This window comes from Schistocerca gregaria, chromosome 2 (assembly GCF_023897955.1).
Source record: "Schistocerca gregaria isolate iqSchGreg1 chromosome 2, iqSchGreg1.2, whole genome shotgun sequence".
Lineage (NCBI taxonomy): Eukaryota > Metazoa > Arthropoda > Insecta > Orthoptera > Acrididae > Schistocerca > Schistocerca gregaria.
In genome coordinates, this window is record NC_064921.1 from 590,144,416 (window position 1) to 590,288,594 (window position 144,179).

Below are 144,179 nucleotides of genomic sequence, written 5' to 3' on the forward strand. Positions count from 1 at the left end.
AAACCTCATTAAATCCTCACTGACTATTGTTTCATTCAAGTGTCCTAAAATACACTCCACTCCCCACTTCTCTCAGAGTCCGCCCCCGGTAGCTGAGTGGTCAGCGCGAAACAATGTCAATCCTAAGGGCCCGGGTTCGATTCCCGGCTGGGTCGGAGATTTTCTCCGCTCAGGGACTGGGTGTTGTGTAGTTCTAATCATCATCATGTCATCCCCATCGACGCGCAAGACGCCGAAGTGGCGTCAAATCGAAAGACTTTCACCCGGCAAACGGTCTCCCCTACGGGATGCCCTAGTCACACGATATTTACATTTACTTCTCTCAGAAATCCACCTCCCAGACGACCCCAACCAACATCCCGCTCTGCCATGAAAGCGGCTGATCATGAACGAAAATATACATCGTGAAATCAAAAGAGAGGCTTCGTTGAAGACGTGTGTGCGGTACAAACTGCTAAGTGGAATCCCACACGTAGTAATAAAAGCCATCAGGAAATGAAGAAATCAGTATTATAATGCTCTAGAAAAGCAGTTTGGAAATGCTATCTGATTCCTGAAGTTCAGTAGAAGTAGTCACACACACCTTCCTAAATTCAGTGCAACGTGAATAAATAGCGCCTGCGTCTCTAGTAATTGTTTACTCAACAGTATGTACTGATTCGGAAAGCCGATGAACAAAATTTGAAAAAGGATCAGCTTTCTACTTGCATCATCCATCTCTGCGGTAAGGATGTCACCTAAATTTTGTAATCATCGACTTGAAATGTAAAAATAATTGAATCCACTATCTGAACATCTATACTGCCGAGTCACATTAATGTTATCACCCGTGAAAAGCCTTTTGTAACACGGACCGCTGCCAGATGTGCAGGAAGAGAGTCAATAAGTTTCAGTAAGGTACAAACAGGGATGTGGAACCTTGCTGAGTCCATTGCCGTGGCCTGCTGCCCTATGTTTCTCGGTTGAGGATACACGACGCGAACAGCCCGTTCGATGTCGTGCCATAAATTCTCGACTGGGTGTAAACTCGGTTACTTTGGTGGCCAGAGGAGAGCAGAAAATTCATACTGGTCTACTTCGAATCAAGCAAATACAGTATACTGCGAGGTTTGTGACACTTTGCATTGTTATGCTGGTACGCGCCATCGTGCCGGGGTGGAACCAGCTGCAAGTAGGGGTGGATATGGTCCTCAAGGATAGATGCATACTTGCGATGATTCATTGTGCCTTCCATAACGACGAGATCATCTAGCGAGTGCTCCGAAAACATTCCCCAGACGATATAGCTTCCCCCTCCGACCTGGCCGCTTCCGACAATTTTTGCAGGGTGTTTAGTTTCAAATATTTCATGCAGGCATTTGATCGTACTTTCAAGAACAGCCTCCGCAATGTATCATAAGGCGTGACATATGGTCATGAGACAGAAAAGGGCAAAAATCACACCCACCTGTACTCTCCGCAAAAATATTCGTTTGTATAAGTACTGTCTAACGTCCAAAAGCCACTCGCTATCCAACCTACAATACATGAAACTGAAAATTAAACACTGACCGCTCAAAAGCACAACCCTCGTTACCCAACAGACCAGTCCATAGTCGCCTGGGCCCTTACATTTTACCATTTTACGCCATTCTCCCCGTAGGGGAGCAATTACAACCCAGATGATACGAATCTTTGATCGTCTACGCGTCTAGCCCAAATAATCCTTGTTGCTAGCTCTGTCTTCCGTCTCAATGTGAAAACAACCTATGTCCAAAAATTTTGGTTTCAGCCGACGTGAAACTTTTATTTAACGAGCACTCTAGTACACCAACTCTCATAGTCAGCCTTAGTGGTCCCACATCCTACAGCACAGAGCCCTCTCTTGTCATATTTCTCTATTAATGTCGCCTTCTGCCTCAAAATCCTCCATACCCACCCAGAAATACAGCCTTGTCCCAGACAATACTTTATCTGGTCTTACACCATTTGAAAATCCTCTGTCAGCCAGTTGCTTCATTTCTACATTTCTGACCATAACGCACTTCATCTACACTACTCAGTCGTACACTCGCTCTGTTGAGACCATCGGTCGCGTGCTAAGGGCCAAAAGGCTTCAGCCATTTCAGTAACTGTAAACCGTATTTGGCTTCTCTGTAGAATGACTGCCTCTAAATGGTGCAAAAGTGTGATAGCAAATACAAATTGGACCTTATGGAGCATCCGTTAAGAGCGAGCGCTCTCACGAATTCAAGGAATAAAAGAATAGCTCACCCTTGTGGGAGAAGGTCCGTTGACGGCAGTGGAGTGCTGAAAGTAGATGATGGCAGCTGCAAACAGTGAGTGTTTTGGCCGCTCGTAGAAAGTTAGTAGTCGGATGATTAGGAACGTAAATTGTTGGATTCGTAGTAGGAAAAAAAAAGAAAAGAAAATTGCCTCTTTCAGCGAAGAACGTGAAAAGTGAAGCATAGTTCCTGCAACTGACGTGTTCTCAGTTACATGACACTTAGTTAATAATGTGCTGTGGCTTCCACATCTCCCTACTGTAGTTTCTTTGCTGGCCCCACATAAAACATCATATTATGAAGTGTACAGAAGGCCAGCCAGTCTGAGGTTATTTTTGCAAAATATTATTCAAAACTTAATTTCGATTGCGTCTTTCACAAATTCTAAAAAATGGTTCAAATGGCTCTGAGCACTATGGGACTTAACTGCTGAGGTCACCAGTACCCTAGAATTTAGAACTAATTAAACCTAACTAACCTAAGGACATCACACACATCCATGCCCGAGGCAGGATTCGAACCTGCGACCGTAGCGGTCACGCGGTTCCAGACTGATGCGCCTAGAACCGCACGGTCACACCGGCCGGCTTTCAGAAATTCTCTCAGTATAACTCCGTCAGTGCTTACGTGGTGATCTTCTCTGCCTTTCACGACAGATACAGTTTAGTTCAGTATGAATGCCTGAATTCGACAATCACTCCACGTTTTCGGCGTCTCTGCTGAATAATCTGGCTTACCCAAGCTACCGAGAGAGCCAAAGGGAAGCGTAGGAGGTTCCTCCACCTGTGCGACTGCTGGAGGTCCTGGAAGGCTGAGTGCAGTGGTGTCTCTTTCTTGTGTTGGAACATTTGCCCAGAGCGATGGGCTTCTGCCGTCTGCCTCTGGCCCTGTTCTCTAGCACCTGTCACACAAAATTGAGCTGCCACCTCTGCCATTTCCTATTCATATTTTTTTTCGAACTCCTGGATTGATAGTCACTACTTACCTCCGCTCATTGACTAGCCTTTCTATATTCTGCCATTGAGGATATTTCCCTAGGTTTCTTCAGTTAACTCTTTTGTTCCGCCACCTTTCTTCCGACATTCACCCATCCCGGCCTCGGCATCTGGTATAAGATTGGCTTCAGAATCTGGATCCAATCCGCCATTCCATCTGAACGCGACCGCCAAATTTGGTTCATGTTCGAGACTGGATGGCTGGTCAGAAACGTCACGCTGTTCCTTCATGATGGCTAGTAGTTGCACCAATATCTTGCTGGGTGGCCAGGGACGCATCAGGTCCGCACATTCCACCACGCCTAGGAGCAGATTGCAGCCACGCTGCCCAGGCACCTGCTAGCCAGCGCAACCACAAATTGTGGAGCCAAGCTGTGTACCTGCACATAATGCAACTGCGTGTTGCATTCGAGGCTGCCTCATAAGACTGATGCGGCCGCCAGCTGGCGCCGCCTTTGACCTTCCTGTTACTGCACATCATTACTGAAGTCTGAGAGCATGTCAATCACATGCGCCACCTGTTAGCTGCGCCAGTCCGTCAGGTGCCGCACGGTTGGCTGCACTGTCTTGTCGCCACGCTGCTTACCTACAGTGGCTGAAAGCATCACCACAGTCACCCAGCGCTACTGCCTGGTCTGCTTGCCGAGCTGTTGATGCCATGAACCACACTGTTTGCTCCCGCATAACTGCGAGGCCCACAGCGTCCTGGGTCATGCCGTCATAAACTGGGCAGAACCGCCTCGCCACTACTTACAGCCGTGCAGTCGATCTGCCAGCTGTTCATCGGTGCAGCTCACCTGCAGTGGTCCAGGCCAAGGATCAGTGTTGATCGCCGTGGGGCCACACCCGTTCCTAACCACAGTTGCAACCAGCAGCTGTCGCCAGGTACATATCGCTCCATGAAGGAGTCACGTGCCAGCAGTCTACACTGCCCGTGCACATCATTGCTGCAATAGCGTCACACTGTGTAATGTTGCACTAAAACACGATAACTAACGTTAAACCATTTTCTGATGAGAGCAATAAGCTATTACAAAACACGGCATCGTATTCTGTCCTAAGTGTAAAAGTTTTGAACTGAGAAGCAATCGCCGGCCGCGGTGGTCTCGCGATTCTAGGCGCGCAGTCCGGAACCGTGCGACTGCTACGGTCGCAGGTTCGAATCCTGCCTCGGGCATGGATGTGTGTGATGTCCTTAGGTTAGTTAGGTTTAAGTAGTTCTAAGTTCTAGGGGACTAATGACCACAGCATTTGAGTCACATAGTGCTCAGAGCCATTTGAACCATTTTTTTGAGAAACAATCATTTAGAATTGTTCTACAAATCATATAGTGTACTCTTCTTTTTTGTTGTATTGCTATTTAGTGTCTTTATTTGAGACATATTTTGTGTTAATACCGTTATTTTGATGGGACAGCAAGAGAATGGTGATTTCTCTGTAGTGAGAACCGTTAAGTTGCTCTTCCCATATTTTGAGTAAACTTACTTGAGTTCGCCAGAATGGCTACCATACTAACAAAGAGTGGGGGCGAAGGTACTAGTGAAGATTCTTGTACAGTTTTCCACGAGCAAGCCCATAAACTTACCCTTCAAATTATGAACTTAGAGGAGAAGTTAGAACAGACACTGCGACAATTATCTGTACCAATGAAAGTTTTGGTAACCCTTAAGAGGCCTAGAGAAGCTGAGGTCACAACTATCACCTCACAGCCTAGCATACTGAGCAGTTTATCTGCAGTTACTGTTAGACTTGTTTTTCCAAGGAAACCCCCCAAAAACATTGACTCCTTTTTACAACATGTCGAATATGTTCATACTCAGATGACTTTCAGTTAAATGTGGCACGATTATAGTTATCAGGTGTTGTGTGTACCTACACAGAACACATTTGATGTGTTGGTCACGGGGATTAACAGAGGGCATTCAGACTACAGAGACTTAAGTTACTACAGCGATAAATTGTCTACCCTGAGGATGAAACAAGGGGAAGGCCCTTAATTCCCACATTTCTTGCGACACATATGTCCTTTGGTGAAGCCCAGCGAGAAACGATTCGTTATGAGAGGAAGCGGAGACAAGAGCGCTACGCGTGTTTACCAGAGGCATGAATCTGGAAATCGGAGCAGAACTCGAAGTGGCGCCGCTTGCGGCTTTATATGAGGCAGTTTGGCTTGCGCTGCTGTGCGAGGAGGCTGGGCGATTTGTTGTGACGGAATTACGCTGTAATAATCTGCTTTGCATGCTCACGGACGAGTTAAACTGCGGGAGGGGCAAGCAGCGGGGCAATCGGCCGACGTCTACTGTGCCGCCTTTTGCAGTCATTGTAAGGACGTCAGTCACCGAAGACGGTCACTGGTTGCAGGATCCGGGGAAGATTTAAAATTGGTGGTCTTCCATGTGATCTCCACAGATTTGCAGCTACCAACATGTGTTTGGTTGCCGCAGAGCATCCCACGTGATGTCATTCCTTCAGTTCCATTTTCGTGTCACTACCCACACTACCTCTTCCATATTTCCTATCAACGCCACGCCCCCGACGGAACTAGGTTTCTGCCACAAAGGACGCGAATGTCGGAAGGGTAGCGCCTTCTTCTGTTCCACAACACTGCGTGTAGCAGAGAACCGAAACACATCGGTGCACCAGGCAATGAGACAAATGAGGAGCTCTGACGGCAGTGAGTTTTTGTTGCAAGACCAGATACAGACACAAAAAACGTGTCTGGGCTTCACAAGAAAAGCTGCAAATCATTAGAGTCTGAGAATCTTTGTAGTGCCTATCATAGTACAAGTGGAATAGACATGCCAGATTACGGAATGAAAGGATTCACTTGTTGCCCACTCTATTTTTCTTTGCCTTCTTTGTGCCTTCATTCTCGTCTACGGAGAGTATTGTGGCTGTAATTTAACTCGCATGGGTAAATATATTTGCACTGCAGACTATGGAAGTAAGTGAGAGTAACAGGATGATATACGTGAGGAATGTATTCGGTTGTCATCTCATGTAGAGCAGTGATGTAAGTGTAAGTGATAGGGTGATGTTAATATGACGATACCTATGAAGTAGACATATTAATAAGGTAAGGCTTATTAAAGATTAATGCTATTATCAAGTGCACTTATACTGACGTTATTGTAGGTGAACGGACCCTTTTTCATTTACTATAATATGGAAGCTTCCTGCTTCTAATTTTGTATTTAGTAAGTAAAGTGTTAATTAAGTGTCTCAGCTGATGGTACAACACGGAAAGCGGCATCCTAGAAATCTTCACCGCATGTGTTCAGAATAGACCATTATGCGTCACCATAGAATTTGGGAGGATAATATTTAGTTTATGTTTTGTGAGTGACGTATGCTATTTAGCTGCTGCTGCTTCATCTACACCTTTATTTGAAGGCAATTAAAGATAGCACATTTGTTGGTATGGACTAATCTAAACGGAAACTTGTACGTGTATTTTCTTAGGACAGTGATTATTGTATTTACTTTCATGGTTTTCCATTCTTTATTTGTTGTATAAATTTTGTGGTTCTAATGAATACTAAACTGCCGGTTGTCGTATGCGGATATTGTCTCCCCTGTGAATGTACACAAGTTCAGCTGGTGACATTTATAAGACGATCTGTTTAGTTAATATTGCAACGCTGCCACTTGAGAATTGAGGGTTAGTTAACTTTTACCTAGATGTAGAATTTAACTGCGGTTTTGCTCCAAGATTCATTCAAACTCATGTTTGGTGTTATTTCCTTACTGATAAATCATTGTGAGGGACTGACTTGCACCCACGACTGATATGAACTACCTGCATATTTTTCGCACAACACAGTTTGTTCACACAGCTGAGAGGGCTAGACACGATTGTCTGATCTGCGTTGTGAAATTGTATCAGTGTGCAACCACCATTTTGCGGCTATCCATATTGTATTTTTTAAATTCCCCTGTATGTTTCATACCCTCCCATCTTTTGTTTCTCCTTCTGTCAAAAGAGGCCAGTCACGCTAAATCCTTCTGGCAATACCAATTCACTGTCCTATCTTTCCAGACATGACAATTGAGGCATTGTACTTCCCTACTTACTGCGTTCGACTATTCCCTTCCATAAAGTACTACCGTAGGGATGAACATTTTCTGTTCTGCAGAACCAATAAGCACATACTCTTGTCATTTCGTATCGTCTATGCCTCGTGCTCTGGCCCTCCTTACATTGAATATCCAGTGAACAACGTAGCTAGTTTACGTTTATTGATTCTTGTGTCCTTTTCAATTATCTGCGTGCTGCAAACTGTCAAATAAAACAATACCTACGTGTTTTATTTGTAAGACTTCATTTTATTTATGCTGTATGTGGACATTAAAATATGCAAATCCCTTAACATTATGATACAGAAACTGTCTCATTATCAGTTAACTTCATGCATCCCGTGAGATAATTACTCAAGATTTCGTAATAATAGAAGGTTGTGATTGTTAGTTCTGTCTCTTACATGGATTTTATGGTCTATGCGTTTGGGGTGTCTTAGTCTCTGTAGTAACATGATTCTCCATAAGCAGCTAGACAGCTATATGTGTTTGAAAACAGGTTTTATGTTTACGAATGAAGTGCGTTATTTCAATTAATATGAATGTACCAATGTTTTAGTACTGTGGAAAGACTATGACAAAATTTCTAATTACCAATGCAAACTTTTGCCTTTCTTATACTTGCCTATATATAATGACGATGTTTCGTGTAGTGCATGCAAAGCATGTATATTTTCCTATGTTTCGAAGTAAACTAAAACTATGATGCAACGGCGTTCCAATGGATGAGGTTCCCTAGGACTGGCCACCAATCACACAAAAGTTAACCGCCATCTCTGCCGTGTCCAATCATTTATTTCGTTCAAACTCCAAAACTGGCGCACTCTTAACTTCCACCTCCAGAACAAGCCTTCATTAAGAATAAATAACTAGTTTTCTTTGACTGACTCTTTTATTTCGCCACCTTCCTTCCGACGTTGACCCATACCGTTCTCAGCATCTTTATAATAGCGTATTGGTAATGGTTACCTTAAGGGGATGCCACTAACATTGAGATTGCCCTTCCTTACCATGACCACTGCGTTGTGTGTAATCATCTCGTGCCATGGGCACTGGACCATACATCAACAATCAACAAATTAGTAGAGGTTTTTAAGTAGTTATGCACAAAATTCTCTCTGAGACCCAACTTGTATTTTGCCTGACTACAATTCACTTTTTATTTTATTAATTGTGTATTTAACCTGATCTGCTTAGGGCTATCAGGCCCACTCTTACATCGGACCAGGGTTTCACAAATACAGTTCCATTTTTACACCATATTTACCTAAGAAATAACAATTTTGATACAACAAATAGAATTAGAATGATCTGAGTGCCTGTAGTGACAATGTGAATAAATAATACTGGCTATGAGATAATATAGCTAATACTGCAAGAACTTGTACAACTGCTGTTGCTGCCACTAATCGTGATAAGAGTAAATATAATGATAATAATAACGACAGTAACAGCAATAATTATAGCAGCATATACTAAAATAATTCATAGGTGTACAGAACTGATGTTTTATGATACAATGATTCCTAGGGAAAGTAAATTTTACGTGACTGCACCAACTAAGAGTACTGGGAAATGAAGAGGATTTGGTTATAAAGAAGTATGTACAAAGGTAACGATTGCGTACAGGGACAATGGTAATCCTCTTTGTTGCTTTAGTTGGTATGTCGTTAACTGTCTTCTGAAGCTGGCGATGTTGTTCAGTTCTTTAATATAATGCAGGAGATTGTTTCAGAGTCGCATTTCTGCTATTGACAGCACTTAGAAAAATTGGCTGAACGCTGTAGTAGGATAGAAAAGATTTTCCACTAATTTGGAGGAGTGTTCCTGTCATGTTGTTCTGACAAGTGTGTTAAGAATAGACCAAAGATGTGAACGACAATGTATGTTGATAAGGCAGTACAGAAGACAGGCTATATGGAAACCTGTATACTTGTTTACAGGCGCAGAACACAGGCATTCATAACCAGTTCAGGAATCATAAGCTTACCTGAGAAAGTATTTGCAGGATAAAATCGCTGCAATAAATAATTGGAAGTATAAGTATTTGTATAATTTTCTTTTTTTAAGTCAAGAGGCAAGAGCGTTTTTATATTTTTGTAGGGCGTCGATAGTTTCTGATACCTCCTTTCACATTGCAGTTAAGTGCTCGGTCCAATTTAGATATTCATCTGTTATTACGTCTAGACTGTTTGCTGAAGGAGAGAAATTGGTGTCTGTTCCATTTAGCGTTAAAGATGGTAGGGATTCCCGAAATGTCAGCCTACTGAACTCAGAATGATCAACCAGTGCTGCTTGGAATTCGGATGGATTGAACTTTAAGCCTATATCCTGCACCGGTTTTGACAGTGCACGGAGATTGGTACTGAGATTCTCGATAGCTCTCTTCAGGTTTATTCGTTTTGCACTTAGATGCAACTGGAGGTGATAAGGGCATATGTGATATTTGCAGTAGGACAAAATGGATGACTTGTCATTGACGTACAGTAAAAAGAATGTAGGACCTAATATCGAACACTGTGGGTCGCCTGATGCTGCATGCCTTCATTGTGACTTTATTGTTGTCCAGATTTCAGGTATGAGTAAAACCATTGCGCTGCATTTGCGAAAAATTTAGGCTGCTAAGTTTGGCAAGTAAAATGTTGAGGTCGACAGTGTGACAGCGTTTAATGAAGTTTAAGAAGCACATGATAGTCACCTATTGTGTATCCATGAAAAGCTTCAGGTCCTCTGTTACCTTCATTGAGACGGATGTGCTGCTATGTTTACGGAAACCTGACTGGTATTCGTCTAGTAAGTCGTTTGTGGTTAGGTAGCTTTTTAGCTGACCATTGACTATATATTCAAAGGCACTGGACAGTGCAGGAAGAATTCAAATAGGTCGCTAACAAGAGGGCACTGTGGGAACCTCATTGTTTGGTAGTGGTTTACTAGTCCCTATTTCCAGGCCTTTGGTAGATCATGTGTCGTTAAGGACTGGTTGAAGGTATCTGTTACAGTGGGCAGTAGTGGGTCAGTAATAAGCTTCATCATTAGGACTGTAATGCCATAGTGTCCAGTAAAAACAGATCTGATACGCATGATGGCAAGTAACATGCTTTAGATAGAATTTTTAGTGGCCACAGTAGCTTACTCCCATGAGGTAATCAATGAGTCTATGTTTCGTATGTGGTTGTAGATAACGTGAATTACTTGTTCACTTCTTCGGATGGGATAGTCATCAGCTGCAGGTTTTGCTTAGTCCATACCAAGACCACGTAGGATTTGTCATAGGACAGCTGGTCATTTTCCTTATTGGTTAATGTATGGGCGCGCTCAAGTTTTGCATTTCTCACAGCTTGATTGACTCTGTTCCGCTCCTGCTTGTAACATGATTTTCAGGCTTCAGGAGCAATTTTTATGCCCGATACGCAGTGCCTCTGAGATTTATGAGCTGTTTTAGTCCTACAGGTAGCCAAGGTGCTGGTTTCCTCCATAATTTCCGGTGAGCAAACAATACACCTGCAGTCTTCTATGCTGTATCGCTCGCCTCTGGCGCGTGGGCGTTATGTTCTGCAGGAAGCTGACACCTGTTTCCCGCAGCTCGGATCCGATGCGTCTAACTCAGCGTCAAATAATAGAAATAATAATTCTATGTGGCTCTAGGACCAAACACGAGTCTTTCCATTTAAGCTTATCGTTTACTTTAGTGTCATTTGGTACCGTTTCCCTGTACTATAAAACGCTTTCTGCCACTTTGTTCTTCTTACATCAAGTCAATTGCACTTTATGAAAACTCACAGCCAGTAGATAAATGTGGGAATTGTTTATGAAATGAATCAAATTTAGACCAATGTTACTGGATATGCTACGACTCCTATTCCATACACAGTTCTACTGCACGCTATTCTAAATTATTTAAGTTAAGAACACATTCATTGGTTCTCTTAGGTAACTCCTAAAATTTTTCATCAGCCATGAGTCTGGAAAGCCAATATTTAATGTTTGCTTAAAAATTTAACTCTTTGTTTTATGTGTTTTGAGTCGTCTTATGACTGACTTGATGCCACCAGCCACGAATTACTCCCACTGGCCAGCTTTTCATCTCAGAGCTCAGAGCTCTTCACTTCAGTTGTTTGTTGCATATGTTCCAGTTTCTATCCTCACTGCAGTTTTTACCCTCTGAAGCTTCTTCAAGCATCATGGAAGTTATTCTTTGATGTCTTAGCATACGTCCGACCATCCAGTTCCTTATTCTTCTCCCTGTTTTCCATACGTTCCTCCCCTCGCTGATTCTGTGGACGATCTCCTCGTCTATTATCTTATCAATCCATCAAACATTCATCATTATAATAAGACATCACATCTTAAACATTTCGATTTTGTTCCTTCTCACAGCCCATTACTCATTTCCATACAATTATGTGCTCCAAACGTACATTTTCATAAAATTTTTGCTCAAACTGTGGTCGATTTTCGATATTAGCAGGCTTCTCTCGGCAAGGCATGTCCTCTTTTCCTGTTCTAGTCTGATACTATTCATTATTTTCGTCTTTCTTTGGTTTATTCTAAATGTATAGTGCGTGCTCATTAGATTTCCATTCCATTCAACAAGTGATGCAATTCCATTTCTGTAGATGAAAGTAACCTCCCGTTCGTATGAATTTATTGATTTTTCACTATACTTCTGTTGATCGACAAGTCTGTACCAGTCACCGCCAGGTCTGTGGAGCTGCTCTGAATCCCCTCGGCAGGGAAAAATTCAGATCAGTATCTGTAAGTGATGCTAGGAGCACTGATGGCTTGTGTGTGCATGAAGTAACTCCGACTGCTACTAATATTTAACATAATAATAATTTCAAACACAAAGTCTCTTGTCATCAGAATCCTGAAATGCTATAACAAAATCACATGCGAAACTTTTCAGAATTGATTAGCAAGTGGCAGAGGTGCAGCTAGGTTGTGAAAGCCGGAACGAGTGCCCTGCACGGCGATTCCATGGGCGAAAAGTTTGTGACGAGTGAAAACAATGACGAACAGCAGATAAAAGGAGAAGGGGGAGGACGATGAACGAAGAGAGGAAACGCTTAGAAGTGAATGAAACATACGAAAAATTTCGGTTTCTTTTCGACAGAAGATGACTATGCTCCGATGGTGGCATGGAGGACCTGAAGATCAAATACAAAAATTTTGGGAAAAATTTGCAGCCGTGATGTGAATGGTGAACGACTTGATGTAGGTTGTGATAGCCGGAACGAGTACCCTGCACGGCGATTCCATGGGCGACAAGTTTGTGGCGAGTGAAAACAATGACGAACAGCAGATAAAAGGAGAAGGGGGAGGACGATGAACGAGGAGAGGAAACGCTTAGAAGTGAATGAAACATACGAAAAGTTTGGGTTTCTTTTCGACAGAAGATGACTATGCTCCGATGGTGGCATGGAGGACCTGAAGATCAAATACAAAAATTTTGGGAAAAATTTGCAGCCGTGATGTGAATGGTGAATGACTGGATGTAAAAATTATGGAGTGCACGATGCTGTTATCTGTCCACGGCTGCGTCAAAACCTCAACATCAGAAGAAATCTTACCGTTCATCTTTAAATAGGGTCACGAACTGGTTTTCTAGAATTTAGGAGTGGCCGTTTAAATCATGCTGACAGTCGATTCTCCACTGCTTCTTGTGCCTCCGTGCATCTAATAGACAGTGTTGACACAGTGGAGTTGCTTTGCGTATTGAAACGGAGGACACAGTAAAATGTAATCACAGGAAATATTTGGTTAAGTTAATCATATGTGACTACAAAATGGTTAAACGTTTAATGATTTTTACTTTCTTCTTGCTATAACAAATATAATGTAGGCACCCACTGCACCAAAAGCGCTGTCAACATTTTTACGCTGGTTTTAATGTTTCAGTATTGCTAAGATAAAGAGAGGTTTCAAAAGTGTTTATTAAAGAAAATAGTTAATAAATAACGACAGAAACTATTCTTGTGAAAAATTTTGAGCTTTGTGTGTGTTATACGTTATGTTCATTATATATTTAGTGTAAGGTACACATCATTAATTTTTATTCCCTTAGTTTACAGATACAACTTTTGTATCGTGTTTGCATGTATCACTAACATCAATAAGCTGAGGCAGCAGTACAGAAGGCATAGCGTGGAGTAAGATTACGGTCCCATGCTGGCTGAAGTAACCCCTGGAACATCTGGCATTGCTCGTAGATGTGAGGTGATGTGCTGTGGCTACCTGTGAGAAAGACAGTTATGCCAGAGCGCGATACTCAGGGAAACCGCAGCCATTCTGAAGAGGAGCAAGTAATTCTGTTTAATAAATATTTAATAAGAAAAGCCATTTTTTCTACTAAAGATATTAGGAAAAGCCTATTGGTTCTCAACACTTTCTTGTAACAATATTAAGACGCCAGAAAGCCGTCATTTGAATAAACAAGTGAATAATGTTTAAGACGACGAAACTGTACGTACAGTTACGATGTTTTACGATTACAAGTACAAGATCTAGACGGGCGTCATAATCGCCAATAGGATGGCTTTCGAGCTGCTTGTGCCGTAAGACCATGTTCTCAGGAAATAGCTAGTCTGAATTTAAAAAAAAGTGATGGATTGCTTCATTATTGTCAAATAACGATGTCTCTCGTAAATAAAGACATCTTAAGATCATTCATGGATATTATTTGAAGTTCTATAGCTTCCCACTTCATCACTTAGAAATTACGAGATACAGAATCGCACTTTTCAGAGAATCTGAAGACACTGACTGGTACTGATTCTGAGAAGGACATCAGGTACCAGTGCTTTGCGGCAAAACATATTGCAGGAATTCCTACGAGACGACTCATTAATACAATCCAAGGATGGGTTGTCTTAATCTTTGTAAGTCTCGGATCGAAAAGCACGGCCACTCATACTGTACGCCTGTTATGCCGTGTTCTACCCGCTCCCTAACTAAATTGAGACACTTCTGAAGGTTCAGTAAAAAAGGGGCGATGATTCTTAAAATTAGAAAAGAAATTATCTTTAGTTTGTAACTGAATTTACATTATTGTTTTTAACCAAACAGGTTCAGCTATTCACGTTAGGCACTATGAGTCCTTCGAAAATACTAAGAGAGAATTGTTTAATTACCCTTATTTTGTTATGAATTATGTGGCGTTTCCTGGCGGCATATTTAGATTATCTTTATTCAGTTTACACTACTACCACTGGACCTATAGGATTGTGATGTAACACGTAATTATTTTATCTCTGATTCTTTTCATGTGCTCGGTGACTCCTGTGTAACCATTAGATGAGTACAATACAAGTTTTCAGTTAACTACACGAGAATGAAAACAGCAGATACTAATTATACAGGGTGATTCAAAAATGCATGTAAATATTTTAAGGGTGTATTTGTGAGGTAAATATAAGACAAAAATGTTCTATACAATTTTTGCTATACTTGGCTTATTACAGAGTTATGAACAAAACATGATAATACATTCAATACAACGTAAAGTATTTACTTCCCAGAGTTCACAGTTTAATTACAGTGTATTTGGACTAAAAACGCAAACTGGTAAATAAATGTGACGTAACAAACTGAAACAATTCCTCGCGAATACTGTATTACTTTAGTTCCTGTTGATTGAACTAAATCAATGCAAAATAACTAAGGAAAATACGTGAAGAATTTACAGACTGTACTGTACTGTATTTGCACAAATCTTAATGCAATGCATGTTCAAAATGCTGTCCCTGAACTTGCAGACAGACCCGTGCTCGTCGCCGCAATGATCTCTGCACATTACACAGTCCGTTCATCTCTCCACGAATAATTTCACAACCACCTTCAAGTCTTTGTTGTAGCACTTCTCTGTTCGGTAATGCAGAAGAATACACCAATGTCTTTAGTCGGCCCCATAAATAAAAGTCTAAAGGGTTCAGGTCAGGTGATCTGGCTGGCCAAGCAATTGGTCCTCCGCGACCTATCCATCGATGTGGATACGCATCATTGAGGTACGCCCTTACGTTGCGGCTGTAATGGGCAGGAGCACCATCGTGCATAAACCACAAGGTGGCTCGTGTTGCAAGAGGGACATCCTGTAACAATCCAGGCAATTCCCCCTCCAAAAATTCGCGGTAAGCGTGCCCAGTCAGCCTTGGAGGTAGAACATGAGGTCCGAGTAAGTCATTCCCCACAATACCACACCAAATGTTTATGGAGAATTGATGTTGATATCCACGCACAATTCTCGCGCCAGGATTCTCGACAGCCCACTGGTGCATATTATGCGAATTGATTACACCCGCACGAGTAAACATGGCCTCATCTGTGAATAATATCCGCCGAATGAACATTGGATCATTCAAATGACGCTCTTGTAACCACTGGCAGAATTGCTGACGGCGAGGATAGTCTGCAGGTTTCAATTCGTGCACTTTGTGCAGGTGAAATGGATGCAACTGTTGTCTCCGAAGCAGCCGCCATACAGTAGATTGTGGAAGTCGTACAGCTGCACTAATTTGTCTCGTACTGATGGCTGGATCTTGGTCTACCAGGTCCAAAACATGTTCCTCGACGTTCACTGCATGCTCACGTGGTCGACCTGAATGTGGCCCAGGACGAATGCCATACTCCCGCATACGTCTGTCCACAGATACAAACGTCTGATGACTTGGTAACTGTCGTCTTGGAAACAGCTCACTGTACCTTCGTCTTGCTGCAAGTGCGTTTCCATCTGCTGCACCATACACAAGGTGCATATCAGCATACTCACTGTTTGAGTACATCATGTGCACGAAACCTGTAGCCTTCCGACGATGAATGAACGACAAGAAGTACGTTTCCGTTACCAACAACATCAGCGCCATCTTCTGTACAGTAGGAGTAAACAGCAATTGCAAACACAAACAAACACTATTCATGCAGTTTCGAATCAACTGTTGGGAGATGCGTATGTACATTACCTACCAGAATATGGCATCCTGCTGCTTGCACTGACGTCGTTTTGATACGGACATGACTATCGTATTTTAACGATAACTCTGGAATTAAACGTTTATGGAAAAACATTTATAGAACATTTTTGTCTTATATTTACCTCACAAATACACCCTTAAAATATTTACATGCATTTCTGAATCACCCTGTATATTAAGTGGATTAAGCACCTATACAAATTAATTAAAAAAAACTTAATTTTACGGAGTTTTCGCTTTGCAGGAACCTCTCATTATTTAAGCTCTTTGCAATTCCAGAACCATAGATAACGTTTGACTAGTTGATTTGGAGATTGGGATTCCAAGTTTGATGACTTCTCGTCGAAACAGGTAAGCAAAGTGTTCCTATGTGCTCAGTATCCTGATGTATACTTATCGACATTTTCAAAAAAATTTGGTTTTTGAAATAGGTGTACCGTTCTGGGCATTCGAGAAGGTATAGAATAGAGGAGGACAGCAACAGATTTCCGTTGTGTAGGAAATTGTTCTTGAGAAAAGGCAGGAATGTGCTAAACTCGAAGGAAACACCTGCTGACACATTGCAGTTACCTTGATTTGCCGCATATGGAAAGGGTAACTGAACGGAATGTGCCCCGCTCCTCCCTCAATGCGATTTGTAGGTCCCTGGGGGGTCGCGGGTATCGGCATTCCCGGCGCAACGCGTCTTCCATAAGCGTCACTGCCACGTCCTATGAGACACAGGCTCAGCAAATACTCACTACTAGCAAGCTTCTGAGAAAAGTGGTTGATACGGTAGGAACACGTGTGGCTGTCTGTGAAAATAGCAGCTATTTCTATATCCAGCACGAACCGAGGCCTACGAGAAAGACAGTCCGCAGCACCTAAGTCACCAAAAGTAGGCCAAAGTCGCTCAACTCAGCAGACAAACTGCGTTTCTACACCTGTTTTCTCGTAACTAGTGTCTATCTACAATCGAGAATTACATCTTCTACTGGAAGCCACTATTATGGTATCTTACTGTTATTAATCCTACAATGATAGGAAGTCCATAGGCCTACTAATAATTTGTTGCGGCTGTACTGGGGTACAATACAATTAAAACCTCACCAAAATGATTAGCAGTTGCATAAGACACCACATCATCTATGAAACGAGGACTGTTACTCAGAAGAGACTAAATTCTATAAACAAGCCGTTTACCATTTACGTCGAGAATTGATTTTAAATCTTGTTGTACGACTAGTAATCAGTAAGACTTCATAATAGCAGATTCCAGTAGAAGAAGCAGTTCTTGTTAGTACTTACACACCCAGCTGCGAGATAACAGGTTTAGAAACGCGTTTTGCCCGTTGAGTTAAAGCGAGCGAGCGACCTCAGACCTACTTTGGTGACGTACGCGCCGCGGCCTGTCTTACTCGTGGGTCTCTGCACGAATATATTTTGAGACTTCCGTTGCACAACGTTATAGCTGACTCTTTTAAATGGCTCTGAGCACTATGCGACTTAACTTCTGAGGTCATCAGTCGCCTAGAACTTAGAACTAATTAAACCTAACTAACCTAAGGACATCACACACATCCATGTCCGAGGCAAGATTCGAACCTGCGACCGTAGCGGTCGCTCGGATCCAGACTGTAGCGCCTAAACCGCACGGCCACTCCGGCCGGTCCTGACTCTTTAGTAACACACGAGGTGTATACGGGGGAGGTCATACTGGACTGAACGCTGTCAACGCACAACCATCCTTTCACTCGTAATGTTCAACATGACTCACTCACTTGCGTGCTTGTTTGGCATTTGTCTCTTTATAGACAATAGTGCCCGCTAGATCTGACATCGACGTAGTGCAGAATTCACAGGATGAAAAGTTTGTATGAAATCTAAATGGAATACTTAACGTAATAATTTTCTGTGTGTCTGAACACGCTAGACATAAACATGGCCGGCCGCGGTGGTCTCGCGGTTCTAGGCGCGCAGTCCGGAACCGTGGGATTGCTACGGTCGCAGGTTCGAATCCTGCCTCGGGCATGGATGTGTGTGATGTCCTTAGGTTAGTTAGGTTTAAGTAGTTCTAAGTTCTAGGGGACTAATAACCACAGCAGTTGAGTCCCATAGTGCTCAGAGCCAACATAAACATGCTACGTTTACCCAGTCGGAGATTCACAAAATCAGCTGTAGTGTATGTCACAGTTTCAGCACTGGACAGATGGATAGATCATTTAAAATGAGATTCAGGGAACACCTTCTTCCCGGTGAGAGCAATGCTTCGTCTTACCTACTTAGTGAGAACTAAGTCGCTCAGTAGCGACTGTTGTATAAGAGCACAGGAGTACGTGAACGCCCTGACTTTTCACACCTTGCGGATTTGTTGATTCTTTTTCTTTTAAAACTGTTAAACGTAATGTAGATGCGGTAATATGAAATACACGGCACTAAATCTACCACGCTGTGCTCCATTGCTTCTCTAGACTGAGTGAAACTTGACATCAGCCTCGTGAGCACACCTTCAGTTGCACACGTTTTAAGGAGGTTTTGCGCATGCACAAATAGCGTGACGTAAGTAGTTACAGGTCAAATACACGCTGATTTCATAAACAATGTGCATGGTTAACGGTGTGCACAGCAATCCCTTACCACTTAAGTACAAATTTACATCAGTGCCACAGAGTGGCAGCACACTGCAGCAGACTTTTATCCCCATCCGCTTGACATAAAATCCGCTAGACGATAGCACACTCCTCAGATATGCCAATTAATTCACTATATAGTAAAATGAGAACGGGTATTAATATACGTTTTTGTTATACTGATAGAAAAACTTATTTTGTGGGATTAAAATCCTACGTTGCGGAATTGTGAATGAGATAAAGAATATTAAGTTTTGGATTCTATCATACAGTAATCCATTTGAGGTGATAACAACCATAAACCACACCATCGTCAATTGTGACACTGTAATATTTATTGATGCTTCTGACATCTGTTGATCTTACGGTGGGTCAGGTTTATGTGTACTGTAGCCCATTTTGTATTTATATATCCACATTCACGAAAAGCAGTCTCACTGGTTTTTCTGATATTAACTTAAATGTATGGTCGAATACGGAATGCTTGACCTTGTCTGTTGACTAACAGAGACCGCCGACAACTGAAGAAGGTCGTAATGTGTAGTAGGCAGACATCTATTGAGACCGTCACACAGGAATTCCAAACTGCATCAGGATCCACTACAAGTACTATGACAGTTAGGCAGGACGTGAGAAAACTTAGATTTCATGGTCGAGCGGCTGCTCATAAGCCACACATCACGCCGGTAAATGCCAAACGACCCCTCGCTTGGTGAACGAAGAGTAAACATTGGACGACTGAACAGTGGAAAAACATTGTGTGAAGTGACGAATCATGTTACACCATATGGCGATCCGATAGCGGAGTGTGGGTATGGCGAATGCCTGATGAACATCATCTGCCAGCGTGTAAGGTGCCAACAGTAAAATTCGGAGGCGGTGGTGGTATGGTGTGGTCGTGTTTATCATGGAGGGGGCTTGCACCCGTTGTTGTTTTGCGTGGCACTATCACAGCACAGAACTAATATTATGTTTTAAGCACCTTTTTCCTTCCCACTTTTGAAGAGCAATTCTGGAATGGCGATTGCATCTTTCGACACGATCGTGCACTTGTTGATAATGAACTGTCTCCGACGGAGTGGTTACACGAGAATAACATCCCTGTAATGAACTTGCCTGCACATAGTCCTGATATGAATCCTGTAGAACACCTTTTGGATGTTCTGGATCGCCGACTTCGTGCCAGTCCTCACCGACCGACATCGATACCTCTCCTCAGTGCAGTACTCTGTGAAGAATGGGCTGGTTGAACGTATGCTGGCGAGGGTGGAAGTTGTCATCAAGGCTAAGGGTCGGCCAACGCCATTTTGAATTCCAGCATTACCGATGGAGGTTGCCACAAACTTGTAAGTCACCATCAGCCAGGATACTCTTCATCACATAGTCTAGTTTGCATACAAGCGATGGGACACGTAATCTCCGAGGTAGAGCTGAAGTGAGGACTTTCTCGTACGACCATTTCACGAGTGTGCCTTTAATATCAGGAATCCGGTAAAACATCAAGTATCCGACATCGCTGCGGCCGGAAAAAGATCCTGCGAGAACGGACCAACGATTACTGAAGAGAACCATTCAAAGAGACAGAAGTGAAACCCTTCCCCAAATTACTGAAGAGTTCAATGCTGGGCAGGCAACGGCTTTGCCGCAGTGGATACACCGGTTCCCGTGAGGTCACCGAAGTTAAGCGCTGTCGGGCGTGGCCAGCAATTGGATGGGTGACCATGCAGCCGCTATGCGCTGTTGCCATTTTTCGGGGTGCACTCAGCCTCGTGATGCCAATTGAGGAGCTACTCGACCTTATAGTAGCGGCTCCGGTCAAAGAAAACCATCATAACGACCGGGAGAGCGGTGTGCTGACCACACGCCCCTCCTATCCGCATCCTCAACTGAGGATGACACGGCGGCCGGATTGTCCCGATGTGCCACTTGTGGCCTGAAGACGGAGTGCTTTTTTTCTTTTCAATGCTGGGCGTGTCAACGTCAGAAGCATTCAACGAAATATCATCGATATGCGCTTTCGTAGCCGAAGGTCCACTCGCGTACCCTTGATGACTGCTTGACACAAAGCTTTACGCCTAGCTTGGGCCCGTCTCAATACCGAGATTGCACTGTTGATAACTGCAAACATTTTGTCTGGTCGACGAGTCTCGTTTCAAATTGTATCGAGCGGACGGACGTGTACGGATATGGAGACAACACCATGAATCCGTGGACCCTACGTGTCAGCAGGGGACTGTTCAAGCTGCTGGAGAGTCTATAATGGGTTGGGGCGTGTGCAGTTGGAGTGATATGGGACCCCGGTACGCCTAAACGCGACTCTGACAGATGACACGTACGTAAGCATCCTTTCTCATAACATGTATCTATTCAAATCCATCGTACATTCAGAGGGACTTCGACAATTCCAGTAGGACAATGTGACAGCCCACACGCCCAGAATTGCTACAGAGTGGCTCCAGGAACACTCTTCAGAGTTCAAAACTTCCGCTGGCCACCAGACTCCTCACACTTTAACATCATTGAGCATATCTGGGATGCCTTGCAACGTGCTATTCTGAAGAGCGCTCCACCCCGTCGTACTCTCATGGATTTTTGGACAGTCCTGCAGTATTCATGGTGTGAATTCCCTCCAGCACTACTTCAGACATTAGTCGAGTCCATAGCGCGTCGTGTTGCGGCACTTCTGCGTGCTCGCGGGGCCCTACACGATATTAGGCAGGTGTACCAGTTTCTTTGGCTCTTCAGTGTACGATACAAACAGTAACAATACACTTACCCTTTCCTGTCACAGATCAGGTGTTAATTTTGTGTCAGCGAACGACTGTCCATCAAGGAAGACTTGCTGCAACATACCACACAATAAATTCTGCACTCGAAATTTCCGAGCTGAAAGGCTGTGGTCAATATATAACACTTTCTTCTAACGTTTTATCTTCGATTCCCGGTGCTATCTTCAGAGATAAAGTGGCGAACTGCAACCTGAACGCGAGGGGGCGCCGAATATATAGGTGGCGTAGAGGGAACCACAGTCTATCACACGACATCGGCTGCGAGATCATCTCTGGTAATGCCAACATTCTCTAGTGGGAGTAATCGATCGTCATTCTTACAGTGCAACGTTGACGTCCAAAATTTATCTAATTTGACATTTTCCTCTTCTGTATAAATATTATTATGGTGTTAATAAATTTCGATAGGTGCTCTATACATGCGTGTATGATTATGCGATGTTCTCGATATGGCGCTCGCCTCTCTGAATTTTATTCCACGATCACCCTCTTGGTAACCTTGTTCCGCTAATATCTGTGTGTGCGTATGTCGCAGGTGGCAATTCTTGTTGTGTCCAATCACACAAGTGTTAACACTATTTTTGAGTGGTATCAATATAAGCAGTGCACAACTACAAGGAATTTTATATACATTCGATGTAGCCAAGAATGTAGTCTATCTTTTCCTGATCTTCAGCATTCTTCTATCTTCTTGATGGGTCTGAAGATTGTTTACAGTCCACACTTGCTCAACACTGTCTCAATGCGAAATGTGGTTTCTTACTAATCAACCGAAGGAAAACGTTCCCCTTGAGCGCTTGGGCGGACGTAGTTCCTCATTGATCCTGATTATCTCTGTAGGGCGAAGTGCTCTAGACACTGCCTCGCCACAACCTATTTTCAATGCAATAATGGTTTCTATGAAGAGATGGACTGGGTGGCTGTGGGCATTCCTCTTAGTCTGGCGGTGCCAATTTCTTTATGGAGACATTTGAACGACGAGAGTTGCAGACTGCTAGTAAAACATCAGTCATGTGGTACGGCTGTGTCAATGATAATTTCGTAATATGGACACACGGTGCAGAGGAGTCGGATGCCTTCTTGATATACATCAACAGTATCAATGAGAGAATCCAGTTTACTGTGGAGAGGAAGAATAATGACCACTGAATTTTTTTGATGTGTCTGTTATCAAGCGGGAGGGCGGGACGTTGGACCATACATAGAATATGTAGAAACACCACACATACTGACAGATGCCTTCGTAAAGATTCTAGCCACCACCCATACGAAGAAAGATGTGATTAAAACCTTTGTAGATAGGATGCACAAAATTTGTTAACCGACTTATTTAAAAGATGAGGTTGAACACCCACTGTCGACAAGAGGAATGATTATTCTGCATAGGGAGAGAATCAGGATCAACGAAGAACTACCGCTGCCCAAGGGGAAAGTTTTTCTTTCGTTTAGTAGCAAGAAATTAGAGATCACATTGAGGAAGTGTTGATCAAGTATGGTGTAGAAACTATATTCAGACCCACTAAGAGGATAAAAGAATGTTTAACATCGGCAAAAGATAAGACATCTTATGGTTACATGGGCTATATATTAAATTCCTTGTAGTTACGGATTCCTTTATATTGATACCACGAAAAGAAGTGTTATCACCCGTGTGATTGAACACAATGAGAATTGCTGCATACGGGTAAAAATGTTCAAATCTTAGTGAAATCGTATGGGAGTTAACTGATAAGGTCATCAGTCCCTAAGCTTCCTGGGCCGGCCGGAGTGGCCGAGTGGCTCTAGGCGCTACAGTCTGAAACCGCGCGACCGCTACGGTCGCAGGTTCGAATCCTGCCTCGGGCATGTGTGTGATGTCCTTAGGTTAGTTAGGTTTAAGTAGTTCTAAGTTCTAGGGGACTGATGACCTCAGCAGTTAAGTCCCATAGTGCTCAGAGCCATTAGAACCATTTGAACCGTAAGTCTACACACTAAATAACCTAAATTATCCTAAGGGCCCTCCCCCCCATGAACCATGGACCTTGCCGTTGGTGGGGAGGCTTGCGTGCCTCAGCGATACAGATGGCCGTACCGTAGGTGCAACCACAACGGAGGGGTATCTGTTGAGAGGCCAGACAAACGTGTGGTTCCTGAAGAGGGGCAGCAGCCTTTTCAGTAGTTGCAGGGGCAACGGTCTGGATGATTGACTGATCTGGCCTTGCAACATTAACCAAAACGGCCTTGCTGTGCTGGTACTGCGAACGGCTGAAAGCAAGGGGAAACTACAGCCGTAATTTTTCCCGAGGACATGCAGCTTTACTGTATGATTAAATGATGATGGCATCCTCTTGGGGAAAATATTCCGGAGGTAAAATAGTCCCCCATTCGGATCTCCGGGCGGGGACTACTCAGGAGCATGTCGTTATCAGGAGAAAGAAAACTGGCGTTCTACGGATCGGAGCGTGGAATGTCAGATCCCTTAATTGGGCAGGTAGGTTAGAAAATTTAAAAAGGGAAATGGATAGGTTAAAGTTAGATATAGTGGGAATTAGTGAAGTTCGGTGGCAGGAGGAACAAGACTTCTGGTCAGGTGACTACAGGGTTATAAACACAAAATCAAATAGGGGTAATGCAGGAGTAGGTTTAATAATGAATAGGAAAATAGGAATGCGGGTAAGCTACTACAAACAGCATAGTGAACGCATTATTGTGGCCAAGATAGATACGAAGCCCACACCTACTACAGTAGTACAAGTTTATATGCCAACTAGCTCTGCAGATGATGAAGAAATTGAAGAAATGTACGATGAAATAAAAGAAATTGTTCAGATAGTGAAGGGAGACGAAAATTTAATAGTAATGGGTGACTGGAATTCGGCAGTAGGAAAAGGGAGAGAAGGAAACATAGTAGGTGAATATGGATTGGGGCTAAGAAATGAAAGAGGAAGCCGCCTAGTAGAATTTTGCACAGAGCACAACTTAATCATAGCTAACACTTGGTTTAAGAATCATGAAAGAAGGTTGTATACGTGGAAGAACCCTGGAGATACTAAAAGGTATGGAATAGATTATATAATGGTAAGACAGAGATTTAGGAACCAGGTTTTAAGTTGTAAGACATTTCCAGGGGCAGATGTGGACTCGGACCACAATCTATTGGTTATGACCTGTAGATTAAAACTGAAGAAACTGCAAAAATGTGGGAAATTAAGGAGATGGGACCTGGATAAACTGAAAGAACCAGAAGTTGTACAGAGTTTCAGGGAGAGCATAAGGGGACAATTGACAGGAATAGGGGAAAGAAATACCGTAGAAGAAGAATGGGTAGCTCTGAGGGATGAAGTAGTGAAGGCAGCAGAGGATAAAGTAGGTAAAAAGACGAGGGCTGCTAGAAATCCTTGGGTAACAGACGAAATATTGAATTTAATTGATGAAAGGAGATAATATAAAAATGCAGTAAATGAAGCAGGCAAAAAGGAATACAGACGTCTCAAAAATGAGATCGACAGGAAGTGCAAAATGGCTAAGCAGGGATGGCTAGAGGACAAATGTAAGGATGTAGAAGCTTATCTCACTAGGGGTAAGATAGATACTGCCTACAGAAAAATTAAAGAGACCTTTGGAGAGAAGAGAACCACGTGTATGAATATCAAGAGCTCAGATGGCAACCCAGTTCTAAGCAAAGAAGGAAAGGCAGAAAGGTGGAAGGAGTATATAGAAGGTTTATACAAGGGTGATGTACTTGAGGACAATATTATGGAAATAGAAGAGGATGTAGATGAAGACAAAATGGGAGATACGATACTGCGTGAAGAGTTTGACAGAGCACTGGAAGACCTGAGTCGAAACAAGGCCCCCGGAGTAGACAACATTCCATTAGAACTACTGACGGCTTTGGGAGAGCCAGTCATGACAAAACTCTACCAGCTGGTGAGCAAGATGTATGAGACAGGCGAAATACCCTCAGACTTCAAGAAGAATATAATAATTCCAATCCCAAAGAAAGCAGGTGCTGACAGATGTGAAAATTACCGAACTATCAGTTTAATAAGTCACAGCTGCAAAATACTAACGCGAATTCTTTACAGACGAATGGAAAAACTGGTAGATGCGGACCTCGGGGAGGATCAGTTTGGATTCCGTCGAAATGTTGGAACACGTGAGGCAATACTGACCTTACGACTTATCTTGGAAGAAAGATTAAGAAAAGGCAAACCTACGTTTCTAGCATTTGTAGACTTAGAGAAAGCTTTTGACAATGTTGACTGGAATAGTCTCTTTCAAATTCTAAAGGTGGCAGGGGTAAAATACAGGGAGCGAAAGGCTATTTACAATTTGTACAGAAACCAGATGGCAGTCATAAAAGTCGAGGGGCATGAAAGGGAAGCAGTGGTTGGGAAAGGACTGAGACAGGGTTGTAGCCTCTCCCCGATGTTATTCAATCTGTATATTGAGCAAGCAGTAGAGGAAACACAAGAAAAATTTGGAGTAGGTATTAAAATTCATGGAGACGAAGTAAAAACTTTGAGGTTCGCCGATGACATTGTAATTCTGTCAGAGACGGCAAAGGACTTGGAAGAGCAGTTGAACGGAATGGACAGTGTCTTGAAAGGAGGATATAAGATGAACATCAACAAAAGCAAAACGAGGATAATGGAATGTAGTCAAATTAAATCGGGTGATGCTGAGGGAATTAGATTAGGAAATGAGACACTTAAAGTAGTAAAGGAGTTTTGCTATTTAGGAAGTAAAATAACTGATGATGGTCGAAGTAGAGAGGATATAAAATGTAGACTGGCAATGGCAAGGAAAGCGTTTCTGAAGAAGAGAAATTTGTTAACATCGAATATAGATTTAAATGTCAGGAAGTCGTTTCTGAAAGTATTTGTTTGGAGTGTAGCCATGTATGGAAGTGAAACATGGACGATAACTAGTTTGGACAAGAAGAGAATAGAAGCTTTCGAAATGTGGTGCTACAGAAGAATACTGAAGATAAGGTGGATAGATCACGTAACTAATGAGGAGGTATTGAATAGGATTGGGGAGAAGAGAAGTTTGTGGCACAACTTGACTAGAAGAAGGGATCGGTTGGTAGGACATGTTTTGAGGCATCAAGGGATCACAAATTTAGCGTTGGAAGGCAGCGTGGAGGGTAAAAATCGTAGAGGGAGACCGAGAGATGAGTACACTAAGCAGATTCAGAAGGATGTAGGTTGCAGTAGGTACTGGGAGATGAAGCAGCTTGCACAGGATAGAGTAGCATGGAGAGCTGCATCAAACCAGTCTTAGGACTGAAGACAACAACAACAACAACATCCTAAGGGCAAACTCACACACCCATGCCCGAGAGAGTACTCGAACCTCCGCCGGGACCAGCCGCACAGTCCATGACTGCAGCGCCTTAGACAGCTTTTTTTTCATTTTCGTTCGTTGTATCTGCTCGGGGTGGATGTTGCAGGACACCAGTTTCAGCTCGTCGTTGATCGATTAACTCAGTTTTTTTTATTATTAAAGAGGGCAGCGTTTTTTTTTTTTTTTTTTTTTTTTTTTTTTTTTTTTTTTTTTTTTTTTTAGATGCTTGCTAACCCTCTGACCGAACACGCTGAGTTACCGAAACCATCTAGGCTAATCCCACGCGGCATACACATAAACCAGCCGCAATGGAACGTGTTTGACAAGGGGGTGATCGTGAAATAAAATTTTGTAAGGCGAGCGTCATATCGAAAATATCTCTTTACCATGCGCTCATTTATAGAGAGATATGTATATTGAGGTAAACACCGCAATAATTTTAACAGAAAAGAGGAAGGAATTAAATTAGATGGAAATTGGATGTCAGTGTTGCACCGTAAGACTTACAACCGAATACTTTCAATCGACAATATTAGTAATACCAAAGGTAACCTCGCAGCCGACGTGATGTGATGGACTCTGCTGCTCTCTACACCGCTTACATATTCGGCAGTCCCTCGAGTTGTGGTTGCAGTTCGCAGCTTTACCTCTGTAGATGTCTCCCGTAGTCGGAGATGAAACTTTGAGAGGAAGTTTTATACATCGACCACGGTCTATGTGCCCGAAAGTTTCAGGTGGTGTGAATATTGGCCATGAAAGCATACGCTGTAAGATCAGTCAATAAACTGTTAATCGAGTGGCAGCCAGTTCGTGCAGATGTGTACAGGCATGTGCAGCCGACAAATGTGATCGTTGCCTGGTAACCGTCGAGCAGTCCAGTAGACAGTGCAGCTAGCAGACGGTCGGCGAGACGACGGCGCCGCCACGCGACAGACGCCTGGTGCTGGGAGAGCGCTGACTGCCCGCGCGTCGCGTTCGGCAGGTGGCGGCAGCGCAACGCGGCCCGGCCCCCTGCCCGCTGGCGGCCATTTCCTGTGGCCTGCGGGCCGCGTGCCGTAATTTCCCGCCGATAACAGCCGCCCCACACCATCAGCATAGCGAGCGGGCCAGACATCCCCGTCACCGCGTTCCCCGAGCACGCTCGCCGACCCGCTGCTGTGCTGCCTTCGCCGATAATACCGTCGGGCTTCATATCTGATATTCAAAATTTAGTTGGGAAAACAGAAAAAAGACACAGACAGTAAGTAGCAACTATAAATTACCATGAAGTAGTTCCGATTTTCTAAACTATTTATCGTCCACGTTTCACTTCCATACATGGCTACACTCCATACAAATACTTTCAGAAACGACTTCCTGACACTCAAATCTATACTCGATGTTAACAAATTTTTCTTCTTCAGAAACGCTTTCCTTGCCGTTGCCAGTCTACATTTTATATCCTCTCTACTTTGAGCATCATCAGTTATTTTGCTCCACAAACAGCAAAGCTCCTTTACTGCTTTAACTGTCTACTGTCCTAATCTAATTCCCTCAGCATCACCGACCATTATCCTCGTTTTGCTTTTGTTGATATTCATCTTATAGCCTCCTTTCAGGACACTGTCCATTCCGTTGAACTGCTCTTCCAATTCCTTTGCTTTCGAAATGTGGTGCTACAGAAGAATGCTGAAGATTAGATGGGTAGATCACATAACTAATTAGGAGGTATTGAACAGAATTGTGGAGAAGAGGAGCTTGTAGCTTAACTTGACTATAAGAAGGTATCGGTTGGTAGGACATGTTCTGAGACATCGAGGGGGGTCACCAATTTAGTATTGGAGGGCAGCGTGGAGGGTAGACGTCGAAGAGGAAGACCAAGAGATGAATACACTAAGCAGACTCAGAAGGATGTAGGCTGCACTAGGTACTGGGAGATGAAGAAGCTTGCACAGGATAGAGTAGCATGGAGAGCTGCATCACACCAGTCTCAGGGCTGAAGACAACAACAACAGTCCCCATTTATCTAGCTTTACAGGAAAATATCACTCACTACTTTTGGTACAGACTGGAAGTAGTGGCTTTGGTTGTATGGGATAACCCAAATATCCTTTAACATTGGAAAATGGACTAATTCAGGGAATAGCGTAAGGATAGAGATATAACTTGACATACACTAAGGTGACCAAAATCATGGGATACCTCTTAATAGCGTGTCGTGTCTCCTTTCCCACGGTGTTGAGCAGCAACTCGACGTGGTGTGAACTCAACAAGTGGTTGGAAGTTCCCTCAAGAAATACCCATGCTATAACAGCCTACAGCTGCGCAAGTGTTGCAGCGTAGGATTTTGTGCACGAACTGATTTCTCGGTTATGTCCCATAAATCTTCGTTGGGATTCATGTCGGGCGATCTGGGGTGCCAAATCATTGACTCGAATTGTCCAGAAACTTCTTCAAACTAGTAGTGAAAAATTTGGCCCCAGTCACCAGTTTGGGAGCATGAAGTTCATGAATTGCTGCCGATGATCTCCAAGTGGCCGAACATAACTACTTCCAGTCAATAATCGGTTCAGTTGGACAAGACGACCTAATCCATTCCGAGCCGGACGAAGTGGCCGAGTGGTTCTAGGCGCTACAGTCTGGAACCGCGCTACCGCTACGGTCGCAGGTTCGCATCCCGCCACGGCCACGGGTGTGTGTGATGTCCTAAGCTTCGTCAGGTTTAAGTAGTTCTAAGTTCAATGGGACTGATGACGTCAGAAGGTAAGTCCCATGGTGCGCAGAGCCATTTTTTTTAAGTCCATTCCATGTAAACACAGCCCACACGACTATGGAGACACCACCAACTTGCACAGTCCCTTGTTGACAAATTAGGTCCATGGCTTCGTGGGGTCTGCACCATGCTCGAATTCTACAATCGTTCTTAACAACTGAAATCGGGACTCATGTGGCCAGGCCACGGTTTTCCGGTCGGCTGGTGTCCAATCGATACGGTAATGAGCCCAGGAGAGGTGCTGTAGGCGATGTGCTGTTAGCGTACTATTTGGGGCGGTCGTCTGCTGACGTAGCCCATTAACATCGCATTTCCCCTCATGGTCCTACAGGATACGTGCGTCGTACGTCCCACATTGGTTTCTGCGGTTATTTCACGCAGTGTTGCTTGTCTGTTAGCACTGAAAACTCTACGCAAACACCGCTGCACTCACTCGAGTGAAGACCGTCGGCCACTGTGTTGTCTGTGTAGAGAAGTAATGCCTGAAATTTGGTATTCTCGGTACTCTCTTGACACTGTGGATCTTGGAATACTGAACTCCGTTACGATTTCCAAAATGAAATGTCCCTTGCTTCTATCTCGAACTACCAGCCCGCGTTCAAAGTCTGCTAATGCCCGTCTTGCGGCATAATCACGTCGGAAACCTTTTCACATGAATCACTTCTGTACAAATGACAGCTCCGTCGACGCACTGCTCTTTTATACCTTGCGTACGCGATGTTACCGCCATCTGTATAGACCCATATCGTTGTCCAATGACTTCTGTCACCTTAGTGTACGTGTCTGAAACGACATGGGGCTTTACTGAGTCAAAAAAGTAGTACAAAAACTGGCCAACAGATGGCGCTGGACAAAAATGTCAGTGTTTTCGCCTGAGAACGCCCAGAACTGCAGAATTTCGACTGTCGAAAATCCTAGAACTGTCCTGAAAACCCAGTTGTATGAGAAAGTCATGGTGTGATGCTGATTTACCACAAAAATCGTGATCGGACCCGTTTTCTTCGAGGAAATTCGGGGTTCAAGCTCTCAGTGTGATGGGTGCTAGGGACTCGATATGTTGCTAAATCGCATCTTCCCTAGCCTGACTGATAAACACTTTACGGTCGCAGGTTTGAATCCTGCCTCGGGCATGGATGTGTGTGATGTCCTTAGGTTAGTTAGGTTTAAGTAGTTCTAAGTTCTAGGGGACTGATGACCTCAGATGTGAAGAACCATAGTTCTCAGAGCCATTTGAACCATTTTTTTGAGAATCGCGTGCTGAGTCGCCACTTCCGTCATACTTAGTATCCCATTTCCCTGGACCTCAGTCCGCGTGATTTTTGGTTGTGGGATTACCTGACGTCACAGGTCTACCGTAATAGATCAACCTCCTTAGGGATGCCAAAAGACTACATCCGACGACATTTTCTCAGCACTCCTACTGATACGCGTACACTGTACAGTGCCGTCCACAATATTGTCCATCGACTATAGTATTGTTGATGAATGACGGCCTACATGCTGAGCTTCTGTTATATCATCCGAAATTGTGCTAAACGCATTCTCAGAAAATTATTTCGAGCAGTTAGTTCATGAGCCCACGCGAATAGTAAACGCTTGTGGAAACACACTTGACCTCTTAGCAACAAATAATTCTGAGTTAACAACGAGTATCAAAACCGATTCAGGGCTCAATGAACACAGGGTTGTCGTAGCGAGATTGAATATTGTAATCACCAAATCCAAAAAAATAAGCGATCAGTGCCTTCTCTGCGCGATATCAACGGAGATATTGTCGAATATAGTGCTGCCAAAGCAAAGTTACTAAACACAGCCTTCCGAAATACCTTCACAAAAGAAGACGAAGTAAATATTCCAGAATTCGAATCGAGAACAGCTGCCAACATGAGTAACGTAGAAGTAAATATCCTCGAAGTACTGAAGCAACTTAAATCACTTAATAGAAGCAAGTCTTCTGGTCCAGACTGTAGACCAATTAGGTTCCTTTCGGAGTATGCTGAAACATTAGCTCCATACTTAACAATCATATACAACCGTTCGCTCGACGAAAGATTCGTACACAAAGATTGGAAAATTGCACAGGTCACACCAATATTCAAGAAAGGTAGTAGGAGTAATCCAATAAATTACAGGCCCATTTCGTTAACGTCGATATGCGGCAGGATTTTGGAACATATATTGTGTTCTAACATTATGAAGTACCTCGAAGAAAACGGCCTATTGGCACACTGTCAACATGTGTTTAGAAAACATCGTTCCTGTGAAACACAAATACTTCTTTATTCACATAAAGTGTTGAGTGCTATTGACGAGGGATTTCAGATCGATTCCGTATTTCTGGATTTCCGGAGGGCTCGTAGTGAAATTGCGTGCTTATACAATATCGTCTCAGTTATGTGACTGGATTTGCGATGTCCTGTCAGAGAGGTCATAGTTCGTAGTAACTGACGAAAAGTCATCGAGTAAAATAGAAGTGTTTTTAGGCGTTCCCCAAGGTAGTGTTATAGGCCCTTTGCTGTTCCTTGACTATGTAAAGTATTTGGGAGGCAATCTGAGCAGCCATCTTCGGTTTTGTGCAGATGACGGTGTAGTTTATCGACTAATGAAGTCATCAGAACATCAAAACAAACGGGAAAACGATTTAGAAAAGATTTCTGAATGGTGCGAAAAGTGGCAGTTGACCCTAAATAACGAAAAGTGTGAGGTCATCTACATGAGTGCTAAAAGCAACTAGTTAAACTGCGGTTACGTGATAAATCAGTCTGATCTAACAGCCGTGAATTCAACTAAATATCTAAGTATTACAATTACGGACAACTTAAATGGGAAGGAACGCATAGAAAATGTTGTGGGGAAGTCTAACCAAAGACCGAGTTTTATTGACAGGCCACTTAGGGAATGTATAGACCTACTAAGGAGACTGCCTACACTACGCTTGTCCGTCCTCATTTAGAATACTGCTGCGCGGTGTGGGATCCTTACCAGATAGGACTGACGTTCAGAAAGTCAAAGAAAGGCAGCACGTTTTGTATTATCGCGAAATACGGAAGAGAGTGTCACAGAAATGATACAGTATTTGGGCTGGACATAATTAAAAGAAAGGCGTTTTTCGTTGCGACGGAATCTGCTCACGAAATTCCAGTCACCAACTTTCTCCTCTGAATGCGAAAATATTTTGTTAACACTGACTTCCATTGGGAGGAACGATCACCACGTTAAAATAAGGGAAATCAGAACTCGCACGGAAAGATATAGGTGTTCATTCTATCCGCGCTCTATACGAGATTGGAATAGTAGAGGATTTGAAGTTTGTTCGGTGACCCCTCTGCCAGGCACTTAAATGTGATTTGCAGAGTATCAATGTAGATGAAGAACATCGTCTTTGCTAAAAAACAGTTCTTGAGCTAATTGTTGCTTTTGTGTCGTATGAAGCTCGGTCTGTTCTTCATTTTGTGTACTTTCTTGGATTCAGTAAGATCACATATCATTTCAAACATGTCTGTCAATTTTTATCTCTCTAGCTGAATTATTCCGTGATGTATTGAATTTTCATATGTTAACGAACTTTTGGGTCATCCTGTAATACGTCTCCTAGTGTGTATTGTCAGCTTATCACACCTTACTAAATTAAAACTGTTTCCTTATGTGTAATCATTTACTCCTATGTTTTCGGGTTTCTTTAAACTCTTCCTTTTGAAAAACATAATTTATTTCTTTATTATTTACTTACGAGTGTTTCGACACCAACGCCATGTCTGGAGAGTAAATGAATGGAGGAAGTTGTTCTTTACTCATGGAGATTACTGTAGTATTCGGAATTAATTCCGACACACATTCGACGGGGTGGGGGTGGGGGGGGGCAGTTAGCACAACAATAACGTGAAACGAGGCCACTTGTGTGGCGGGTTACTCCTGGTGTGGGAAGGCACAATATCTGTGATAATATATTCGTTGTTGATTAGCGGAATACTATTAACTCGCAGAGTATGAAGTAAACCAAGGAGTAGTCACAGTAGACTCGTGTGTTACAGACTGAAACGTGTTGACTAACAATAGAAATAATTTCTGCGGGAGTCTTGTTTTGTTTTGGATTAAAAAGACACCGCTTATACTTTATGCTATGTGGTTAGCAGTAGTATGCTGTAATGTTTGTACTGGCTGTGTGTCGGTCTACTGTCTTGATCTAGAGCGTAGCATCGCAGATTCCGAAGCTCAGGCTCTACACTTCAGCACATCCACTCTTAAAGTTAGAAGATAAGCTCTCCAGCCTGAAGTCCTTTTTGATATGGACTCCCACTCATTCTCGAAAAAGTCTCCTAATTGGAAAGCTGGAGACCTGTCAGTGGCTGCGAAAAACGCCCTTCTGTCGTGGAGGCAGAATGAATGCCTCTAAATGAGGAAAAATCAGAAATGATTAACCGCGTGGAGAACAAACGAGGACGAGAACTGGTGTTGAAAATACACAAAGAGGAATCATTGTAAACGCGAAATTACCAATCTCGAAATTCTCATGTTATTTTCAGCTGAAGCACTAGGCACAACAGCAAAAGAGCATCATAGATAGAGGTGACCAACACGTTTGTTAAGCATATGAAGTCAGTTAGTTCTTCGAGAGGTTGAATACGGAGTGTAACGTGCATAAGTGCAAATATTTCTATTGGTGACTGACGATGGTGTACTGAACAACATTACATCATATTTACGTCATTTGGAGACTAATAATCATAGCTGTTATTTATGTTTTCAGGTTGGTTAGTACCTCCACACGCGTGGCACAAGTAAGTCATTAATGCTTATTTTCCCCTGCGCAGCCGGTCAGGTTGATATGTGGACACGTGGACGCAAAACCAATAGTCTGTATTGACAGGATTATTCCACTTAACAGCCGAAGTTACGACTGTGCAGAAAACAGCACGTCGTAAAGTTTATCCATGTTTGAGGAAAGGCTGTTCGACACTGAGAAAAAACAATAAACAAACTGATGTGTGTATATGTTGACGTATCACATATAAAAATATCTGCACTTATATCCGTTGTACCCAGTATAACTGTGTTGCTGGAAATCACGCTGATATTATTACTATTTGTTGATGATGTTGTACAGAAACAGACTGAAATCAGTGTACGACCCTTTTGTATTTGTGATATGATTGTTTTGAACAGTTCTGTTTGTGTCATCACACTTAAATTATCTCATATCTGCGGTCAAATATGTCACAGATGTAGCTACATTTCATACTATTATGTTAGTCTATGTGCAAAATATATATTTTTCTTAATTCTGGTATATTCTTTACCCACGTGACAACAATTCCGTATACACGATAGAAAATTTGTTGTTGGCTTGCACTGTGTATCATGCTGGCTTGTTTATCGTATGTGCTATCGTAATTTTGACTGATGTTGATACAAAGAGTTTTACTATAAGATCTTATAAAATCTCCGATATTTTCAGTTTACTTCGCGATTGCCTTAATATCAATGACTGTCCTTAACGGAGATATGAGATACATTTAAGTGTGATGACACAAGGAGAACTGTTCACATCAACTTATCATAAATACAAAAACGTTCTAAGTAGTTGCCACACGTGCCATTTTATTATCGACACCTGTATTATCCACATTCTGCACCTCCATGCATAACAAATTTTGGTCTCAGTAATAGGTAGATTGTGAAAATGAGTAAGGCCCGTAACTGTTCAGCAAACAAATAAACAGCATCTCTGGATACAATTTTCCTTTCTTCAATATTTGAGAGCTTCAAGACACCACGTGCTGCAAACGTTTATAAATCCTCAAGGTCGGCTGCGACTTTCAATCCCACTTCTCGATTCAGGCCTGGTATTTTGACTACTGAATCATCTAACTTGGCGAGGAACTGCAAGCCACAGCGTAGCGCAATACACAGTTTTAATTACTGGAGAGGGTACCACAAGAGATCCATTACATTCTCCACATCATATTAGCACAGCTTTAAGAGGGAAGAAAAATGACCACTCTCAAGATCAAGAGGAAAAGGGGCTGTTCATCTCCCATATGTCAGCAATATTTTGTAGAAACCAGGCAGCATCATGAGGAAAAATTATGTTAAAACAATCTTCCGGCCATCTATACAGACCTGTGCTCGTCTCAGTTCGGTAGAGCATAGTCTGGGTTTGCGGAATGAACAGAACACCACGCCAGTGCGCAAAGCCTACAGTGGTCAGATCACAAGCACAATCCGTGTATAGCGCTTGGAACTTCATCGGTACACTCGTCATTCGCAACCCAGAAAGTCAGACATAGCTGAAAATTGTCTACAGGAAGATCTATGGACGATTCTGCCACGGGAATCTTGGCCACAACGAGATCCTTCTGGCACTAAATTATTAAGAAATCTGTGGAAATACGTTGGGCAGAAAATATAATTAATAGTTAGAGTTTCTTTGAACTGGATAAGGTGCGGGGACCATCAATTTCTTTAATATCTTTAAAAATAAAACGTTTTACTGATAATGACACGTCAAGCTACACTTAATTTTATTTGTTGTTACGTGAATTTTAACTCTGGCGGTCCGCAGTTCGCCAGAGGGCGCGCATGAAATAGCAAAATTGCGTGAGCCTTTGCGCCACAGGTGGAGCAGTATTCGTAGAGGACACTGAACTGGGTAGACCGCACGTTTACCTACGCCTACATGCTTCTGTGCCTATTTTTGGCAGCGACGTGTACCGGAAAATCTCCCGTGTAAAGCACTTACTTGATATAGGCTGAATGGGTGCCTCTCGAAATATCGTAGCTAGCTGCTGACGTCATCTGGCTGCAGTCCTGAAATCTCATTGTGATTGCGTCAGATAAAATACAAGGGTCACATTGCATCCACCATGTTTTACTTGAGCCGCAATACTAATTACACAGATCAAAAAAGTTTTTCATCACCTCGGTTCCGAGAGTTCCGGAACCGGTACCGAAAACTGAAATAGACGCCAACATACACATCATTTCCGCCATTTTTATTGCTCATCAAAACCACATATTGCATGTTGTACCACTATACAGCGAGACCTTCAGAGATGGTGTCCAGATTCCTGTACACACCGGTACCTCTAATACGCAGTAGCACGTCCTCTTGAATAGATGCATCGCTGCATTCGTCGTGACAACTATCCACGAGTTCATCATGGCACTGTTGGTCCGGATTGCCCTACACCCAACGGCGATTCGGCGTAGATCCCTCAGTGTAGTTGGTGGGTCACGTCCTCCATAAACAGCCCACTTCAATCCATCCCAGGAATTGTTCGATAGGGTTCATGCCTGGAGAAAATGTTTGCCACTCTAGTCGAGCGATGTCGTTATCCTGAAGGAAGTCCTTCACAAGATGTGCATGATGGGGGCGCGAGTTGTCGTCCATGAAGACGAATGCCTCGCCAATATGCTGTCGATATGGTTGCAGTATCGGTCGGAGGATGGCATTCACGTATCGTATAGCCCCTATGGCACCTTTCATGACCGTACGTCAGCCCCCCCATCATACCACCCAAAAACAGCAGGGAACCTCCACCTTGCTGCACTCGCTGGATAGTGCGTCTAAGGCGTTCAGCCTGACCGTGTTGCCTCCACACACATCTCCAACGATTGTCTGGTTGAAAATATATGCAACTCTAACCGGCGAAGAGAACATGATTCAAGTCCTGAGCGGTCCATGCAGCATGTTGTTGAGACAATCTGTACCGCGCTGCCAGGTGTCGTGGTTGCAAAGATGGACTCGCCATGGATGTCGGGAATGAAGTTGCGCATCATGCAGCCTATTACGCACAGTTTCAGTCGTAACACGACGTTTTGCGGCTGCACGAAAAGCATTATTCAGCATTGTGACGTTGCTGTCAAGGTTCCTCCGAGCCATAATCCATAGGTAGCGGTCATCCACTACAATAGTAGCCCTTGGGCCGCCTGAGTGAGGCATGTGATCTGCGGTTGCTGTCTCTCTGTATCCCCTCCATGTCCAAACAAGATCGCTTTGATTCACTCTGAGACGCTTGGACACTTCCCTTGTTGATAGCCCTTTCTGGCAAAAAGTCACTACTGGCCATTAAAATTGCTACACCACGAAGATGACGTGCTACAGACGCGAAATATAACCAACAGGAAGAAGGTGCTGTGATGTGCAAATGATTAGCTTTTCAGACCATTCACACAAGATTGGCGCCGTTGGCGACACCTGCAACGTACTGACATGAGGAAAGCTTCCAAACGATTTCTCATACACAAACAGCAGTTGACCGACGTTGCCTGGTGAAACGGTGTTGTGATGCCTCGTGTAAGGAGGAGAAATGCGTACCATCACGTTTCCGACTTTGGTAAAGGTCGGATTGTAGCCTATCGCGATTGCCGTTTATCGTATCGCAACATTGCTGCTCGCGTTGATCGAGATCCAATGACTGTTAGCAGAATATGGAATCGGTGGGTTCAGGGGGATAATACGGAACGCCGTGCTGGATCCCAACGGCCTCGTATCACTAGCAGTCGAGATGACAGGCATCTTATCGGCACGGCTGTAACGGATAGTGCAGCCACGTCTCGATCCCTGAGTCAACCATCTGCACGAACATTTCGACGACGTTTGCAGCAGTATGGACTATCAGCTCGGAGACCATGGCTGCGGTTACCCTTCACGCTGCATCACAGACAGGACAGCTTGCGATGGTGTACTCAGCGACGAACCTGGGTGCACGAATGGCAGAACGTCATTTTTTCAGATGAATCCAGGTTCTGTTTACAGCATGATGATGGTCGCATGCGTGTTTGGTGACATCGCGTTGAACGCACATTGGAAGTGTGTGTTCGTCATCGTCATACTGGCGTATCACCCGGCGTGATGGTATTGGGTGTCATTGGTTACACGTCTCGGTCACCTCTTGTTCGCATCGACGACACTTTTAACAGTGGACGTTGCATTTCAGATGTGTAACGACCCGTCGCTCTACCCTTCATTTGCGAAACCCTACATTTCAGCAAGATAATGCACGACCGAATATTGCAGGTCCTGTACGTGCCTTTCTGGATACAGAAAATGTTAGACTGCTGCCCTGGCCAGCACATTCTCCAGATCTCTCACCAATTGAAAACGTCAGGTCAACGGTGGCCGACCAACTGGCTCGTCACAATACGCCAGTCACTACTCTTAATGAACTGTGGTATCGTCTTGAAGCTGCATAGGCAGCTGTACCTGTACATGCTATCAAAGTTCTGTTTGACTCAATACCCAGGCGTATCCAGGCCGCTACTACGGCCAGAGTTGGTTGTTCTGGGCACTGATTTCTCAGGATCTATGCACCCAAATTGGGTGAAAATGTAATCACATGTCAGTTCTAGTATAAAATATTTGTCCAATCAGTACCCGTTTATCATCTTCATTTCTTCTTGGTATAACAATTTTAATTGCCAGTAGGGTAACAATGCGGACGAGTTCGGAACGCGGTATTGACTGTCTAGGCATGGTTGACAATGAGCCGTGTACCTCCTTCCTGTTGGAATGACTGGAACTGATCGGCTGTCGGACCCCTCCATCTAATAGACGCTGCTCATGCATGGTTGTTTACATCTTTGGACGGGTTTAGTGATTTTTCTGAGCAGGCAAAGGTACTGCGTCTGTGATACAATATCCACAGTCAACGTTTATATTCAGGATTTATGGGAACTAGGGTGATGGAAAACTTTTTTATGTGTGTATTATAGGAGTGACATCATTTTTTTTCTTTAATTTCATTACGAATGAACATGATATGTAGAGATATGAAGTAACAAGCTAGGCTTCCCCGGTTACTTATTTTCTCTGCAAGATTTCAACAGTCGGGTCTTACATGTTGCTTCTCGCTATCTCTAGGCCTAGTCCTAGCGATTCAACAGCATCACTTTAGCTACCTCTTATACCATAAACTCCTATATACGTACTGCTGTGGCTCAGTTGTCATCATGATTGTACCAGACTGATTCCTGTCATAAAATACTTTTAGGGCGCTGATAACGACGATGTTGAGCGTCCTAAACTGACAAATAACACCAACAATCAGCTTAAGAATCCCGCTGTAATAAACATCATTTCTGGTGATTTTTTCTGTGACTCCCTTGACATCCACTTCCTCACCGAAGCCTAGAGGTGAAACGTGGCAGGAATTATCACTAATAAGCATAGCAAACATCAAAACTGTAATTTCAGTTCTCTTGCATGATTTTTGTGTGTCACTACTTTCCTACCCGTATTCGCACTCCCAGCCATAAAACATATTCAGGAGTATTAGCAAGTAGTCCAGCGGTATTGAGAACTATGGATGCGACACTAAAGACACCGGTCGTTTTCACTAAATTTCCATGTCAAATCCTTCTCAGCTCCATCCACCCCTCCTAGCGCTGGTAGGGGTGTTACTCATCCCTAATTGTGCTTCTATATAGTACCTCATATTCGCACTACGTTTGGATGAAATTTCTCCATACACTCCAGAGCTATGCTTACATGTAACACACTTTGCTCCCCACACATCTACCCTCACCCCAAGGAATGGCGCAGATGTCCCCGTCCCAAAGTATCTTTTTTCAGACAGTAAGTAATTCATAAACAATATTTGGTTGGAATGGGCTCAGGCGTTCGCGGCTTAGCTTAAATGTCATCAATCGGCCATCCAAATACCCACGTATACCTGTGTGGGTGATAGGACTGTTTACTTCAACGGTAATTGTCTCCTGGTTCTAAGTCATATTTACAAGGACTATTCAGAAAACAAGTTCCGGCCGATCGCGAAGTGGGAACTACTGCGAACGCTATGATAATCCAATGAAGCTTTGTACAGATGTATTGGGCAGTGTCTCTAGTACGCCCATCCTTCGCGTTTGGTTGCTCTTTTCAGTTCTGAGCGCACACTGATCCCGTGAAGATGCCAAGAAAATAGTGACTCCCGTCAAGTACGAGGATCTCGAGAGAAATTTCGCTTCAAGCTGTGCAGCACACACGACATAACTGTCATGAGTTTCCTTCTTCAAGACAATTCTCAGCCGCATTCTGCAGCGGCAGTGAAGATGCTCCTGCAGCATTTTCCATGGGAAGTGCTCGATCACTCACACTACAGCCCGTAATTGGCTACCTCTGAGTTTCATCTCTGCTCGTATGAGCCGCTAGCCATGAAGACAACATTTTAGCACAGACAACAAGCTGCAGACCAACGTAGGGAACTGGTGGAAAGCACTGGCGGCTGCCTTCTATGACGAGTCTATTGGAAAATTGGTACAAAGCTAAAACAGATGTCTAACAAGGGAACCTCCCCATCGCACCCCTCTCAGATTTAGTTATAAGTTGGCACAGTGGATAGGCCTTGAAAAACTGAACACAGGTCAATCAAGAAAACAGGAAGAAGTTGTGTAGAACAATGCTCCCGTGGTCTAGGGATGCCAGCTCGGTAGCTCAGCGTGTTCGGTCAGAGGGTTAGCTGCCCTCTGTAATAAAAAAACTGAGTGACTGGATCAGTAACGAACTTCAATGGGCGTCAGGTGACGTCCGCCACGAACAATTGAAACGAACAAAATGAGATTAAAAAAAAGGTAGCGTCTTTGATTCATAATCAAAACGTCTTCGGTCCCGGTTTCGATCTCCGCCACTGCCTAAATTTTGATAAATAGTCAACATTGGCGGCCAGAGACTTCCGGCATAAGAAGTCAGCCTCATTCTGCTAACAGCCTTGTCAAAGAGGGCGGAGGAGCGGATAGAGGTTCAGGGCACTCTCTTGTCCTAGGGGTGGGAAAAGTGCCCCTAAAGGCGGACGAATCAGCAATGATCAACGACATGAGGATGCAGAAGGCAATGGAAACCACTGCATTAAAGACACGTAACGTGTATCCACAGGACATGTGGCCTGTAATTGAAGAAGTGTCATGATGATCTCTCCATTGGCAAAAGATTCCGGAATAGTCCCCCATTCGGAGCTCCGGGAGGGGACTGCCAAGGGGGAGGTTACCAAGAGAAAAAGATTGAATAATCAACGAAAGGGTAACGTTCTACGAGTCGGGGCGTGGAATGTCAGAAGCTTGAACGTGGTAGGGAAACTAGAAAATCTGAAAAGGGAAATGCAAAGGCTCAATCTAGATATAGTAGGGGTCAGTGAAGTGAAGTGGAAGGAAGACAAGGATTTCTGGTCAGATGAGTATAGGGTAATATCAACAGCAGCAGAAAATGGTATAACAGGTGTAGGATTCCTTATGAATAGGAAGGTAGAGCAGAGGGTGTGTTACTGTGGACAGTTCAGTGACCGGGTAGTTCTAATCAGAATCGACAGCAGACCAACACCGACAACGACAGTCCAGGTATACATGCCGACGTCGCAAGCTGAAGATGAACAGATAGAGAAAGTGTATGAGGATATTGAAAGAGTAATGCAGTATGTAAAGGGGGAAGAAAATCTAATAGTCATGGGCGACTGGAATGCAGTTGTAGGGGAAGAAGTAGAAGAAAAGGTTACAGGAGAATATGGGCTTGGGACAAGGAATGAAAGAGGAATTGAGTTCTGTAACAAGTTTCAGCTAGTAATAGCGAATACCCTGTTCAAGAATCACAAGAGGAGGAGGTATACTTGGAAAAGGTCGGGAGATACGGGAAGATTTCAATTAGATTACATCATGGTCAGACAGAGATTCCGAAATCAGATACTGGACTGTAAGGCGTACCCAGGAGCAGATATAAACTCAGATCACAATATACACTCCTGGAAATGGAAAAAAGAACACATTGACACCGGTGTGTCAGACCCACCATACTTGCTCCGGATACTGCGAGAGGGCTGTACAAGCAATGATCACACGCGCGGCACAGCGGACACACCAGGAACCGCGGTGTCGGCCGTCGAATGGCGCTAGCTGCGCAGCATTTGTGCACCGCTGGCGTCGGAGTCAGCCAGTTTGCCGTGGCATACGGAGCTCCATCGCAGTCTTTAACGCTGGTAGCATGCCGCGACAGCGTGGACGTGAACCGTATGTGCAGTTGACGGACTTTTGCGAGGGCGTATAGTGGGCATCCGGGAGGCCGGGTGGACGTACCGCCGAATTGCTCAACACGTGGGGCGTGAGGTCTCCACAGTACATCGATGTTGTCGCCAGTGGTCGGCGGAAGGTGCACGTGCCCGTCGACCTGGGACCGACCCGCAGCGACGCACGGATGCACGCCAAGACCGTAGGATCCTACGCAATGCCGTAGGGGACCGCACCGCCATTTCCCAGCAAATTAGGGACACTGTTGTTCCTGGGGTATCGGCGAGGACCATTCGCAACCGTCTCCATGAAGCTGGGCTACGTTCCCGCACACCGTTAGGCCGTCATCCGCTCACGCCCCAACATCGTGCAGCCCGCCTCCAGTGGTGTCGCGACAGGCGTGAATGAAGGGACGAATGGAGACGTGTCGTCTTCAGCGATGAGAGTCGCTTCTGCCTTGGTGCCAATGATGGTCGTATGCGTGTTTGGCGCCGTGCAGGTGAGCGCCACAATCAGGACTGCTTACGACCGAGGCACACAGGGCCAACACCCGGCATCATGGTGTGGGGAGCGATCTCCTACACTGGCCGTACACCTCTGGTGATCGTCGAGGGGACACTGAATAGTGCACGGTACATCCAAACCGTGATCGAATCCATCGTTCTACCATTCCTAGACCGGCAAGGGAACTTGCTGTTCCAACAGGACAATGCTCGTCCGCATGTATCCCGTGCCACCCAACGTGCTCTAGAAGGTGTAAGTCAACGACCCTGGCCAGCAAGATCTCCGGATCTGTCCCCCATTGAGCATGTTTGGAACTGGATGAAGCGTCGTCTCACGCGGTCTGCACGTCCAGCACGAACGCTGGTCCAACTGAGGCGCCAGGTGGAAATGGCATGGCAAGCCGTTCCACAGGACTACATCCAGCATCTCTACGATCGTCTCCATGGGAGAATAGCAGCCTGCATTGCTGCGAAACGTGGATATACACTGTACTAGTGCCGACATTGTGCATGCTCTGTTGCCTGTGTCTATGTGCCTGTGGTCCTGTCAGTGTGATCATGTGATGTATCTGACCCCAGGAATGTGTCAATAAAGTTTCCCCTTCCTGGGCCAATGAATTCACGGTGTTCTTATTTCAATTTCCAGGAGTGTAGTAGTGATGAAGAGTAGGCTGAAGTTCAAGACATTAGTCAGGAAGAATTAATACGCAAAGAAGTGGGATACGGAAGTACTAAGGAATGGCGAGGTACGTTTGAAGTTCCCTAACGCTATAGATACAGCAATAAGAAATAGCGCAATAGGCAGCACAGTTGAAGAGGAATGGACATCTCTAAAAAGGGTTATCACAGAAGTTGGGAAGGAAAACATAGGCACAAAGAAGGTAGCTGCGAAGAAACCATGGCTAACAGAAGAAATACTTCGGTTGATTGATGAAAGGAGGAAGTACAAACATGTTCCGGGAAAATCTGGAATACAAAAATACAAGTCGCTGAGGAATGAAATAAATAGGAAGTGCAGGGAAGCTAAGACGAAATGGCTGCAGGAAAAATGTGAAGACATCGAAAAAGATATGATTGTCGGAAGGACAGCTCAGCATACAGGAAAGTCTAAACAACCTTTGGTGACATTAAAAGCAACGGTGGTAACATTAAGAGTGCAACGGGGATTCCACTGTTAAATGCAGAGGAGAGAGCAGATAGGTGGAAAGAATACATTAAAAGCCTCTATGAGGGTGAAGATTTGTCTGATGTGATAGAAGAAGAAACAGGAGTCGATTTAGAAGAGAGAGGGGATCCAGTATTAGAATCGGAATTTAAAAGAGCTTTGGAGGACTTACGGTCAAATAAGGCAGAAGGGATGGATAACATTCCATCAGAATTTCTAAAATCATTGGGGGAAGTGGCAACAGAACGACTATTCACGTTGGTGTGTAGAATGTATGAGTCTGGCGACATACCATCTGACTTTCGGAAAAGCATTATCCACACAATTCCGAAGACGGCAAGAGCTGACAAGTGCGAAAATTATCGCACAATCAGTTTAACAGCTCATGCATCGAAGCTGCTTACAAGAATAATATACAGAAGAATGGAAAAGAAAATTGAGAATGCGCTAGGTGACGATCAGTTTGGCTTTAGGAAAAGTAAAGGGACGAGAGAGGCAATTCTGACGTTACGGCTAATAATGGAAGCAAGGCTAAAGAAAAATCAAGACACGTTCATAGGATTTGTCGACCTGGAAAAAGCGTTCGACAATATAAAATGGTGCAAGCTGTTCGAGGTTCTGAAAAAAGTAGAGGTGAGCTATAGGGAGAGACGGGTCATATACAATATGTACAACAACCAAGAGGGAATAATAAGAGTGGACGGTCAAGAACAGAGTGCTCGTATTAAGAAGGGAGTAAGACAAGGCTGTAGCCTTTCGCCCCTACTCTTCAATCTGTACATCGAGGATGCAATGATGGAAATAAAAGAAAGGTTCAGGAGTGGAATTAAAATACAAGTTGAAAGGATATCAATGATACGATTCGCTGATGACATTGCTATCCTGAGTGAAAGTGAAGAAGAATTAAATGATCTGCTGAACGTAATGAACAGTCTAATGAGTACACAGTATGGTTTGAGAGTAAATCGGAGAAAGACGAAGGTAATGAAAAGTAGTAGAAATGAGAACAGCGAGAAAGTTAACATTAGGATTGATTGTCACGAAGTCAGTGAAGTTAAGGAATTCTGTTACCTAGGCAGTAAAATAACCAATGATGGTCGGAGCAAGGAGGACATAAAAAGCAGACTCGCTATGGCAAAAAAGGCATTTCTGGCCAAGAGAAGTCTACTAATATCAAATACCGGTCTTAATTTGAGGAAGAAATTTTTGAGGATGTACGTCTGAAGTGCAGCATTGTATGGCAGTGAAACACGCACTGTGGGAAAACCGGAACAGAAGAGAATAGAAGCATTTGAGATGTGGTGCTATAGACGAATGTTGAAAATTAGGTGGACTGATAAGATAAGGAATGAGGAGGTTCTACGCAGAATCGGAGAGGAAAGGAATATGTGGAAAACACTGATAAGGAGAAGGGACAGGATGATAGGACATCTGCTAAGACATCAGGGAATGACTTCCGTGGTACTAGAGGGAGCTGTAGAGGGCAAAAACTGTAGAGGAAGACAGAGATTGGAATACCTCAAGCAAATAATTGAGGACGTAGTTTGCAAGTGCTACTCTGAGATGAAGAGGTTAGCACAGGAAAGGAATTCGTGGCGGGCCGCATCAAACCAGTCAGTAGACTTATGACAAAAAAAAAGCTAAATATACAAATATACAAATATACAAATATACAAAGTGTGTACATCAAGTATATTGAGCGCTAAGGAGTGCTGTGGTCCCGTGGTTAGCGTGAGCAACTGCGGAAGGTGTGGTATTGGGTTCAAGTCTTCTCCCGGGTGAAAAATTTAATTTTTTATTTTCAGACAATTATTATCTGTCCGTCCGATGTTATCACTTCTTTTTGGGAATTCACAAGAAAATCTAAATCGGGCAAGGTAGAAGAATCTTTTTACCCATTCGCCAAGTGTACGAGTTAGGTGGGTCGACAACATATTCCTGTCATGTGACGCACATGCCGTCACCAGTGTCGTATTGAATTATCAGACGTGTTTTCTGTGGAGGAATCGGTTGACCTATGACCTTGCGATCAAATGTTTTTGGTTCCTATTGGAGAGGTACGTCCTTTCGTCTACTAATTGCACGGTTTTGCGGTGCGGTCGCAAAACACAGACACTAAACTTATTGCAGTGAACATGGACGCCACTGAACGAACGGACAGATCATAACTTTGCGAAAATGAAGCATGGAGACTTTTCCCTTGAGGGAAGACTTGAACCAAGGACCTCTCACTCCGCAGCTGCTCACGGGACTACGGCACTCCTAACCTCACATTATCCTTGATGTTGTTTATCTTACGCATGGACTACTTAGTTTGTATATTTAGCTTATTTTTTTCATAGTTCCACACAACTTCTTCCTGTTTTCTCGATTAATCTGTGTTCAGTTTTTCAAGGCCTATCCACTGCGCCAACTTATAACCAAATCTGAGGGGATGCGATGGGGAGGTTCCCTTGTAAGTAGGAGTGGCGACAATGCAGATAAGTAGCTACAACTTGTAGATAACTGTTGCAAATAAAACATTATAGGCATTCACCGTGGTTTCCGTTTCACGGCCGATCGGAACTTAGTTTCCGGGTAGCCCTTGTGCATATCATTTGACAGCCCCGTAATTTATCGGTCTTTCCCTGCCTGAACTGTAGTTCCACCTGCTGCCTAGCTGCATCAAAGGTGCTGTGCAGTACTGTTCCGTATCACCACTTGCTGGCTGTTAGTGCAACAGTATTAATGATGGAGTGATACAGGAGAGACACAGGAGCATCCGAATCTACCAATCAACAGCAACAGTCGTGCGTAGTAATACTAGGTCGAGTTTGTTGGTGTTGTTCAGTGGGCTGTTCCAAGGTGCCCAAGACGATAAAAGACTTACAGAACTGGTTACGCAGACTGCAGCTATATCACTAAATCTGCAATTGTAACACGTCATCATTCACCTCATTAGCTTCAGATAGATTATGATGTGTTTCTAAACCTTAACCACTCTATTTGACTCAATGTACGCATAAGGAATACACAAGATGTTCCGTTAAAACGACGGTATATGTTTGATGTTATTACTTCGTTGTCATTCATTTCAATCAGCTTCTCTTTGTGAAATAATTAAGTAATCATTATTGCAGTAAAAACACCGAAAATATTAACTTGAAAATTTGTAAGTGCTTTCTAGCATCGCCCTTGATTAAATAAAGTGTAACCCTAAATGCACTACTCATGTTGATTAAATTGTTTTCCGTTATTCATGTGTGTCTAAACGTAGTACGTGTGTGTTGTACGTTTCTGTGGGTAAATTAAAGTCTTATTGGTGATGGTGGTGTGGTGGTGATTAGTGTTTAACGTCCCGTCGACAACGAGGTCATTAGAGACGGAGCACAAGCTCGGGTTAGGGAAGGATTTGGAACGAAATCGGCCGTGCCCTTTCAAAGTAACCATTCCGGCAATTGTCTGAAACGATTTTGGAAATCACGGAAAACCTAAATCAGGACGGTCGGAGACGGGATTGAACCGTCGTCCTCCCGAATGCGAGTCCAGTGTGCTAACCACTGCGCCACCTCGCTCGGTAAAAAGTCTTATTCTTTACATTCAATTATTTTGAGTGGTCTGAGTTAACTGCATTGTGTGAACCGCTACGTTGCTTTCAGCATCGTACACTGGCCGAAATGGAACGTCTTAAATAAGAAGTACTTACTGAACGTTACTAATTTGATAGTGATAACTCCGATGACAGTTGGATACCTTGATTAGAATTTCATCCTTATGTGACCCTACTTTCAATGTTTTCTGGGCAGAAAAATGTTAATCTTTGGAAAAACTAAGAAATTTCCGGTATTATGTTGTTGAAAGGTAGTGCGCACATAACAGCTTTAGTCTGCATAGAAAGGAAGGCGGATAGGAGTTCAATGTTCTGTTGAAAACGACGTCCTTAGAGCTCAAACTCGTATGGTGAAGGATGTTGAAGGAAATCGGCCATGCCGTTTCAAGGGAACCACCTCAGAATTCACCTTAAACGATTTAGGGAAATCACAGACAACCAAAATCTCGACGGCCGAACGAGGATTTCAACCGTCCTCCCGAATGCGAGTCCAGCATGCTAACCACTGCGCCATCTTCCTAAGCCGCCTGCAAAGGATTAGTGTAAACGTTATTGTATCTGTTATTAACACATAAGATGTTAATTTCATGTACTGACTCGTCCCATGACCATGGGGATTTCCTCCTGAATTTGCTCCTACGGAACTATATATACAAATAAAATGAACAGATCAAACATATCATGTGTACATGATGACTATTGGATGTGCCTACGTAACTGGAACTTTTCAGTTGGACTTGGGGAAACAATACGGGCAGAGCAGACGTACATGCAGCCTATCGCCACCGTTCGGACTCTGAGGACGATCGAATCAGTAATCGTGGACCTGAAGGACTCTGGAGCATCGTAGCGACGGATCGCACAGCCATACCTCATAGCAGGAACCCGCAGAGGGTATGCATTAACGGAAGTCAACTTTGGTCTCGCTCATTAACCACCTCTGTGCGTGTCGATGCGCTGCCGTTCAACGTCTTTTATTGAACGATTGCTTTAGCACGGGACAGATCAAAGCGAGAGGTGCTGGCACCCGGCCCACACTTTATCGCCTCATTACGACCAGAAACATGGCGGCGGTAATTGACGCATTAAACTAGACAGGCCGGAGCGCCGTGTCGCGGCCGCTAATAACGCAATAAAGTCCCACCGGCGGGCCTCCGCTCGCATATTACGCGAAACACAGCGTGTTAATTACGCGGCCTTTTGTGCGCCGGCTGCGCGTGCACTATTTGTTATGTTATCTATATTGCGGCCGCACTAATTAACTTGCCAAAGTTTCTTAAACTTCCGATTTGCGCTGAACGCCAGGCGAGATGGTGTAATTCTGCATCGAACTCAGAATTGTGATTGCGTCAACTTCATTTAGGAGAGCTATTGATTCACTAGTTATTGATTTAGTTGTTATCATCTGCATTCCGAAGATTCGTTCGACGCAGGCTCTCCACTCCAGCGTACTTTGTAGAAATCTCCTCATCTCTGTACAGCTGCACATCCTAACATCCGCCGGCAGTGGTGACCGAGCGGTTCTAGGCGCTACAGTCTGGAACCGCGCGATTGCTACGGTCATAGGTTGGAATCCAGCCTCGGGCATGGGTGTGTGTGTTGTTGTAGCCATTTGAACCTAACATCCATTTAAACGTGCATACTAGAGTCACGTCTCGTCTCCCTCTACAGTTAACACTCCCTCTCCGTCCCCAAGCACACCCACCGACACACCCACCCACCAACTCACCGCCTCCACCCACGCACTCACACACACGCATACGCACACACACACACACACACACACACACACACACACACACACACACACACACACATACACAGACACTTTCCTCCATTACCATATTAACTATTCCTTGAAGCTACAGGCTGCGTTTCATCATCCTTTCCCTTCTTGTCAAGTTGTGGTGTAAACTCTTTTCTCACTTACTCAGTCCTGTACAACTTCATTAATTCGTCGATCTATCCATTTACTGTAACGCTACATACCAGAAACGTCTCTTCCCTTCTTACGGTTCTGTTTATCTCACACGTTTCACCTACTAATAACTCTTAAATGTAACGCTTTAGTTCATTTATGTTTAGAACTAGCTGTAAACGACACGCTTCGCAATGTGTAATTGAGCATCTCATTTGTAAAGCATTTAACTTATTCACAGTCTGTTGTTATAAATTACATTTGGTGTTTTACCTTTGGGTCCAAATAGCAGAATGTTATGTGACCATCCAAGATACGAACAAGCTACGTATAGTAGTTCATGCGAGAAACACGTCTAAATTCACTTTGCTAAACTGGAATGTTTTTAGCAGTGCTTGAATAACATTCATTCTGAACGCTAATCTTGTTGGATGTTGGTGTCTTTTAAAGTTGTACTGTAATTAACTTGAAATGGGTCCTTTTTTTTCTTTTCTGATTAATATTTACGCTTAGTTTATACTAATTAGAAACTCTCTTATGATCTTATTACAAGCGCAATGAGCTAATTTAAGAATTCTGTTGGGAAGATTGAGCGTTCCTAGGAGAGTATTAGTAGTAATGAATAACTGTATTAAAACTTCATGCATGATGCAACATTTTTTCACATATCTCATTATTTATGACATCATATCTCTTGAACTGAGTGTCTTAGGCCTACGATGATATATTTGTTTAGGTACATTCAGAGTCATATGTGGCTACTGTTTATGTAAATTTTGCGAATAGGGTTATTAGCAACGAAGTAATAAATTTAAGCGTCTTGTGTGATGCGGCAGATTTCCAGGCTTGTCATTGTTTATGACCTCATATCTCCTAAGCTATGGTAGGTAGGCGGTTCTTACCCTCACAGCGATTGTTACCCCTTGCCAAAAAATAAGGGATATGTGTACCAAGTTTGGTTGAAATCACTCCAGCGGTTTAGCAGGCTACACACACACACACACATGTACATTTTTATAACGTTGTTTAGGTTGAAAAATTATGATAATGAGGCTGAATTTGATTAGACACAAGGTGAAACAGCTGTATACATTTACATATATTATAAGACGCTTGGTCTTGCTTTTGTCCGCTGAACTAAGTGTTGCACGACAACAGCACACTTGTTCTAAACAAATCTATGTGGCGTTCAAATCTTTCGTAATATTCTTCATTTCAGTTTCAAAAATGTTCAAATGTGCCAACTCTTACGAGACTTAACTGCTAAGGTCTTCAGTCCCTAAGCTTACACACTACTGAACCTAAATTATCCTAAGGACGAACACACATACCCATGCCCGTGGGAGGACTCGAATCTCCGCCTGGACCAGTCGCACAGTCTATGACTGCAGTGCCTTAAACCGCTCGGCTAATCCCGCGTGGCTTCGTTTCAGTTTCAACATGCGACGTGTCCTTCACCTTCTATGCTTTTGTGTACAATACATTCTTCGCTAATTCGGCGCCACTGAACATATAAAGTATACCTCTATTTCCCCATCGCCCTCAATTTCCTCCGTACAAAAGAATGGATCTGAGCACTATGGGAGATAACTGCTGTGGTCATCAGTCCCCTAGAACTTGGAACTATTTAAACCTAACTAACCTAAGAACATCACACACATCCATGCCCGTGGCAGGATTCGAACCTGCGACCGTAGTGGTCACGCGGTTCCAGACTGTAGCGCCTAGAACCGCACGGCCATCCTCCGCACAGCTACATCTCCCAGTGTACTGCAGGATATACACTAATGACTATCTTATTTCGTGTAATTTATGTAAATATAGCAGCATTTTTTATTTGTATGATGATGGTAACGGTAAAACTGAACTTCAGAAATTGACGTTTCTCTGTTATCGCAGAAACCAACAGTTGATCGAGCGTTAGATCTAGAAGAAGTTATTTGCGCTCGCTTTTGCGCGTAGTGTTATGTCGTCGAAGCCGTGTTCAAAGTGTCGGGAAGATAACACGTGAATAGCCCAGATTCATTGTATTACATACACTCCTGGAAATTGAAATAAGAACACAGTGAATTCATTGTCCCAGGAAGAGGAAACTTTATTGACACATTCCTGGGGTCACATACATCACATGATCACACTGACAGAACCACAGGCACATAGACACAGGCAACAGAGCATGCACAATGTCGCCACTAGTACAGTGTATATCCACCTTTCGCAGCAATGCAGGCTGCTATTCTCCCATGGAGACGACCGTAGAGATACTGGATGTAGTCCTGTGGAACGGCTTGCCATGCCATTTCCACCTGGCGCCTCAGTTGGACCAGCGTTCGTGCTGGACGTGCAGACCGCGTGAGACGACGCTTCATCCAGTCCCAAACATGCTCCATGGTGGACAGATCCGGAGATCTTGCTGGCCAGGGTAGTTGACTTACACCTTGTAGAGCACGTTGGGTGGCACGGGATACATGCGGACGTGCATTGTCCTGTTGGAACAACAAGTTCCCTTGCCGGTCTAGGAATGGTAGAACGATGGGTTCGATGACGGTTTGGATGTACCGTGCACTATTCAGTGTCCCCTCGACGATCACCTGAGGTGTACGGCCAGTGTAGGAGATCGCTCCCCACACCATGATGCCGGGTGTTGGCCCTGTGTGCCTTGGTCGTATGCAGTCCTGATTGTGGCGCTCACCTGCACGGCGCCAAACACGCATACGACCATCATTGGCACCAAGGCAGAAGCGACTCTCATCGCTGAAGACGACATGTCTCCATTCGTCCCTCCATTCACGCCTGTCGCGACACCGCTGGAGGCGGGCTGCACAATGTTGGGGCGTGAGCGGAAGACGGGCTAACGGTGTGCGGGACCGTAGCCCAGCTTCATGGAGACGGTTGCGAATGGTCCTCGCCGATACCCCAGGAGCAACAGTGTCCCTAATTTGCAGGGAAGTGGCGGTGCGGTCCCCTACGGCACTGCGTAGGATCCTGCGGTCTTGGTGTGCATCCGTGCGTCGCTGCGGTCCGGTCCCAGGTCGACGCGCACGTGCACCTTCCACCGACCACTGGCGACAACATCGATGTACTGTGGAGACCTCACGCCCCACGTGTTGAGCAATTCGGCGGTACGTCCACGCGGCCTCCCGCATGCCCACTATACGCCTCCGCTCAAAGTCCGTCAACTGCACATACGGTTCACGTCCACGCTGTCGCGGCATGCTACCAGTGTTAAAGACTGCGACGGAGCTCCGTATGCCACGGCAAACTGGCTGACACTGACGGCGGCGGTGCACAAATGCTGCGCAGCTAGCGCCATTCGACGGCCAACACCGCGGTTCCTGGTGTGTCCGCTGTGCCGTGCGTGTGATCATTGCTTGTACAGCCCTGTCGCAGTGTCCGGAGCAAGTATGGTGGGTCTGACACACCTGTGTCAATGTGTTCTTTTTTCCATTTCCAGGAATGTATATTCAATTTATGAGGTAAGTAGAATAAGTCAACAAATAGCAGGATTTTTACGGAAATCGTATTTTACTTATTTTAGCATGCAGCTCGCAGATGACAAAAAGTAATTTGTACCACACATTATGTGCCATACATGCGTGGAGCAATTAAGGAATTTGAGTGAATATAAAATGTAGTGTTTCAAGTCGCTGTTCCCATGGTATTGGAGCGAACGAAAGAAACATGTCGATGGTTCTCTGTCCTGTATCACGAAAGTAAGAGATACAAGGAAAATTAAATTAGATTCTGCGATTACATCTGTGCTTCATAGTCCAGTGCTGGCGATTACAGCTCCACCATTATTAATGGATACATTTGTATCCTCTGAAACTGAGTTAAGTCATGAAAGTAGTGAATCTGACAATTCCGCATGTGGTACCCATCGTGATCGAAACAGAACGTGACAATTTGGTGAAATACGTGTGACCCTCTAAAGACGCAGCACAACTTCTAGGATTACGTCTCAAAGAAAATAATTTACTTGCACACGATCCATCTTGTTTAATGTATAGATATTGTGATAAAGGATTTAATGAATTTTTGTTGAATATGGTATAAATATGTTCTGAAAAGACCGCCAGATTACTGACGAAAGAGGCAACTCAAAAGCGTAGCTGTAAGCAGTAGATGTAATTTATATACCACTCGAAGTGAAGTTTGAAAGCAGTGTTGCTACATGTCGGAAATGATTCCAGCTGCATTCTGAGTGCACTTAAAAGAGACATGTAGTACCGCGAAAGTGCTACTCCAATTTGTGAAGTATGAAGACCACAACTGTTTGTATGTGGCGACTTCAGAGTGATCGATATTGTTCTCAGTTAGCAATCAGGGTCCACCGAGGTGCCTTGATATGTGTAGGAATGGGACAGCAGAGCACATCATAAGCATTGGGGTGGCCTAAGAGGAAAACCTGAGAACGGGATAGCAAAACATTGTCAATGAGCATTTGATTAATCCACATCGCATTTTGTTGTATGATAGGCGTTTAGGAAATAATGCAACACATTCCTTTCTGAAAGCACGCTGGTTTTATTCAGGATACCAGTACACAATATTGTTCAGCATTCTTTTGGCAAAAAAAACCCTATTATTCAACATAATCTCCGTTCAATGCCATGGCCTTAGGCCACCTTTTCGGGGAAGGGGGGGGGGGGGAGGGAAGGGGGGCACCTATATACTCACATGCTGCCATTCTACTTGCCGACTTCGGGGACAACGTTTTGCTGCATGAATTAACTTCTCATCCTCCGTATACTGTGGATTCTACAATTTACCACATTTTCCATCAGTCTCTGAACAGTATTCACCTCCACACCATTATCGTATTTTAGCTGCAGAACACTTCTCTGAGTGCATCTGCAGACACATGGACCGTGTGGGCAGGACAGTGCCGGAGACTGCGTATATTCAGCGGATTTTACTGAAGTCGGCAAATAAGGCAAGTCCGAGGACGGACCCGCGAGGATCCCGCGGATTACGAGGCTGCGGCCGACACAATGGGCGCTGGCTGCGGCTGTCCTAATCCCGAGCTCTGGGCCCGTGGGTCCCCGGTCCCCGGTCCCTGTCCCTGCGACTGCCCCCACTGTTGTCTTTGTGCGCCGCTTTTAGTGGCCACAATGGCGGTATTAAGAAGAACACAGTGGTGGCGGATTATGCGCTGCATCCCCAGGGCTACACGTCACATTTTTTGCGTTCGTACTTTTACGTCGTCGATTATATGACCACATACGCCTTTTTTGGTGTGTTTCGTGGAGTGTAAGAGAAAGGAGCTTGACTGTTCAAAATTCATGTCGATTGTTGATGCTACAGATTGGCTTCATTTTATGGATTAAGCAATTATGTTACTGATCGCTTAAGGGTTTTTCGGCGATATTGATTTGTGGTGTGATTTAAACTATTTCGAGAAGTTACTGATTCCATGCTATCCCATGACCGACTCGTAACTTTGTTGAAGGATGGGGACGCTCTTCATATTGAGCACTTTAGGTGAAGGTTTTGGTCGTACCAGCCCTCATCGATAATGTGATACACATCACTCAATCATTCAAATATTTTGCGGGCGAGGTTTTTATTAGTAAATATCGTTTAGAATTTGTTCATCATTCCAAAGGATGTTTACTTTTAATAATAACTTTTCTGCATTTTTTTTTTGTTTGTAAGTCATCTATTTGTAGTGCTTCATGAAAGCTTCTGACTCCTTCCCGTAGAATGTGACCCTAAGAGCCCATCTAAGAAGGTTGGAGCTCTAAGGAAGAAAGAAGTTTGTTGTTTAACGTCTCGTCGACATCAGTCTCATTTGAGATGGAGTACAAGCTCGACGTATTTCATGGAAGTGGGAAGGAAACTATCCGTGCCCATTCAAAGGAATCATTCCGGCATTTGCCTCGAGAGATTTAAGGAAATCACGGGAAACCTACATTTGGATGACCGGGACCCGAATGCTTTGTCTTCGCGAATGGGAGTTCAGTGTGCTAACTACTGCGTCCCCTCTCTTGGCTCGGAGCTCTATATCCTTGTGTATTGAACACCAGCCCCCACATCAAAGGTTCATAGGTGAGTGCTGGAAAAACTGTTGTGTAACCTTATTTCTTGTTTGATTTCGTGTCGCGCCACTTCTTACAGCCGATTTTTTTCCGCACAGCTATTCTGGGAAACACACATTCTCTCAGCATCTTCCAGCTCTGATGAATGACACAGATGACGACATTTCGATAAGTTCATTGCCAGATCCAGCACATGCTTAAACGGAAAGTTCTCGTAGAGTTGAGCGAGGACGCCATTGTAGCAATGTTGGTCAATAGTTTGACTTTCAGAAGCCTAGTGAAGATACGTAACTCCATGGACCTCGAAAAAAAAAAACAACAATTAATATCACTTTGAGTCTTGATTTGCTCATTTAAGTTTTCTTCTGTCTTCATGATGTTGGGCCCTTCCAGTGCATGAACTGAAGCTTAGTTTGTGAACAGTGAGTGAAAACCCGAAATTTACCAAATGTTGTTAGTCTTTTCAAGAAATTAGGATCATTTCCAGTGGTACTTAGAGCGCCAGTACAAACATTTTCACTGGCTTTTTTTTTTTTTTTTTTTTTGTTCGATGGTTGAAGTGGCTCTGAGCACTATGGGACTTAACATCTCTTAACATCTATAGTCATCAGTCGCCTAGAACTTAGAACTAATTAAACCTAACTAACCTAAGGACACCACACACATCCATGCCCAAGGCAGGATTCGAACCTCTCGGTCTCTAAGTAAGGGCCATCGGCCACTGCATTGTGCGCGGTGAGAGGAAATGCCTGAAATTTGGAATTTTCGGCATACTGTCGACACTGTGGATCTCGGAATACTGAATTCCCTAACGAATTCCGAAATTGAATGCTTCTTGCGTATAGCTCCAAATACCATTCCGCATTCAAAGTCTTAACTCCCGTCGCGCGTCCAAATTCAAGTCGGTGATCTTTTCATATTAATCTGTTCGATATAAATGACGGCTCCGCCAATGCACTGCCCTTTTATACCTTGTGCACGCGATACTGCCGCCATCTGTACATGTGAATATCGCTATCCCATGACTTTTGTCACCTTAGTATACTGGATACTAGCACTGGAGCGGAATTGACGCCCGAGCTGCTACCACACACGTTATGTTGGAGACAGGTCTGGAGATACTGCTGGCCATGAGAGTTTTTCACCATCATGCAGGTAGTTCATAGAGACATGTGAACTGTTTGAGCAGGAACTATCCTCTTAAAAAATGGCTTCAAGTTACTGTCGAGTTTCAGATAACACATGAGAATGCGCGACAACCGTCACTACCAGCATGACCTAAAGTCACTGCCGATGGCTCTCCACAACACAACGGTATGAGTAGCAGCGCTGTGCTTCTCCCAAACATTGTAATGACAGCCATACTAGCCGACACTGACCATGTGGGGTAGTACAGAACGGCTATTCATCGCTAAACACAATGCGACACCGTTCATCAGCAGTCCGTACTTCCTGATAACGGCGCCGCTGCAAACGCAGCCGTTTCTGTTGTGGTGTTAACAGCAGCCTACAGATGGGACGGTAACTCCATAGTCCGCCTGCTGCCACTCTGTGACCAGTAGCGCGGAACGACACAGAATATTGCTGTGAGTCCGTTACTTGTTCTCCGATTGCAGACGCAGATACTGAGGGATAACGATATACTTTGTGGACAATACGACCGTCTTCCCTTGTGATGGTCACCCGCACTCGACCCTGACGATGTGTATGCCTACACTTAAGTTCCCATGGAGTCCAACGTCTGACTACTGTCACATCCGAATGCCTCTAATAAATGAGTATTGCATGCTTCGACCAGCCACCCAGAGAAATGTAGCTCTAATCATTTACATACCCGCCGATGGTGTGTATGTGTACCTAGTTACAATGACATTCCACCATGTCTTCTAGCTCCTTCACTTATTTTGGCAGTCAGTGAATTCTTTAAGTGAATGGGTATTCTTTTTCGCCACGCAAAATTGGCTAAGGAATAATTTCCAGTCTTCTTATAAGTAATTATGGACTACGCTAATAGCCGTAGAATTCTATTTACTGATCCACTGGATATAGTCTACAAGGAGCACCAACGATACTATTAGCATAAATGGAGCAGGGGTCAATACCAATACAAATGTTCGTTACGAAAGTAATAGTCATTCAGTCTATAACTGTAATACAGTCAGGATGAAAGACCACATGTTAAACACTTTGCAGGAGTGGATCTGGAATCGAGAAAACTGAGGAGTCTTTGGAGGCACTCGTTGAGCGTTTCTGCTTCCTGTTGCTTGCGGACAGACTGTTTTGATCTTCGAAGGTGATTTGAGATATTTTGTTATTTGGTTCATGTAGCCCCCTGTGTTAGAATGGAGTGCGTTAAAGTGACTTCATCGAAAGACTGGACGTGGCTGGATTTGTTAAAGTGGAAATAAAACGTGTTGTTTCTTGGGTAAACAAACTGTTTTTTTTTACATTTTGATTTTCGTGCTTCTTAATAACTGACATGAGACATCTCCTTTCTGAGATAAGGCGAAGTTCAAAAGAACCGGTTTGTAATGTGCTAAAGGGACACTGTTAGCAGTGTTTGGTTTCCACTAAGAGCAATAAGCTACCAAAAAGGGTTGGTATAGGTGTTGTGACTTATAAATCACCTAGATAAATCTCGTAGATCGACGCGAAGTTAATCTTACGTCAAAAAATTCACAAGTATAGGAATGGTAGGGTTACTCTGCTACATGTATGGAACAAGTTGCAGACTTTACACTATTACAGACAATAACAGATATACATCTGCGTACTAGTACTTCATATATTTTCTAGGATTTACTCCAGCAGAAAAGAAATAAAAATTGTCCAGTTCCCTGATTTCGACCAAGGGTTTCTTGGGGGTCTGCGTACTTGATTGTAACACAAAGGGTGGAACTGGCAATTTCGTTCCAAATATACCCGTACCACCTCATTGTTTACGTTATCAACTATATTGCATTTGTAGTACATACGATGATTAAAATACGTCTATTAAAATGTGTACTATCACTTAACAATTTTTGTGCATTTTCTGATGTGCAAGTGGTAGCGATCTTAGTTGTACATTGGTGTTTCTATTGATAAATGTCTTGCACAAAATAGTGTCCTGACCACTGTGTAGTCTCAAACGCCTTCTGATGATGAGTTGTACAGTCGTATAGTTATAATGCTATCAGCCTCTCTGCCGTAGTATTTCTTCCCAATGGTTATAAGCCTACAGATGGTTAGGTACACTGAAATCAGTGGTGGGGAGCTATCCATTGTGTCTAGCTTCCTTTGTGTAGAGGTCTCAGTGCGGTGGAATGCAGAGACAATGCACCGCAATTCTAACGCGCAGTAACTGAAGAGTCTTCTGCGTTGTTTTTACAAGGTGAACCTTGCTGGACTCCCATATTGCTAGTGTGCTGACTTCTGATAACAGTCGCGCGAACTAGCGGTCTAGGGCGTCCTGTCACGGTTCGCGTGGCTCCTCCCGTCGGAGGCTGGAGTCCTCCATCAGGCATGTGTGTGTGTGTGTGTGTGTGTGTGTGTGTGTGTGTGTGTGTGTGTGAGTGTGTTGTCAGTACCATAAGTTAGTTTTAGTTAGATTAAGTAATACACTCCTGGAAATGGAAAAAAGAACACATTGACACCGGTGTGTCAGACCCACCATACTTGCTCCGGACACTGCGAGAGGGCTGTACAAGCAATGATCACACGCACGGCACAGCGGACACACCAGAAACCGCGGTGTTGGCCGTCGAATGGCGCTAGCTGCGCAGCATTTGTGCACCGCCGCCGTCAGTGTCAGCCAGTTTGCCGTGGCATACGGAGCTCCATCGCAGTCTTTAACACTGGTAGCATGCCGCGACAGCGTGGACGTGAACCGTATGTGCAGTTGACGGACTTTGAGCGTGGGCGTATACTGGGCATGCGGGAGGCCGGGTGGACGTACCGCCGAATTGCTCAACACGTGGGACGTGAGGTCTCCACAGTACATCGATGTTGTCGCCAGTGGTCGGCGGAAGGTGCACGTGCCCGTCGACCTGAGACCGGACCGCGGCGACGCACGGATGCACGCCAAGACCGTAGGATCCTACGCAGTGCCGTAGGGGACCGCACCGCCACTTCCCAGCAAATTAGGGACACTGTTGCTCCTGGGGTATCGGCGAGGACCATTCGCAACCGTCTCCATGAAGCTGGGCTACGGTCCCGCACACCGTTAGGCCGTCTTCCGCTCATGCCCCAACATCGTGCAGCCCGCCTCCAGTGGTGTCGCGACAGGCGTGAATGGAGGGACGAATGGAGACGTGTCGTCTTCAGCGATGAGAGTCGCTTCTGCCTTGGTGCCAATGATGGTCGTATGCGTGTTTGGCGCCGTGCAGGTGAGCGCCACAATCAGGACTGCATACGACCGAGGCACACAGGGCCAACACCCGGCATCATGGTGTGGGGAGCGATCTCCTACACTGGCCGTACACCTCTGGTGATCGTCGAGGGGACACTGAATAGTGCGCGGTACATCCAAACCGTCATCGAACCCATCGTTCTACCATTCCTAGACCGGCAAGGGAACTTGCTGTTCCAACAGGACAATGCACGTCCGCATGTATACCGTGCCACCCAACGAGCTCTAGAAGGTGTAAGTCAACTACCTTGGCCAGCAAGATCTCCGGATCTGTCCCCCATTGAGCATGTTTGGGACTGGATGAAGCGTCGTCTCACGCGGTCTGCACGTCCAGCACGAACGCTGGTCCAACTGAGGCGCCAGGTGGAAATGGCATGGCAAGCCGTTCCAGAGGACTACATCCAGTATCTCTACGATCGTCTCCATGGGAGAATAGCAGCCTGCATTGCTGCGAAAGCTGGATATACACTGTACTAGTGCCGACATTGTGCATGCTCTGTTGCCTGTGGTTCTGTCAGTGTGATCATTTGATGTATCTGACCCCAGGAATGTGTCAATAAAGTTTCCCCTTCCTGGGACAATGAATTCACTGTGTTCTTATTTCAATTTCCAGGAGTGTATGTAAGCTTAGGCACCGATGACCTCAGCTGTTTGGTCCCATAATATCTCACCACAAATTTCCAATTTTTTTCCGATGTCACATTTTATGGGTAGATAGCATTAGGACACTGTTCTGTCTACAGCTGCATTTACATGTACACTCTGAAAACCACCGTAAAATGAATGGCAGATCATATAGAGCATTGCACCATATTTTAGGATGCCTTCAGCATATGTAGCGTGGCAACAGTGAGTGATTAAATGCCTCTGTGCATGTAGTAATTTGTTTCCTCACATGCTCGCCGAGCTACGGCAGCAATGTGTAGAGTTGCTGCGTGTTCCTACATTCCTCACGTAATACAGGTTCTCGAAAGTATGTGCTTGGCTTTCGCAGTATAGTTGGCTTCTCACTATGTACTGTTCTGTCACTTTGGGACGTATGATGATGGTACATTACTACAACCCATGGAACGTCTTAGCAGAAGATGTTGAACCTGCAAGCATTTATAATCACAGACTATGTAAACATGGGAGACACTTCGAAATACAGAGCATATAAATAAGTAATATTCAAAATGTAGACATTGGGCTGAAGGCACAATGCGCGCTATGGTGACTTGTAGTTTAAGCAGAAATTTCTTACACACTTGTTTCTGATGTATTACAGTGTGCAGAAGTTGACAAAAATTCACTTTGTCGCAATTTTATAAAATGTAGTTACTAAATGAAATTACCGTTGACGCAGCTGAATTTCGTCACATGTATGGAACATAAAGTTTTCACTCACTTTATTCACCACAGACGCTGTGCTGTTTAATAGAGAAACTGGCACATTATCTTCGTTGTGTAATTCACAGCCAGGTGGTATATTTTCAATCATAAACTTAATTATTATATGCGTTTGTGTACTATTCAGCACCATTTTTTGATTTTAGAACTTATTACTTTTAGATTTAATTAGCTCGCATTAGTAATTGCAGCATATAGTAGCAACTTTAGTTACAGGAAACATAGACTTGCAAAGCACTCACGATTTCCGAAGTGAAACACGTAACACACAATTCAGCGAACGAACAAACACTTATTTAAAAAATAAACATCAAACTTGAGAGACACTGGATTTATATAGACCAAGGCTTAACTTTGTGTAATGGTTGCTTGACAAAGTGTTCACTAAGTTTTACAACAATCATAATAAAAGTACTTCAGTCTTCAATTACTTCAGTGAGCATTAAATTTGCCTCCATAGTAACTCCACACAGCTGAATCAGTTAAAGATTTGGCTCCTGAAGGTAGCTTGCAATAAATACAAGCTGCTGAATCTTTTGTACGAACTCACCAGTTAGCAACCGCAAGATATAATTGGATGTTCGTTTCACCGATGCAATGCTAGTGACTATTTACTTTCAGAAACTGAGCCAAATTACTTCACTTCAACGACATCTAGCTTTTATATATCCGCATACTCCACTAGCAGAATTATCAACACAGTTTCCCGAGGCAAAAAAAAAAAAAACACTCACATTCACCAGAGCAGAGAAAATTCTTTCTACGAATCTCAAATGAAAGCTAAAGAAAAAGGCGGGATCACATAGCGTCCTTTGTCCCACGGTAGTTCCCCTAACCGACATCATATCTACTATTCTATAGTCATTACTCACTCTTTAAATACATGAACACCTTGACAATGTTGTTTAGTAGTTTGTTTTACATATAACATAATGTCAGTATTACACCAACATTTAAGACACAACAGAAAAGTACATTTAACTACCGCCTCTCCTTGGCGGTAGGTGTCAGCACCTTATAGTAAACCTCTTAACGCATATGTCACGTTACATTACGCTTCTTTAACATGCACTACTGCCGCTGCATGTTATAGGCTTACACATAACTCATCGCCACATTGGTTAAATACAAGTGTTGGCTTATCATGAAAGGAAAACTGATTCTGATGAAATGATAACGATAGTCATACGTGTATTGTTACAATGCTTTGCGATGGCATTTGTGGTCATCTCCACTTTACAAACCACAGTGCTTTAACTCTCTCTCTCTTGATAGTGGCCTTGACTATTACTGTCGCACACACTGTCACGTAAGTGCTTTGTAATAACGAGAAACTCTGAGGTTTTTGTATTTTGCCCCAGAGGATAGAACGGCGTGATGTTTTGTTCGCCAAATGTAACCTATGACATATGCAGAGTATCTCATAATTAATTGTGGAAGCTGGAGTAGGTGGAAGAAGGACAGGATAAGAGAAGCAAAAGCTTTCCAATAAACATGAGTCTGCAAACGAACTGCCCAAGGAAGTTTGCGAAAACAATTGGAAATGTGTTGTTACGAGTCACACTGACTTCGGTATTGAATATTGTCCTAGTTTGTACATATGTATTCTATTACGACCTCATCTAATTCGGCTCAAATATCAACTGTGGTCCACGGTTGAGAACTGTAGCAGATACAAGATGGAGCACCACACATTTTGCTGCTGATGTAAGACATGTAACCATGGGACAAGATGGATATGAGAAACAGATCCTCTCTCGTTCCTCTAAGAGACTCTGTTCTAAAGCCTCTCGATTTTTCTGTCTGGGATCATCTAAAAGGTGAAGTGAACAGCATGAGGTGGTACATCGCTGTAATGGCAACGAGAAACTTTAAAAATCAGATGCGATAGAGCATGAACATCCTGTTGTGACAGCGTGTATTTTGACAGCCGAGATGGCCGGCCGAAGCTAATTGGAGCTTAAAAGGGCACGAGACTCGCAGTGTCATCAAAGGGTGGAGGCATCATTTGAGGTACAGTGATTGACATATTCTGTGAGTATGAAAATTTTACACCGCAAGCCGGGTAAACGCAGGCTCTGCGCACATGGTTGGGAAAACTCTGCCGTTGGTGTGAAACATGGGAAGGTAACCCTCACGACACAGCTGACTGTGCAGAATAAATATCAAATAAGACAAAAGTCAATGAAGTATAAATCCAGAAAATGACGTAAGTGCCATTAACATTGTTACAAAGCCAAAATCAAGACGAGTGCATGGGTGAAAACGCGTCTTATATACGAAGTGGAGTTTTAAGTTACTTGATGTTAACTGTTTTATGTGCAAAATGAACTTTAAGAATTTACATCTCGACTGCGCCTCAAGAGATTTCTACAAATCAAATGTCTACAGGAACGTCTCATTGTGCACTATTTGAATGCAGGTAGTACTAAAAAACTAAGCTCCTCCCGAACAGGCCTTGAAAGCCTAACTGTACCGACCGGCCGCCGTGTCATCTACAGCTTTTAGGCGTCAGCTTTTAGCTGTCATTGGGCGCGGATATGGAGGGGCATGTGGTCAGCACACCGCTCTCCCGGCCATATGTCGGTTTCCGAGACCGGAGCAGATAGTGCACTTTTCATAAATATAACCCATTTTGAATTAGAGGCTGGACTGTATATTCGGCGTACAAAAACCTTAATTTTCACGTAAATAATATATGAAACAGTAGAAGTAATAGCAGCATTACTAAGTAAAAACATTATATACATAGAGAGAGAGAGAGAGAGAGAGAGAGAGAGAGAGAGAGAGAGAGAGCAAAATAGCAAATATGTACACTGCTAGGAAAGTTGCAGTAAACATGCAGACAATTAATATATTTGTAACTGCTATGTGCTACTCGATAAATACTTACTGCAACGTGGTTTCTTTAACTCCCAGCCACTCAACTGCATATTGACTATGTATGGTAAAAGCACGTTTGGGCTGTAGCGAGTGGCCGAGCGGTTCTAGGCATCACAGTGTGGAACCGCGCGACCGCTACGGTCGCAGGTTGGAATCCTGCCTCGGGCATGGATGTGTGTGATGTCCTTAGTTTGGATAGGTTTAAGTGGTTCTAAGTTCTAGGGGACTGCTGACCTCAGAAGTTAAGTCCCATAGTGCTCGGAGCCATTTTTTTTTTTTTCATTTTGGGCTGTATCACAAATCTAGCCGTTTGATCTTGACACACATGAAAGTGGGTAAGCGGCCTAAAGTATACAGTAGTGTAAAAGACAAAATAAAAGGATGTTGTAAACCAGGTTATGAGAACCAATGTAGCGGATTATGTCACTCAAAGTACACTCCTGGAAATTGAAATAAGAACACCATGAATTCATTGTCCCAGGAAGGGGAAACTTTATTGACACATTCCTGGGGTCAGATACATCACATGATCACACTGACAGAACCACAGGCACATAGACACAGGCAACAGAGCATGCACAATGTCGGCACTAGTACAGTGTATATTCACCTTTCGCAGCAATGCACGCTGTTATTCTCCCATGGAGACGATCGTAGAGATGCTGGATGTAGTCCTGTGGAACGGCTTGCCATGCCATTTCCACCTGGCGCCTCAGTTGGAGCAGCGTTCGTGCTGGACGTGCAGACCGCGTGAGACGACGCTTAATCCAGTCCCAAACATGCTCAATGGGGGACAGATCCGGAGATCTTGCTGGCCAGGGTAGTTGACTTACACCTTCTAGAGCACGTTGGGTGGCATTGGATACATGCGGACGTGCATTGTCCTGTTGAAACAGCAAGTTCTCTTGCCGGTCTAGGAATGGTAGAACGATGGGTTCGATGACGGTTTGGATGTACCGTGCACTATTCAGTGTCCCCTCGACGATCACCAGAGGTGTACGGCCAGTGTAGGAGATCGCTCCCCACACCATGATGCCGGGTGTTGGCCATGTGTGCCTCGGTCGTATGCAGTCCTGATTATGGCGCTCACCTGCACGGCGCCAAACATGCATACGACCATCATTGGCACCAAGGCAGAAGCGACTCTCATCGCTGAAGACGACACGTCTCCACTCGTCCCTCCATTCACGCCTGTCGCGACACCACTGGAGTCGGGCTGCACGATGTTGGGGCATGAGCGGAAGACGGCCTAACGGTGTGCGGGACCGTAGCCCAGCTTCATGGAGACGGTTGCGAATGGTCCTCGCCGATACCCCAGGAGCAACAGTGTCCCTAATTTGCTGGGAAGTGGCGGTGCGGTCCCCTACGACACTGCGTAGGATCCTACGGTCTTGGCGTGCATCCGTGCGTCGCTGCGGTCCGGTCCCAGGTCGACGCGCACGTGCACCTTCCGCGGACCACCGGCGACAACATCGATGTACTGTGGAGACCTCACGCCCCACGTGTTGAGCAATTCGGCGGTACGTCCACGCGGCCTCCCGCATGCCCACTATACGCCCTCGCTCAAAGTCCGTCAACTGCACATACGGTTCACGTCCACGCTGTCGCGGCATGCTACCAGTGTTAAAGACTGCGATGGAGCTCCGTATGCCACGGCAATGGCTGACACTGACGGCGGCGGTGCACAAATGCTGCGCAGCTAGCGCCATTCGACGGCCAACACGGCGGTTCCTGGTGTGTCCGCTGTGCCGTGCGTGTGATCATTGCTTGTACAGCCCTCTCGCAGTGTCCGGAGCAAGTATGGTGGGTCTGACACACCAGTGTCAATGTGTTCTTTTTTCCATTTCCAGGAGTGTAGTTTGTAAAGTATTTGCGAATATCTGTACACGAGTCGCCATTTGCATCAGAATTGTAGCAGCGTCACTTCTGCTCGCACCGCTTTGTAATGGTGTTGGCGATATGAGTCACTTCTACTAGCTAGAACAACCACTTTTGCTCAGAATAGCGTAAGCGGGAACTGTAGGTTGAGATCTTCCAGAACTGTGGTGAGTGCAGAAGCAGGAAAGCTCATTCAGTATCACATTTCTTTATTTTGCATGACTTCTACACGAGTGATCGAAGTTTGCGTCCATGTGGCGGGTGCAGTCATCGAGATAGGAGTATGCTACCTCGGGCTAACACGTCAAAAGCGCACGGAGGCACCGTTGTGGCGTGCGTGTAGACTGGGGGAGTGGGGTGCTGACGCAGCGGAATAGTGGAGGCCGATGAAGTACCCTTGCTGTCACAAAAGTGGCGTCAACCCAGCAGCCTACGTGCTAACGCTGGACTGCAGGCTGCTCCAAGCAGCTGGCTAGGCATGTGGAAACTCTGTGTTGAACCTAGAACCCTTGCAGCTGTTCAGGGTGTTGAACAACGATATTCTGGAAATGGCCTCCACTCGGCGGCACCGGTTTGAGACGCAGAAGCATCAGATCTAGCTCACAGCTCAGTGTGCTCCCTGCCGCCGTTGCATAAGCAGCTGCAGCAGCAAGTCGTATAACCCTAGCTTACTTATTTGTTACATAGTTTAATTAATTTCTTTACGTGTTTTTGGGTACTTGCATTGTTTAATTCATATATTTCGGGCGTATTATAGTATTTGAGGGTTGTAGCATCGCGCCTTAGTACCTGAATAGTGCAAATTTGCGTAGTCGTCTGTCTTCTGTTTTTGTTGTGAACGGCCAGTGTCGGTTGGCCAGTCAGTGTGCTCCCTGCCGCCGTTGGATAAGCAGCTGCAGCAGCAAGTCGTATAACCCTAGCTTACTTATTTGTTAGATAGTTTAATTAATTTCTTTGCGTGTTTTTGGGTACTTGCATTGTTTAATTCATATATTTCGGGCGTATTATAGTATTTGACAGTTGTAGCATCGCGCTTTAGTGTTTACTTCGTAGATCCTTATTTAAATTGCGTGTGAGTTTCGTATAGGAGGTGCAATTTCGAGTTTTAGTTACTGTAAACGTAAATTCAGCAGATTGTAGCGCAGTCGTTAGGCATTTGTACAGGTTAGTTGATACATTCTTTGCGTGTTCCGCTTGCGTTATCTAGGCACCGAATCGTGTTTCAGTAACTGTTGTTAAACATCGATTAGAATGGACAGGGACTGCGATTGCTGTGTTCGGATGAGGGCTGACTTGGCATCCCTTCGCTCACAGCTGCAATCGGCGCTGACTTCGGTCGCGCAGCTTGAGGCTGTTGCCAATGGGCACCACTGTGGGGAGCCGGACTCGGGTATCACGGGGATGTCAACCTCATCCCGTCTGTCCCCAGATCGGTCTGCCGCTGTGGTTGCCCCGGTTGCTGCCCGCAGTGGGGCTGAGCCCTCGCCTGTGGTTGATTGGGAGGTCGTTCCAAGGCGTGGCAGGCAGCGAAAGGCGTCCCCGGAAGCTGATCAGAAAGCCTCCCCGGTGCGTCTGACAAACCGGTTTCAGGCACTGTCTCTGGCTGAGCCAGATGCAGCTGCCTGCCCTGTTTCAGAGGATCATTCTCAGACTTCAAGGTCCGGGCAATCGCAGAGGTTGGGCTTACTGGTAGTTGGGAGCTCCAATGTTAGGCGCGTAATGGAGCCCCTTAGGGATATGGCGGCTAAGGAGGGGAAGAAATCCAGTGTGCACTCCGTGTGCATTCCGGGAGGAGTCATTCCTGATGTGGAAAGGGTCCTTCCGGATGCCATGAAGAGCACAGGGTGCAGCCAGCTGCAGGTGGTGGCACATGTCGGCACTAATGACGTGTGTCGCTTTGGATCTGAGGAAATTCTCTCTGGATTCCAGCGGCTATCTGATTTGGTGAAGGCTGCCGGTCTTGCTTACGAGATGAAGGCAGAGCTCACCATCTGCAGCATCGTTGACAGAACCGACTGCGGACCTTTGGTGCAGAGCCGGGTGGAGGGTCTGAATCAGAGGCTCAGACGGTTTTGCGACCGTATTGGCTGCAGATTCCTTGACTTGCGCCATAGGGTGGTGGGGTTTCGGGTTCCGCTGAATAGGTCAGGAGTTACTACACTCAGCTGGCGGCTACACGGGTAGCGGAGGCTGTGTGGCGTGGACTGGGCGGTTTTCTAGGTTAGAAGGCCTCGGGAAAGTGCGGGATGGGCTGCAATGTCAAAGGGTGCTTGGCAATTACAGGACGTGCTTGGATCAAGGAACAGTCGGAATTATAGTTGTAAACTGTTGTAGTTGCGCTGGAAAAGTCCCTGAGCTTCAAGCGCTAATAGAAAGCACAGAAGCTGATATCGTTATAGGTACAGAAAGCTGGCTAAAGCCTGAAATAAGTTCTACAGAAATTTTTACGAAGTCTCAGACGGTGTTCAGGAAAGATAGATTAGGCAGAATTGGTGGTGGAGTGTTGGTGTCTGTCAGTAGTGGTTTATCTTGTAGTGAAGTCGAAGTAGATACTCTGTGCGAATTGGTGTGGGTGGAGGTTATACTTAACAGCCGAATTAAGTTAATAATTGGCTCCTTCTACCGACCCCCAGACTCCGATGATACAGTTGCGGAACAGTTCAGAGAAAGTTTGAGTCTCGTAACAAATAAATACCCCACTCATACGGTTATAGTTGGTGGGGACTTCAACCTACCCTCGGTATGTTGGCAAAAATACTTGTTCAAAACCGGTGGTAGGCACAAAACGTCTTCCGAGATTGTCCTAAATGCATTCTCCGAAAATTATTTAGAGCAGTTAGTCCACGAACCCACGCGAATTGTAAATGGTTGCGAAAACACACTTGACCTCTTGGCCACAAACAATCCAGAGCTGATAGAGAGCATCATGACTGATACAGGGATTAGTGATCACAAGGTCATTGTAGCTAGGCTCAATACCATTTCTTCCAAATCCATCAGAAACAAACGCAAAATAATTTTATTTAAAAAAGCGGATAAAGTGCCACTAGAAGCCTTCCTAAAAGACAATTTCCATTCCTTCCGAACTGACTATGCGAATGTAGACGAGATGTGGCTCAAATTCAAAGATATAGTAGCAACAGCAATTGAGATATTCATACCTCATAAATTGGTAAGAGATGGAACGGATCCCCCGTGGTACACAAAAAAGGTCCGAACGCTGTTGCAGAGGCAACGGAAAAAGCATGCGAAGTTCAGAAGAACGCGAAATCCTGAAGATGGGCTAAAATTTACAGACGCGCGAAATTTGGCACGTACTTCGATGCGAGATGCCTTTAATAGGTTCCACAACGAAACATTGTCTCGAAATTTGGTAGAAAATCCGAAGAAATTCTGGTCGTATGTAAAGTACACAAGCGGCAAGACGCAGTCAATACCTTCGCTGCGCAGTGCCGATGGTACTGTTATCGACGACTGCGCCGCTAAAGCGGAGTTATTGAACGCAGTTTTCCGAAATTCCTTCACCAGGGAAGACGAATGGAATATTCCAGAATTTGAAACACGAACATCTGCTAGCATGAGTTTCTTAGAAGTAGATACATTAGGGGTTGCGAAGCAACTCAAATCGCTTGATACGGGCAAGTCTTCAGGTCCAGATTGTATACCGATTAGGTTCCTTTCAGATTACGCTGATACTATAGCTCCCTACTTAGCACTCATATACAACCGCTCGCTCACCGATAGATCTGTACCTACAGATTGGAAAATTGCGCAGGTCGCACCAGTGTTCAAGAAGGGTAGTAGGAGTAATCCATTTAACTACAGACCTATATCATTGACGTCGGTTTGCAGTAGGGTTTTGGAGCATATACTGTATTCAAACATTATGAATCACCTCGAAGGGAACGATCTATTGACACGTAATCAGCATGGCTTCAGAAAACATCGCTCTTGTGCAACGCAGCTAGCTCTTTATTCGCACGAAGTAATGGCCGCTATCGACAGGGGATCTCAAGTTGATTCCGTATTTCTAGATTTCCGGAAAGCTTTTGACACCGTTCCTCACAAGCGACTTCTAATCAAGCTGCGGAGCTATGGGGTATCGTCGCAGTTGTGCGACTGGATTCGTGATTTCCTGTCAGGAAGGTCGCAGTTCGTAGTAATAGACGGCAAATCATCGAGTAAAACTGAAGTGATATCAGGTGTTCCCCAGGGAAGCGTCCTGGGACCTCTACTGTTCCTGATCTATATAAATGACCTGGGTGACAATCTGAGCAGTTCTCTTAGGTTGTTCGCAGATGATGCTGTAATTTACCGTCTAGTAAGGTCATCCGAAGACCAGTATCAGCTGCAAAGCGATTTAGAAAAGATTGCTGTATGGTGTGTCAGGTGACAGTTGACGCTGAATAACGAAAAGTGTGACATGATCCACATGAGTTCCAAAAGAAATCCGTTGGAATTCGATTACTCGATAAATAGTACAATTCTCAAGGCTGTCAATTCAACTAAGTACCTGGGTGTTAAAATTACAAACAACTTCAGTTGGAAGGACCACATAGATAATATTGTCGGGAAGGCGAGCCAAAGGTTGCGTTTCATTGGCAGGACACTTAGAAGATGCAACAAGTCCACTAAAGAGACAGCTTACACTACACTCGTTCGTCCTCTGTTAGAATATTGCTGCGCGGTGTGGGATCCTTACCAGGTGGGATTGACGGAGGACATCGAGAGGGTGCAAAGAAGGGCAGCTCGTTTTGTATTATCGCGTTATAGGGGAGAGAGTGTGGCAGATATGATACACGAGTTGGGATGGAAGTCATTACAGCATAGACGTTTTTCGTCGCGGCGAGACCTTTTTACGAAATTTCAGTCACCAACTTTCTCTTCCGAATGCGAAAATATTTTGTTGAGCCCAACCTACATAGGTAGGAATGATCATCAAAATAAAATAAGAGAAATCAGAGCTCGAACAGAAAGGTTTAGGTGTTCGTTTTTCCCGCTCGCTGTTCGGGAGTGGAATAGTAGAGAGATAGTATGATTGTGGTTCGATGAACCCTCTGCCAAGCACTTAAATGTGAATTGCAGAGTAGTCATGTAGATGTAGATGTAGATGTAGACAGCGACTTCACCTAGCTGAGGGCGGTCCTTGCTATGGTTGAAGCTTCTTGTCCCCACTTTGGGCCTCTGGCTGGCGTGGAGACTGTCACAGTGTCAGCGGGAGTGGAAAGTCCAGGAACAAACGGTGCTAAAGAGTGAGTGCCGAGTATTCATATGCGGTCTGGTTACCCACGTTCTGACTGGAGCCTGGGCTCACTAACCGATAAGACTGGTTTGTTTTATGTAGACATATCCCATGGGATAAGTCGAGAAAGGGCGGCTATTAGGTCATTAAATGGTATCTTTGGTGTTAGCACATATCCAGACGATCAAAGAAAGTAGTGCTACATGCTGTGGCTGAAAGCATTCTGACGTATTACTGAGAGTGCTGGGCACTAAACGAGAGTAACGGAGGAGAACTGATGCTGTCTAAATGGATGGGTTATGGCGCAGCATGAGAGTGACCCACTTGGATCGACTGAGGAATGAATTTCTAACGATTGAGATGAGTACAGTGAAGCCAGTCACAGACAGAACTGATGATCGAGCATTGAGATGCAATGAACACGTTGGATGCAATAACAATTATGACCACAGTGTTTGCTCACCTGATCTCTGAAAGGGAGAATAAGCTGAAGGCGGCTGGGGAAAAGTGTAGGGTTCTAATGGTTCAAATGGCTGTAAGCACTATGGGACTTAACATCTAAGGCCACCAGTCCCCTAGACTTAGAACTACTTAAACCTAACCGACCTAAGGACATCACACACATCCATGCCCGAGGCAGGATTCGAACCTGCGACCGTAGCAGCAGTGCGGTTCCAGACTGAAAAGTGCAAGGGAACTGTAACTTAAGCAAGGGAAAGGAGAGGTCTATCAGAATAAGACTGATAGGACAGAGGGTTGTGGCATCTGAAAACAGGCAAATGCTAATTAGTGGAAACGCCTGCTAAAGTAAAGTAAGTAAGTATTTGCCCACTCGCCTAGCCGCTGCGATCTAAGGCGCTGCTTCCCGAGCGGGAAGGTGTGCCGGTACCCGGCACGATTCCGTCCGTCGGATTAGTGTCGAGGTACGGTGGCAGCCTGTGGACGATTTTTAAGGCGGTTTTCCATCTACCTTGGCGAATGCTGGCTGGTTCCCCTTGTTCCACCTCAGTTACACTATATCGGCGATTACTGCGCAAACACTCTCCTCACGTTCACACACACCACCATTACTCTACCACATAAACATTTGGGTTTACAGTCGTCTGGTATGAGACGTTCCCGTGGGGTCCACTGCGGGCCGAACTTGCACAATAGCCCTGGGTTCGGTGTGGCGTGGCGGAATGCTTTGGCCAGCTGTGAGGTTATGAACCACTGAGGGCTACTGCAGGACGAAGTCTCTCCGTTTCTCTAGGTCCCCGGTTTGATACGTAATTCACAAGTAAGTACTTTTTCATCTTCTTGATATTATCACGTGGATCAGTATTAAGTTAAAATTACTTGCTAGTAATGGCTCCGATCACGAAAACTGACACCGGCCAGGAGAGCGACACATGGTGGTCGGTAGATGCCGTTGGGCTTTCTGAGCCCTGTTTGGACGGAGTTTATATCTTTGTCTTCATTTCGCCAGGAAATGCTTTGCAGTTACAGAATCCAGAGTTTGCAATCAGTGTTGCCATCTTGTGGCGCTCTGCCAAAGAACGAACAAGTGAGCTGCGGCAAGCACCATGTTTATCGTACATGATACCACAGGTCAGAGAAGGTTCAGCTGCATATGTGCCCGAGAAAAAGGTAAAACGTGGTGGTATTATACACTACTGGAAAGAAATTAGTACACCTGGAAGGACGACAGCGATTTTGTCTCGATGACGAAATATGTCACCAGGGGTATAGTACATGTACTGATAATGGTTCAACGTCATCCACCCACTGATAGCGTAGTGGCATGGCCACCAGAGCGTCGTATTTAATAGGGAATGCTCGAAGCCAGAAGAGTGAGAGTGGTACAGACCTGTGAAGAAAGCAGCCAACCATGTCACAGAGAAGCGCTCGTGCTCCCTATAGCCAATTAACCTGTTTTAAAAAGGGTCGAATTGTGGCCTTTTGAGTGGCGGGATGATCCTTTTGCACAATTGCCTCACAAGTTGGACGTTTGCGTCGGTTGTGCAACGATTTTGGACGTCGACGCAGCACAGACGTCCCACAACATCGGGGTTTTGTAAGGGCAGCGGACGCAGATCGCACAGATACAACAGCGGAGATAAGAGGACTTCTGAGCCCAGTCATGTCAACACGAACTGTTGCGAACCGGCTATTAGTAGTTGGACAACAGGCAGGTACATGTCTAGTGCGTCTTCCGCACGTCACAGCATTGACGCACACTGGTCGACTGATGCCGCCAGAGGATCACTTGCAAGATGGAATGGCGCACCACGATCTTCAGAAATGAAAGCGGATTCTGTATTCAAGTGGCGCTCGTTTGCAGGTACGACGTAGACCTGTTGAATGCTGTCTTGTAGAGACACAGTGGCCCACCCCAAAGGCTTATGGTTTGGGATGCAACAAGCTACAACTCTCGTTTCCCTTTGGTGTTTGTGAATGGGACGCTAACCAGCGCTCGGTACTTGCAGAATGTTGCTAACCCGGTCTTTCACCGTTCTTGCAACAGGTAGGTGATGCATTGTTCCAACAGGATAATGTTTGTCCACAGACTGCCTGTGAAAGTCAACGTGGTCTACAAGATGTGTAGCAACTTCCCTGGCCAGCACGATCTCCAGACTTGCCTGCAGTCGAGCACTTGTGAGATAAGATGGGACGAGAAGTGACTTGTGCGGCCTGTCAACCAACGATTCTTGTAGAAACACGTGGATAGTTCGATGAGGCGTGGCATAACGTATCCCAGGACAGTATTCGGCATAGGAACGATCGGCTGGTTTCCAGAGTCGGCCACCTGCTACCTGTGGAAAATACACCACGTACTGATAATGGATGGTACCTCATAACTGCCTGTGCTATTGATCTAAATGTAATCACGTCGTGTACCCCATATGCACTGTTGAAACAGTGACTCTTTAGTGAATTGGAAGCCTCCAACATTTTCTCCAACGGTGGGTATGATATCTCGGGGCTGAAGAGGATACGCCGTGTAGAATCTGAAGATGGTCAACCTATGGTCTAAACTGGTTATTTTTATTTTCATACCTAAAATGAAAAAGGACGTTTTTATCTTCGATAAAGCATTGACCCTGCCATATTGTGCAGCGTCCTTTGCTAGGTTGCGACGTCTTGGCGGAAGGGTTTGCACAGCGGGCGACTTTATTTGGAATCCGCCGTTTAGAGCACCACGGGAGGGTAACAATAACAGGGGAAAGTCGCGCGGGCGAGCGGCCGGAATCTTTCAGCAGTAATCCCGGCACATTTGCTGCGCTGACTCCGCACAGACAGATACTGTGCAGGCAAGAAACGCCGGCGCAATCTGCTGCCGACCCCGGCACAGCGTGCGGCGCAGCAAGAACTTCATTAATGTAAATATTTCGTCTTTGCGCCGCCCTCGCCGGTTCCGCTTCTGGTCGGAATAAATGGCGCACCGTTGTGAGGGGGAGGGGGAGGGGAGAGGGTACGATAGAGGGAGGGTGGGCAGAAAAGAGCTCTGCAGGCTTCCGGGCGGCTCCGCCTGCCAGCGATGATTTAATTTCAGAACCGCGCGCCACCGGCGTCTGCGACGCTCGCGGCTCTGAGCAGCGCCCTGTCGCGGCTTGTGAGCTGTGCAGGAATGTAATGTCGTACACGTGTCAGCTTCGAGCGTGCCGATACTGCCTGACAGTGAATTACGCGCTACAAAAAACTGTGGAAGGCAGTCGAAGTAAATAAGCTGGTTCGAATGCTTACATGGGGTAACATTAATTAGCGTCTCTCAAAAGCTTCGAAACATAGAAAGTAGCTCGCAATCTGTGACGATTTACGAAAGACTGGCATGGCAGCATACACAGCATAGACTCCCATATGTACAGAATAAATGCAAGGGAGCAGATTTAGGAAAACTGCATCGGAGTCCTTGGCAATGTTCTACTGCAGTGGTCTTCAAACTCCGTCTCGGATCAAGTATTCGTACATGCCACGGTACTCAGCAGGTTTGTATACTAATATGCGTCTAGCAATTAACAGGTAGACCAAAAAACGTCTCCTGTCTTTAAGAGTATCTTAAGACTATAAATGGTTCAAATGGCTCTGACCACTATGGGACTTAACTTCTGAGGTCATCAGTCCCCTAGAACTTAGAACTACTTAAACCTAACTAACCTAAGGACATCATACACACCTATTCTTGAGGCAGGATTCGAACCTGCGACCGTAGCGGTCACTCGGTTCCAAACTGTAGCGCCTAGAACCACTCGGCCACACCGCCCGGCTTCTGAGTATTGCTTTCCTGCTCAGCAGCAAACAAAAAAGCTTACAGAGACAAAAATATTTTGAAATGTACTTAATTTTAGTTGACATTGGTGAATCCGGCTGTGAGTTAAGTAAAACCCGGGCAGTACCTCTCCTCAGAAGAAGAAGTTCAAAGCCGCATCTTCAGCCGGTAAAGTCACGACAAAGATCGTCCGGGACTCCGAATGATGTCCTCCCTCATGGTGCAACGATAACCTCTGAAGTATTTTGTGCTGCCATCAGGAAATAGGAGAAACCACTTCAATGTGTTCGGTGCCACGAAAATGCAAACAAACTTCTTCTTCTCCACGACAATACATGGTCTCACATAAGTCTGCGCACCTGAGAGGAGCTCGCAAAGATTCCTTGGATTGTTCTTCTTCTTCCACCGTACAGCCCAGATTAAGCACATCACGAATTCCCTTTGTTTGATTCAATGAAAGATGCACTCTACGGGAAGCTGTGCGTGGATCATGGGGAGGTTATTGATGCAGCAAAACGTTGGTTCAGACGTCGACCACTGGAATGGTACCATGCTGGTATATAGGCCCTTCCAGTAAGGTGGCATGAGGGAATTGCAATGGACGGAGATTATATTGGAAAACAAGGTTTTGTAGCTAAAAGAGTAGAGATAATATGATGTATTGAAATCCTAAATAAAACCATCCTGCGATTGCAGGCTTTCTCGGCTTATTTCAGCTATGAAATCTTCACGGGTTATTAGCCGAGTGGCGCCGTCTTCCAGTCGCAACGTTTCAATGGACTGCATACCCATGATGGATACGCAGACCATTGAAACGTTGCGACTAGAAGACGACGCCACTCGGCTGATAACCGTGAAGATTTCATAGCTAAAACCAGCCTGCATCCAGAAAATAAAATGTGATGTGTTAATTATTGACTTCCCCTCGTACAAGAAAGCCAGATATGAAATGTGTGAACTTAATTAATTCTTTTCTTTGATCTGAAATTACCAGAACTACTTTAAGTTACTTTAGTTTACTTTGTCGCCACTCAATTAGCAAGGGCAATGTTGCCTCTGATTATAGTGAACAATATTATTAAGTTATTGAGGCATTATTATTAATGGCTTCCTTTTATCTTTACAGTTAACAAACGAAACTGACTAAGACTGTCCTTCATTACTTTTCTTTTAGCTTTTTAAACAACGAGAAAGGGACCCTAAGTAGGTGACAATGACTGGGCATAACGACAAGATCAGGTACCTATAGTTTTTATATACACCATATTTTTATTGAAATCAAATTCACTTACACTTGGTAATGCCTCAAGAAATTTCCAACGTGAAGAAAAATAAAACACCCTTATAGTTCGTTGTATATCTAAAGCCGTCTTCTTCGTTGTCGTCTACAGTGCTCCCAGTGCTCCAAGAAATACTGCGGGCACATCTTGATTCGTAATGACCAATCGTGTGGCAAGATGTTGACGTTATTGGAGCCTCTTACACCTGCTCACGCTCGTCATGCTCCTGGTGAATCGCTAGCAACAATTGCGCCTCACATAGGCCTGACAGTGCACGCTACTTGCGTGTCTTCACTGAAACGTCTCACAGCCAAGTAAGTCTCCTGAGCGCTCTGCTCTGACGTCACACCCTTGTCCACAGACCGCGCTCCTACACAAATCTTTACTCTCTGTCAACGATATTGGTTTTCGTAATTTTCCCTAACCGCATTAATCCAGAATAAATACTTCATAGTACAAAATAATGTATACACGTTACAGTGCATATCACATTACAAATTAATACGTAGTACTTAAAGATATATATAAAATATATATAAAGATAAAATATATATAAAGATAAAATATATATAAAGATATATATAAAACAAGTACAAGATATATAAAACAAGTACATCATATTTACAATAAACAAAAGGGGCAAAATATTTAGATATCAAATCTGCATATTTTGTATCAGAAACTGATGTTTTCTGCACATTTTACGAATTTGAGCTACTTCCTATGGTGTGGAAGTAAAGCACATTGTGCCTGTCTCGGCACCAAGATAACGTTTACTTTGGATATAATGTTTTATGTGGCGACCTATCCTAGAAGGGTGTTTTTATTAAAACACATTTTTAGCATCGACCTGAAAACGGTACCTCATACCGAAAGCAGTCGCCAGTAAAGCATTATTCGCGAAAAGTCACTCGTAATGTTAACATGAATTTCTTCACATACAAACCCATGGTGTGCTATTGCTGCTATAGTGTACAGGCACGACAAGCAAAATTTCATTATTTGCTAACTTTCCTGGTGTTGTAATTTTAATGACCGGCAGTACATTTTTGTCGAGGCAAACTTTGCGCTTTTTCTATACTCGGGCTGCTTTCCACCAAAGTTCGTACTCAACAGTGCTTCAAGTCTATTCGTTTTACCCAACCGGAAGTCCCATGTCTGAATCGTGACTGCGTTCCGCTTAACAGTCGTTACTGTCGAGTTTATGTTTTCACTCAGAGTCGCGTAAAATGTTGGATCCTTGACATATTGAAAAATATCCTATACCCAATTGACAAAATAAAACAGCAAACCGACTCTAATACTTTGAGAGGTCTTACTGAGTGAGGTAGTGCATTGTGAGGCTTCATCCAAATATACATGACGCAACGGGTGGAAGTGTAGATATTTTTATATTTGGTACCTTAATATGTGTTTATATTTTTTTCTCTGTGTCTAACACTTGTAAATAGCCTGTTTATATGTTTATATGTTGGCAGCGTTAGACTGCATTAATATCACTCCCAGCGCTTTGCGCCCTCGCTAAGAGACTCTGTGGCTGGACGGACTCTCTGTTAAGATTGGTTGGTTGGATTGGAGAAGGGACCAAACTACGCGGTCATCACTCCCTCCGACCTTGGAACAACCAAACCGATAAAACCTCACACTATAAGTGGGAACTACAGTGGCCATAAAATTACAAACGATCGACAGAGCAGGAAGCAAGAAGGCAGAAGAAGAGAGGAGGGAAAGAAAGCGACGAATGACATTGACGTTAACAGTTAATTGTTACCAGTGATGGATGTTAGCAGTTAGTGAGCGGTCTAGACGTGTGACCGTCATGGAGATTTAGTGCTGGTTGGAAATGGATTGTAAAATGATGATTGACGTATTTGCTAATGTTTGGGAAATGGAATTATTGATGATTACATAATTTTGGAACTGGATGTCCCATGATTAAAATAAAATCTGCTAAATACATTTTGTCTGCAACAAAATCTTACCTTTGCTAACCACATGCCTACTAGTAGTTGAAATCTTTTTATTTCGCTAGCTGTAGTTGTTGCAATTGCTGTAGTTCGAGTTATGAAGATTCTCTGTGAGGTAAGTGAGCCATAAAAAGTGTAGCTTATTGTTGGTATTTCTTCTAATCCAGGGCCATTTTTTGTGTAAATTATTTGCAGTCAGACTGCGTTGTATTTGCATATTGTGGGTCATGAAAGAATAGGATAAGTTAGAGCTATATTTTTCAGGGACAATTCTGTTGGTCAGTGTTGTAATGATAAAAACAAGCAAAGAGACTGTAGGTTCAGTTGCACTCAGCAGTTTAAGAAGGTTCAGTGGTATTCAGAAGTTTACGTAGATACGTAGGAGTTTCGCCTCAATTATTTCAGTTTAAGTAAAAACTTATTAAGACGTTTCACAGTGTTCCAGTAAACATGTTACGTAATTTACTACTGCACTGTCGAGCTGCCCCACTAAGTGGACTCCACCTGTCAGTACACACTAACCCCATGTCACGGATTGCGCGGCCCCTCCCGTCGGAGTTTTCAGTCCTCCCTCGGGCATGGGTGTGTGTGTCGTTCGTAGCATAAGTTAGTTTAAATAGTGTGTAAGTCTAGCGACCGATGACCTCAGCAGTTTGGTCCCTTAGGAATTCACACACATTTGAACATTAACCATTTTACGTCCACGCATCACACATCGACCCCGGACCTGCTGCCGAGGGGAAAATAAGGATCAATGGCTTACTTTTGCCACGTGGACTTCGAGATGCTAACCAACCCAAATATGTACTACTCCTAATAGGTATAATTATTAGTCTTAAATGGCACAAATACTGACGTAACGTTGTTCAGTACATCTGTCTGTCAGAGACAGAAATATCTGCACCCACACCTGTTATACCCTGTATATTTTCTGCGCTATCAGAGTGTGGTCCGACTCTTTCCCATTCTTGTCTAATCTAACTCTATTGATATCATCGATGGAACATTCAAACCAAATCTTCCTCCTTTATCGTGACTCTATGGACAAGAATTCGGGAAGAGAAATGAACAAATACTATTCTAATTGTCCTGACGCATATTTTCAACGGCTTCCCTAAATTATTCGTCATGCATACTGAGGTGATTCCTTCCAAAATGCTACAACCATCTACTTTCTGTTTCGTACGGTCTACTTTAGTAACATACTAGACTATAAAAAAGTATTACAAATTAGTTTTTCGCAACAGTTACGTAACTTCACATTGGTAACTGCAAACAGTTTCTCATGAAGGTCCGGCTCCTTAAGTAAAAAGTCTAAGGTTAGACGGCAGCTTAGTAATCATCATTCTTCGTGTGACGAGGAGATTCGGTGATCATAAAAATTCTGCTGAAAAGGAACACATGTAGCACAAAAACCGAGACTGTGAGAAACATTAACATACAAATAAGTATCTGCTATTCTACTGAATCCTTCATTACTGAACACAACATGCAATCCGTATTCGTTACAAAATATCGAATGTAATGACGACGAAATAAAAACGTACATGACTTAGAAGACCTAGACCTACCAGAGCTCTACTAACGACTAGTAATGTGAGAGGATCGCTCTAGACTAGTGTTCGTGTGAAAAATTAGGGTACATTTAATGTGAGTTCACCTGCTACACGCAGGGCTAGCGTGACGGCCCTACCACATGGCTGTCCGCTGTTTTTGGACAGACATCCATCACTTCCGAATGGTACCTGCAAACTGTCGGCGTGCCCTGGAGTGTCGTCACGCAATCTCCACATTAAGTCTCCTACAGTGCGCGATAATCTGCCACGTGCTTACGGAACCCGTTGAGAAATGACAGTCTTTCAACAGGGGGCAAATAAAATCTTTGTAATACCGTAGCACTCTCTTCTGGCAAGGACTATATTTCAAAACTTTGTAACACTGAATACAGTTTCGTTCCTATTCTTACGTCATAAATTAGACTAGGAATCTTTCACAGGCATTTTTATCAATATCTCGTAACTTCTGGCTCTAACCGTAAACCTTAGCTATTTTATGCAGACTTGGGATTCTACAAAACATTCCTAATTTGTATTTACCTTGTTGATCCGGTCAGTTTGAACTGCAAAAACTAGTGATGGATATCGGATGGCTTATGTGCCACGAGCAATCTGAAAGGCCTCATCAAAATAAAATAAACGCATTTATTTTGTGTACTTAAGTAACAGAAACCAGTTACAAATAGCCTTTGAAATACATGATTACAACGGTTTTACTAATTTTTCATAATTTATTTATTTATTGTATTATGATACAGATGTTGGATCAAATACATAATTTTAAGAGCATTAAGTGTAATAAATGACAAACAAAATACAGGTACAGAATCAAATGTCCAATGTATTATGTTAAATTATGTACACATTACACAATTTCTTAGATTTCTAAGTTCAATCTGTTTATCCAGTTGAGCCCTTCAGGTGACGCATGGTGGATGCCCTTTATTGATCCCCCGAAGGCTCGTTTCGGGCATTCACCAATAACGCGATTTATTATTTTCAGGGCAGCTCCACATCCAAATTCTGGAGATGTTGCCCAGCCCCAGTTGTGCCTTAGATATCCACAGTCCCCTTGTCCTGTTCTGATGCGGTTAATGGCTCTCCACTGGCGTCTGGGGAGTGTGAAACCTGGAACTCGCATGGAAGGCTTTTCAACCAGATGAACGTCGAACGCTGGCGATTCTTCCCACTGACTTCTCCAAACTTAGTTGACGTTAAAGTCGGAGGCTTCAAGATGTTGTGCAGTTGGCTAAGGTGGTTTTCTTAACTTCAGACGCTGATGTTCTGCTGTTAATATATCGCTGTGTACGGGTAGCTTTGGGTTCTTCTGAATGTTTATCCAGATCTTCAGGAAAGCATCTGATCTTCGTAGATCTGGAGGTTGGATGTTACTTATAACTGGTAGCCATGCAGTTTGAGTGCTACGTAAGCAGCCCGTGATAACTCGTATTCTCTGCTTAAGTTATCGCAGTAACATGCCTTTCAAACAAAATATATACTACAAATCGTTTCACATGGTGTTGATTTGTAATGAATGTACCACTTCAGCGGCCGCGGTGGCCGAGCGGTTCTGGGGGCTTCAGTTCGGAACCGCGCTGCTACTACTGTCGCAGGTTCAAATCCTGCCTCGGGCATGGATGTGTGTGATGCCCTTAGGTTAATTAGGTTTAAGTAGTTCTAAGTTCTAGGGGACTGATGACCTTAGATGTTAAGTCCCATAGTGCTCAGAGCCATTTGAACCATTTTTGTACCACTTCGTTGCATTCGACATATCTTCTCCTGTAGTGCTGCAGAACCTTAGTGTACAAGCGAATGGGCCAGTGTGGTGAATATTTTATTTCATTAGACTTCCACGTTAAGCCAACTTATAATAAAAGTTTGCTATGTTATCTTTTTCCATTGTTATTCATGACATTCAGTTTTTGTGTCTGCAGTGTTTCCCAAAAAACAAAAAATAGTCTGAGAAAGTAAGGTTTTTATCTAAATGCGACTAAATATTCCGAGATACAATATGGTCATGTGCCAGGCAACAAATATTCTACTGAAATTTAAAAGCGTTGCAGTCGAGATAATCTTATGAGTAGCCTACAGTATTTAATAGTCTATCCATTAGATTACTTCTCCATTACATTATTACTCCACTACCAATAATCCGTAAACGAAATCAAATTAAACAGAAGTATTATCAGAAACTAGTTACAACTTAAAAACAGTTTTAAATACAAGCTACTTAAAGCAAACACAAATTTTCATTTTCAAGACAGGTGGAACTGTTAAAATAGCAAATAAATCAGGTTCATTTTCAAATATCACGTCTTCCATGACAAAACACTTTCTTCCATTCCAAAGAGCTTGATGCTGCACGAGTGACAAAGAATAGCTTAACTGGCAACATGTTACATAACTTGTTTCAAAAATATATGGCGTCTTACTCCCCATAAAATTCTGCTGCTGAGGAATTACCAATATCTTCCAAACAGCTTTAGTACATTATACAGAAGTCAAATGTGTAGAATTGAAAAGATTTACATGTGCTGCAGAAAACATAAACTCATATCTCACAACAACAAAAATTGTAGAATATGCTAGAAATTGCCTTCAGCCGTCTCTACTATGAATTCCAGCATGTGATTCTAATATCGGTCACAAGACTGAAAATTCACCAAGAAAAGTCATGTGTTCCTAGGTACTGTTGTGTGACCATTTTTATCAAACAGTTCTGTAAGTTGCGTAACAACTGTTAGAAAGAGTCAAATCAAATTGGAATAAATTAGTCCCTACTGGATAATGAAATGTGAATCAATGTCAGTACTTAACTGCTTAGATTACGACTTCCTATGTTAAATTGCATGCGTGGCTAAATGAGGAGCCACTGGTAAAGCAGAGGGGACTCCGCTGGGATGAGGGGATACGCTGTAGGGTCATAAAACCAGAAGGGAATCTGCCACAAGCCCGATTCGCAGAATTGCCTTTCGCTCACCGTGCGAAGGGAAATGCCAAGCCGGCGCGTGTTTTGTGGTACGAACGTTTAAGGAAAGCAGCCCTGGCGCCTATCGTCTGAAGTTATAAAGTGCCTATTACATCGCAAGGATTTGCGGGACAACAGAGTCTGTGTTTTGCGAACTGTGTGGTTAGGGACGCGTCCCGCAAAATGTCACAGCCCCGGAACAACTGCCATTCTGGAGAAAAACACCAGATAGTCAAAATTCATCTAAAAACATGGGCTATTAAGATAACATCTAAGAAACTGGAATGAGATTGTGAGATGCTGAGAACCCCCCCCCCCCCCCCCCCGACCCCTCCAGGGTCCAAATGTGCCACCAAACCGGGATGTATAAGGAAATGTAAAATTGGCTACCACTGGTTGACATAAATAATTTGGAAGTGGAAGCAAGGAGTGGGACTGTGTCTGCCGATGTCCCACCATACTGGCCACGCACAAGTCTATCGAGAGAGACGGAGAAAGACACATTTTGGAGTGCCAAGACTAAAAAGTTTTTTAACTGGTTAACAGCCTGGAGTAGGGAGAGAGAACAGCATCTTGCAAGATATCTTATTAGTGGTCGGCTCTCACAAGAATTAATATTCAGCCAATAACAAATTATTCAATGCCGAAAATTGCAGAGCACAGAATTTTCCTAGTCAGATGTGCTCTTTTCAGGCTGGAATGTTCTCCGGCAGACTTCTCTGGCCGGCTTCTACAAGGGCACTCGACAACATCTCGAGGCTTGTCTGGGACGAGAGGCTGTCATTAGGTTGAGCTGAATTTAGATGCAGACAGAGACTAGCTGTTAATAAAGAGCCGGTGACCGATTTTGGAGCCACGCAGCAGAATATGAATATAGTGAGGTCCAGCGACAAGAGCTAATAGAACTGTAGGGAAACGTGAATCACTTCTAATCATGTTCAGTTATTTCAGTCTTCATTCCGAAGACTTGTTTGTAGACAGAGGTTAAATATGCTTTCAATTCCATCAAAAACTCAACAAGCATATTCTTCTTTAGTATTTTCTGTTTTGTGCACTAACCTCGGACACCACAGCACGGCTCCCGTGAATGCAAATATTTTCTGGTGATATGTGTTACTTGAATCACATTCTAAATCCCCTATAGAAATTACCAAGGCATTAGCCTACTCACTTAAATATTCGTTCTATCTGATAATTGTGACTTTAATTATGTACATATGTAATAAACTGAGCTCATTGAGATCATTGTTTAATTTCATAGTCAGATGTATTCTCGTATTGTTTTGATGGATAATGATATACTTTGTAGATACACAGGGCCAAATTAAGATACTTAATTAAAGATTCCAATTAAGATACTCCAACCGTATCTCAGGCAAACGTAAACCTTACGGTATACTATCATCAAGATACATCGCTGTCCTCAACAAACTTTCACATAATCTCAATGAATGCAGTTGTCTATCTCTTCAGCTTATGCTAGGTATTCGGAAAGTTATTACGGAGTTACAACATATATTGTAAAATACTTCCACTGGCGTTTAATTTTGTTGGAAAACACTTTGGGCAGATATGATTGTGATATACTTCCCACGTACACCGTTATTTCGGCTGTTAAGGTACAAAAGCGCTTGTGAACGATATACGGCAGATATCGCTGCTCGATGGAGTAAGGTCTGGCGAGCGATGAGGGACAGGTTTCTTGAGATGATACGTTCCCCAAATAACTCTTTAAGGAACGCAAATTGTTAATAGCTGTGTGTGCGGCAACAACAAGTTGTTGAAGCCATGAATGTAGTTGATTTCGTCTTCCTTTAACTGGCAATGAAATTGCTGTTCATTAAGTAATAACTTTCACTGTTCCGGTTTCCTTCAGAAAATAAAGGTCCAGTAATACGCTGTCTGGACACTGTTACCCACACTCGAATTTTCTCATCATGCAATAGCCCTTCGAGCACAGCACAGGAATTCACCGTTGACCATAATATGTGTTTGTGCGTCAATATGACCAGAGAGGTTGAACCAGGCCTCATTTGTTTAGAAGGTGACATCAAGACTACTTATTAGTGATGTTTCTCTCAAGCATCTTTCATTTATTGCACTACTGTCACTTTATACATGAATAATTTCAGTGTCTTCCTAACCACTTTATGAGTGGTTGCAAGCCCACTGTCATTTCCTCGTGCCAACTGGGCAATAATTATGCTGGTCTCTGCTGCACAGTCCTAAATTTCAAACAATTTCTTTTCGTTTGGTTCAGGTGGTCTTTCAGGTCGTTCAGCATATAGTATTGAACCTCTCTCTCGAAATTTCTCAATAAGTCGACGAACTCCATTCTACATGTACCTTACAAGATCAGTCTGCAATTCACAGTGAAGTGTCTTTATCGAACCACCTTCAAGTTCAAGCTATTTCTCTACTGTTAAACTCTCACACAGCACGCGGGAAAAACGAATACTTAAATATTCCCGTGCCAGCCCTGAATTCTCTTATTTCATTAAGATGATCGTTCCGCCCTATGTAGGTTGGCGCTAACAAAATATTTTCACGCTCTGAGGGCAATATTGGTGAGGGAAGTTTCATGAGAAGTTCCTGCCGCAACGATGAGCTACTGCAGTAGTCCGGGAAATATTCAGCAAATACCTTCTGCAGTAAATGTGTGCATTTATTGCCTTGTCGAAACACACATTGAACAAGTAAAATCCCTCAGTTGAAAGCACCTTCACTTAAAAACAAGTTGAACATCCAAACACTACACATGGCATTAACGAGTTTTCGTCAGCAGAACTAAACAATTAAACATTCCATAGTAGTAAATCAAATTAAAATTAAATCGCATCTCTATGAAAAACCAATTTTGACAGCTAGTGCTCTGCGAACTTTGTTTCAAACTTCCAACGTAATCCACATCTGTGATCTGTAGTCCACCGGACAGCGACTTTCCGAATTCACTGTACAAAAGAACGAAAGGAACACATGTTTGCTATTAATAATTTCATTGTCTCTCAAAATTTTCGCTATTAAAATTTATACACTTTTGCATGCGTTCGAACCAGTTGTGGTTTTCTTTCTTTTTTTTATCAATTCTGATATTAGTACCTCAAAAACATGAGTTTTGCGTTACTCGGCAGCGTCGTGAGGTGATGAAAACCGAGGTCGACACATTTTTTTTTTTTTTACTTAAGGCAAGAAAAAGTACAGTAGGCCTCGAGCTATCCAAATTCCAACCACCCAGTTCAACAAAGGATCGCTTTGAGGGAAAAAAAATCGTACTTTTTGACTAAAATTGCTGTTTTGTTCGATATTTATTTATGTTCTTGATCGTTCTAAAATCAATTCGCAGTGAATTTATTAAAAGAAGAAGTCCTCCAGTGAACAATGACTACAGTACGCGATTGCTGTACGCGCAAGGCGCGCATTGTTGTGTTTCCAGTGCGACCTACATCAGTCTGTGACGTGACTTTGACGTATACTGTGATTTGTCCCTATTCGATCCATGTTCCGTGTATTTTGTTTTGTGCGCTTTGATTTACTGTGCGGCGTATGTCACCTACAACGAAACCCGTTGTCTTACACTTGGCGAACCAAATAAAAGCCCTTCACAATTGAACAAAAAATGGATGATAACTATTAGCTTACGGTGTTCGTGAGTTGGATTTAAATGGTCAAAAGCTATCAACAGGCACAAAAGCAGCAGAAAATTTTATCTCAAATTAAAAACTGAAGCAGAATCTTATGACTCTGAATTTTTATACAATACAGATGAGACAGGCGTAATTAGGGAGGCTTTGTCGAAACAACCTAAACTTCTGAAACGAGATGCAGGCCGTAAGTTTAGTAAAGACCGTCTCACTATGCTGAATTGTGCCAACTCTACAGGAAAGCGCAAAATACGCCTTCCGTTGAACGGAAAAAAACCTCTGGGGCTTTCATACATGTTAAAAAAATTTCCAACTCATTTGAGAATCAACAAAACGCCTTGATGACTTCAAATTTGTTTTGCAAATGGTACGATTCAGATTTCATACCTGAAGTAAAAGAATACAAGAAGGCCATAGGGAAAGAAGACGATGTTAACTTTGGACAGTGCATCCAACCACCCCACAGAAAGCCTTGTTGACAGAGAAGATGGACGTTTCAAAACACTCTTCCAACCACCAAACGTAACGAGTTTGCTGCAGGAAATGGACCAATGCTTATCGAAACTACGCAGTGACATTAAAAAAAGAGAATTGTTGTGAAATATTTTGGAAGAATTTGGCAAAGAAGGCATTTTAGCTCATCGCAAAATTCTGAATTTAAAAGGCTGCTTTTACATGGTGGCACAAGCGTGGAATTTGGTAAAGATAACCACACTAAAAAGAGCTTGAAATAAATCGAAAGAGATTTCAGTCAAAGATGTTCAGGAAGACGAAGATGAATAGAGAATGTGTGAAAAGAAAGAGGAAGAAAGAGAAGCGACAGAAGACGAAATATCATTTCAGGACATGAGAAATATCTTTTGAAAATTCCTGGACGTTCAGATTGCAGGTCAGAGGATAAAGGCAAGCGCTTGCTTCTTCCGACCATGTATTCTAAATTCTCAGAGACGATGAAATAATGCGCGTGCATGGTTAGCCGTGCCGTCTAACGCAGTACTTTCCGGGCAGGAAGGCGTGCCAATCCCCGGTACGAATCCTCCAGGCGAATTTGTGTCGAGGTCCTGTGTGCCGGCCAGTCTGTGGATGGTTTTCCGTCGGCTTTGCCAAATGCGGGCTGGTTCCCCTTGTTCCGCCTAAGTTACACTATGTCAGCGATTGCCGTGACAACACTGTCTCCATGTACGCGTGCACCATAATTACTCTACCACGCAAACACTGAGGTTGCACTCGTCTGGTGTGAGACGTTCCCTGGGGGATCCACTGGGGGCCGAACTGCACAATAACCCTGGGTTCAGTGTGGGGCGGTGGTGGGGTTAGTGGACTGCTGTATCCTGTTGTAGGGTTGTGAACCACTGAGGGCTGCGGCAGGGACGCAGCCTCTCCATCGTTTCTAGATCCCCAGTTCTGTACAATACAAAGAAATAATTCAGAGTGTGAGAGAAGAAACTGATGGCGAGGGCCTAGTCAGTAGAATAACAAGCGGATTGTAAAACTGCTTTTCACTAGAATGGGGAGTCCCTGGGAGGTACGGACTGCAGGATGGGCTTTCTTGGGCATGGTGCTCAGCACCTTGGTGGCGTCTACAACAGTGGGAAAGAAGCCGAACTCGCCAAGTTGTAAACTCGCACTGTGAAATCTAGCAAAAACGACGCTTTTGGAAATAGATAGAGATTAGCATGAAAGGGGAAACCACGGAACACTTAGAGCGAGACGAATCTGCGGGACTCAAAGGTCATTAGCAGTAATTTATGTTATGTAAAACAGCCCAGGATCGGCTCCTCGAAATTATTTGTGTAGCTGGATGAAAACTCGCGAATGTCTACGCGCAGCCGCTATCATTGGCCGGAACGTGAAACCACGCTTATAGTCACGAGTAATTAGGACGAAGGGAATGGGAAGAAAATGGGGTTGGAAAGGGACAGGAAGGAAATAATGACTTCCAGCCACACAGGGGATTGCAGCGATGCAGAGGTGAGAGCTGTAAATTTCTGATGGACCAGAACTAGAACTTGGATGTAGAATAATACGGGTGAAAGAAATGGAAAGGAAACGGGATGGTGAAGAAGTAGAATGGATACAATGACTTCCAATTGTGAAAGGCATTGCGGGTATGAGTCCCGGTCCGGCCCAAAGTTTCAGCTCCCGCCGTTGCATTGCTTCAGTGCCCTGTGCGGCTGGAAATCATAATTCTCTTCCTGTCTGTGTCCAATCCTGTTTCCCTTCCATTTCTTTCACCCCAAATTATTCATGTAGGGGAACTCGGGATGGAATGGGATACTTAATGTTTAACAATTTCTATAAAATAAGTGAACACAAGGGAACACTTCTTAAAGTGATAAAAAAACATCTTGTAGTGTAACCTAATGTACCTTATTTTAAAATCACTTAAACCAATACATTTTGTATTTTTTACAATTTTTCAAAGAAAGTCTTGCATATTTCCGGTTCCGCCTCACCTACGGGGCAGAATGAGATCAGGTTTTTTTTGTTAAATTATTGCATACACGTTGAATTTGAATTACAATATCGTATTAAACTATAACAAAATGTTGTATAACAGGCAATTCAGACTAAGGAATGTGTAATTTAAACAATTAAAAAGTAATTCTTCAAAATGAGAAACTATTTTAATGTCATTCTGAAAAATGTACCAAACCACTAACTACTAGTCGCTTCGACAATAGTGACAAATCAGTATTTCCTCTTCATCTTCAGTATCTATGCCAGCACATGAATTGTGTGCCCACTCTGGCATGCGATCCAGCCCTCATTAGAAACGGAGTACAAGTCCCCACAGTAGAGACACTCAGCATCCTCTCTCTCTCTCTCTGATTCTCTCTTGCCCATCATATTCTTCCTTTTATTTTTCTTAAGGTCTTTGATGTCTTCTGTTTTGGTTTTTTTGGGTGTACTGTTTGACATTTTTGCCTTAAGTTGCATTGCACCTGACGTCTCTGTTTTTATATTTGTGCACCCTCTTCCTTTCTGTAGGCCTACTATACGTGCGACAGTATTCTGCAGTTCCTTCTTATAAGGAGAATCTGTTAATATGAAGGTTTTTCCTTTTCGTCTTCTAGTCCGCCGAGTATTTTGACGGATTAGTCGGATTGGAATGACAGCCTCGGCCCGTATCTCAAAATCTGAGTTATTCGGCGAACGTAGCTGGTTGGGAGAGAATGGCATCCATGAACATCCAGGTTGAGTTTGCTTTCTACTTGCATCAATGCCCCTTCCCGTTCCGCCCCAAGAGCACTTATGAGGTTAACAATTTTTATGGAGTGTAATAACTGACGTATTTAAACGCATTAAATAACTAAAGTATAACAAATTCCATGCTCTTTAAGGGAATGTTTCATTTTACGGTATACAATTAACAGCTGACCTGGCGTTGAAATTCACCAAACGTTAGAACAACGCAAGCGGTAACGTGAGGGACAAAAATTCACTTAGATCTCGCACTTCAAACTAAATCAGAATGGGTACCCTCACTTCCCTTCCATTCGGAGAAATAGTTACATACCCTTACAGCAGGTTGCAACACTGTCCAGTCTAGAAAAGAGCAATGCCCCATTGTGCCCCGCTATCCAGTTCTGCCCCGATTTCCCCTACATATTTCAGCGGCTTCACCTGGGGTGATGTCTGTTCTATCGGTCATGTTCGAAAAACAGACACAATTCATATCTTCAGCCTCGTAATGGGTGAGAATTTCAGATTTTTTATCAGATGGCTCTAAGCACTTTCGGACTTAACATCTGAGGTCATCAGTCCCCTAGAACTTAGAACTACTTAAACCTAACTAACCCAAGGACATCACATACATCCATGCCCCAGGCAGGATTCGAACCTGCGACCGTAACAGCAGCGCGGTTCCAGACTGAAGCGCCTAGAACCGCTTGGCAAAAGCGGCTGGCTGATTTCTTATCCACTGTAAGACAGAAATGTGTGTTATTGGTTAATCACAGCAGATTCTATAAAAGCACAGAGACAATAGTTTTATGGAAGTTTTCATTGGACGGAACTCAGGATGTTCACAGCGATTGGATAATGACTGCTGGTGCTGATTCTAAGCTCTGGAGAAGGAACATCGTCTGAGAGCTCTTTAGAGGGAAGATTTAGCCTTCACCAGCACTTCCAACAGGCGCTGCTTTAGCTGATGGTCGTTTTGAGACTCACTCTGAGCCGATCACAGATGCTGGGACTGAAATTGTAACTTTCAGCCACCACTCTCAGCTACCTCTGTCTGCATTTGAGTATGAGAGCGATAGTGAGCATGTGCAGCATTTGCTCACGAATTGATGAGGCGGATGCGATGTCATTTGTTTCGAGTTAGGGTTTTGCTTGCCTGAATTAATTCATGCAATCAGGGTCTGAACTCAGCATGTGCTTACGCAAGGGAACTGCTGCTCATATGCACTTTACTGGGTCTTTTCTTTAACCTGTTAGCTAACTCCACAATCACTGGCGCTCTACGTGATCGCAGGTAATTGTACGTCATTATTATCATTTTCTTTCCAGTTACACCCACCTTTCGCAAGGTATTATCGTGTACGTGTAAAACGATTTCAACTACTGTGCAGTTAACAATTGCTTACATGGTCTATTCAGTGTTTGGAATCAAGTCCATGCGTTTCAACAACAAACAGGACTTTAGTGTGGCCTTTTGTTTCATTCTGTAACTAAATGAAAGTCTACTCATTGTATGCTTGGGAGTTATGGTACTCATATTTCATGTATGTAAATTACTTACAGATACGCTAAAACAAAGCTGTTTACAGATTGTGAAACATGGCGGTGAGACGAGCACACTAAAAATCAATCCATGCTTGAAAGTCATTATCTATGAAGTTATTAATATTTATTGTAGTTTATAAAATTCATAAAAATTGATCTAGACATGTAAAGTACACATATAGGAATAACCATCTAATGGCTGATATCGCAAGCAATAGTAACAAGTTACATTTACAGTTAAACAAATTAGTAAATACTTAAAGACAGTCGCGCGGAATTAGCCGAGCGGTCTAAGGGGCTGCAGTCATGGACTATCTGGCTGACCCCGGCGGAGGTTCGAGTCCTCTCTTAAGCATGTGTGTGTGTGTGTGTGTGTGTGTGTATTTGTCCTTAGGATAATTTACGTTAAGTAGTGTGTAAGCTTAGGGACTGATCACATTAGCAGTTACGTCCCATAAGATTTCACACACATTTGAATATTTTGAACATAAAGACATGTGCCCAAACTACGAGTTCTCAACTTGATGAAACGCCGTCAGACCAGTATGACTATCCAAATTACTTGTTATATTGTTTCCAAGTCTATTTTTTGATTACTATCGGGCTTTATCGTTAGATGATGCAAGACCTAGTCATTTATTATTAATATTACATTATTAATGACTAATTGTTGTAAGATCTAGATAAAAATGTTCCATTGTTGTTGTTGTGGTGGCCTTCAGTCCGAATACTGGTTTGATGCTGCTCCCCATGCTACTCTATCCTGTGTAAGCCTCTTCGTCTCCATAAAACTACTGCAACTTACATCCTTCTGAAACTGCTTAATATATTAATCTCTTGGCCTCTCTCTACAATTTTTAGCCCCACACCTCTCCAATACTAAATTAGTGATCCCTTGCTGTCTGTGTCCTATCAACTGATCCCTTCTTCTAGTCAGGTTGCGTCACAAATTTCTTTTCTCCCCACTTTTATTCAGAACCTCCTCATTAGTCACGTGAGCGACCCACCTAATCTTCAACATTCTTCTGTAGAACCACTTTTCAAAAGCTTCTACGATTTTTTTGTCTAGACTGCTTATCATCCATGTTTCACTTCCATACATGGCTGTACTCATACAAATCTTTTCAGCAAAGGCATCCTAACCCTTAAATCTATATTCGATGTTAACAAATTTCTTTTCTTCAGGAACGCTTTTCTAGCCATTGCCAGTCTACATTTTATACCCTCTCTACAACGTCCACCAGAAGTTATTCCGTAGTCCAAACAACGAAACTCATCTACTACTTTAAGTGTCTCGTTTCCTAATCTAACACCCTCAGCATTACCTGATTTAATTCGACTATATTCCATTATCCTTGTTTTGCTTTTATTGGTGTTCGTCTTACATCCTACTTTCAAGACACTGTCCATTCCGTTCAACTGCTCCTGATCATCAGTTCCTATTCCAAACTTTTCTTTTGTTTTCACAATGTACCTATCGAATGACATTGACGATAGGTTACAATCCTGTCTCACTCCCTTTTCATCCACTGCTCCCCTTTTATGCCACTCGACTCTTGTAACTGGCGTCTGGTTACTGTAGAAGTTGAAAAGATCCTTTCGCACCCTGTGTTTTACCCCCTCTACTTTCAGAATTTTAAAGAGAGGATTCGAGTTAACATTGTCAAAAGCTTTCTCTAAGTCTACAAAAGCTATAAACGTAGGTTTGCCTTTCCTTAACGGAACAGTTTTGTCGTTGTTGGCGCTCCTGAGCATTGCTTCGACATAAGTCTTTCAACCCTGTCTTTATGAGGTCACAAACTGACCCATAGTATTAAGTATATGATCTAAAATGCACATATGTGCAATTTATACTTGAATTGAAAGTAAAGATATTAAGTAGCTTAGTTGTCACGTGACTGAATCTTTAAAACAGCTTGCAGGGCGTGGCTCGCAGCCTTTTGACGGTGTTTATCAGTTAAGTTAGGTTTTTGTCGGGTCTGTGCTCACAGGACACCGCTGGGACTTCATACTGTGCTAGTGGGACTAAGAATATCTTGATGATCATGAACTGAACACGAGGAAATATGTCGAGAATGAATTCGATCGGGACATAGAAATTTCAATTCACTTACAGTGACTGATTCTTTTGCATTAATGCGAACTTTATCGCTGTTTAATTGCTTGTAAGCAGATGTGAACTGAAATAATTTTGCTACGTCTTAGTGATGTTAACTGTGTGCAAACCTTTGCTGATAATGAAATTTAGATTTCGCTGTGAGTGGTAGTAAAATTTCGCACTGTCAAACTTTTTAAGATTTTGCTGCTGTTTGTTTGTGAATTAACGCTATGGTTTACGTATTTATTGTGGACTTTCTAACTCAGTAAATGTTATGTTGTCACTATGTAACTGTTATTCTACTTTATTGGACTGAATATCATTTAGTTAATTTATCAATCTGATGTGTGGCCACCATTCGCAGACAGTTGTGTACCTATTTAAAATAAACTTCTGGTTAAAATTCAGGACTTCGTGGTGGAGACAACGTTATTTTATACGGTATCGTTTTCAAACATTTACCTTTCGTTTTAATAATTTATATCTAGCTTCCTGCAGAAAGACAGCGACAATCCGGCACACGATAATCCGGCAAACCCGATACTCCAGCACGCATCAGAAATGTTCCCGCATTTTTACCTAAGTGTTTTTGGCAGTACATTCAGGCGCATTGGAAACGTTAGGACCCATTCGGCGCGGCATCTAGTCAGTAAGAGTTATACGTCTTACTAAGCGATATTATTGACAGAAATATTTCGATCGAAGAACAGCTGACTGATGATGTGATATCTCAAAACGTTTTCAACCCACAGCAGGCACAATAAACTGAATGACGAAGAAAAAAAACCTACAACTCTCATGTTTTGGACTGAAACTTGCGCTATGGGACTTAACTTCTGAGGTCATCAGTCCCCTAGAACTTAGAACTACTTACACCTAACTAACCTAAGGACGTCATACACATCCATGCCCGAGGCAGGATTCGAACCTGCGACCGTAGCGGTAGCGCGGTTCCAGACTGTAGCGCCTAGAACCGCTCGGGTACCCCGGCCGGCGACAATTAGGCAAAGAGGATCGAGTTCTAGAGTAGGGGGTAGAACTCAGGCAGCCACGTTGTATATCCACCCGGAATAAAAACGTGGCTCATCGATGTACCGAACAAGAAACTCACTTGAATCAGAAGGAATCAGGTGAGTCGACCGCGGGGGAGAGATGTTTGGAAAATTGAGACAACATGAAATACTAAGAAGCGAACGTTCTGACCCACACACCATCGTACTGAAACTACATTAAACAAAGCGAATATTGAACTTCGAGGTAATACCAGGCCGCGACTACTTACTGGTTGGAGCGTAGAAGCGTGTGCTGGGGCAGAGACATTCCACTTAAGCTAGAGGTTAACTGAAACAGCATAAGGGGGCAGAGTGGTGCGTGGTCAGTGGCCATCTCACTGTTCTGCTTCTTTCATTGTTATGACGGTAGGTGTGGCACAGTCTTCTCATCCGGACATTTCAAATTTCACCGGACTCCCTCCCCTCAGTCTTGTCAACACTGTAGAAGTTCTATTTGTACTCGTATCTCGCAGACGCATTCTGGAAGTTTGTTAGTTTTCACTACCTGTGAAAGTTATCGAAATAGCGCTTTTTACAGGCGAGTCGTTTTTACACCTAAATAACCTTGTGAGAAATATACGAGTACATTTCCCGTAATTTGGTTTGCTCGTATATTGAAGTTTAATCTGGCGGATTTGTTATTCTGATTCAAAGATAAAGTTTACAAATACAAGCGGACGTCAGTCAATATAAGAACCTAAATAAACTAGCATTTTAATTTAATGCAACGTACCGATTGTAACATCTCAAGAGAGCTATCATTAAAAGATTTGTTGACGACTGGGTGGTGGTCCTACATCAAGATCCCGCAGCAAGTGTGACAAAGTCTAGCACAGACATTTATTGTGTCCAGTGCGTATAGTAGGAGTCTGGAGCTGAAGGTCATAGTGATCGTGACAATGAGGAAAGCATGCAACCAAAATGATTGGCACCAATCTCAACTCATATGCATGTAATTCTACTATTATGGTATCATCAAACAGTTATATATACTCACATACCTGTGGCTCGGATTTAAAGACTCTCCGGGAGAACTGTAAGGGTGATTGTAATTGAACTCTCAAACCCATGTGGCGCAGTGGTTAACGCACTGAGGAGAGCAGCAGAAATACTCATCCCGTCTACCAGATTTTCCATTGATCCTCTAATTTGGTTAACACGGCCTATTTAATACCCCGTCCTTTTCGATCCCATCGCATTTAATGAATTATTTACCGACGGGACTTGGAAATGTAGTCTCCCGTCTCTCCCATACGCAAACTTTCGCATTGCCTTCCCGCGATGCTGGCTGATTTTGCTAATTTCGTTCCCGCAAAGACAGTTCGTTTGAGAATATGAAGAGCACCTTAGTCTGAAAACTGTTTCCTCACAGAAAAGCGTTTGGATATAGGAGTAGCAGATGTAAGTTATTGAGCCCCTTGTTACTCCAAGAAGACAGTAATTTATAAGTTATTCTATGAAAACAAATAAGCATCACCTAAAGACTTGACTTTATGTTGATACTAAATATAACGCTTATCTCTTCAACTGTTCCGTTTAACGTAAAGGGGAGACTGGCGGTAAGGCAAACAGCCAATGGGAATTCCTGTCATGTTTTCAGATACAGACTGTTTAAAAAATTGAAAGACATACGCACGTAGGTAAAACTGTGATGGTTGAATTGCTCTTCCAGAAGAATATGTTGCGAGTCTGGAGGAGGCTAGCGTTGAGAGAAAAACAGTGTTTTCAGTATGTCAGTTCTGAAAGAGCAAGTTATTTCCAAGCTTTTATGACGTACCTATACCTTCGTCAGTCAAATGAATCACTACATGCTGTTCCTTGAAATGGAGAGAATGAAAAAACCCGTGCAAGAAATTAGGGACAGCAGTAAATCAACCAACGACATGTCACCCTCTTTGGAGAAGTAATATACGGTGTAGCATATCATGTTGTATTGCTAGATGCGAGTTTTCTGTTCATCAGAGTTCTTATTGTCTGTTTAGTAGTGATCTTTTGCGCCCAATGCGTATTGTGCTCGGTGTGGGAAATCTTTTGTTCATTATCGATTATCTCTTAAGGGAAGGAAATCTTTAGACTCTGTATCGGTCATGACAGAAGTTGTACGGGTGTAAAATTGGTCTAAGATATTTCAGTCATTATTGTTCAAAATTTAAACCGTGATTTCTGGATTATAACCGAAAATAGGAATAATTTCTGCACTGGCTTATAGCGAGACTTAACCCTGTATTACAGTACGCGTGTAGTTATTGCTAGATTGGCATATTGACTGTTTTTCATTTTAGGATAAAAACTTCGTGACACGGTTCGTAGTGGCAGCTAATGGTGCTGCGGTGTCGAAAGTTTGTCATCAGTGAGGAGTTTAATTGCATTTTTCCCTACTAACTATTTGGAAGTTTCATCCACTCCAACCATTATCTGCGCAGACGAGAGAGCACTGCACCATGCTCCGCTTTACACCACCCACTTAAAGGAAGATTATTGAACTTAAAGAACAGAGAAGTATTTTTTAGCGACAAGTGACGAATAACGCGTTGTATTGTCTGAGAAACAGTGCAGTTATATCTGGCGCGACACATTGTACTGGAATCGCTGATGGACACTGTCTGGGTACTTTTGGAAGCATAGTCGAGTACCCTGCAGGAATCTCTGTCGCTCCCACTACGTATACAAAATACAGTACTGATCTTCCTGCACGAAGAGTCGTTTGTGATTAGACAGTTAGTTTCATTACCACAAGAATGTGAAGAAGTAAAGAGAGTTTCAGAATTAAATATGGCTTTACCTTCTAATACTAGCTTTTGAACGTGAACTTATCTGTGCAAATATCCCCTTGAAACCTAATAACAGCACGCATTAAATTTTTTTTTCTGATAGGCAACCAAGCTATATGTAGCAAACCTCATATAATTTGATGAACATGTTGCTACTCTAATGTAAATTACGTTTGTAAGGTGGATATAATTTCGCACCTTACAAGTACTCATCTACATACTTTGCCGTGATCTACAATCACAATTAGGTATCATTTGATTGTTTTTACATCGTATATATGAATATTTAAAGGAGACTGACATTGTGACGTACGCCTTGTATATAACTGTTAACGCTTATTGCATGAATAGTGACGGAGTGTCTTTATTTTAAAAACGGCCTAATTAGTAATTGCCTAGCTCAAGCCCTGGGTGGAAGGCCCGCACAGTGTGCTCGTCCTGCTTGGCACAGGAAGTGCCAAGATAGACCACCGGGACACCTTGGCGCGGAAACACAATGCAGCGGCGGATGAACGGTAGTGTGTCTAGGCCAGAAGGATTATACTTCGGAAACTATGAAAATCTTGGACACAGCTGAGAGGAACGAGGAAGCGAAACCTCGAAAATCACGCAGGCTGGGTTATTTCCAAGGACTTTTACTCAGAAGCGTACCATGGTACGAGTATAGGTATTTCCTCGCAAACTTTCCTCGCTGGACGACAAAAGACTAAAATATGGTTGGTCGGCGTTCGCTAGAATCTGTAGAGGGGCAGAATATTCCGTGGATTCGGGAAGAAGATACGCCTTCAGAGTTACGAGGTTGGGGGAGCTGAGTCCTGCTGGCAAGATAGTGATGGAGAGACGTGGTCTTCAGTTTATGAGCGCCCGTGTGTGACGGTCGCTCAGTATTAGCTCTGTTGGTACAGGCGGACTTGCTGTCTTTGCTCTCAGGAGGGTTAGTTAGAACGGTTAGCCACTGTATTGTTGCGAACTTATTTGAATCTTTAGTTTGCCTCCGGGTTGGAGGTCGTCGTTGAGTACGTAGCGTTCAGTGATTGAGAGCACTTCTTTTGCCTATATTTGCGTTGAGACGTTAATTGAACTCCGTCCTTGTGGCTGCGAGTTTGCGTTTCTCATCTGCAGAACACAGAGAAGAGAAAACAGTATTACATTGCATAAGCCAGAGGACCGCCTTCTGCCGTCCTAGTGTTTGAAAGAGTTTTATTTTGTGGCTGGAGTTCTTCCATCGTCTCAGACGTGTACGAGAACCATGGTTCAAATGGCCCTGAGCACTATGAGACTAAACAACTGAGGTCATCAGTCCCCTAGAACTTAGAACTAACTAAACTAAGGACATCACACACATCAATGCCCGAGGCAGGATTCGAACTTACGACCGTATCGGTCGCGCGGTTTCAGACTGAAGCGCCTAGAGCCGCTCAGCCACTCCGGCCGGCCACGAGAACCATCACTCTGACGAACCGGACGCAGTAAATACGGTAACATTGCTAATTGCTTCGGCTTATTAGGGCTACAAACCTAAACAGCTGTGATCACGCTAGTTTATTTCCACTGAGGTTCCACACCACCGTAGATCATATATGAAAGTAGTGTCTCTTAGTGTTTGGTACGTAGACGATGTCAGTCATTTCGCTTTATTTATGTAAGATCGCGTGGCCATAAAAAGGACAGAGTTGGGTAACTGATCAGCAATTTTTAGTCAGGAAATATGGACTATTGTAATATAAAGGGTTGGTTTTTAATCTACAGTAAATGTATAATAAGATAGGACGTTTATCATTTAGTAATATTAGTTGCCTTAATCATTAATTTATGTTGAGCTTGTAATTTATATGTTAAAGAGCATTAAGAGATCCTAAGATCTGCTTCAGTGGTTAGTCAGAGAGGACTAAATCATCATTTCAGCGTTCAATATTTTCTGTTGCGCACATGTATTTAACACCCGCTGGAGTATCATCTTGGGCGTTTTGACAACAATTAATTCCATTAAACACATCGCATCTCTTTTTAGTCAGAATACAGCATTTCACGGGTGACTAGTATTTGAACAGAACCTAATAACAAAATATAGCCGGCCGCGGTGGTCTCGCGGTTCTAAGCGCGCAGTCCGGAACCGTGCGACTGCTACGGTCGCAGGTTCGAATCCTGCCTCGGGCATGGATGTGTGTGATGTCTTTAGGTTAGTTAGGTTTAAGTAGTTCTAAGTTCTAGGGGACTAATGACCACAGCAGTTGAGTCCCATAGTGCTCAGAGCCATTTTTGAACAAAATATAAATCATTCTGTAACTTCTGCTCCATTTCAACTGTCCCCCTCTGGAAGAAACTAGAAGAATCCAGGAAATGGCATTTAAGAAACGCTGACTCATTATCTCTCGTTATCTTCATAATTTATCCCTAAAAATTAATATAATGGTCATTTACCTCTTCTCCATACTATTATTTTCCTCTCCCTTTTACTCACGTTCATTTCATCTTAACCTTTCTTTTGTATGCATTAACTCTATTGCACCACTCCAACACTACCTTGTACACTTTCTACTCGTGTTTCTCGACTCACGTCATTTCTGCCAAAGAGAAATTTTAGTTCCCTTTATTTCTGATTTCCCTCGCATAAACAACTCTGTATGTTAGATTCCATCCAAAAATAAGATCAGTTGTAACCCAGTGGGGTTGGACAATACGTGTCATAATTAATCTACTAATAAAATAGAAATGTACCTGGTTAGAAGTAAGAGAGTATCTCATATTACTAGTCTTGCTACAACGTCGTTATCTATCTAGCTTTATATCCCCAGATCCTGTCAGGCTATACTGAAGAAACTTTGAAGCATGCCTTCGGATTCCGCAGCTGCGACTCCTCGTTCCAGCAGTTAGCTTTCCCGGCAGCCTTTTCGTATTTTTCTCGGAGCGCTGCGCCAAGTTCTCGAGTTGACAGTTCCCCTGCCCTCCGGGGGGTCACTTTGGTGTCCTCTCTGCTCGCTGCCATCGATCAGCATTGCAAGTGATTGTAACGGCGTGGGGAGGGCGAGGCCGCCTTGGGATTCCTTCCTACGAATACAGATAAGCCGTAGCAATCTTCGTCCTGCACATAACCGTTGTCGTTATTGAAATTCAAAGCGTGTCGTAAGATTCTGGCGACTGATCCAGCGCTCCCCGCACGCTGCTCCGATCTTCGCTCTTAACAGCCGGAAACGTAGATTGTGCTGCCTCACTTCAGCAGCCGTTCCTGCGTTACGTGACACTCGTGCTCTCAGAGCCAAGCAGCCGATGGCTATCGGCTCATGTTGTGCCCCTTCGTCTCTGTGACGAAGTCTCTTGGCTCCGTTTCCTCTTTTCAGTGTTAAGACTTGGTTCACGAGAGTGTACTGCTGGCGGCTGTGGCCGAGCGGTTGTTGGCGCTTCAGTTCGGAACCGCGCTGCTGCTACGGTCTTAGGTTCGAATCCTGCCTCGGGCATGGATATGTGTGATGTCCTCAGGTTAGTTAGGTTTAAGTAGTTGTAAGTTCCAGGGGACTGATGACCTCAGATGTTAAGTCCCATAGTGCTCAGAGCCATTTGAACCGTTCGAGAGTGTACCAAACTATTCTTCTGCACAGTGCGGCGACGCGGTTCTTTCCGTCCCTTTACGACGAACCTGCACCTATCTGTGAAAATTGTCTCAGCAGATCATCGGTAGGAAAGCCGAGTGAAACCTACTGTACTTCGCCGTGAACCAGGCTACAATTTAAGTCACTAATCTACGTTTCGGGAGAAAGTTTTCACAGAAATAAAAGTTTGGAAATTTCGTCCTCAATTCTTATATTCTGAAACTTAGGTGAACAAGTATCACTGCCAAGCCCGTGCTAGTCTTAACATTGTCACTCACAATCCCTTTCACTCACGCTAGTACGTTTATGGTGTTGCATTTCCCGAAAACGTAATAGCTACAAAAATACTCATTACTTTTGATTGACAATGCTCGCCAAATATTAAGTCTGTCGGTACCAAATGCAGTCACAGTTTTTAGCCACCGACCCGCTCAATACGCCACGCAGAATATATGTCTTTTCTCCTCACAAAATTCACTTAAAAATTCCGAAATTTCTATACACTCATCGGGTAATTATGCCGTCACTTTCCAACGCTTTTGATGTATGAAACACTGCTAGATCCGGCAACTTGTCATTTCATCGCAACTACTACTACACACGTCCGAACTGTTTCAAGGCTAGGCTCCAGCTCTTCTCTAGGATACTCTCAGTCTTCTCTACCAGCAGAGAAAGGCGCGCGAAGGATATTGTTTTACCATTGGTCAGTTTACTCAACAGGCAATAGCAAAACATTCTCCCGCGTCAATCCGAGCTTTTCATCAATAACCAATAGCAAAATAGTAAACCTTACGACTGCGCTTTTTACCGACGTAACTGTCTAATATGCTGAAGTTTTGTTTATGCATAAAGTTATTTACTATTGTTATTTATACCTGAATTAACTTTCCCTTTACCATAAACTTACTTTACAAATCTGTTCTGCAAAAATCTCCTTTGTCCATGTCCACTAAATCCTACTACACAACTTGTTAAACAATTATCTTCATATTAACCTTAAACCACACTCACGCATCATTCATACTGCTAAAACACATTTATAACATTTTACATACACAAAAAGACACCATAACGCTTTATGAAAATACTAGAACAGTTTATGAAAAACATTCTGTTACTTTAGTGCACTCTAGTGGCCACAATCCAAACTAAAATCAGTCCCCCTATCCAATATTGTCCTCTGTCGGTTGATACATAAACTACGTGCTCGTCCAGTCTCGCGTCGCCATATGTCACTACCCAGCTCTGAGACACATCTCCCACTTAACCGCCTCCAAGACAGAACCGTTATACGGCGCTACGCCTCAACAGAACTCTCAAAATCCTTTCCCGTGGGTGGAGACCTGTGGTAAAATCAACCATATAGCGAGGTACATGTACAGTTAATGAACACAATCTGATTCAGCGAGCAGTGGAGGATAAAGAGGAAAAAAATACTTGATGTAGAAAATGGTTCAAATAGTTCTAACCACTATAGGACTTAACATCTGAGGTCATCCGTCCCCTAGATTTAGAACTAATTAAACCTAAGTAACCTAAGGATATCACACACAGCCCTGCCCGAGGCAGGATTCAAACCTGCGACTGTAGCAGCAGTTCGGTTCCAAACTGAAGCGCCTAGAACCGCTCGGATGTAGAAAGAAAGGAAAGTCGTCTGGACGTTACAGTGTTTCAATACAGGATAAATCGTTAAGTATGATGGTACAATGCTTCGCAAAAATCATTACCTTCTGCACAGACAGAAACATTGGATTTTAATCGGGGAAACAAACAAACCGACCTTACATCTACATCTACGTAAATACTGCCCAAGACTCCTAACGGCGAGTGGTGGAGGGTACCGTGTACCATTACTGGTCACTTCCTTTCTGTCCCAGTCACCAATAGAGCTAGGAAAAAGCGGCTACCTATATGGCTCCGTGTGAGCTCTAATCTCTGTTAATCGTATCTTCGTGGTCCTTGCGTGAAATGTACGTTAGAGGCAGTGGAATCGTTCTGCAGTCAGCTTCAATTGTCTGTTCCCAAAATTTTCTCAATAGTGCTGCATGAAAAGAATGTCGCCTTCCCTTACGTGCTGTTCTAATTTATAGGTAACAAATCTAGCAGCCCACTTGTAAACTTCCTTTAATCCGACCTGGTGCGGATCCCAAATACTCAACAATCGGTAGCACCACCATCTTAGAAGCGGTCTCCTGTATATATGAACTGCACTCTCCTAAAATTTTCCCAGTTAACCGTAGTCGACCATTCGCCTTCGTTACTACAATCCTCACGTGATCATTCCACTTCAAATTGCTTTTTAAGTCTAGACATTTAATTGACATGACTGTGTGAAGCATCACATTTCTAATGCTGTACTCGAATATTATGGGTATGTTTTTCCTATTCAACTGCATTAACTTACTTTTTTTTACATTTAGTGCTAGGTTCCGTTCATCAAACAACTAGAAATTTTGTCTGCGTTATCTTGTAACATCCTACAGTCACTCAACGATGACACCTCCTCATACACCATAGAATCATCAGCACACAGCACGAGACGCTGTTTGCCCTGTCCGTCAGATCATTTGTGTATATTAAAAAGCACCATCGGTCCTATTACACTTCCTCTTGTCTCTTATTTAAACTCGCCATCGAGGTCAACGTACAGGGCTCTATTACTTAAGAAGTCTTCAAGCCATTCATATATCTGCGAACCTATTCCACATGCTTGTACCTTTGTGTCAAGTGCTTTACGGAAAAGTAGATACATTGAATCAACCTGTTACCTTCACCCATGGTTCGCAGGATATCCTGTGAGAAAAGGGCAAACTGAGTTTCGCCCATGCAATGTTTTCTAAAACCGTGCTGATTTAGAAACGGACACAAAGAACGCACAGATTGAAAGTAGCGAACGATCTCATGGAAGGGTATAATCAGTATGGATTTCCAGTTTGTTTGGAGGTCACGCATTTTAAAAAAGCTTTTCATGCAGTTTCAGTATCATCTGCACTAAAAGTCACTGAGCAACAAGGCAATGATTGAGTCTACATGCGACATATTCATCCATCTCCTAATTTTCCCTTAGTTTCTACCAGTGAGATGAAAAGTGCCGAACACAACGTCTGTGTCAGTGAGACCTCCCACCAGCGGCAGGTAGCCAAACCACAGTCAAGCCCAAGTACTTTTCGTCTCGCACCCACGTGCTTGGTCCGACGATTCGGCGGTATCAGCGATACTGCAAGCTGTAGAGCTCAGCTGCTTCACCATCTCTGCACAAGCTCTGATGTTGCACTTCTTTTGGTGACAGATTCCTACACTTTCAATGAAATTATAGGTCAGGGACCTGGTTGATTGGCCAGAAAATACGAGACCGATCTCATCTAGTAAAAACAGACTTTATTGTTGAGGCCCTGTGACCTCAGATTAAGTTGATGTACATAAATGTCATATTCTAAGCGACGTGTGATTAATACCAGAATTCAAGTAGCTTTCGCGGGAGCAATTAATTCATCTCCAGAACGTACTCCCTACCGTTTCGTGACACCAGTGGGCGATAAAACACCCAAGCAAGCGTTACTCGCACACATTCAGCGACGTCTGTACAACATATTCTGCCACGCGGGACTTTATATGCTAAGCGCCAGCATATTGAAGTATTGCGTGACACTATTCACCAGACTAATCCCCATTCCTATGAAGTTTACCTACTCAGCTGGGACCGTAAGGCCAAGAATGAACTGAAGTGGCATCAGCTTTGTTCATTTGATCCATCCGGCCGCTGTGACGGAGGGGTTCTAGGCGCTTCAGTCTGGAACCGGGCTGCTGCTGTGGTCGCAGGTTCGAATCCTGCCTCGAGCATGGATTTGTGTGACGTCCTTAGGTTAGATAGGTTTAAGTAGTCGTAAGTCTAGGGGACTAATGACCTCAGATGTTAAGTCCCATTTGAATCGTTTGAATCATTTCATCCAACCACGTTTAAGTTTGTAATTACTGTCACGATTCCAAAAAGAAGATAAACACATTAGAACTTGATAAATACAAACAAAAACTCACAAAAGATTCAACAGCAAATATAGTAGTTTCTTCTCACGGTCGTCTTGCCCTCCTAGTACTTGGAGACACCTTCGAATGCAGTTGGGCATACGTTTTATCTGACTATTCAGATAATCCTGTCGTGTATGTGCCATTCCTCCGCAGTGGTCTTAAGGTACCATGTAAGGACTTTGGCAGATCAGGAGGACTGCAAACTGCTCGTTCCAACATGGTCCATGTATTCTCAATGTAGCTGAGATATGGAAAATATTGAACCCATCCTATCCTACTGATTCTGTGCTCCACTAGGGAGGAGTGCGTTAGATTATGACGATGACTTTGTGCATTGTCATCAGTCAGCGTGAATCCTGTTCCAATATATTTGCAAAATGAGGCATAGTGCTTACAGTTGGTCCGGCAGAACCAAAAGCTCCGGCACAGAGATGAAGAATGCAAGAGCAGAGAAGGCGGTGAGACGACGCCAGCCAGTAGCTGGCTGACTAGGACCGCACCACGACAGGAGCAGCCTCTCTACGAAGAGAACATAAGCGCCGCTCCTGTCAGCCTCGGCCCGACAGTTAGAAGACGGTCAATAGGAGAGCATTACGATAGCTGTGACGTGTTATCCATGTCCATCACCTGCATGGTCACAGTAAACAGCAAAATATAGTGATTGTTTGCATGTCGCCCATCGCTTGCGACAACTCGTTGTAAATCCAAAGTTAAGTATTGTCAATCCTCTTTATTGAAATGAAAACTATTAATGTGATTAACTTGAATTGTTGTATAGCTATCCGAGAACGCAGCATCCTTTAGGTACCCTATAAGGGACGAGCGGACAGGAACCCACAACAGTGTCATCGTCTGTATACTTGACACCATTTATCCTCGCATGCATTGATACGAGGGGTGCCCTGCTGCCATACCGAAAACATGATTGAACAGCCTTGATAGGGGTGGTCTACGATACAGTTAAGATGTAAAGTTTGAACATGAATGTCAGCATTGTCAGGGTGGAGACTGGTACGGGTCTCATCAAAAAAGAGCGTTGTGTCGCACTGCTGCCTGGTCCACAAAGAGAGGTTTCCCACCAATTCGACACGAGCCCCTCTCTGAGCCAGGATTAAGATAAGGAGCCTTGTGAGATTTTCTGTCGTGGAATCACTGCTCATGGAACCTATTTTGTATCGTTTGTTTTGACACCTTCACTCCCGTAACACTTTGGAACTGCCGCCGCTGACAGGTAGCATTGTGCCGCGTGTTTCTGCTTGCTGTTGTACGCAGATACTGGCCCTGCGCCCTTAGCCACTCCTTAGATGATCTTCAACTGACCCTGTCGTTAGAAACTTGTTTCACACTCTAGAGACATGAGCTTGACTAAGATGTCCACCTTTCTCATTCCCTGCTCCATCAGAGTGACATTACGGAACCTCTGATCGTACGGTTTTGTTGTGTCAGCTATTATGAGCCAACACAACTCTCGTAATGTCATGCAGCATAATTACAGCAATGTTTACAAATGACACTATTGCCATAAACTGCACATTCTGCCCCCTCACGGTATAAAGATGGACTGTTTCCTCTAGAATTACGTTACAAACAAACCAATTTATTGACGACATAACATATTTCCGTGTTACAACGTTCGGTTTTAAAATTTCGGCAATGTGCAACGTATATTTTGACCACTCTATGTTACTAAGCGCCTCACCCAGAGCACTGTACACTTCCCAATTGCATGCTGATATCTAAAGGCTTTCACGGAAAACAAAAATTTGATTTTTTAACACTTCGTATAATTTAAAAATTTAAAATACTGTGATAATCTACGGATTGAGAGTCTTATGTCGACAGTATAGCAAAGTAAGACAAATATGGTTAGAAATTGTCTAAGTATCTTGAGGCATCGTAATTCATGATGCACAAATTACTCAGACTACATTCATCTAGTGTTTGAGAATGAGAGCAGTTAGCGACTTCCAACAATTTGCAAACGTAATTTCTAACCTATACGAAACTTTTCTCTCTGACATATCCACAAGATAATGACACGAAAAAAGTTTCTCGCTTACTATATTTTCACTGACCATGCAGTACAGCTTCTTCGTAAGGCATGACGTTTAAACTTATTATTTCTATGGTGCCCGTTCTACTCGAAGATGTCTTGCCGATACTATCCGCAAACGCATTTGAATGTATTTGCATAATTACATATCATGGTAAAATACGTAGTTCAGGTGGTGTCACGTTAGAGACATTCAGACGCGTAAAAATTTACTTTTGCTTAAGATGGAGGGGAAATTATTCAGCCCATATTCATCCAGTGCTTCATAATGAGAGCACTCAGGGACGTTTGACCTAGGTGTTGGCCACTTCTAGGAGTGCCTTCATCAAAAGTAAAACATTTAAACTTCATTTTGCGACAGAGGGCTGTTTATTGCTTTAATTTTACGTTGTAACGGTGGCTGACAAAGCAACCAAGTTTAAAATTTTAAGATTTCTGCCTGCCCAAGCATCCAAGGCTGCCTCTATATTTAGAGATCTAAAGAAGAAACTGCTAAGTACAGGTATGTCCATTCAGTTTAATAAGAAATGTGGAAAAAGTGGGGCTAGTCCCTAATTATGTGAAAGCCTATATTAATTTCACACATTGTAAGAAATATCGCAAGTTTTTTAGGGCTGTAGTTAAAAATCTTATTTCTGATCATGTAAAAAAGTTATGTGCTAAAAAAGATGTTCTCAATGAACAGGCATATTATCTGTATTTAGAGCTCACGAATAGCTTCCATATTAATTATAATTTTAACACTGACGGTTTCTAGTTACACATTAACGAACAATTAGAAATTTGTAAACAAGATTTATTGCGTAAGCACAAAAAGAAATTCTGTAAGCTTTTTGTATAAAGTACAATGTCATGCCCAACTTGGCAGACAAAAATTTAATAGAAAATATGCTTGTCGACCTAGAATCTGGTCTTGATTGTATAAAGGTAGGTAAGTCATGTCAAACTAGAATTGCCTTTGACGTAGCTAACAGTTTCAGTAAAAACATGAGCTGTTTTCAGAATGCTACGCGTTAAATCCATCAATAATAAACTTAAAGAAGCTGACGCTTTAATAACTAAGTCTGACAAAGTTTGCTCTTTACTTATTACCAACAATTCTGAACATATTTCTAAAACCTTAGAATCTTTTAACGAAAATAATGTTTCGGAACTGCATTAGGATCCGACTCCGGTATTACAAAAAGATGTCAGGTCAGCTATCAGTGACGCAAAATTTTTAATCAAACCTTTCCATAAGAAAATGCTTATCAGCATGATCCCTCAGCCCCAAAAACTTGGTTCTCAATTCAAAATTAATAAACCTAACCATCCGATACGTCCGATTTCTAATACTATGAATAGTGCGCACCATGATTTAGCCAAAATTCTTCATGAAACTCTGAAAAACCATTCGTTTTCGAGAACAATTATTCCATCCCCAATAGTCACATCTTAGTCCATAAAATAAAAGATTTAGAATGCAGTCCAGACACCAAGTTGTTTTCACTAGACATCAAAAATTTTTATGCAAACGTTCCCGTACAAAAAACGCTTACATCCGTAGAAAAAAATTACGTCATTTCAAAAAAGAACTTTCAGATGAATAAATCACTGACTTTATGAGGCTAATTGCAGTCTTAGTCAAATACAACTATTTTGAATTTAACGAACAATTGTATCAGCAATCCGACGGTCTCGCTGTGGGAAATCCGTTGTCTGGTATCCGCGCTGACATTTTCATTAACTCTCTAGATGAAAAGGTCTTCAACTGTTCCTCAGCTACAGCGCTAGGAATTCTCTCCTATTTCAGATATGTCGATGATATTTTAGTCATCTACCAAGGACCTGTTGATGGCATTGACCGTATTTTCAATCTCTTCAATGAACTTCACGAGAAAAAATCCTTCACCTGAGAACTCAAAAACGAGTCCCGTCAACTGAATTTTCTTGACTTGACGCTTACAGTAGAAGGAAATAAAATCTCATTTAATGGTTCTCGTAAAGAAACATATACTTATCAAATCGTACCTGCATCTTCCATGCACCCACATTCCCATAAGAACATTTTCTTTCACTCTGCTGTTCACATAGTTACTTCTATTTCACTCTCGAAAGAAAAGTTGGAGAAAGAAAGTAATTTAATCTAAACGATAGCAGTTAGTAACGAATGCGAACATGCCATAGTGGATATCATTTTTAAAAAGAAAACTGTTAAAAGAGTTACTACCCTCGGCAACTGTATCCTTGAGTCTAGCCTAAAGAAGTTTTTCTATTCCTTTCTTGGGGCCCATTTCCTATTAGATTCAACGCCTTCTTCGTAATAAATACAACAGTAATGTCAGCTTTTCAACCAATAATAATTCGAAAAAAATTATTCATAGTTTAAAATCGACTCGTTCCCCTTTGAAATAGTCTGGTGTCTATAAAATGCTCTTCTTACAACATAGGACAGATAGGACGTGCCTTTACAGTCAGGCACAAAGAACATCTTTTAAGAAAAAATGGTACTTACACCCAAAATTCTTCTTTTGCCGACCACTTCTGATTACAGGTCATGCCCCTAAAGCTGTTCATGATATCAAAGTTTAGCACACTGAAAAGAAAGGGCGTAGATTAGATGCTCTCAAAGAATTAGAAATTTTTGAACATCTTTCTCGAAATGAAGACCTCATTTTTAATGAGCAGTTGCAACTATGTAATAGAAGCTTCTTCAACGGTACAAACCCGTTATTTCATATTTGTTTCTCCGTGCAGTTAACGAAATATTTTTTTCTATCTCAGTCGATTCGTATCTTTTTGTTTATTAAATGGTTTATATGGACTACATTTCATGTTATTATATTAACTACATTTCATGTTATACCGTCTTTCTACTCGCTGAGTTATTCAACTCCCTTTGTAATTCTGTAATGGCGATTGCAAATAATGGTTCAAATGGCTCTGAGCACTATGGGACTTAACATCTGAAGTCATCAGTCCTCTAGACTTAGAACTACTTAAACCTAACTAATCTAAGGACAGCACACACATCCATGCCCGAGGCAGGATTCGAATCTGCGACCGTAGCAGCAACGCGGTTCCGGACTGAAGAGAATGGCGATTGCAGCCTTTAAACTGTACTTTTTTTATGTAGACAAATTGTTACCATGTCTGCTGCTGAGCCGGCCGGTGTGGCCGAGCGGTTCTAGGCGCTTCAGTCTGGAACCGCGTGACCGCTACGGTGGCAGGTTCGAATCCTGCCTCGGGCATGGATGTGTGTGATGTCCTTAGGTTAGTTAGGTTTAAGTAGTTCTAAGTTCTAGGGGACTGATGACCACAGATGTTAAGTCCCATAGTGCTCAGAGCCATTCGTACCATTTTTTATCTGCTGCTGACACATAAAATGTTGCCTCTTATTTCATATATTATACAATATCCATCACAATATTCGTGTGCCTATATTTCGAATGTTAAGTAGCCTATTGGTGTTTGCTGCTACTAGATGTCACTTTTGGTGGAAATTTTACGTGCCCGCAATTGCTAACGTGGGCGCCTTAGTCTGATGCTACAGCATCTCGACAGGTGTGAGCAGCCCATAGTGGCTTACCTTCTATGTTTTCTATTTTAAAATTCTGTGACTAAAGCTTTATCGCTTGCTGTTTATTTTATACGTGGCATGTAAGTACTATGCCTTTTCTTCTTATACTGTTAGCCAGTCCTTCCACACATAAAAATTTTATTCCTAAAATTTTCCCCTTATATTATACGCCAGTTGAAATGTTTTAATTCTGATGGAGACACTTTTAGAAGTGGCCGGAACCTAAGTCAAAAAGACTTCATTTTGTGACCGATGATTGCTTATTGCTTTAATTTTGTAACGCATTAACTCAATAGTAAAGTAATCAGAAGTTTGAAGTTATTTTCTACATGGAAGTGTGATTCTACAAAGACTCGGTGATTTGCTGGTAAATTTATAATTAAGCGTATTGCTCCACTGAGATGCGATCGCCCCCACCGTCATGATCTATTCTTGGCCAACATTCGTCACGATCTCCTACAAACAACAGGCCACTTTCCCTATTTACGAGAATTTTAATGGTTGAAAGTAAATCCAAATCGTTTCATGTCTCCCATACTCGAGCTCCCCCCTCTGAGGTGAATGTCCTCTTAAACTGTGTGTCAGCGGAAGTGTATCTATATACCAAATTTCTAGAAGGACCCAGATGCCACTTTAGCCTCTCCCCATGACACACCTTCCGTCCACGTTCGTGTCCTCTTTACTCGCTTTGCCAATTCTCGTTTCTCTTTCGCAACGATGGTAAACATGGCTACTTCGGGACTGCCTTGAATTGTACTGCTCCACTATCTTGAAAATTGTGTTGAAATCAGATTACAACTTTGATTTATGTGTGGACTGAGTCAATTAATTTCAAATTTTCTGTTGCATATTTTCCAACATTTTACGCAGTAATTAATTGTTTACTTACAGTTAATTTAGTACGTGATTTCTGGAATGAACGTGAGCAGGGAAATGCAGTATCACTGTAACATCTCATACAGTTCCCTATCAGTATATTGGCAACAAAACTGATTAGGTATTTCTTTCTGTTTGGCTGAAATTTAAATGAAAGTTTTCAGGTGTTCGTGATGTTTCCGCATTGGCTTCACAAATGTCGCAAGAGACAGAGAGTAAATTAATTTCGGATTGAGCAAAAACAAAGAGGAACATGTGTGAAATATGGGGTGTATCTCAGTATGATAAAACAGGCCAGCCATTATACGCAGCAAAATTACACAGCGCTACAAATGAATGTAAATAAATGTAACATTTTGTGCTTAAGTAGGCGAAGATATCCGTTATTGTTCAATTGCGCTATTGGCGAAAAATCACTGAAAGCAGTAAGAGCCATAAATAGCTAGGAGAAAACGTGTGGAGCGACCTAATGTGGAATGATCTCATGAAACAAACAGTAGGAAAATTAGATGCCAAGCTAGGCTAATGGAAGAATCACAAGGAAATATAATTCATCCACGAAACACTTGCTTCTGGCCGTCCTGATGTAGGTTTCTCGTGATTTCCCTAAATCGCTTCAGGCAAATGCCGTGGTGGTTCCTTTGAGAGGGCACGGCCGACTACCTTCCCGATACTCCCCCAACCCGATGACCTCGCTGTTTCCTTTCCTCCCCAAATCAATCAATCAACGAAACACTTGGCTTACAAAAATCTTGTTCGATCGATTCTCGAACGTTGTTCATAAGTTTGGGAACCTTACCAAGCAGGATTACCACAGGGCATTGAGAAGATCCAATGAAGAGCGGCATGTTTCGTCTTGTGGCGGTCGCTACAACACAAGTTTTGTGTATCGTGGAGAAGGTTAATTTTGAAATCTGGAAAGCGTACGTCTGGGAAAGAGTTGGATTACGTATTACTCCATCCCACACGTGTTCGCGAAAATGACCACAAACAAATTTAAAAAACATCAAAGAAATCAGAGCCTCATACGGAAGTCTGTCGACAGTCTTTCTTTCCATGCATCTTTCGTGTACGTAACAGAGAGGTCGAAAAATGATAGTGGTACAATAGGTACATCTACATCTACATGACTACTCTGCAATTCACATTTAAGTGCTTGGCAGAGGGTTCATCGAACCACAATCATACTATCTCTCTACTATTTCACTCCCGAACAGCGCGCGGGAAAAACGAACACCTAAACCTTTCTGTTCGAGCTCTGATTTCTCTTATTTTATTTTGATGATCATTCCTACCTATGTAGATTGGGCTCAACAAAATATTTTCACCACAGACCCTTAATTGGTTCCAATGGCTCTAAGCACTATGGGACTTATCATCTGAGGTCATCAGTCCCCTAGACTTAGAACTGCTTAAACCTAACAAACATAATGACATCGCACACATCCATGCCCGAGGCAGGATTCGAACCTTCGACAGTAGCAGCAGACGGTTCCGGACTGAAGCACCTAGAACCGCTCGGCCACAGCGGTCGGTCCCTAAATTGGCTTACGAAGTATATATATAGATGTAAGGTTCAATAATGCTGACATATTAATTGCGCAGTCACATTAATGTGACCATCTGTCATAAATCCTGAATAAAATCCTTCCGCAGAGCGAGACGTGCAGGAACGGAGTCACTGAGGTTCTGGAAGGTACCGACAGGGATGTGAACTCATGCCGACTTCAGTGTCGTAGACAGTCATTTTAGGTTTCTCGGTTCAAGATCCATAGCGGGAACAGTCCCAATTGCAGTGGTCCCTCGGATTCTCGATGATTGGTTTTAATATCGCGGGATCGCGCGGGTAGGATGGGGTGGGGGGTGGGGGGGGGGATAAGGGCGTTAGTGGCCATGGAAGTATGTTAAATATATGCTGGCGCTCATCGTTACATGCACTTATACTGAATGCTGTGCGACACGTCGCATTGTCATGCTGGTAGGATACCATTGTGCCGAAGAAAAATATACTGTGTTTTAGGGTGGAAATGGTCCCCAAGCATATATGCATAGCTTTTTTGATTCATTGTGCCTTTCAGAATAACGAGATCACCGAGGGAATGTATGAAAATATTCCTCAGCTCTTAACGTGACCTCTTGGTTGCAGGGTGTTCGCTTTCAAAGTTTCATGCCATAAACGCGAACTGCCCTTTGTCCGTTGGTGTATAAAACGTGATTTGTCTAAAATGGCCACCTGTCGCTACTCAGTGTGCGTCCAGTTTTGGTATTGGCGTGCAAATTCCAACCTTCTTCGTCAGTGCATGAACGAGGTGCCTGCTGCGAAGGCCCATACGCAGCAACGTCGCTGAATGGTACTTGAGAAGACAGTGTCCGTAGCTTCTTAGTTCATCTGGCGGTCTGTTGCTCAACAGCTGACTGTGTACTCGCAACTGCAAACTCTGCAGCCATCGTTCCGCTCTGTCATGTATACCCTGTGGTGCATTTCAGTTCCCTCGACTTGTGTCAACAGCTATTGCATGTTGATGTCGACCACAGATAATGGTCACGTTAATGAGACTGGACTACCTGTAGTGACATCTACTATAGCCCACCAACTTCTCCATGCCTTCGCTTTGCCTATGTAACATTGCAGACGTTACGAGAAAATCACTACTTGTGGACCTCTTTAATTCAATACTCAGTTCAGCGGTTCCTCTGAGGACGGAACGGTCACGTCTAAGAGGCGGCCGATAAGGCGATCAGCGCGCCTCTGTGTGTCGCCAGCGGAGGAGCGCAATAACATGTAAATGGCGCGACCGCGGCGTGCTGGCGCGCCAGTGCCTGTGGCGGGCAGTTAACGGCTCTGAGCAGCCCCGCGGCGAATTGCCAATTCCACTTGTGCGGGACACAGGCGAATGCCAATAACGACTGCAGGTGCGAGCGCTAGCACTACCAGGAAAGCCACTTCTAGCCACTCCCCTAGATTCAACCCATCGAATCCCCAGCATCTGCAAGCATCCGGCTAAAGCAGAACCGCCCTCAGCGTGATCCACCCACAGTGTCTCCTAGAGAAGATATCTTCGTTCAAAGTACAGTTCGTGGGGAGATTTAAGAGTTTAAGCATTTCTGTCAAACAATTTAAATAATTCTGAAATATGAAACCAAAAGGGGAACTAAAAATAATTAGTACAGTATGGAAGTGACAAATGGGTACTCTCGAAGAAAGACAGAAGGAAAACTACGTCAACTGATATGAAATTTCTCAGGGAATACAAAGCCTACAAACCGATGGACGAAATATCAAACACAGATATAAGACAAGAGTTACATATTTGCGAGGGGAAAATCAAAATTAAAGAATGTAAAGTTAGCTGGCGTAACCATTTAGGAAGCATGCATCAAACTCGTCTGTCTACAATCGCCATAACTACAGGTCCACTGGATAGCAAAGTGTCAGACGTCCAGGGACAAAATGGTTTCCGGAACAGGTTGTGCAACCCTCTTCATAAATTGAGGATACTTATAACATGACATAAAATACAGAGAGAGGCGCCCTGTCACTGACTGCACGGCCCCCTCCCGTCGGAGGTTCGAGTCCTCCCTCGGATATGGGACTGTGTGTTGTTTTTAGCATAAGTTAGTTTAAGTAGTGTATAAGTCTTGGGACCGATGACCTCAGCAATTTGGTCCCACAGAAATTCACAAACATTTGAACATTTAGAAAATACAGGGTGTTTCAAAAATATACCTCAGAGTTAATTGTAGAGAAACTGGTTCTCAAAGAGGACTTAACGGCTTGCTACAATACTGTTTGACTGGATGAAATGATGCTGAAACTGAAGAAAGTGATTTCATGCCTTCATCCTTAAACAATCCTAAACAACACGCATAGTAACCGCAGTTTAACAGCAGCTAGTGAAACAGATATTAGAAAGCCATTTAACATCAACAATGGGCTACCCCAACTTTCAGGTGCAGACAATTAATATTCAACTCCTGCTTTAGTGATATACCTTACTCACTGAGGAAAATTTCATATACGCTGATGATATGGCCATAGCAGTGCAAAGTACATCCCTTGAGGAAGGGACAAGGAATGACTGATGACCCTGAGTAGCTTAACAAAAATTACATAGGAAGACATTTGTGCACAAAGACTGAAGTTGTGGTTTTCACCTCAATAACAAGGTCCCGAATAAAAAGCTGGAGGCGTTATTCAGTCAACAAAGAGTGAAGTGCAACTTCCATCCTAAATTTGTGGGCATTACGCTGGATAATTCCTTAACCTATAAAGAACGGCTTAAAAATGTAGGTCCGAAACTAAGACAAGAAATAATATTATTAGGAAATAGGCTGGGAGTTTTTGGAGTGCAGATGCATTCACACAGCGGACAGAATTAAGGTCAATAGTCTTCACCAGTGCAAAATACAGTTTTCTGGTCTGGTACAAAAGTCAGCATACCACAAAACCAGACGTACAGCTCCCCAAAACCATGCTTATAATTGCTGATACATTAAGGTCTATTTCGATACCGTAGTTCTCCGTCATCAGAACGCATTTTTCGTACTTTTCATTCACTGCAGGCTGAAATGATACACAAATACATTTTGTATTTGTATATCTTTCCAGTCTACATTCTGTCATAGACTCTATCGCAATATATATTCATGTCTAGTTCCTTTCCATAAACCAAATTATCTGAAGTTGGAGTTGTACTGCAAAATGATCATTGACATGGGTAAACGAGGTATGTCATTTGTATGCTTATCTTTACGTCTTAAGGATATGCGCAACCATCTCCAATAATTTTAAAATGCAGAAAAACATTAATTGACCTGTCGATTTTCTAATTTTCATTTCTAACAAGTTTAACTTCTCCTAGGTTTTCTTTTTCCCGTTACTCTCTTTTCGGTGCCAAGTGCCCCTTCTCCCATCGGGGCCACTAATGCATCAGCTCATTTACATCCCTGCTGGACGCAATTATGCAATCATAAAACCTTCCCCTCTCATCCGAGATAAATGAAGGCTTCATGAATCCCTCAAGCTTCTTATGGTGAGAAATATGTGATGTGTTTCTTTATCCTGCTGGCATGAGCCATTCGGTACACTGATCACGAACACTATGACAGCAATTTACCTTTCTTGCCACATACTAGTGAGCATTCAGCCCTCCTTTAACAATTACGAAACCAGACCTGGTATCATATCTGACAGCTGCCTATACTGTGATTCCAGAAGTTGGAAAGGTATTGGTCACGAGAATCATACTTCCTTTGTAACACCCCACCCATCACTTGTCTGGTTTTGGCGTGTGTACACCCTAGCTAATTGACTAACAGATCAACAGAGAGTGCAAAACTGCTGCAATATCGGATTACACAAAGAACTGATTGAACTGCAGTAGCAGTGTTGACATTAATTGATTCACAATTGATCCCTTTTCATTAAAAAGGGTTGCACATTGGTGTTATATTCAGCTATTGAACACCAGATGCAAATGTTGAACATTAAATTAATTAAGAAAGTGACTTGTGATTTCAACTACTTGATAGAAAACAGATGTAGTCGATTTGCACAAATTTATTTTAACTCACGACCTTCATTCATCACATTACATGACTCTCCTAACAGGTAGTGGGGATAAATTGCGTTTATGTGGAGTAAAACGCGATAAATCAAAATTAATTCCTATCGACTGACCCAGGCGTAAAGCGAAGTGTGAGAAGAATTCCACAATACACAGCCCATGAAACCCTCGTGGAAACTTTCCCAGCGTGATCCGACAAATTAATCAGTGGCCAGAGCGGGCGCAATATCACAGAATTTAGCGTGGCGGGGCGTCGTCGTTGTGCGGATGTCGGCCGGCCTCGTGGTACTGCAATACTGCGCTCATCTCTTCACTCCTAGGTATCTTGCTCAGTACATAGCTGAACGAAAACTTTCTATCTCCAAGCTCAATCGTTCCATTTGCTAAGTCATAAACTGAAGAGATGCTCACACTCTCTCAGGCAAGCTGAGTAAAGAGCGCCATGTCCACAGTCTAGGCAAGCTGGGAATGGAAGACCTCTACGGATCCTTCTACCAGTCCGCTCTTTGCCTCAGTTTCCCCTCCACCAAATCACTTACTCCAATTGGAGCACTACCCGCTTCCCAGTGCCGACCAATGCCTGCTCTGGGAAGTGAACAAATTCCCACAAAATTTCCCTTCCTCTGAACTTCTGCTGTTTAGCTCCTCCCAGGCCACCCATCAAGGTTAGCATCTGCATAAAACACAATTTTTTGTGAAATTCTGACTCCCAGGAGAGTACTTCAAATTCCTGGGTCCTACATTCCCATCTGAGGCTGGCGTATTTCATTCTGTCGCTCTTCACCTGATTTACTTCAGACTCTGTGGACTGTGAATTCAGCATGAAGTTGCTATAGCCGCGAACACACATATTTCGCCTCTGATGACCGCTCCACTGTAGCTTTGAGTGGCTTTCCCACATGTTTCACTAAAAACAGGACGAGGGACAGTTATCAACAGGGGTACAAGTTCTCCATCTACTTCCCGGTACATCAGAATGGGGTCAACCACCCCTCACTGTCACTCTTCTTAAGGCAGCTGGATTCCGCACTCCATTACCACTTTCTCAGAGCTTGAGTCACCCTAAAGTGCCTATTGTTACTTCCCTTCGCTGCTCCCCAGCCAGCCGTGGTCAACTCTGAATACTTCCCTGGGATAAACTAGCCTCCAGTAAATCGATGCATATCCACAATGTTTTCATGTCATGTGAATTACTTTAAAACCATCACCCGACATTAATTATTCCAATACGTCCATACTATACCCTCTACAAGATGCATTGTCCCTTGTCAGTCATTTCTGTTCAGCCCTACTGTTCGCTCAACATGAGTTTGGTGGTCTTTAATGACTTCATGTAAGGGGAATAGTTCTTGCCATCTTACGCCTTTGTCCAGGTCACCTAAAACCATGTTGACATGGATCAGGTCCTTGTAGTGGTAATATTTGGGGGGGGGGGGGGGGAATTTTTCTTTTAAAATGTTGTGTTCTTGTTGCTTATTCAATGAAGAATGTGTAATGGTGAAGGTGTTCACTGTTGATTCCACCAAAGTTCTACTCATTAAGCCCCATATGCCTCAGCAATATAAAAAAAATTAAATAAAGCAAGATACACACTATTCACAGGGCTTCCCAATGCGTGGTTGGATTTTAAAATATGGCTTCATTACCATCCAGGGACAAATCAATGCATCCATCGCATTTATCCGTAAATTAAAGCAGTCACAGGTTTATTAAAATTACAGGCCGGAATTGCAAGAATTTGAGGTGAAGTAATGTCCATTTCTCACTTTTCACATGCCGTATTTCTATAAAATAAAGAGCCAAATATCCTTTCACACTACTCACAACAGCTTATTATTAATATAATATTTTTTCAGTGCGAGAACATAAGTAGGTCGACCAGCATAACGTGTTCACTTAATCAACGAAAATTTATTCAAAATGTTTCAGCACACCTCTAAGTTCAAGTTTCTGTAATAGTACACTAATGATATTCGTAATTGCAGATAACTATCAACATTAACTGAAAACAGTTCACAGATATTTCGAGTCGCCTACCCGAAATTATTCAGAGTCCACGTGGTGAACAACGTTTCAAACTCTTTGCAATCGATACTAGCGAAATGTCTGCAAGTACCAACGAATCGTTTATGCGATGTGAATTTAGTCTAAGTTACACAAGCTAAAATTATTTCAGAGTTCCTCGCGAATGTGACATGCGGAACTTTCCCAGATCCCCATAAAATACGTAGAAAACATTTGGGTTACACACACAAGAGTCCTTTCAAACGCACAAGCCTCCTACCTGTACGTGATCTCCGCTCCTACTGAGTGCCAAAATTCCAGTGTGTCACACGAAAATGGCCGTCGATATGTGTAACCTAACACTGAACGTGAGTCAAACTCATGCACAATCGACGTCCGACAACATATATAAACTACAAATTACGGATATATATACATATTACACACGAATTGGGATGTGAATTTCATCTGATTTTGCTGGCCGCGGTGGTCTAGCGGTTCTAGGCGCGCAGTCCGGAACCACGCGACTGCTACGGTCGCAGGTTCGAATCCTGCCTCGGGCATGGGTGTGTTTGATGTCCTTAGGTTAGTTAGGTTTAAGTAGTTCTAAGTTCTAGGGGACTGATGACCACAGCAGTTGAGTCCCATAGTGCTCAGAGCCATTTCATCTGATTTTCAATGCTGCTATTAGTATTTGTGTAGCTTTAATATTTTTCCAAAAAAATTTGATTTTTCTTGTATGAAAGCTGTTTTGCGTCTTTGTATCACTAAGAAATATGAAAAAATTAAACTAATTATAATCGTACATCTATAATTACCTTTATTTGCAAACGCTACTGCTATTTTCACTGTTACGTGTTTTGCCAGAAAATACACCTTTTATGCACGGAATATACATTTTGGTCTGTAATTTTAAATACGAAATATTCACAGGAAATTTATTAAAACTGTTCGATAGTGCCCACTGACGCCTATCTATTGACACTACCTCTGTCTGAATAGCTTAAGGCGTTAGTGAGTCATTAGTTTTTATAGACCTTTTAGTAATATACATAAAGTTTAACATTTAACAACTTGTAAACTGAATCTCGTAGCGAGGACATGTCTTCACTCACGCTGATTTCTCTGTCACTGGCTTTGGTTCAGTTTTTATTTAGAGTTTCCCCGATTTAGTATTTTCTCTATTCAGTTAGTTTGACCATCTGCAATCATTACAATAAATCGAGCTATCCGTGCGATCTACCGGTATGATGTTTCCATGGCCTTCATGCTAATGAGTCCATCTTTCTCTAAATCCAAAAGATGGAAGTGACCTGTACTTGCACGTCATCTGGGCTGGCTGTGATGAAATATTCACCTGAAGAGTCCCAGTAACGGTAGACACTTTCAGTACTCATGACGTTCTCACACCATTCTTCATCTGTAGGCTAGAGTCTTTTCAGTACTGAAAATAAACCCCATAAGGATGAAATTTTATTCGACATGTTCCACAAGCTTGCGAATAATGTTGTATTAATTTGACGTTGTTCGACTTTCGTGTTATTGTGTAACACAACCCATTCCTGTCGCTGTAATTGTTTTGTTGTGAAAGTTGACTAGATATAAGGGGGCGATAAAAAAGTTTCCCTTTGAGGGCGATGCTGCAGCTTATATGCAACGTAGTACGATACCGATACTGGTATAGAAGCACGGACATGTAGTCAAGGTATCAGTGTGGATTCGAGTCTTCATGACATGCATGGAGTAAATGCGGAAACGTGAACTATATCGACGTCATTACCAAAGGCATCTTAACACGTTCAGCGTGCCGTTGTTCTCTTCTTGCGTGCTGAAGAACGCACACCGGCGGATATGCACCGGAAAATGAGACGTATGTATGGGCAGCGCGTCTGTCGAAAGCCACCGTTGTAGAACGGCGCTCAAAACTACTAGCTGGTCCCGATTTCATACAAGACGCCGGTCGATATGGGTGGCCCGCCTCATCGATTATGGACGAGTTGGAGACACTCAACCACCTGCCATATAATTCTGAACTCTCCCCATGCGTTTATCACGTCTTTGACATCTTAACATAGGACTTCAAGAGTAGACGAATCCAGTCGGGTCAGGATGTGCAGCAGGTAGTTACGAACTTCTTCACACAGCCGCCTGTCACGGTGTTTTACCAAATGGATATTCTCAAAGTGGTGCGTCGATGGGATGTTGCCTCAATGCTTACGGCGGTTTTGTCCCGTTGGCATACCAATTCTGGACCGTACGGCCTTCGAATGGAAACATTTTGATCGATCCTTGTTCACAAATATGTTAAGTGGATCAGAAGTGTGACTTTGATCATGAAGATCAGCTATTCTAGTAACAGTAATTGTGTAAAATACTGTTGGCTGCTGTACGTGTAATTTTTTTATGGCACTGTCTGACTACTTCAGTTACTCGTCCGGTTAGTACTTCGTCCAATTCCCAATTTTAAATCACTGATTTAATTATTTTCTTTTTTCAAAGTGAGTTGCGATGTTGGTGTTTCGCTGCATTAACTTTGGTATAATTCTGCTCTTTTTGTGTTGGAGGTGTATCATATTGAACCGAAAAGATCTCAGCTTACGTTTGTATAACATTGTGGTGAAGCGAAATACACATTTAAAGTATTGTGCCAACTACGTATGCCCTAGAATAACACTCCTCTTAGATTCTGTAATTAAATAGTTCAGCTATTTTGGATGGCACATAATTCTACAGCTTTACTTGCACTTGATCTGCTCCCAGGTGCTTATATTTTCCCATTCTTCGTTGTACTAAGGAAGTGAAGCATATTTGCGACAAGCTGTATGAACTAAGTACTCTCGATCAATCTGACTGCATTTTAATGAACCAGGACAACAGTTCAAAAGGGGATATCAGATTAGAACTCCCAAAATACACCACGGAAACTCTCCTGCTATAAATCACTTTCAAAACGCCCTCTGATAATCGGAAACTGTCAGTGATTTTAATAAAAAGCCACGGGGAGTATAAAAAACGTTCATGGAGGCGTCTCATCTGCCGGCAGCGGCAACAAAGCTGTCAGCCGTGCGCACGTCACGGAAACAAATGCTTGGTGCGTGGGCGTGCGTGTGACATTGGGTGGCGTGGCGGGGCGTGCTGAGTTACGACGCGCGCCGCTGCTGCCATCTGCCGCGCACCACTGCGTTCACCGTCTTCTAAGTTCGGCCTTCATCTCTGGGGAATCTCGTTATTTACGGTTATCTACCGCATCGTCGAAATTGATAGAAATTACCATCTCCAAACAGTTTTACGACTGTTTAGCAGTAACAAATTGTGAAACTTCTGGTTTATCGAAAGCTCAAATCCCTTACGGAACTACAGTTGTGTAACGTTCTTCTCAACCAGCACTATTTCGACAGATGAAACTTGGTCATTTTCAAGGCACCAATGAAATGAGAGACCACTTAAAGTGGTAATTTCAGCTCTCGATGAGCGGGATTATGCCAACCAGGAGCCAAAAGACGGCGTTTGTAGAAAAACAACACACAACGAAAGAAAGCACCACCACATAACAAAAGATAAGTTAACGCCAGATGTTGTCTATAACCATTCACGGAGAAGACGAAAGTAATGGGATAGCGATACGGGCATGTACAGACGGCGGTAGTTTCGCCTACACAACATAAAAATGGGAGTGTTTTGGCGGAGAAGTCATTTCTACTATGACAGTTCAGGTGAAAAGGTTTCCGACCTGAATTAACACTAGACTAGAACGGCGGAGTTTCTGACATTCCTAAAACGACGGAAAGGAGTCATTTTGACCCCACATGAAGTATTATCATATTTGACTTAAACAAGAACTTTTTTTAGTGTTTCTTAGTCCATACTTTATTTCTAGTAATCACAACAATTATTTACAGTTATAACTAATACCTACTAATTTATTTGAACAACAACGTATAATACAAATTTATCGCTGTTACTGCTAACAAGTTCTTTACTATAGATTTTACTTTACTAACTATTCATACAAACTTCTAGACACACTTAGTATATTGCTCCAGTGTAATTCCGTGCTACTGATCATATTTGTCTCATCTGTTTCTGGCAAAAATTTTGCTGAGTTTGATGATGGTGATCTATCATATGAACTTGTTGTAGAAGAGGAGTTACTTTCTGTTTCTTTCACTTTGCTTCCGGAAGTTGTGATTTGTCTAATAATGCAGGATGCTTTTCCAAAACCGTGGTTAAAAACACTATTACATTTTCTGCACTTACCACAGTTTCATCTTAATCGAAAGAGGACATCCTTAACTGTCGATTCAAATGTGTCACTTACAACAAATAAAACGAAAGAAAGTCTTACGGGCAACAAAACAGCGAAATCAGACACCCGTGGTAACTTAAGATAAGTTTCTGACAATGAAGGGGAAGCAGATCGCTAGAAGCTTTTGCTTTTGTGTTAAAAGTAAAATATAGGCAGAAAAGGTAAAAATAATTCACACAGTCTGAAGCAAAAACTTCGATTCTTTCTTTTGCTTGCAAGTACATGTTCTGACTTCCACCTTTATCTTTCAAGTTTGTGCTTCAGTTGTATTCATACGACCCTACGTCTTGATCAAGTAATATTTTAATAAAATTGATTACCAGTTTCGGCGTTTGAGCTATCATACGGCGTAAAATGACGAAATATAAACAAAAACATATCAAGAGATATACGTAACAAAAAACTTACTATACATTTGCGAATAAAATTAACAAGTTATGGCACCTAAAAATTTAACAGTCACACATGGGCACATAGTCAATACATAAATGAACAAGAGCAGGGGGTCCATGTTTACGTGTTAAATAACTTAAAATTATAGACGCTACTTGCGCTAGCAACATACCAGTTAACAGACAACTGAAAATATATGTATCTTAAAACAATAGTGTACACTAAAAGCTGCAGAAAGGAACACGTTTTATAAATTTCTACAATGTGACTTAATCTGTACACTTAAAAATAGATATTAAATATAATCAATGTAGAAGGAATAGATCAGCTCGTTTAGCCATGATCAGAGAACGTTATGCTACGTAAGGTAAAAATTTTAAGCATAAAAATAATTTAAAATGCCCTTGAATGCCTTGTAGGCTGTGTCTATATAGTTGAATAACAAAGGCGTTACATGAAAAGAGGTACATCGCATCGTTGCTGCCACACAACCTAATGGCTCATATTATACAATATTAGGACAATATATCGATAGTAAAGATCTAAAAAACTTGAAAGCTTGAGATATCAATGAAAAGTGGCTTGAATAAAAATTTAAGAGAATAAATAGTTGTGTAAAGGCGGAAAGTGCTAAGCACTTGAGCTGTCGTCAACAATCAGATGAGCTGACATTGGATACCGGTGGCAGAAGGGGTACCTCAGGTGTTGGTGCAGGCAGTCTATCGTCACGCAGCGAGGTTGCCGTCAGAGTGAAACACAGTTTTCATAACAAAGGTGGAAGCAAATACGAGAAACTATAATGCGTCTAGACAGCATCCAGACGTGTTCAGTCACAGTAAAGCTCTAAATATGATCGTACAGGTTCTGTGGCGTAACTCAAATTTTTTCATTAGGCACATCACGTCCTTATTTTTTTGGGTTGGCATTTTTTCAGTTTATTCCAATACATAGAGTACGCCATCTTTTTGTTCCCTATGTAGAACTTTTAAATCAATTTGGATGCCGTTTGCAGAGTGCCCATTGGTATTTATATGATCACCGTACGCTGTTTTGTTGTTTTCTTTATAAGCGCGTTGTTTATTACCTGTAAAGAAGTTTCAGTCAGTTTGGCCAATGTATTCTTTGTCACAGCTTCCGTACATGAGTCCGTACACTACTGAGTTCAAGAATTTGTTATTTTTATCATGAGTGTATTACGTATAATCTGTTCCTCAGCGTGCTCATCACTTGGAAGCTCATTTTATTATTATCTTTATGCAGCCATTGTGCTATGTCATTTGATATCCGTCCTTTGTAAGTTTCTGCAAGTATCTTGCTTTGTCCTCATTATTATTATTATTATTAATATTATTATAACTGGCATTATTCACGGCATTCACAGACTTTTTCGCTTAAAGAGGCATTTTTAATTTTCTTGTACAGTGTGTCAGTTGTATTATCACAATAGTTACTATTAACTGCGACTTGTTTTAGAGCTCCTAGTTCTTTGATGACTTCACTTTCTAGCAGTGGCAGCCTCAGAATCCTGCTAATCATGGATCCAAATTATCCCATTTTATACTCTAACTGGTGCCATGAATTTGTGTTTGTAATATCTGCACAGTTTGGCCTTCCATACATCCCAAATATGTGCTTCTCATCCTCCATTCTTACAGCCATGCTGAGGAAGAGAATTTCCTCTTGTAACAACGACAAATTAAATGATGAGGTGCATGGAAGGCATTGTTTGGGCTAATTCTTTACGTCTTCAGCATCACCTTTATATAATAATATTGAGCTCTCGATGTATCTGTAATAATAAACAATTATTTCTGCTGTATAAGGGTGCCTTTTAAGAAACCGTTGTTTGAGGTTATTGACGAAAAGGTCAGATAAAGTGCTTTTTCCTATTGGTAGTCCTTGTTGCCTCTGGATTTTTCTGTTAAATTTAAAAACGTTGTAGAACAGAACTGATTCTAAAGGTTTACAAATTTTCACAAGTGGTCAATTTTTGTGATGAAAAAATTAATATTTGCAATTCCTATGGTTTCGTGAATCAGAATTTTTATAAATGACTTGATGGTATCGAATGATTCTAAACACGACACTCCCAGGATGGTAATTTCCTTGACGAGGTTGTCAAAAGTATGCCCCTTTTTCATCCTATAAGATTGCTCAAACGTGTGAAAAGTGCTTATTGTCTTACGAATTTTCTGCATAAGGAATATATCGGAGAATCAACACTGTTGAAAATCTTTACGAATTTTAATTTGAGCTCCTAAGGAGGGCTACAAAGGTTCATGACTTTAAGCTTTCTCTTTTCTCATCAATGATTATTAAACTGATACTGTCATTTTTTAATGCTGGTTTACAATTTGCCTCTGGAATCTCCGGTAATTTCTGCAATACTATTGTCTTCAAGAAACTGTTCCATTTTGGAACAGTTGACAGTGTAATTCATAAACATAAACACGTATCCTTTGTCAGGTTTAGTGGCGATGGACTTTTTCTCTAATAGTTTATGGTTTTCTGTGATTTTACTTTGAATTTGTTGGTGTGTTGCATTTTGAATGCGATCGTTATTGCATTTATTTTATTTTTATTGTTACTCTGTTTCGTGCTTTTGCATCTAGCTTTCACACTGAGCTAACTGTGCCAAATTCAGAAATAATTTCCTTAATATTGCTGGAGCATGAATCAGGAGACGTGATATAGCAAGCTTAGTTCATGGGATGTAAAATTATTATTTGATAAGTTGACTACCGTGGAAATTGTATGTGGCCAGATGAAGAGCACCTTCGATGTGTTTAATTTCTCACCATAAGTTATGTAGTTTCTTGAAATGTCTATAGTGTGTATCTTGTTCTATCATAATTATCTTCTTTATCTCTTTGACGACTGATCAAGCTGCATTTACAGTAACCTTGGTTTGGGTATGAAGGGTGTGCTGCGGCCCACACGATTTAATTTGCCTTTATGTTTATAGGTTTGTTTGATTTCAGCTTTCACGCAGGCTACCTCACATTTCTGCTCAGCTACACGTGTGGCAAATGAATTGTTTTTAAGGTGGACGTTTACCAAGGAGTAATCTTAAGCTTTGTTGAAACGAAATTCCATTTTCATAATTTTATTTTTGATTTTTAATTAATTAGATACGTCTTCCAAGTCTGACCTGGCACAAGCTCGTAAAACCAGGTCGTTTTTACCACCTGTCAAGACTAGTGAAATATATGTCAGGTTAGATGATAAAGCGAGAATTGGTACCTGGATTGTTAGAACTTTGTTACAAGCAGGAAAACTAGAAAGCGTTAAAAGAGAGATGGAAAAGAATCATATGAACCTCGTAGGAGTTGCTGAGGTAAGATGGAATGGACATGGAGTGTTGCAGTCAGATGAATATGTGTTGTACTACTAAGGAGGAAAAGTAAAAGCAATGAATGGAGTGGGAATGATTATGACAAACGAATTGGCTAAATGTGTGGAATATATGGAGTATAGAAATGACCAGGTTATTGGTGTAAGGCTGAAAGGAGTACGAAAAGATTTAGTGATTGTCCAGGTGTAAATGTCATCTTCAGAAAGTGATGACCAAATTGTAGAGGAAACGTATAATGTAATAGAGAGAATAATGGACGAAAATAAAAAATGCTACAAAGTAGTAATGGGAGACTAGAACGCCATTGTGGGAAAAGGGAAAGAGAAATGATAGAGGTGAATGGCTAATTGACTTCTGAGAGAAAGGCAGCTGATAGCGGCAAACACATGGTTCAAGAACCACAAGAGGAGGCTCCACACTTGAAAATCACCAGGGGATAAATACAGAAAAAAATCGATTTTATACTGGTAGAAGAAAGATACAGGGCTGGAATCAAGAAAGTGCACACATTACCAGCTGCAGATATTAATAGTGACCACAACTTACTTACGGCAGAAATAGAAATAAGAATGAAAAAACTGAAGGAGCCGACCATGGTAAAGAAGTGGGATCTAGAGAAGATAAGATCCAAGAAAGAACAAATTACAGAAATGCTGTCTCGGGAGTTTCTAAACACATTACGAGACAAAGAACCACCTGATAATGCCAACGAGTACTAGAACGTGCTGAAAGAAGGAATCATTAAGGTAGGACAGCAAAATATAGGGATAAGATAAAAAAAAACAAGGGTAACACAAGAAATGATTTCCAAGATGGAAGAGAGAAGAAAATTGAAAAACAAGAGCACTGAAGATGCAATAAAGATATACCGAAGGTTAAATAATGAACTGCGAAGAGAAACAGAGCAGGCTAGGAAAAATGGCTAAAAGAGGAATGTGATGAAATTGAAGAACTGGACAGGAAGGGAAGATATGACCTACTATACAACAGAGTAAAGACTATGACATGGGTACAAAACAGAGCAGGAAGTGCTACTATGGAAATTTTGAGTAAAGACGAAGAGATAGTGTACGAAGATCGTGTGATGTCCTCCAGAGATGGGAAGAATATCTAAAAGAGCTATATGACACAAATAGCAAATCAGAAACTCTGGAGTTTGAATCACACAACAGTGTAAGTGATGGCGAGAAAGGACCAACCATCATAATGGAAGAAGTAAAATCTGCCATAGCTGCAATGAAAAATGGCAGAGCGGTAGGCACAGATACGATACCGGGAGAAATATTAAAATGCTTGAACCAAGATGGAATAAGAGAAATATTGACATAATGTAAAAAAATATATGAAAGTGACGAATGGTCTGAGGACTTTCTGACAGCAGTAATGATTCCATTATTGAAAAAACAAGGAACCAAGAAATGCAGCGAGCACAGGACAATTAGCCTCATTTCACATGCAGCCAAATTGATGTTAAGAATAATTAATAAAAGACTTGAAAAAGTAATGGAGGAGAAGCTTAGCGAGGAGCAATTTGGCTTTAGACGGAATACGGGCACCAGAGATGCAATAGGGCTCCTACGAGTCTTGGGACAAAGGTTTATGGAAAAAGGAAGAGACCTATATATGTGCTTCATCGATCTAGGAAAGGCATTTGACAATGTGGTTTGGGACAAGCTGGCGACTATAATGAGACAAAAGAGAGTGGACTGGAAAACCAGAAGACTTGTAAACTCGTTATATCTTAATCAAAAAGTTTCTATTAAAGTGAGAGGAGAAAGTACAAACTGGATCGGACTAGGACGCTGTCTATCACCTACTCTTTTCAGCCTGTACTTGGAAAATATGATTGACCAATGCTCATTAGATGACAAAGGCATAGTAATTGGAGGAAGAAGAGTGGGGTGTTTGAGGTTTGCTGATGACATGGTCCTTCTAGCCACAGGGCAAAAAGAATTACAGGATTTGGTGGACACCATTGAAACTAACGGAAAAAATAGGGAATGAAAATTAACACAAATGAAACAAAAGTATTGGCACTAGGAGGAAATAAGGAAATAAAAATTATGCTGAATGCAGAAATACTAGAACAGGTGCAAAATTTTAATTATCTTGGAAGCAGGATAGACACCGACTGGAAGTGCACCACAGAAATTAAAACAAGGATAGCAATGGAAAAAGAGGCGTTTTATAAGAAAAGGAGAATTTTCTGCAACGGTCTGGACAGAGAACTCAGGAAGAGACTCATAAAATGTTTTGTGTGGAGTGTTCTTCCCTATGGCGCTGAAACATGAACTATGAGGAAGAAAGACAGAGAAAGCCTGGAGGCTTTTGAGATGACATGGCGGAGGATGGAAAGAATAAGTTGGATGGACAGAGTAAAAAAATGAAGAGGTATTGAGAAGAGTGGGAGAGAAAAAACAGATACTAGATGAAATAAAGAGAAGAAATAGAAATAGGATTGCGAATATATTAAGAAAGAATGATGGACTGATAAAAACAGTTTTAGAAGGTTATGGAGATGGGAAAAGAAAGCGAGGAAGGAAGAGATTCGAGATACTGGATGATATGATAGGTAGTACAACATACAGCAGCCTTAAGAAGGAAGCAATGGATCGCAGAAAATGCAGAGGCAAAGGACCTGCTGATATAGCAGGTAACTGATGATGATGATGAGATTATAAAATTCACTATCTCGGTCACACATTTTATTAAAACTGATTAAGAGATTCGGCTTTTCAGCCACCATCAGAAGTGAAACAAGTAAATGTAAATAAAAATATATCAGTACATTTACTAAAAATGTTTCAATAAAACTGACATGTTATATAAAAATTTAGCAGTAACACATGGGCACTGCAACAGTTTATAACAGAACAAGAGCACGTACTGCATGTTTATTGATTAAGTCGAGTTTACAATCATGGCTGAAAACATAAAACCAGTAATCAGTTCCAATAAAACATTGTTTCACAAAGACTTTTACTTTTATAATCTGAATCCATTTACATGGCGATTCAATCGAAACGTTGACTTTTCAAATTCGTTTGTGCTAAGTAAGACAATACTTAATGCTCACGTCGTTGGTGGCTTCTATTCGCACATTCACATGTTTATTGGAACATATAATCATATAAACCTGAATATTGCCCAGAATGTATCAAAGGTTGTTCAGGGACATTTTGTAATGTGTTAGCAATAAGGAACCTAGGTCTCTGATGATTCGCTATAGAGCAATTCCATTCCGTTTGATTTACTCGCCTTTATCCTTATATCTGTGTTGCTCTGAAGATATCCACAGAGTCTGCAAATATTGAAGGTAAGTGCTGTGTTTCTTGTTTGGAAACAAACTTGTTCCGCTAAGTCTCCGTATTTTCCGCTGACATTAGATATGCCGTTTTTGTGGCTCACTATGAAACTTGTATTTAGTATTCCTAGGTTCAGCCTGGTGTTTGCTACCCTTGTTGAGAATCTCAGTTGTAAATTCAGCACATGTCAGCAAATCATTCGGTTGCAAGGCCTGTACGATTTGCACTTTGTAAGCATGCAGCCTAAGCCTGTCATGAAGAATCTTCACCACACTTGCTTGCGGTATTTGAAGTTAACGTGATGCTTGACGAGTTGATTCAGACGGACTCCGTTGAACAGATTGCCGAACACGATCAACAGTTGCATAGCTCGCACGAGACCTGCCAATTCGTGGACGATCTTCAACGCTGCCTGTTTCGTTCAACTTTGCACGCCATGGCTTTATTGATTTAACGTCAGGAGGGGTGTGTGCATAAGAAGTACAAAATTTACGCTCAACACTGATGGGCGTTTCGCGAAACTAAAGCACACATTGCACTTTCTTCTACTTCGACGCCATTTCACCAGCCATTAACGTGACCTAACAGACCGCGTCGGTGTCGTGGAGCACTAGCGCCATCTATTGGTCACAAAAACTAGTAACACTAACCTATGTAACGGCATCAAATGTAACTTATTATGTCAAACTGTTACTCTGTTCCCAGAATGAGATTTTCGCTCTGCAGCGGAGTGTGCGCTGATATGAAACTTCCTGGCAGATTAAAACTGTGTGCCCGACCGAGACTCGAACTCGGGACCTTTGCCTTTCGCGGGCAAGTGCTCTACCATCTGAGCTACCGAAGCACGACTCACGCCCGTTACTGGAAACATCCCCCAGGCTGTGGCTAAGCCATGTCTCCGCAATATCCTTTCTTTCAGGAGTGCTAGTTCTGCAAGGTTCGCAGGAGAACTTCTGTAAAGTTTGGAAGGTAGGAGACGGATACTGGCAGAAGTAAAGCTGTGAGTACCGGACGTGAGTCGTGCTTCGGTAGCTCAGATGGTAGAGCACTTGCCCGCGAAAGGCAAAGGTCCCGAGTTCGAGTCTCGGTCGGGCACACAGTTTTAATCTGCCAGGAAGTTTGTTACTCTGTTATAAATTTTTATAGTCAAGGAGAGACTTTGTGCTCACCCTTTACCTCTGAAACATCCGTTTAGAAAAATTTGTTGATTACTGTGCTGATAAACCTCTTACATTATATGATCTTCAAACAGCTGACCAGAACTGAACTACTCAGACGTTTCTCTCTTTACTTATTCTGATCAACACTAAACTGGCACAATATTTTTAGCGCAACGCAATCTGACTTTCTTTCAATAATCCCTACTCAGAGTTTCTGTCTTTACTTATTCTGATCAACACTAAACTGACACACAATCTTTTTAGCGCAACGCAATCTGACTTTCAATGATCCCTACAAAAGAATGGCCCTGACTAACAATAGCCTATACCTTTCATGAATCACTTACCTCACAAAAATCTTCGTTACTCGAACTACTGCAATACAACGAGCGCCAATACTGCCAACTAAATAAAAGATTCTAACTACTGAAGGCATTAACTACTGATAGGCATAGTTAGCAAATGAAAGATTTCGATAGAAACAAACAATGTATTTGCCTTACTAGTATTCAAAAGTCATTATATATATATATATATATATATATATATATATATATATATATATATATATATATATATCAGTTCATGACATCCAGTATTACAAATTTACTGCCTGTGATGGACACACGTCCAGATCATCCGCTCTCAAAACTCCGCCATCTCTCTCCCCACATCCACCACTGCTGGCGGCTCACCTCCAACTGCGCAACGCTACGCGCTGTTAACAGGCAACTGCCCAACACTACAACAGCAAATTCCAACAATTCAAACCAGCCACAGATTGCACACAGCACAATCAGTGATTTTCATATAGAGCGCTACGTGGCGTTACCAACATAAAAACCTAAACAGCCTACTTACACTTCTATGTCGATTGTGTAGACATGTGACCACAAAACGTACGACAAAATTGAGAAGAGAGTGTGTCGATTCCTGGCGACTTGCACAGCGTCCCCCTGAAGATAGCAGTAGTGACCTCCTTGGAGGTGAAAGGTTCCACTAACGTAACCTCTACTCACTCGTGAGGGCGCGTGGGCGCGTAGAACGTTAACGGCGATAGGATCGATGCTCAGCAAGGCTCCATCGTCGGCACGGTACACTCGGCGATAATGTTCGACAAAGCTATCGACTATGCCCGCATGGCAGTAGACCCGCTGCACACAGTGATCGACGCGTTCGGTGACTAGGTTTTGTCTGCAGTGTCTGGAATCGTTCACAGTATGACACATGGAGTGATTCTCCGCCATACCGACACGCACTACTGCCTCCTGTAGTTCCCGGTGAGTAATTGCTAGTAGCTTCGCCTTAATCATACTGTTCAGTTTGTACTGCCAGGGAAGGTGGCTCGCAATCAAGATCGTGGAGAGCAGTAGAAATCTGTAGTGTGCCAAGCGGTAACCTCCCTGTTGTAAGTGATGCTTGTGTTACGGAGCATCGGTTTGGCACATTACAGCTACTAGTCCATCATGATAAGTAGGATCGGAGATGCCGTTCGCGCCTCGTTCACACCTCAGTGATGCGTTGTCATCAATCAGGATCCTCCAAACCTCCTGGAGCAGTGTACACATGTACGTGCAGTAGTCAGAGAACACAAAATCCCAGCGCTTTACACCTAGCACCGCAGCAACCGACTCTCTGGAGACATAAATGTGGTCTAAACGACTTGTTGAATGGCTTGTATGGGACTTGAATCCTGGGTCGTCAGCGCGACGTACCTCCCAGGTATCCAGTAGGGCTGGATCGCGACCAATGAGACGCAGCTCCTGGCACGGTGTAAAATTCGGGTATTAAAGTTCCCCTGAAGAAGAAGATGTTCACGTCGACCTAAGAGCAGTGGGGCAATCTCCCCCGCATAAAATAGTGCCCTTTCACGCCGGCTCCCGGTGACAGAAGACTCATTAATGACAGTCGTGGAGTGAATAGTAGACGCCATACCCCTGAGAGACAGCAGATACATGATACAGTCCGTCAGGACGCCTTCGCTTGCATATACCACCGCAGCACGGCCAAGGTGTCTGCCATGAGAGGCTTAGAAGTCACAGTAAATTATCCGCTGCTCAATGGACTTCCTGTAATGGTGCACGTCTAGTTTCGAAGCTTCTTTCAGAGATGGATCTTGATAGTCTCGCGGACGCAGTTGACATTCAGTGTTGCGTTACAGTATGTGTGGGGCTGCGCCCCACTGTGGTTGGCGGCTGCAGGTCGCCGCTGCAAAGATGCGGGGGGCACCCGGTGGCGGGCGCTGCCGGCGCCCTTCGCACGACACAGAAGTTGACATCAGCATGTCGCATCCCCAACAGCAGACACTCCTGTAAGGGATCCGGTGTTTCTTCAAGCTCCTTGCTCCACGCCAGCGGTGACTCCGTCGCCGTGGCATCCATATGCTCAACACCTACCGACACCGCCAGAGTGGCTGTTATCGATCCTCCTCCAGTAGGAAGCTCAGAGGCAGCAGCATGCCGTTCCGTCGGTGCGAGAATCACTGAAGACCGTTGTTCCACAGACGCATTGAAGACACCAACTCCACGGTCTCATAAACCGAAACGTTAGCTTCCTCAACAGGTTGTGTATCACCTTCTAAACATTCATGGTGGTGTCTGTTCGTTCTATATCGTGTCTCCCTACCCCTTTCGCGCAACGACGCTCTGAGCGTGTTTTTTTAGGGAATTGACTAGTTTGAACCTGGGACCTGTTGCTGGTAAGGACACCCAAGACCACACATGACATGAAGAATTCAGAAGAGTTCAGTGAGGCTAGCGATGACATAACCAAATACTTAATGATTTCAGCGTCAGCTCCACTGCACTCCCTGTAAAAGAATCTTAATACTAACTAAAGTTAGTGGAAGGGGTTCAAGGCTTTCCTATTTTTAGTTAGCTGGTAAAATAACGTCGAAAAAGCAGTTGAGTTTACCATTGGAAATTTTATTCTACTCACAAAACATCGTTTATAAATTGCACTATTGATAAAAGGAAGTGTTTTAATACAGGATGGTAAAAACCAACTGCGTTCAACAAAAATGTGAACGAATATTCCCTGAATGGGTTTCCAAGTTCTACAATCGATTGAAGGATGACGTATGCCATATCACATCTATAATCTAGGTTTAAATTAAGTTTCACAAAAGAGAAAACTATCAAAATGGTCTACAGTGACCCTCAATTATGTTTAATTACTTATCTAACTTGTCATAAATTACAGTGCAGTGGCTGACGTGGCTTCTCAATAACTACATAACAGAAAAATCAGAGCGTTTCAGATTTTTACTTCGAGTGGCAAAGTGAACACCATGAGCTTTAATTGATGATCGACACTAGTATTACGCAAAAACGGGGTGTAACAGATGAGACTTCTGCAGTTCTGAGTGAAGCCTTATGCGCTCAAAAATGCGGCATCGCGTGCGTTCATTACCTTGTCGGTGTTTCGGCAGCGTCAGGGCAGCAGCGGGCAGCACAGCTCCGCTCACCTCGCCATCTCGGAAGCAACTCTCCACTAACTTCTCCTTACTACAATTTACCGAAGTTGGTTTAAAAAAAACTATCTGGCTGTGTTTTCATCTGACCAATCAGGGTCTCAATGTTAACCTTAAGCTCCGCCTACAAAAATTCTGTCTATCCAATGAGAAACGTTATACTTTTCGTGGTGGGGCAATGTTTTTAAAGTTTGGAACTTAACAGAGACACGAAAAACTCTCACGCTAAAACTTGCAGCAGGTGTGGTCCTTTTAGCGTTATCGTAAATCTATACTGTTCTTCTGGAGGGCTCTATCTTTTAACATGGGCTGGGGAGTGGTCATAATGTAACAGACACGCGAAAATGTCTCACGCTAAAACGTGCGGGTGGTGAGGCCCTAGTGGTTAGCTGGCGACGTGGGTGTCCAGTCCGTCCCTTATCGTAGGGCCTTCTAGCTTAACACGGTTCTGCTCTCGGCTTCTGTTCTCGCTTCTCCCCTCGGAACTGCGTCGATCTCACGGTGGGAAGGTACGACATGCATTTAGGCATTCTTGTGTTAGTCTGTGGTATTCCATTTGCTCACTCGTTACTCGTATTACTTTGGTTAATTTAATGTCACGATTTATTCGGAGCTATGTGACATAATACTGGATTTGCTTATCGTGTCAGGGTTTTCATGGAAGATGTGGGATTTGCCTGACACCTTACAACCTGGACAGGGAGAAGCGTTCCGATCCGATGTCGTACGACGCGTCCTTTTGCGTCTTTTAGGGCAGCGTTGTTTACGCAGTCGTCCTTCCGTATCCGAACACGGGAGAGATTTGCGTCGGTCAGGCAGAAAGCCCGCTGTCGGGTCAACCAGACTGTAGACCAAGGAGTCACGTTCAACATCTGTGTCGGCCATTGGCGCAGCGGAAGCAGCCATTTTAAACTGAGGACACTGCTAGAATATCATCGTCAGCCACTTTGTCCACAAACGGTTCGTGAAAGATCGGAACAGTATCCATCAGCTGTTAATGTGTTTCCGAGAGCCGACGGGCGGCTGGCGGGGACTTTAGCGCCGTCGCATATGTGATCGGAAGTATCGTTAGGCGACTTGAAAGGTACCACTCCTTCAGTCGGTAGCTGCATTATCCGTCGTTGTAGACATTCAGATCTCATGTAGCCCTCGTTCCGCACTCAGAACAAGTACACGCCTGTCCGTCGTACATGACGAGGGTGTGACATCCACTAATTGTCAGGTAAGTTGGAACCAAATGTCATCGGACGCCCCGCCCCGTTTTAAGAACACGGTAAGTGCGGAAGTGGGCCCAGCGTTCTGCCTTGGGATAATCGGCAGCTCCGTATGGTGGCCGGAAAGACGCTACGACGTCCACTACAGGTGTCCCGAATGTGAATAGTTCTGATGCCTAATGCTACAACGCCAACATTACCATCAGGGTGACGGAAACGAAGACCCTGTTGGGTCGCGTCTATAAGGCGCTCGCACGCAGCGCCATTGACCGGAGGAGAGCTGAAACGTTACATCGATTTCCTAAACATATTTGCCACGATGTCAGTGTGCGAGGCCTGCGTGCCGGCTAGATCGCAATGTAAACAAACACGAGCTCACACGCTCCGCAGGCGGAAGTACGGCACGTCCTCTCCGGGTGGCCGCTGCAGCCAGACTAACATGTGCTATGCACGACTTACGGCTAGAAGCAAGCTTCCTTATCCCGTCGTTCATGCGTCACAGATTGAACTTGTACGCATTATGTAATTCCCGTACAGGGAGTGAGATACTGTACTTGGAAGTCGCTGCCTGCTATCAGTGGATAAATACGATATAGCAGTTCCCGAGTTGTTAAGAACGATGCAATGTTCCTTTGGACGGGTTTGATTTGTCTCCCCTGTACGGGAGTAACATTAATCGGGTATAAAGGTACTGCTATGACACAAGGGCGTGTATCGTGCACGGATAGCCAAAGCAATTAAGGCGACTACTGGCTTACATCGGAATCCAGGTTCGACCCCTGTCCGGCACAAATTTTCATTGACATCATTCCATTACACAGTTGATGGTTGTCCGTGTCCGCAACAGTAGGTGAATTTAATGTATTTCATGATGGCTGCAGTCGCTGCAGTGCCTGAACTTTGTAACATACAGCTTAACAACACACGCGTTACCATATTGTATGACAGAATATTCAAATGTGTGTGAAATCTTATTGGGACTTAACTGCTAAGGTCATCAGTCCCTAAGCTTACACACTACTTAACCTAAATTATCCTAAGGACAAACACACACACCCATGCCCGAGAGAGGACTCGAACCTGCGCCGGGATCAGCCGCAAAGTCCTTGACAGCAGTGCTTCAGACCGCTCGGCTAATCCCGCGCGGCTGTATGACAGAAATACGAGTTAAACATATTTATACATAGGTGGTTCAAATACATAAGCTAGTTCACAGAACAAAATAAACTTACGTTTAAAAAGCTGTAGCTGTTTGCTGTAGCTCCATGGATACTAAAGAAATAAACTATGTTAGAAGCTTTTACGTTTCTTACGTTTACCTGTGTACATAAATACTCTCTGCAAGGGAGATTTTCCTTACCACGTGTGGAATACTTCTCCGTCTCGGAAGAGCGTTGCCTAGAGGAGCGCATCAGGTATGCCGGCGGCGCGCCGGAAGCAGCGATACACATTCATCACGAGCGCCGCTGCGGTGTGCAGGCCGACAGACAGCCCTAGGCAGGAAGGCGGCCGGTCCAGCAAACGAATGGCCTGCCGAGAACGGCCGTGGGGGCGTGGCCGGCGGCCGCAAAAACGTCTCCCCTCTGGCCGTCCCTGCGGCTCCGGCGAGCCGCCGCAGCAAATAGAAGTGCCGTCGTCAGCTGTTTGGACGACAGGGACCAACAACGGGCTGCCGAGAATGTCATCTAATAAATATATGACTGGTAGTTCCTCTCTACCACACCGTCGATTCGTCACCTGGTACCACAAAGCCTCATGATTAAGAAGGCAAGACAGTGTAATTTACGATAAAATGTCTGAAAGACGCGTCTGTTTATATCAGTAATTTGGCCAATAAAGACAGAGTTGACACAAGTCTTGGGATATCTCGTAATGCCCTGTTGGAACTCGGTTTTCCAGGCGTAGTGCAGCAACAAGTCGTTGGAGTGAGAACTGCTGTCTCTACAGCCGTCCGTAATTGTGAAAGGATTGCTGGTACAGGATTTTGTGGACGAACTGACCTCTGGATTACGTCCCATAAATGTGCGATAGGTCTCATGTTGGGCGATCTGGGTGCCTGAATCACTCGCCCGAACTGTCCAGAATGTTCTTCAAGCAAATCATGAGAAACTGTGGCCCACTAACATGGCGCATTGCATCCATAAAAAATCCATCGTTGTTTGAAATACATGAATGGCTGCAAATGGTCTTCAAGCACCCGAACATAATCATTCACAATCAATGATTGGTTCAATGATTCTACGTAAACATAGCCTACACCACTATGGAGCCACTACCAGCTTGCACAGTGCGTTGTTGACAACTTGGGTCCATGGCTTCGTGCAGTCTGCGACGGACACGAACCTTACAATCAGCTCTTACCAACTGAAATCAGGCCTCACCTGACAAGGCCACGATTTTTCAATCATCTAGCGTTCAACCGATATGGTGTCAAGCACAGGAGAGGCGATGTCCTGCTGATAGCAAAGAAATTGGCTTCGGTCGTCTGCTGCCATAGCCCATTAACACCAAATTTCGCCGCACTTTTGATACGTCCCACATTGGCTCCTGCGGTCGTTTCACGCACTGTTGAATGTCTGCTAACACTGGTAACTCTTCGCAAACGCCTTTGTTCTTGGTCGTTAAGTGAAGGCTGCCGGCCACTGCGTTGTCGTGATGAGAGGTAACGCCTGCAGTTTGGTATTCTCGTCACACCCTTGACCTTTGGATCTCGAAATATTGAATTACTTGACGATTTCCCAAAGGGTATGTCAATGCCTCTAGCTCCAATTACCACTCTGCTTTCAAAGTCGTGCAGCGGTAATCACGTTGGACGCGTTTTTACACGAATGATTTGAGTACGAATGACATCTACACCATAGCAACGTTCTTTTGTTCCTTGTGTTCGCGATTCTACCACCATCTCTGTGTTTGTTTATGGCTGTCCCATGACTATTGTCAGTCCAAGGTACAACTGACTAGGTCTGTTGAAAATGTATGAGTGCGTTTCTGCATGCACAAGCATCGTACACATTGTCCTCCCGGTTGGCCGTGCGGTCTAACTAACGCACGGCTTTCCAGGCGGGTAGGAGCGCCTGGTCCCCGGCACGAATCCACCCGGCGGCTTTGTGTGGAAGTCCGGTGAACCGGCCAGTGTGTGGATTGTTTTTACGCGGTTTTCCATCTGCCTCGGCGAATGCGGCAGGTTCCCCTTATTCCGCCTCAGTTACACTATGTCGGCGATTGCTGCGCAAACATGTTCTCCACGTACGCGTACACCACCATTACTCTACCACGCAAACATAGGGGTTACACTCGTCTGGTGTGAGACGTTCCATGGGGAGTCCACCGGGGGCCGAACCGCACAACAACCCTGTGTTCGGTGTGGGGCAGCGGAAGGGTGAAGTGGACTGCGGTAGTCGTTGTAGGGGTTGTGGACCACTGCCGCTGCGGCGGGGACGGAGCCTCTCCGTCGTTTCTGGGTCCCCGGTTGACATATAATACGATACAATCGTACACATTACACTGACATTATTTTCTTACAGCGATCTGTTGAATGCTACGATTCCGAAGACTCGTGCCGTTGTCCAAAGGAGACAATGCGCAAGCATCACCTTCCACTAAAAGACGTGCGCCAGGGAGACCAAACAGCGTACGGCGGAAGTAGTGGTGCATAATGAAGTACATAGTACCGGAAGCAACAGCGCTGTGTTACAGGCCCTGACCGGTGCAGTCAACGACCTGTCCCGACACAGCACTTCCAGCAGCAGTGAGCCGCTTCCGTGCTTCAAAACACGGGTGCATCACAAACACAACAAATTCCCTAATCCGACACGGTGTAAGAAAACCGTTACCATTCAAAATATTTCCAAACAGTCTCGGAAAGCACACGCACAGGCCCTGCATGTTTTTCAAGGAAATCTTGTAACATTCTTCCTCCCAAATAGTGGCAAGTCCTGGTAACGATAATGGAGGTAGATAGCAATCACGCATCCTTCTCTCCAAAGCAGATCACAATGGCTCAATAATATTGAAACCTGGTGAATTTGGTCGTCAGTGGAGAATCCACAATACATCTTGCGTTCACAAATCAGTCCTGAACGATGCGAACTGTGTGATTACGGGCCCTTTGACATTGGAACACAGCTTTGCTGTTGGGGAACAAACATTGTAGCGTTGCATAGAACTGGTCAGCCAATGGTCACACATTAATTGGCAGTAATGCGACCTTTGCAGAATAACCACGAGGCTTATGGAGAGTTGGGTTGTTTTGGAGGGAGGAGACCAGACAGCGAGGTCATCGATCTCATCGGATTAGGGAAGGACGGGGAAGGAAGTTGGGCGTGCCCTTTCAAACAAACCATCCCGGCATTTGCCTGGAGCGATTTAGGGAAATCACTAGGTCTATGGATTTCCATGATGTAGTGCCCATCATCACCGAACCCCCACCATGTTTCACTCTTTGGATATAAATTCGGCCAAAAGTTGTAAACAGTGTGTATAAGAGATCGTAGCAGCACTTTTTGTTAGTTACCGAAAACGTATTTGCATGGAATGTGTAATTTAAATGTTCTTAGCAAAAAGTGAAAAGGCTGATTTCGTTTAACTGAAAATTAAAATGTTTCTTAACAGCGTAAGAGTATGAATTCAGTCAATCTCATTACTGTTAATCTCACACAAAGAAAGATCGTGAGTTATCTCAACTCTTCAGTTAATTAATCCCTTTTTATACTAGATACATGAATGTTACATTCGCCGTCGATTCATACAGCTGAAAGTAAAAATCTGTGGAACTCAAAGATTATTTTCTGCACAGAGCCGTCGTTGCTGTTAAACTCCTTAGATGTCTGTAACTTAAGCTCCTGTTATTCAAGAATTAAGCTGAAGACCGCATAAGTATGTGCGATGTAGTACCCTCCATCCAATATTGAATACTCGCTTCCGATTGAGAAAAAGCTTTACTAATTAAAGAAATTTCGTTGAAAAGGGACTCAATATTATGGAACTGGACCGTGAGCAGTCTCCGAACCGGCAATCAATCGTCATTAGAGCCGACTGTCAATGCGTAGGAAGCGTACAGATTCTTATACACTTCACATGCCATTAAAAAAATGCCACCTTTTAACACATGTGGTTTATTTGAACGTTTTACTAACACCAAATAACATTAATTTTTCTACTACACAAACTCATGCCGTAGCGTTTAAATTAACTCCTAGTTGTAAAAAATTCAGTACCTCCGCAGGTCACAGAGTTCATACATTGACGAACTGCCTGTTGCCTACTGTCTCGGGTTCTTCGAGCAACATTCATCTGATGGTTGTTCTGACGTTTCGCCAGCTCGAGTGGCTGGCATTGTCAAGTTTCACGCTCCATTACTGATGTTGGACTGGGACCCAGCTCGCGGCCCCAAACTATACGTACCTGGCGTGCCAACGTCCAAGGGCCTCTCAGCAGTCATTTTCGCAAAATACTACACTTGGAAAGTGTTCTGAGCGGAAATAGGCACTCCGCAGAACATGAGCTACATTGCAGGTGGGGGAGGTGGAGAAATTGACCGTGGCAGAGCACGCGCTCTGTGAGACGGAGCACGTACTAAAATTCGCCTACTCGGAAGTTCTGGCTGTGGAGAAGAACTATCACACACACTTGTTCAGAGACGCAATAAAAATACTTAAACGCAAGAATAGCTTCAACAAGAAAGAACAAAGCCTCAAGGTAAACGGAATCTGGCTTCCCGTGCTGCAGCGAACGACGGTCTCAGGTAGCAAGAGAACTGCACCGAAAATGACCGCAGAGAATCCATTGGACGTTGACGCTTGAGGTACAGTCATGCTCAAAAGTATCCGAATGACCTGAATTCCATTTCGCATTATACACACGCAACCCACATAACGCAGCTGTCTAGCAGGTCCTCTAATCGCTCCTTGGTACAGTCGTTTGATTATTAAAAATGGTTCCAGCAAAAAACCACTAGAAAACTCTGCTCTGTATCGCAATAACTCAAGATGTAAAGTAATACCACGATTCTACAAATATCAGGGAACATCATATCACAGATAAGACTGTCCTTAAGGCTTGTAAGCTCACATTTATTGCAATAAATGACATACCTGAAATGTTACCACGCTCATTATTACGTCAGATAGGCAATGCGAGCAGTAAGTTCGTCGTATTCATGATTTTCTCGTCGAAGTAACATATCGTATTTGTTATTTAACACAGAGTGAGATTCAAAATTCAAGTTTTTCACTATCAGCTAGATGAGAATATGTATGAACTTCAAATGACACGACGAACCGCCTCGTTCTGCATATGGATTCAAGCCCATATCATGCAGACTAAGATTTCGTGACTGACGGAAACTAACAATCATTCCTGACTAGGCATACAGAGAGTGCTATACCTCGATTTTAGACAGTATCAGTTAGCAAATATCAACTTTAAATTACATAACGTACACATTTTTAACGGACGCGAATTCCTACCCAGCGTCTATTGACTCTGTTAACGAACTATGAGAGATGTTAAATATTGCTTCTTCACAAGTAACTTACTTGAAATGCGGTGAGGTAAAACTTTGTGTTGCACAGGGATTGGAACACAGGACCTAATCCGATTTCTATCGAAACACAGTCAACTGTGACAAGTCGGATTTTCTCGGCACTAGCTAGATGTTTCAACTGAAATGACGAGCCGAAAGATTAATTTTTTCCTTCCCAGGATTCCAGCCGACACCTATCGCTGTTATATTGTAGAGAAAATGAACGTTAAATATGGGTTTGTTACACCAGCAGCGACATGAGAGCATGTTTAAACTAGAAATAATATGACAAAGAGATCAGTGCTGACTGGGAATCGAACTCCACACGTATCATTGTTGTGGAGATGTTGAGGAATCTGCAGTTTTGAACAAACAACAAATAATAGTCGTGCTGTATTTTCACGAAGGGATCAAATTCCGCGTTAAGGGCGGTCTGAGTTGCATTCCATGTTCAGAACCAATTTTATCGACATACAGAAGCTCAAATAAACGGTGGAATAAGTGTCCTGTGAACCCACATAGCGTTTGTTTCGTCACTAGAAATAAATAAATAGTTTAAGAAAGGTTACTGGTGACAGAGTTCCCACATTTCGCCACTCCTGAATTTATTGCGGTACAACCTAACGCTTACTTGGTAGAGAAGGAACATCAGGTTTAATGTGAATTTCAGACCACAATACCATTATACCTTCTTTACT